The 144,179-nt window shown below is 44.1% G+C and overlaps 2 protein-coding genes and 1 long non-coding RNA gene across 3 annotated transcripts; 1 reads left to right on the top strand and 2 right to left on the bottom strand.

Annotated features, from left to right (window-relative positions):
* Positions 1-10,206: 10,206 nt before the first annotated feature.
* On the bottom strand, positions 10,207-17,652 carry LOC135179591 (uncharacterized). The gene is made up of 5 exons (XR_010304047.1): positions 17,266-17,652; positions 16,145-16,383; positions 15,573-15,734; positions 14,009-14,061; positions 10,207-10,841 (listed from the first exon to the last, which is right to left on the bottom strand). It is a non-coding gene; the product is annotated as an uncharacterized LOC135179591 (long non-coding RNA).
* TNIP2 (TNFAIP3 interacting protein 2) lies at positions 17,436-25,829 on the top strand. The gene is made up of 6 exons (XM_064151580.1): positions 17,436-18,019; positions 20,396-20,701; positions 22,566-22,649; positions 23,187-23,468; positions 23,814-23,933; positions 24,784-25,829. Exons 1-6 carry the CDS (start codon positions 17,567-17,569, stop codon positions 25,063-25,065), a joined length of 1,527 nt encoding a protein of 508 aa, XP_064007650.1. The 5' UTR covers positions 17,436-17,566; the 3' UTR covers positions 25,066-25,829.
* A 43,804-nt stretch (positions 25,830-69,633) lies between these two features.
* On the bottom strand, positions 69,634-142,104 carry FAM193A (family with sequence similarity 193 member A). The gene is made up of 22 exons (XM_064151579.1): positions 142,009-142,104; positions 111,965-112,027; positions 108,465-108,710; positions 107,327-107,496; positions 106,063-106,230; positions 103,044-103,278; positions 100,724-100,848; positions 97,384-97,528; positions 91,070-91,147; positions 89,437-89,549; positions 89,040-89,282; positions 88,003-88,156; positions 87,722-87,901; positions 84,285-84,536; positions 81,976-82,174; positions 80,508-80,780; positions 79,891-80,173; positions 78,371-78,557; positions 76,334-76,564; positions 75,054-75,897; positions 71,638-71,719; positions 69,634-70,519 (listed from the first exon to the last, which is right to left on the bottom strand). The coding sequence occupies exons 3-22, from the start codon at positions 108,552-108,554 to the stop codon at positions 70,426-70,428; spliced, it is 4,146 nt and encodes a 1,381-aa protein (XP_064007649.1). The 5' UTR covers positions 108,555-108,710; positions 111,965-112,027; positions 142,009-142,104; the 3' UTR covers positions 69,634-70,425.
* Between the last annotated feature and the right edge of the window lie 2,075 nt (positions 142,105-144,179).

Genomic DNA, 144,179 nt, shown 5'->3' with positions numbered 1-144,179 from the left:
AGGCCTTAGCTCCCATCTTCTCCTTACAACCCATGGTTGCTTCTTCTTTCTTTCCTTTGACAAGAACTGAGCAATGAAGGGTACTCTTCTTGGTTTTTGTTTGCTTCCAACAAGCATCCACATTGTTAGAGTCAAAGATGACTTTATATATAAAGACTCTGGAAAGAAAAAGTTGTGGTTTGACTGCTTCTGTCATGTCATTAATATTAAGATAAAAACCAGAGGAGATGAAACAGTCACCAGTATCAGTTCCTGTTGCCTGGGAAACAGTTACCAGAATGAAGGAATTCCTTGGAAACAACAGGTTTAGAAGCCAGAGGGAAGTTGTGCAACTGTCAGTGATGAAGGCAGCAATTCTCACAAGACAGCAACAGGCTGGAGATGTGACCTAAGTAGTAACATCTCATCAAGCTGTGTCATTATTACAGCCCCTGGTAACCAGTCAACTCTTTGGGCTGCAGACAGCCAAAGTGTGTCATTACCAGGAATGTTCTCATGGGGTATTTTTCTTCTTAGGGTTCTTAGAGTCCTTTAAAAGGATGAACAACCCTAGGAACAAGGGTAATTATTATTTTTCCCACTGGATGAAGCTGGAAAATGAGATATGGAAACACAAGCAAAATATCCCAGGTTGTAATTAAAAGATCAGAGCTCCTGCCTTCAGGGTGCAGCTGATGAATTACTCTGTGTTTATATATTATGTAAATTGGAGCCTTTTTATAAAAAAGTGAAAAATGAGTCTTGACTCCTGAATTGCCCTCCTGGTTCTGTCACTGCTCTGTTTAACAAGATGAAGAAGGCATGTGTAAATCATCCGCACCTGCCTCGCACTTACAGCTGCAGCCTCTAATCAGCTGCTGACCATGAAACTGCCTGAGGCCCTGGGATGAAAAATACTTAGCAGCAAATCTCACTGCCTTTATGGACACTAAGCTCTTTCTGCAGAAGTATCAACGTCAAGAGCTGGGAAGTTTGGTCAGGAGTGACAAAGCAGAAGGAAATGGGTAAGGGACTTTACAGAGTTTCTCACTCGGCGGCAATATGGTAAGTGAGGGAGATGTATTTCTGATCCTGCCTGGACACAACGCACATCCTACCCCCTGCACCTCTTGCACTGTAAGATTTGAAGCAACATCACTGAACATTCTGTTCTATGGGTAGCAACAGTTTTGAGTACTGCATGTGGTGGGAAAAAATCATGCTGCTGTAAATTCAGACACAGCTCTGATCACAGGAGAGTGTGGAATTTCTGCTCTCTTTTGTTCTGTAGAGAGAATATTCTCTAAAGGATACAGAATTATAGAGAGAGTAGTCTGTAAAGTACATAGAATAGATAAATATGTATCTATTCTATCTAGACTACATCCTTTATGGACTACTCTGTTGCTGCCTTCTGCAAGACCATGACAAATATCTGCCCTTCTCACAGGATCATAGAATGGTTCGGGTTGGAAGGGACCTTTGCTGTAATTTGTTTTCCCTTCTTTTTTAGAAGAACAAAATGAATTTTGAGCTGACATGTTCAGTACAGCTGTAAGATAAACTGCTCTTAGATGATTTTAGTTCTGAATGCATGATCCAAAGATAAACAGCTTCTTGATAAGAGTGAAGTTCTGTACTAGCCTGGTTTCTGACCAACCCTGCAACTAATCAGGCTGGCACAGTCTAACACCTCTGCACATTATCTTCTGATGCCATGACAAATCTACAGCCTGAGTGGTCAGGAGTTGGGACAGCCTGCCTGGGGAGGTGGTGGAGTCACCAGCCCTGGAGGTGGCCAAGAAATATGTGGACGTGGCACTCTGGGACATGGTTTAATGGCTATGGTCGTGTGAGGCTGAAGATTGGACTCAATGATCTTAGAGGTCTCTTCCAATCAAAACAATTCCATGAGTCTATGATAATTGTTCAGGTTGGAAAAGACCTTGAAGATCATTGAGTCCTGGGTCTTATGAGCCTCTGTCTGATGAGGAACCGCTGAGACACCTGGAGCTGTTCAGTCTGGAAAAAGAGCAGACTGGGAGGAGATCTCACTAATATTTACAAATACCTGAAGGGTGAGTGTCAATAAGAAGAGGCCAGGCCTTTTTCAGTGTCCCAAATAATGAGGGTCATTGGATACAAACTGAACACAGGAAGTTCCACCTCAACATGAGGAAAAAACCTCTTTACTGTAAGGGTGATGGGCACTGAGACAAGTTGTCCAGAGGAGCTGTGGAGTCTCCTTCTCTGGAGACGTTCAAGACTCCTCTGGATTCATTCCTGTGCAGCCTGCCCTAGGTGATCCTGCTTTGGCAGAGGAGCTGCACTCGATGACCTTCAGAGGTCCTTTCCAACCCCTACCATTCTGAGATTCTGTGGTTAGCACATTTGTGCATCCTGTGACCTGAGACCATGCAGCTGCAAGAAATCCAGGCTGCACGAACTTCCATCGCTGTCAGCGATGCACCCTTTAGGTGGAGTTGTGAGTCATCAGAGCCAAGGCAAAACCTGCTGTGACCGCAGCTGTGCTTTGCACATCTGCCATGCAGAGCCCTGTTAACGGATGCTGAGTCCCAGGGCTGTACAGCATTCGGAAAGGAGGACAGTGAAGGTAAGCTCTGGCTAACATCAGGCTCACATCTGGTGGTGAGCTTTTGAACCAGGACAGTGTGGTGTTTCATTGTATCCACAGAGACACAGAATGACAGCTAAGGAACTAGCCTGGGGTGACTATTTCTCACCAGTCAGTCACCAAGAGGAGAGTAAAGGATAACTGTGAACTACAAGGTCTGTGGTGATTCTTGGCTCCACAGAGGGTCAGGGTAGGACACCCTGTGCTGATGCTTATACTCATGAGGAACTGATTGTTTTTTGACTGTCAGTTGGTTCAATGATAACGTAAATACAAAGTCTGAGACAACAGAAAGATTCTTGATCTCAAGAGGGAGTCTTTAACTGTGGACAGCATCTCAAGGAGGAATTCAAAGTACTACAAAGACTGCTCCTTACAGAATAAAACATGACACACATTTTTACCAGGTTTTCTGCCCTACAGGTAGTCAGCAACTAAAATGTAAGAACTAAGGGCCTCCCAAAACACAAGGGCAGATTTCCTAGCAAAAGGGCCTCTAAATGCAATTGTTTCCTCTTGTCCTAGGAGGAAAGACGAGAAGCAAGTCTTGGCTGGCATATGTACTGTCAGGACTGAAATTCACAGTGCTGCATGCCCTACTGTTGCACAAAAATCGTCTCTGCCTCATTTAGCAGATCACCAGCATCATTCATCAGTACAGTATCCTAGCAGGTCATCATTCCTAAGCAACAACAACACAGAGATATGAAGAACTGAGGATCTGTTGAGAAGCAGAATCTCTGCCTGTGCAGGAGCAGGACTTGTGCTCCTCTATCATACAGAATAGGGGATGCAGCCACGGAGTGGCACAGAGTGACAGGATGAGTGGTAATGGGAAGGTTGGCTTGGAAGAGACCTGAGGAAGAAATTCTTCCCCAGGAGGGTGGTAAGGCACTGGAACAGGTTGCCCAGAGGAGTTGTGGAGACTTCAAGCATGGCAGTGCCCAAAGACAGGATGGGTGGGGCTTTGAGCACGCTGATATGGTAGGAGGTGTCTCTCTCTATAAGCAGGAGGGTTGGAACTGCATGATCTTGGAGGTTCCTTCCAACCCAAACCATTCTGTGATTCTTCGATCAAAGAGCTTGTGACAAAAGATTATTGGGATTAAAGACTAAATCAGCACAGCGAGTGAGTGGTACTTGCTTAATTCTTTTTCCCTTCATGTGCTTCGTTCGTCCCCTACAAGAGGCCGCAGAGCGCAGGGCACCCTCCCGCTCTCTGCTGCCTGCTCCTGGCCTGCCACTAGAGGGCAATGAAGGTGGCAGGCACCCGGGCAGAGGTTCCTGCGAAGCCTCCAGCCGCTGGGAAGGCTCTGCCAGATGTAGCATGAGTCAGCCAGAACGGTCCAACAGATCTGGCTACCACCTTGCCATCCTGACACTGCGCAACGGCTACGCGCGATGCGGTGGGGCAGCCGTGGGAGCGCGGCTGGCTCCTCCCGCAGATGCGTCCCTCCCGGATTAGAAACAACCGAGCCCTGGGCAGTTTTGGTCTGTAGCCTTCAGGTGCGTGTCCCGAGCCCTCCTCAGCACCGCTTCCAGCGCTGATGCAAAGCAGTGTGCATATGCTGGTAGGGACGCGGCTACACTGTCACAACCGTTCAGAGCATCCAGTTGCTGCCACTCGCCAACTGCCGAGTCCGGTGCTAAACCAGCGCCACATCTCTGCCGCTCTGAAACACCGAGAGCAAGCACACTTCCTAACGAGCAGCTTGCTTAAGGCTTCATCCAACCTGCCTTTGAACGCTGCCAGGCTTGCAGCCTCCACAGCTTCTCTCTGGGTCGCCTGTTCCAGTGCCTCAACACGCTTGCAGCTGATGCTCTTGGTAGGATTAAATTGCAAGAGTTTAATGCAAGGACAGCCTAATGAGCCTGAGCAGTGTTCAGACACTCATGAGCAAAACCAGGAGTGACCTGCTCGGTATTTTCTGGTTTTGCTCTCCAGCTGACATTTTATCAGCTTATTTTTAAAGCACTTTCTGCCTTTCCATTACTGAGTTACACTGATGAGGTGTTGTTTCTGTGTGGGGATGTGTCATAGAATCACTTTGAACCATGCAGGAACTACTGTGCACGTAAAGGTGATGAGGACAAATTGCTTTGGATTAGAAGATACAGGATCGCTGTGTTCCTGCTGGGGATGCTGTTCTCATCAAAAGCAGGAGCCAGAGAACTGAGTCCACTGAATGTCAATACATGACAACCTGGACAGATCAGGAAAGAAATGTGTGCTATGATGTATTGAGATTTCCAACACTGAAGAGCAGGAAAATGCAGTGAAAAGGGAGTTGAAAGGTCAGAATTTCCAGTTTCCCTCTGTTACCATCTAGCTCCACAGCTCCAAACAAGGAAAACAAAGCAACTGACAAAATATGGACAATTTTACCCCTCCAGTGCCAACCTAGTTTCAAAGGACATTTTACTAAGTACCTTACAGATGTCAGTCAGAAGTGAGGATGACCATGGGCTGGCAGGTGCTCCACTGAACTGTATTTTACTGGAACTGATGACAGCAGCTGAGATTTCACACCATCACTTCTCAGCTTCTTCCATGATCTGTTTGATTTCTCAGCAGTCAGACAAACATTTCTTTCATTCTTTTTAACAGAAATTAGTATCAGATAGAAGCATGGAATTGTTTGGGTTGGAAAAGACCTCTAAGATCACTGAGTCCAACCACCAACCCAACACCACCATGGCCATTAAACCATGTCCTGAAGTGCCAGATCTTGAACATACATCAGCATGACAACAAAAGAAGGGAAGTGGCTGAGAGCTAAAAGAGAGACATCAGGACAGAAACAGAAACCCAAGCGATGGTGAGGAAGGACACCAGATTCAGGCCACAAGTGTATACTCAGATGAATGCTAAATTTAGTTTCAGTGGCCTTCCTATGGTAAGATTGAGTGAGGTGCTTCTGAGGCAGAGGTGGGGCTTATTTGAAATGACATGAGAAGAAATCTGTGAGGAAGAACTGAATCTCAGGCATAGAATTTGCCTCCTTCTCTAGAACAAACACTGGAGTTTTTTCATAGAATCATAGAATCAACCAGGTTGGAAGAGACCTCCAAGATCATTCAGTCCAACCTAGCACCCAGCCCTAGCCAATCAACCAGACCATGGCACTAAGTGCCTCATCCAGTCTTTTCTTGAAGACCCCCAGGGATGGTGCCTCCACCACCTCCCTGGGCAGCCCATTCCAATGGGAAATCACTCTCTCTGTGAAGAACTTCTTCCTAACACCCAGCCTATACCTACCCTGGCACAACTTGAGACTGTGTCCCCTTGTTCTATTGCTGGTTGCCTGGGAGAAGAGGCCACCCCCCACCTGGCTACAATGCCCCTTCAGGTAGTTGTAGACAGTAATAAGATCACCCCTGAGCCTCCTCTTCTCCAGGCTAAACAGGCCCAGCTCCCTCAACCTCTCCTCATAGGATTTGTGCTCCAGGCCCCTCACCAGCTTTGTTGCCCTTCTCTGGACATGTTCCAGCACCTCAACATCTTTCTTGAATTGAGGGGCCCAGAACTGGACACAGCACTCAAGGTGTGGCCTGACCAGTGCTGAGTACAGGGGCAGAATAACCTCCCTTGTCCTACTGGCCACACTGTTCCTGATGCAGGCCAGGATTTTCCCTAGATTGGCTACAGTAAATAGCATCACCAAGAAACAGAACAGCTTTTACTGGCAGGAAAGAAGGAAACTGAGAAGCAGCATGTCAGGTGGGGAAATGGTGACACAGACAAAACTTGTCAAACAGCACCTTCTCCTGACAATGTGAAAGTGCCTGCTGGCTTCATGTTTTTGATTCACCTTTGTTTTCTTTCTAGAGAAAAGTATGTGGAAATAGTATGGAAAAATGCTGTCAGAACTTGCTTCTCAAACAGCACTGTGTGTCTGAGTGATGTGGGGATTAGATTTCATTTTCTGACAACTGATGAATCCTAGAATGGTTGGAAGGGACCTTCAAGATCATGTAGTTCCAACCCTCCTGCCATGGGCAAGGGCACCTTCCACTAGGCCAAGTTGCTCAAGGTGCCATCCACCCTGACTTTGAACAGAGTCAGGCTTGGAGCCTCTGCAGCATCTCTGGGCAGCCTGTCCCAGTGCCTTATCACTCTCCTGGAGAAGAAATTCTTCCTCATATCTCATCTAAATAGAGCTTCCTCTGGTTTGAAGGCATCACGCCATGTTCTGTCACCACATTTCGTCTCACTATGCTCTGATACCACCCACCACATCCAGCTTCAGTGTGGATTAAATGTCTGTTGGGCTCCTTTATGCTTTAACACACCAGGTTTTCTTAGCTTATAGTTTTCAGTTGTCCTTTCATTTGTCTTCATGCAAAGCTTCCCAATTTTAAAGGGAAATAAGAACACTTAGCTCTGAGAACTGCTTGAGAAGCAGATGTAAAGTGCTAGGTACCCCTGTCACTGCTAAGTAACAGCAATTTGCAGTGAGTCAGCTAAGCATTCTATGGTTTTTATTAGATGTAAATCAATAGCTGGAGCAAACACTATTGTTTAAGAAATGTTAAATGAAATGTTCAGCAGTTTCCTGGTAACTGCACCGGTTATGATGAGTGGTTTGCTTTACTCAACATTTTCTACAGGGCTCCACTGAGCACATTTATTAATAAGGCCATAGGGATTATTCCTTTTAATACTGAATTAGAAAACTCCTGAGAGAGTGGCTTTACAAAGATGAGGCAAGCCAGTTTACTAGCCTGGGGTGATGACCGTGGTAAACTCACTGTATGCATTTCCTTTTGCCTTACTGAAACCCAAAACAGTTGGCAATGGGGAAACATGAACAAAGCTTACTGTAAAATATGATCTGGGCTTCTATGTATTACAGTGTCCCTCCAGCTGTATTAAAACGTGATAAAGACAGAAACAACTTCTGGTTTGAGAAGGATGTCAGTTCAATACAAATCTATAGGTTACCAGAATTTGCTGGTTTTATTTCTTGATGCCCACTGAGAACTTTTCTCCACTGAAAACCACTATGGAAATGCTCCTGTAAATAATAAAATCCTGTTAACTGAAAGTAAATAAACCACAGGCTTGATTTCTTGTGACTGATCTCCTTTGAAGTTTTTTCAATGGTCATTTTCCTGCTAAACCCTACAGCAACCTTCCTGTCCCTCATGGGTTGGGGTTTTTGTGGTTGGGTGTGGGGTTTTTTTGGTTGGTTTGGGTTTTGTTGTTTGGTTTTTGTTTTTTTTTTCAAGAATATAATCAGAAAGTAATCTTGGAACTGATCTCTTGATCTTGGCTTCCAGTCACATGGAGTTAGAACCTCAGCCTACAGTGCCCTAAGTGACATGCGAAGAGCATCTGGAGCTCTGACCTTGTGAACTGTCTGGGTACTATGGGAGTGAAAAACTGATAAAAATATCTTAGTGGAACAGTTTCAGTTTGTCTTCAGCACCATGACTCACAGGAGTTCTGAGTGCTATCTATAATCTTTTTGTGTGAAAACCTTCGAACGAGACCAGGTAGTTCTTGGCAGCCTGAAATACATTACTTTAGGTCAAGTTGTGATACACGTGGAATAACCCTGACAGCCCAAGCTCAGTATCTGGGGCTTCAGAGTGACTCAGAGAGTCACATAAAGTTAGAGAATGGTTGTACCCAGTGATCTTAAAGGTCTTTTCCCACTGAAATGATTCTATGACAAAATTAATTAGTCCTCTCAACAGGAGGGGCTCAGGTGAATGTACAGATTGAAGTACTACTTCAGGTAGCTTTCTCCAGTGTGTTGTGTGTGGTTTGTGCTATATTTGCAAAGACTCTACAGCATACACTGTGTGTGTGCCCACATAGACACAGGAGCACCAAATAACAACAAATAATCAGCTCCTAGGCTGCAATAGAACATTCATCTCTATACCTATGTTAGTATACGGTGTAAACAAAGTTCTTACTCTGGAATGTTTATTGGAAAAGGCTTTTTCTGTTAAAAGCCTTGTAACTAACTTCCAGGGAAACTCTGTTTACATGAGAATGGCAGGCTGAGGTAATGGCATCTTTCTGTGGGTTGAATGACACCAGTGGGTGCCTATGAAAGACATCTGAGATGGACAGATCTAAGGGAATACATACTAACTAAGTCCTCCTTACAAAGATCCTCACAAAGAAGGACATGGATAGGCAGCAGGTCCAGAAGAGGGCCACAAAGATAATTAAAGGACTGAAGCACCTCTCTGACAATGACAGGCTGACAGCATTGGGGCTGTTCGGCCTGGAGAAAAGAAGGCTCTGGGGAGACCTTAGAACTGCATTTTGCTATCTGAGGGAAACCTTTAGGAAGGCTGGGAAAGGGCTTACTTAGAAGGGCCTGTGGTGACAGGATGAGGGGTAATGGTTTGAAACTGGAGCAGGGGAGATTAGGAGGAAGTTCTTCAGAATGAGAGCAGCCAAACACTGGAACGAGTTGCTCAGAGATGTGGTTGAGGCCCCATCTTTGGAGACATTCAAAATCAAACTTGGTGGGGCCCTGAGCAACTTCATCTAATTGGAGATGTCTCTGTTGACTGCAGAGAGATTGGACAAGATGATTTTTGAGGGTCCCTTCCCACCCAATGCATTCTGTGAATCTGTGGTCTCACATTACAGCAACACAGACCTGGCATCACCTCGAATGTCACAGGAATAAGAAATGAGTGGAGCTTCATGCCCTAAGGAGCATGAAAAGCCAACATGTTGAAAGTGAACTCCAAGTTCTCTTCCAGTTTTTGAACCTTGCCTTCTGTTGGCTGTCAGTTATGGGAAAGCATCTCTAGGTGTTGCAGCTTTCTGACCCCACGGTGTTTTTCTGCAGCATCAGCTGCATCTGAGTAAGCAGAGCTATTTTTAAAGCAGTCCCCTAAGTGCAGAGTCATGCACAGCACGGGGAGCTGCTCCACTGGGCTTGCAGCAAGGCACACAGACAGTGTCCCAGCCACTATCAGCAGCCTGTGACTAAGTTTTAGTTTCAGGCTCTGGTTTTGCCCAGACCCATGGGCTCTCTGAAATTTTCCTGTAGTTGCACTGGCACTGCTAAGGCCAAGTTGAGCATGATTTCTTCTGGCAGTGAGAGCACTTTACTAAGTCACATGCAGAGCTGTGACAGTCACACTCGTGGCTGACACATCAAGGACAGAACTGGGAACCTCCACAAGAAGAAACATGACAGTCTTGTGCACTGAACCCTGAGAGCTCAAACTGCCCTCTTACAACTTCTGCCATTTCCTGGCTGGCACACACTTAAACTCTCTCTGTGCTTTGCCACACAAATGCAACTGATAACAAAGCTCAGAGCAATGCAGATTGAAGGGAATCCTGGGGCCAGCTTGGGGCCCTCACTTCAAGAGGGACACTGAGGTGCTGGAGTGGATCTAGAGAAGGGCAATGAAGCTGGTGAAGGGTCTGGAGAACAGGTCTAGTGAGGAGCAGCTGAGGGAACTGGGGACATTTAGTCTGCAGAAAAGGAGGCTGAGGGGAAGCCTTCTGGCTCTAACTCCCTGAAAGGAGGTTGAAGTCAAATCATTCTCTAACTCCACCAAGGCTGGTACTAATCCATGTCCCTCAGCACCACATCTCTGCCTCTTTGAAACACCTCCATGGATGAAGATTCAACCAACTCCCTGGACAGCCTGTTCTAGTTTTTGAGAACCCTTTCAGTGAAAAAAACTCTTCTGATACCCACCTAAACCTCTCCTGGAGCAACTTGAGGCCACTTCCTCTCATGTTAGATATGAGTCGAGACATTCCAACATCAGAGAGCTTTAATGGTCTTTGGCTCAGTCATCCCAACCCACTAGCTGGAGGTGGCCTGCTAATTCAGTGCTGTGTGTGTCAGGAAGCATCAAGAATGGCCTGACGCAGAAGCAAAGATGATCTGGGAACAAAGTGGGAACAGGAAGGCAAGCAGAGGCAGTGTCCTTAGCTGTGAAAGCCACATCCCACAGCATCCAAGCCAGAAGTGCAGAACAGTTCTCCTGGCAAGAGCCAGGACCAGCCAACAGTTGAGCATTCACCAGACAAGTCCCCAGTGAGGCAAGCCATGGTCAGTGAGGCAGGGTCAGGACAACAGCTGGTGTGCCAGGCATCTCCACACTGCTGCTGATGGAGAGAAACCATGGAAAACCATCCTTTTTGAATGGTTTGCTCCATTTAAGTGACAGAATGGCTTCTGCCTATTAACCATCCCCCTTTGGGTCCTCACCAGCCAGGAGTCCACACCTGCATCAAACACAAGTGGTGCAGGTTATTTCCCAGCTTGCTTCCATACTAGTTGCTACATGTACCTATCTTCCCACTTTATCTTTTGCAAAGATCAAGTAACACTGCATCACTTTCAAAACACTGATGGATGTGCCAGGAAAGCCAACTACAGCTCTCAGGCAGACTTACAGTCAGGAACTTAGTGCCATGGTCTAGTTAATTAGAAGGGTTAGGTGACAGGTTGGACTCGATGATCCTGGAGGTCTTTTCCAACCTGGTTAATTCTGTGATTCTGTGAACCAGAAGTGGCAGAGATTTGTTTGAATTGTTCAGCATCTCCCTCCTGAAGGAGCAGTAATAGCACAGGTTTGTCACTTCCCATTATGCAGAGCATGCTGTGTTTTGAGAAAGATATCACTTCTCCATCCTAGCACTTGACTCCACCATATCTCATGGTAGATTTAAAAGCTAAACCCATCCAGACTACGGAGAAGCCAAATAGGGCACAGTGTTTTGTAGCTCAATCACTTCATGTAACTTTGAACTAATCTCTTGATATTTCAGTGCCTCAGAGCAGTGGCTGCTTCTGGCACATCACCCACCCCCAGTTTGATTGATGGGGGTGTCTTTGGTCAGCCTGGGTCAACTGTCCTGGCCATGTGCCCTGCTCACCCCCAACTTGCCTCTTAGGGGTGCAGAGTGAGAGGAAGAGCGGGTATCGACGCTGTGCAAGCATTCTTCAGTGACAGCTAAAACATTGGTCTCTTATCAGCACTGTTTTGGTCACCGACCTAAACCACAGCACCCTGTGGGCTGCTGTGAAGAAAACTAGCTCTATCCCAACCAGGCCCAATACAAGAAGTAAGTGCAAAGTGTTGATCTGAAAAATCATAGAATCATTAAGACTGGAAAAGACCTCTAAGATCATCAACACCTCCATGACCACTACATCATGTTGTGAAGAGCCACATCTCCTTGCTTCTTGAGCACCTCCAGTGCTGGTGACTCCACCACTCCTATTCCAATGCCTGACCACTGTTTCAAGAAAGACATTTTTCCTCATATCCAATCTAAAGCTTCCCTGGTGCAAGTTAAGCCATTTCCTTTTGTCCTGTTATTTACTTGGGAAAACTAATCGCTAATGCCCAAAGCACAGTTTTCTCCCCAGGTGCTAATCAATCATTTGGCTACTCTCATTATCACACAAGTGAACCCCTTTGCTCCACTTCCTTTAAGTTTACAAGAAACCTCTAATTTTGCCTACAGGAAAGAACCATGAACCAAGAGTTAGAATCATTATCTGGCAAATTCATAGCTTTTCTTTCATTCTGAGACACTTCCTGGATAGCTCACAGGATAGAAGAGATGGGGAGATGAGGTTTTGGTTTTATGAAGTTGTTGGGTCAGCTAATGGCCATCACCACCATTTCAGAAATCAGATTTAAAAAAAAACTACTAAAAGAACTAATTTGCTTCTGAGTAGGAGTGGTGGCTGCAGTGGTGCAAGCCTGTGACTATGACAACCTGTCTCCAGCTGCTGCTAACTCATGTTCAAAGAGCTTTTTGCACACCTGCAAATAATACTGCAGCTCAAAAAATCAGTCATGTCATGAGCTTCCTGAAGGACCAAGCACACAGCTTGAGCTTCTCAGATCAAGAGACACCAACAGCAACAGAAATAAACTCCAGTTGGTAAGGACAGAGCTGGCGAGTTGCAACTACTGTGCCATGGGCAAGCAAAAGAGAAACTGCAAGAAGTAAAAATACTCAAAAGATTTAAGCAGGGCCCAAAATAGAGAAACACTCTGGGGTGTGTGTATGTGTGTGTAATATCCAACACAGAACCAGGAAACCTGCAAAGGAAGGTGACCCTCAGCAAAGATCTAAACCATTACGAAGTTACAAGGCATAACAGAAGCCTGTTTCTGAACACAAACTTGATGAAAAGACTTGAGAGAGCTATAGAAGTGTGTATCTTGCTTATCTATCAACACCTATAAAGATGAGACAGATCTAGGAGAGACAAACATCATCTGAGTGCAAATAAACATGAAAGAAATGTTTCTTATGGAAAAGCTTTGCATCTGATCAACACTGTGGTTCCCCATCCCGGTTATTTTAGCCTTACTGTGATTTAGAGCACAGCTCCTGGGCCTCTGCCCTAAGCATCAATACACTTCTGGTTTTGACATCATCCAAAGTTCAAATCATTTAAAAAAAAAGGAAATTAAAGATTTAGAAAAAAAAAAAGTGGGGAAGAGCTTACATTAGAAGTAAATAGAAAGCATTCTATTTCCCCTAACTACGCCAAGCATTTCTATGTGCACAAACAGAAAACAAGACTGAAAGAGGGATGTTGTCTTCCAAAAAGAGATGGCCACACATGTGTGTCACAGCACTGTGTAAACCCAACTTTGGGAATCTTGAATGCCCTCAGGATAACCTCTCAATGAGTTTGCTGTTCTGACTGTAAAATAAGTAGAACATGGCATTGTCAGAACACTCGATACAGTAACGCACATAAAGGATGTTTACCCATTCCCGTGTAAGTGCAAACGTGGCTGCAGCTCCAGTTGTTGCTAATCTGTGAGTCACAGAAGGATAAACATTCTATTTGCTCAGCACGAAAATCAGATTCCAAGGCACAGGCAGAGCTCCTAGTGGACATCTTCTGTAGCAGTATGTCAGACAAATTCGCTGTGGCAAATAAACCACTACAGACTTTTATTCCCTTTTGCACTGCACTGCACAGCCAACAGGAAAGGGAACATGAAGTGCTGTTGATTTTTTTCAGCCCACAGCAGCAAGAGGATCATTCATCAATTTCTAATCAGCTCTGCTTAGGTAAAATCAGCTCAAGGCAACAGGACTTTTCATAAGTATCATAAAGTCATGACTTACCCTCCAGGACAATGACTGGTGACGTAAAGCAATAGGGAAAACCACAGCTTGCTTGGCTGAACATGCAGTAAAATCTACACACTTTTGGTAAATGAAGCAGATCTGACTGCTGCCCCACCCCCATAAGTTCTATTGTTTTGTCCACACAGAGCTACACTTTTAAATACAGAGACTCTCTTCTGTAATGCTAGAGATAGAACCACTGTGCTCAGATGAATGATCCTTACAAATAACTCAGTTTTCCAAACAAATTGTCAAATGTATCCATGCCTCTGCTTACTTACTGTTCATTTTTCCTTCTTCCTGGTGCCTGAAGATCTGCTTCATCTTTTTGTTTCTAGGGAGTAATCTGATCACTTTTGTTCAGATACTGTCTTGACCCTTCTGACACATCATAATGGTTGTAAGGACTTATCCAAAATAACTTTGTCAAGATGTCTTCAACAAAATCTAAGCTGAGGTTAATTTTTTTCCCCGACATAGCTTTAATATCCTGTTACATCCCATACTGAGTTCGACGGAGTTTTACTCTGCCAAGTTGAGACCAGTAAGGTATGGAAAAGTTCCCTATGAAAAGCAGTACAGAACATAGCTGTTTCTCAGGCAATTATTTGCTGACCAGAATTACTGCACTCAATGAGCCTTACTTTGGTTGTCTATAACCAAAAAAGGCCAGATGACGACTCTGAACAGCAATCTGACAAACACACACAGGAGGCAACCCAGGAAAAGCCAGGTATGCTAAGAAACTGCGTCTTAAGATGTGACTCAGTCTTTGGCACCAGCTTCTCTCACTGAATTCCCAGGAATTCCTCAGAATTGACAAAAGGAAACAGTCATGTAAGGGCATTCCCGAGAACATGCAGGATCAGTTTCTTACTCAAGACTTACGCAGGTCAAATTTCCCTTCAGTCAGTGGTGCTTTCCTCGGGAGGCACTGGCTTGATCCAAAGCACTAATACCAGCCTTCAGCAGCTGGATGCAGTGTTTGATTCTAACACACTGTTACAATACCACAACTATAACTGTGCTATGAAGTGCTCTGACAGACAGCTAACTAAACTCCCTGCTGTTTGGTCTAAGAACATCACTGTCCCATCTATAGACATGGGATTTCTCAGCTGCCTTGTCATTTGCTATTTGAACGAGCAGGAGACCAAACAGATTTCTCCATTCCTAGGGATTCTTTATAGGTTTCTACAAAATACTTTAGCAGTCAGCAAAAGCAGTCTTGCTCCTCATTTTTCAGTGAGGTCTGGCATTGGGACAATGCTGAAAACATAAATTTTTTATTGTAGTCTAGGTAGTTTCCCCTCTCCCCATCCTATTACTGTATATTTTAAAGCAGGGAGTTTACTTCCTTCCCATATTTGTAGGACATAATTCTGTGAAAGTACCAAACATATTCCCTAAACATACAGATTTTTCATTGCTTTTAATCATGGGGTGCTGACATTATTCTTAAGATGAAATAGCAAACACACCACAGACCTGTACCTGAGACAACTGTTTTACCCTTGTCTATCTCACAGGATCTTCTCTCCACATCAAATCCAGTTATATTTTTAGGTTAGTTTAGTTTATTTTCAGCTAAGCTAACAAACCATTTGTATTACTCCTAATTGTTTGGATGATAACTGAGGTAACAAAAGCTTGAAAAAGCTGAACTGAATGGAAGGATAATTCATATTATGAGGGACTGCAGGAGGTCTGCAGCCCAAACTCCTGCTCAAAACACTTCTAATGTTTGATCATCCTTACAGAAAAAGAGTTTCCCTTATGCCTGACTGCATACTCTCTTGTTTCAGTTTACACCCATGGTCTCCATGAAAGGCTGAAATGTTGTACCTTGCATTCCACGTGGACCAGTATCACGAGGCTTTCGATCCATCACCAGTGCAACTGAGCCTCTCAACTTTCATGTTCACTTTCTTGTCCTCTGTTCATATTCTGATTCCTGCAAATCCTTCTACATACAGTCTTCACTGTTCTGTCTTTTTACCAGGATACCTACAAGCAGACAGAGATGTATCTAGAGCAGACATACACAACACAGGAGGCTGCTCTCTATCACACTGACTAAATTCTTCTCTTTCTGCCCACTCTACCTCTGAAAGTGATTTTTACTTGCTCTCTAATTGGACAGTGCTTTTTGGCCCAGCAACATCTTTTGTGACTGCGCTGGATCTAATGCAATAAGGCAGTGAGCACACATAGAGCTCTGTGTTGCATGCCTGAATGTATACATGCAGATATATACAGACAACAAACATTATTACTGCTCATCATCAAATGTGACCTAAGTTAACCTTAGATCAGTGTGCTGCTTTAAGGCTTTTTCCTTCCAACCTGTTCTACCAATACGACAATGTGTCAGAACTAAACCGATTCAAAACCCACTTCACAGCAGCCCAGCTTACCATGCTGCCCTCTTCCTATGAGGCATCTCACACCAATATAACCTCTCCAGCAGCTGTATCCTTGGTTAACAGTTTCTGTCTCTGCCTTGCCAAGGAAAATCCTCCAACAGAAGGCTGTCTGACAGGTGCCCATTTGTTCACTGCCAGGCACCTGCTTTATTCTCAACTCTACCTCATGCACAGTCCTGAGGAGCTGATAATAGCAATTTTAACGGACAGAAGATTTTTGTCTCTTCTTCCTAGCAAAAAAGTGACAGGACAAAAGGAAATGGTCTCAAGTTGCACCAGGCCAGGTTTAGGTTAGAAACTTCTTCCCTGAAAGTGTTCCCAAACACTAGCAGAGGGTCTGTAAGAGAGGTGGTTGAATGCGCCTCTCTGGAGAGGTTTCAAAGAGGCTGAGGGACATAGCTCAGCACCAGCCTAGGCAGGACGAGAGAATGGTTGGATGCGACCATCTTACAGGGTTTTTCCAACCAGCAGCATTCCCTGATTCCTAACCGAGCTTCTCCTCGAGATGTGCGGAGGCGTGTGGCCTCTGAGGGGAGATGTGCTGCTTTGCCTGTGTCCAGAGCCTTTCCCTGGCTACCGACGCGGATCCCACACATGGTGGAGGCTTTCTGGAGTGTTTCCCCATTTTTTTTCTGCTCTGGCAAAACCAGAGAGGAGACTCCGCTGCGGTTCCAGGCGCGGCCTCTCACGGCCCTGGGGTGAGGGTCGCGGCTGCCCAGGCCTCCCCCGCCAGCCCCGACCGGCAGCTCTGGGGCCCCTCGGAGAGACGGAGCGAAGCGAGCGGCCCGGCCCGGAGGGTCGCCGCCAGTGGGGAAACTCCCACTGCGAGGAGGGAAACTCCCGCAGCGGCTCCGGCTGGGACACGGCGGTACGGGGCTTTCGCAACGCCGGCCGGCCCCGGCCTCCCACCACTCGCTGCTTCGGACCCTCTTCTTCCCGGCCTCTCGACGGTCCCACCTTTACTGTGATCACCTCCTACCCGCGACCAGTCGTCGCTCCCTCTCCTTCGGCTCCTTCTTCACCAGTCCCCCCTCTCAATCACCCCAGTCACCTCCTCTCCATCGCCTCTAGCTCGGCCCCACCTCCCTCCCTTTCCCCTCGCAGCCTCCCACCCGGCCTGAGCCCCCTGGTCCGCAGGTTTCAGCCTGTTCCAGCTGCCCCCATGCAGCCTCCGGCTGCCTTCTCTCCACCGGGGTTCCCCGGCTGAGCCTTGCCCCCGTGGCCGCCTCCCAGCGCGGGGTTCCCCCTGGGCAGAGGCGGAGCGTGCCGCAGCTTTGCCCGCTCAGGGGCGCTGGGGCAGGCGGCGAGGCGGATCCTGCGAGCGCTTAAAGCAGCACAGCCACGCTCCCGCGGCGGGGAAGGCGGAAGAGACAAGAAGTAGTCGCGGCCCTGCCTGGCGCCTCTCGGGTTTATATGCAGCTGGACGGGTTTCTGCTCGCTCTAGAGAAGAAAGAGAAAGGGAAGCAGCGGGACCGCGGCTCACCTTCCACGGCCATGTGCTCGATAAGCGAGGCCAGCAGCACGGAACCCCTGGTGGCCCGCTTCAAACAGGTGGAGGAAACGCTCGAGAAACTGCACCGGGAAAACAGGATCTTGAAGAACAAAGTGCCTCGGTACAACGCTCTCTGCACCTTGTATCACGAGTCGGCGCAGCAGCTGAAGCAGCTCCAGCTTCAGCTGGCCGCCAAGGAGGCGACGATCCGGGAGCTGCGAGGCAGCCTGGCCCGGCAGCAGCAGGCGAGCGGCGAGGCGGGGGCGGCGGGCTCGGAGCCGGCCCGCTCGCTGGTGGAGAGTCTGCTGGAGCAGCTCGGCCAGGCCAGGGACAGCGAGAGGCTCTCGGCCAAAAGAGTGGAAAGTCTCAGCCAGGTAAAACGGCGAACGCCTTCGAAATAGCGCTGGCGTGCAGTGCCTCACCTCCCTGGGCAATAGGGTGCGAGTAGGGGCTGCAGCATCCACTGCAGGAGCTGCGTTTCTGCCCATCCTCCCTAGAAACAGGATTAATATAAACTTAGTAAGGGCAGCACTGGCTGTCTCGCGTGGAAGATGCAGAGGTTTTAGAGCCTGATGGCTGGCGCTGATGGAGAGAGGAGGGTACGCAGGCAGCAGCACGGACAGCTCAGTGTGGTATGCCCGGGGGGGCACAGCAAGCTGCTGGTGGCACAGCAAGCTGCTGGTGGCACAGCAAGCTGCTGGTGGCACAGCAAGCTGCTGGTGGCACAGCAAGCTGCTGGTGGCACAGCAAGCTGCTGGTGGCACAGCTCAAACAAGAGGGCAAGTGCTTCGGCCTCACAGCGCCAGGCGGGGGTGTTTGACAGGGACTTGCTTTATCCCTGTGTGCCCAGAGTGGGACTGTGCCCAGGCGACTCGGTCACCTATATCCAGCAGTGGTTCCCACTGCCTTAAGTCCAAGAAAGTAATCATAAAATCCTAACCCAGAAGCTGAGCATGGCATCATAAATCTTCATGGAGCTGTTTTCAGGAGAAAGACAAACAGTCAAATCTTCTAGCTCTGGAAGCTCCATATTACTTACTGAAGAGCATATGTCAGTTTTGTTCTGCAAGATAAACAGCTGATGCCACCACATTAAAATGGTGGGGTTCAGTGCATTTAAAAGTGGATTTTTATCTTGACATGAAGGCAGCACATTAGTAGTTGGAGAAGCAACTGACAAGGCTGGATTGTGAGAAGATGTGCCAGGGAAATGGGTATAGCTTATGACAACCTAAGTCTGAAAACTGCATTCCTTCCTCTGTGCAACAACTGCTGTTCTGGTTACTGTCGTTTAGAGTTGCTCTGAAGTAGTTAAAAGAATTTTAACACACTTCTTTCTGGATGAAGCTGCATAAAGGAATTTCCAAGCAGAGCAGCAGTACTTAAAACTGAAACAAGCATTTTTGTTGTAACCAGTCTCCCAACCTAGTGCTTATACAAAACGTTTTCCATAGATGACAGTCACCTAAAATACATTTAAATAAGTTCAGGTTTGGAAATTTTAGATTAGAGATGATCTTACTGACCCTTTGCAGACAGATGAAAGGCCTGTGGTAGGTGAAGATATTTTGAAGTCTGAGGCTGAATGGGGAGATTTATAGTTTAGCATGATGCCAAATAATTGAAACATCTGTTTAAGAACAGGTGCTGGCTCTGCAAGCTATTCAGTTTATTCTTTTCATGAGTAAATACTTTCTGCCTGATCAGAAACACAGAACAATAACAACAACAAGAGACATTTTGTGAAGTCAGATGCCTATGTGCTGGCAAAGAAGAGTGTTCCCTGTCATTTAAAGCTCCATCAGTGTTCCTGAAGAAGTGGAACAGTACAGTGAAGACTGCACCTGTCTCATGGTCTCCACTGACATCCAGGGCACCACTCATTATAGAGGAGCAGTGCTGCAGAGATTTCTGTCACCAGCATCCAACACCTTTTGAGGATATCAAATACAAGTTGCTTTTGGCAGTCAGGAGTGGTGTACTTCAGAAACACAGTGCTAGAGAGTGGTTTACTCCGGGCAGCAAGGAAACGTCTTCCTCCTTAAAACACCGGCAGAGAACTTAACTTACTGCAGTGTGGATGATCCAGGTCAAGAGGAATGTGTGGCAATGAGATAGGCAGTTGTTTTCTAGGAGTATTCTTGTCAGACCTCCCTCACATGCCCTGGAATGTCAAAACAGTCACTGCTGCCACAAGGATTTAATTTTCTGTTGCTCCTCCTTATCTTACCAGGGTCATCCCTGCTTAAATGGAAAGGCTGCCATATATGCTCCCTCTGGTTTGCTCCTGTGACGGTGCTAGGCAGTGAAAACACTTCAGTGGGTTTTGATAAGGTGATTTTCCAGTTCTATCTTTTGTAAGTAAGACCTCGAACTGGTACTTTAGAAAGCAGGAGCAGTAAGGACTTCTCAGTCTCCATAGTGATTCCTTGTAAACTGCTTTATTCCATGTAAATTCCATCTTTAGGTTGTTGCTGCCGTAGGGTGTTGTCATAAAATCTGCTTGTTCCTTCATTCTGCTGTCCAGGAAGTGCTTGTACAGCTTGTGCAGTTCTGGGTTTTGATTGACTGATCTGTCAATTCCAAGGTGAAGTGATTATGCAAAAATTTATTTGATTTCTTTCACAAGTCCTTTGCAGTAAGTATACGAGCAATGTGAAATTACTGCAATACGGAATTCAGTCTGGAGAGTATTTTGCCTTCTGAGTTCACTTTGCTTTGAAGTAACTTTTGCTTGCCTTTTTATTTAGGAAGTAGAGAAACTGAATCAGCAACTAGAGGAGAAAAATGGAGAGATACAGCAGATGATAAATCAGCCTCCATATGAAAAGGAGAGAGAAATCCTGAAACTTCAGAAGAGCTTGGCAGAGAAGGAGAAGGCTCAGGCCACCAGTGATGTTTTGTGTCGCTCGCTCACCGATGAAGCTCACCAACTCCAACGCAAACTAGCATCCACAGCAGAAATGTGTCAGCACCTGGCCAAATGTCTGGAAGAGAAGCAGAGAAAAGAGAAGGGGAATTCAGATGACCAGATAGCTACAGAAAGATCTAACCAGGTATTCTTATTTACTATTATGTTGTTTTAAAGTCTTACTAGCTTCTGAGGCGTTAATTAAAACAAGATAGTTGTAAATGGGAAGTGAGGAGAAACATCCCTTGCAATTATGTCAAGAAGAGTGAGAAGAGTTCTATGACAAGCTCTAAATAGCTCCTAGTACCAAAAACTCAGGCTGGAAGTAGTTGTCAATCACTCGAGCTTTGGCAACCTCACTTATCTCAATCAGAAGCTTTTTATGGACACGATCTTGAGAGGTCACTTTCAACCTCAGCTGTTCCAGGACTATGATTCTGCACCTACAGGTGGTCCACGTCTTTATATCGCAACCTGCTGCTCTGCATCACTAGATGGTGCTGTGCTTTTGAAGGTGGTACCTCTTGATGACCTGTCTTAGCAACCTAAATCACAAACCGAAGCAGAACTATTTCAAAGCAGCAGTTAAATTAAGAACTCTGTAGCATGTGGGCTTCTCAAATCAGGATTTGCCTTTGCCCACATAGTACAGACCGACAAAAAACTGGTCAGGGAAGAATGAGTCAAGGTGTCTTACCTTGTTACTTTTTTTTGCTCTGGGGTTCCCCCCAGTGTAAGGCAATGCTTTTCCCCAGCAAGGACACTTAGAAAAACTGTTTCAGGATAGGAAGGTGGCAGAAATTCTATTGAGTGGCACAAAGAACCACCTGGCTTTTGGTGTGCCTAACTGATACTTAGGCTGTGTGGCTTGGCTGCATCATCACCTTGGCTGAAGCTTTTCAGTGTAAGGCAGAGGTAAATGGTGGTATTCTGTTGTTCCATAAGTCAGGATGGCTCAGAGTCATTAGGTAATTCATGATAAGAAAATGACATGAGAAATGCTGCCTCCAACAGCAGTTCAGAACATTGGGTAGGACACTACAACCAGTTCTCACGAGAACAATTCCATCTCATGTCCTTGCTGCTCTGCGGTGGCAATGCTGTGTTTGACGCAACCACTGGTCGATGCTTTCATAAGAAACTCTGCACATGCTCGCCTCTGCTTCAAAAACATTCCAGGAGTGTTTCTAAAGAAAATGTATTCACATCGAAGTTATCTGTAAGAAATAATTAGAGGTTGGCTAGGTCTAAGAAAAAGGGACTTGAAATCTTGAGTATTGTCATATTTTACGTGTAATTGATAGACAGGAAACTTGATTGGCTTTGATATATGTAACGAGTAGCTAACCTTGTGCAGCAGGGACTTCCCTGTTGAAGAAGAGAAATTTCAGATGCCATTACTAGCTGATTCTAGGGAATTTTGCACAAAAGTGCTCTATATTACTCATGTGCACTGGGGCTTTTTAAGCAGATGTCACAACTGTAAAAAGGAGTATCACTTTACTCAGTTATTTAGCGTGCAGGGTTTTTATCCTCCCCTCAGTAATTTCTTCCTAGCACTGGCCAAAATTGACAGTACCAACAAAGCAAGTTGAAGGCATATCTGTGTCATTGTCACGAATTCCTCCACTTCAAACAATTGCTGTCAATAGGGCAGACCTTCATGCGTGTCAAATGTGTGGTATTGTTCCCGTGACATTTAGCAAGCTCAGAATTTAGCAAGACACATGCTTTTATCACCCCACACAGACCTGTTTCAAAGCTGTACCAAGGTGGTAAAAATCTGAGCACGTTTTTGTTCTGCTTATTAATAATAAAAGCTGTAGACTATACTACTGGAAATCGTGTACTAGGTGGAAATCAGCAGACCTAACTCTGAGTTTATGGCACTACATCAAACAGTTTTAGAGGCTTTTCAAATAAAATAACTTCCAGTTTAACAGCTTAGCTAAGTAGCACTTGGATTTTTTTTCTGTTCAAATAACACTTCCTTTATCTGAAAATTACAGCTTTTAGACAGTGAAACTTCACTTCAAGCTCTTGTTTGCAACCTTCAGGATGAAAACAGGATGTTAAAACAAAAAGTAGCTCACGTGAGTACTTTCATTTTGTACAAGATTAAGATTTGATAGATAATTTTGAATTATAGTAAATCTGAATCAGGTAAGACCTGGCTAATCTAATTAAATGGCAAGTTAATTTGAGTCTAAAACTTTTCTTAGTCCTTTCAACATGGCACAGAGTCTTTGTTCCCTTAGCTTAGAACAACTCATTGCCTTGGTTTTAATGCATTGAGGTTTTGTTCAAAATATGCCGCAGAAGAAAATCTTTTGTGTTCTTTCATGCATGAGCACTCCTCTCTAGGACAGCAGCATAGGTCTAAGGTGAGAACAGCCCTTCCCCCTCCATAGTACTGAACACTGGGGAAGGAGAATGACACCTGTGAGGCACTTGGCTTACAATGTGATCGTCATCTGCTCTCCTCTGGTGTGGCTTGTCCACAGTCAGCAGTTGCATCAGCTTATTAATATTAATCTTGAGAGAATGTTGGCCCTGCACATTTCAAGAGCCTGTGAAAAATGAGAAGCTTATGTCCATGTTCTTCATGACTGTTCTGGGTCACCTTTCAGGTGGAAGACTTGAATGCCAAATGGCAAAGGTACGACGCAAGCAGGGATGAGTATGTGAAGAGACTCCACTTGCAGCTGAAAGAGATGAAGTCCCAGCTGGAGCAGCACCATGGAGTGACTTCAGCACAAACCAATTCTGACTTGATGCACATGGAGATATTCCGGTTAAACAAGCTGCTGGAAGAAAAGATAAAGGAATGCACAAAAACCAAGAGAGAGTTGGAAGATATGAAGAAGGCGAGCGAAGGAGACACAGAGCGCATACAAATGCTGGAACAACAGGTCATTAAGTTGCTTTTTCCTAGAGGTGGGAATTCTTACTTTTTCCCCAGACCACTCAAGTCCAAGGGAGGGGTAGGGAGGAGAAAGAAATAATTTATTTGACATTTGCCACATCTGGTTCTTCAGATCATTAACACAGATGTAAAGGAAACTCACTGAAGAACTGCAAGCAGCTCTGCAGACATGCAGAAAACCCACAAGTACCTTCAGAGTAGAGATAAGATAGAGAAAATTCTGAGATTCTGGAAATAGATATTTACAAACAAAGAAATCCCAGCCTCTACTTCTGATCTAACCTACCAATGCTCTGATTTCTGAAATACTAACTTAGTAATTCTTTTCCAGGTCCTAGTTTATAAAGATGATTTCACCTCTGAGAGGTCAGACCGGGAACGAGCACAGAGTAAAATACAAGAGCTGCAGGCAGAAGTTGCATGCCTACAACACCAGCTAGCAAGAAGACAGGTAAGAAAGCAACATGCTGCTCTTGCAGTGAAAGCATGTCAACAGGGTTCAGAATTAAAATGTACTTTTAAATACATACTTTAAAAATCTTATTACTTCTAAGCCCATTTCACTTAAGTGCAATCATGAAAGTGTAGGGCGACAAAGCTGGTGAAAGGCCTGGAACACAAACCCTATGAGGAGAGGCTGTGGGAGCTGGGGGTGTGCAGCCTGCAGAAGAGGAGGCTCAGAGGTGACCTCATTGCTGTCTACAACTACCTGAAGGGACATTGTAGCCAGGTGGGGGGTGGCCTCTTCTCCCAGGCAACCAGCAATAGAACAAGGGGACACAGTCTCAAGTTGTGCCGGGGAAGTATAGGCTGGATGTTAGGAAGAAGTTCTTCACAGAGAGAGTGATTGGCATTGGAATGAGCTGCCCAGGGAGGTGGTGGAGGCACCGTCCCTGGAGGTGTTCAAGAAAAGACTGGGTGAGGCACTTAGTGCCATGGTCTGGTTGACTGGGTGCTAGGTTGGACTGGATGATCTTGGAGGTCTCTTCCAACCTGGTTGATTCTATTCTAGTGGAGATGCATTGCCCATTTCTAGTCCATTTGCCTTTTTTCCAATCAGCACAGTAAGGGTGAATTGGTAGAAGTACAGCCATGACTCCCTGCAGTGACACATTTCAAGTAGCTCACTGACTGTGTTCTGTGTTTCCTACAAGCCTTCTTTACAATTGCATTAACCCCACAAGATATGATGCATATTCTGTTTACAGACATGAGCAACACGGCAGATGAAGTTTGAAATATTCTGTTACAGAACATCTTTTTACTGCATCCCTTTCAAGAGCTCCTCTTTCTCTTTCTAGGACTCAAGAGACACAAGTAGTCATTTCAGAGGTCACACTGGCAACCAAAATCATAAGCACCCACAGATGAACGTTGAACACCTGCGAGGCAGCAGCCCAGGCCAAACGGGCATGCAAAGAACATCATCACAATCTGAACAAGCTTCTCCTCCTGTGGATGATGGAAACTCAGAATCTGAGGGCAGCGCACAGGGTGAACTCAGATGTCCTCATTGTATGAGGTTTTTCAGTGATGAACTTAGTGATGAATTCCTCAAGCATGTTACTGAATGTTGTCAGTGACTGTGTGCTGTGAGGTGTGTCAGTCGATCACTACTTTAAAGACAGTGAAACTCTGCTCCATATGCATCTCCTACAGTCCTAAACCAAGAGTAGTTCACATGAACAGCTCTTAGGATGAACAGCATCTACCTCTTACTTGATTTCACCTTCTCTTGGACTGTATGAAAGGCTTCAGGATAAAGCAAAGTGTTTTTATGAAGAATTATTTTTGACAACTCCAAGGAAGGAGACATAATGCAAATTCTGCTGCAGTCTGAACCGAAACCTACAGCGGTAGCTAGCTGCAGAGCGCAGCTCGACTCCTCTTCAAGTCACATTCTTCACAGCAGCCTGAAAACCTGTGAAAAAAAAAAATTACTGAACTAGAAATCTTCCTCCTCTTCCAAAAATCCAGGCTGAAGGACAGAGGAGGAGGATTTTGGCAGAAGAAAGGAAAAATCTTCTTGTGCTTGATGTGCATTAAAAGCAAGAAGTGCTCCTCTGTCGACTGAGGCTGAACCTGGAGACATCTCACCTGCAAACCCTTGGCGAATCCACTGAAATCAGGAGAGGTGAAGCCAACACAAAAGGGCTGCTTACTGACTCAAGCTAGCCTGTCTCTTTGCACAGCAACTGTGTACAGTGATATTTATTTTCTTCCTGTGCCCTAAGTAGTTATTTCACACATTGGTGTGTGTGTGTGTTTGTTGTCATGGGTTGTAGTCCTACTTCACCTAAGGATTATTTTTATAATAAAACTGATTCAGAGTTGCTTTACTACAGCAGGAATTTCTCTTTCAGAATTAAGTGTTTTCATGTGAAATAGTCCCAGTAACTATCTTAACTAAATGTTTCAGATAAGAGTTACTTCACTGCTTGGGTGACAACCACTGTCTCAGACTATTTTCAAATACATACCACACTCTCTCCTCATTGCTGAGAGGAAGAAAGACCTGCAAGAGGCACCAGAACACTCTGAGCGTTGGCCCCTGCCACATGGCTGTGACAACACTGGTGCTAGTTTAGGTGACAACTTCAGCAATTGCAGGGGTCTCTCCTTGAGAGGAGGTATGACAAGTTGAAGTGTACAAATGTAACAGAATCAGAGGTTGTTTCTCACCATGTTCCTGCTGGAGTTAAGGATGGGATACAAATTAAAGAGCGAGTGCAACCGTGGCCTTTCACACTTGAAGCTAGCTTGCTTTGGACCACAACACCTGTCTCTTCAGGAGAGTTGTGGATATTTTCCTTGCTGTTTCCTTTTTACAGCCCCAGAGGAAGATGGCACTTTATGACAATGTCTCTTCCAACCTGGTTGATTCTATGATTCCTTAAGGTGAGATATTACTAAAGATGATGCCTGAGCCATTGCATGGAACGTGCAGGTACAATGGCTCTTTACTAATCTGATTTTTGGAGTGAGTTGCAAGCCTGTGATTGATTACAAGCTTGTTTTTCCCAACACAACTTGCACAAGCATCCAGGGAAAAAAAAGAATTCTATGTTGTTTTTTTTAAAGACCATTTTGTACATCTCCTTTTAAGGTCTTAGAGATCAGATGCAGCCCACAGAATAAAGGCTGAGAAGCATATGATTAAACTTCCTGTGGCATAAGCTGATCTTTGTTCTGGCTCTTCTCATTAGAGCAGCCTTCTTTACAGCTCCACTGTCCACCAGTTCCATATTGCCAGTGCTTGACAGCAGAATATAGGCCTTTTATTTACTGATTCACATTACAAGGCAGTGAAACACAACAAAAGTTACAGCCTAGCAGTGCATTTTCCTTCGGTGCACTTCAGCTGATCACTGCTTTTACATACAATGGGCAGAAGCTCAAGTCTGTGAGCTTCCACTCATCTTCATCCTTGTGGGTGGAGATGGACAGACTGACCCACAATTGTCAGATGCAAGAATTAGACAAGAGAGTCTGCAGGACAGAGGAAATAACATTATCTACTCTTGTGGATTTAAGACCTGTGAATCAAAGCCCAAATCCAGGGAAAGGAGGGCATGCCAGGGAAGGGAAACTGGGTATATCTCCACGGAGGACCACACTGGACTACCAGACAAGGAGGTGGAGTTACAATTCAGGCACAGATTAGAGCTGCCACCTAAAAGTATGCAATAGATTTAGATGGACTGGAACAGATTTAGACTGGATATGAGAACATTTCTTGACAGTGAAGGTGGTGAGACACTGGCACAGGCTGCCCAGGGAGGTTGTGGATGCTCCCTCCCTGAAGATGTTCAAGGCCAGGTTCGATGAGGCCTTGAGCAACCTGGGCTAGTGTCCTTGCCCATGGCAAGGGGTTTGGAACTAAATGATCTTTAAGGTTCCTTACCCACCTAAACCATTCTAGGATTCCATGAATAAAAGACTGGAATTTGACTACCACCCATGGTAGAAATCTAGGGCAGAAATTTAGGGGTTTCAGTATAAAAATGCCTCACTTCATTTTATTTTACCATTCCCTACTGAGATGTCTGGGTTTTTTGGTTTGTTTGTTTGTTTTTTTACCTATTCAAAAACCTTATCTGTTTTCCCCTTTTCTGTTGTTTTGGCCTACACAAGAAGTCAGTTACACTATGGAGAACTACCACCATCTTGTATGCAAATACTTGTTTCAGTTTATAGGGCATAAACTTTTCCTCCCAAGAACACCTCTGTTTGCCTTTTACACCAAAGTCCTTGGTAAAGCTCCTGAAGAAAGAATAAACCCTTGACTTGTCCTCTTCTGCACTAGGCAAAGCACAGTTATCAAGGCATCCCAAACAATTACCACCATCACCACCTACCTTCACAACTCAGCTTCCTCAACTGGTTGATCAGAATGCTTACAACCTGTTAGCTCCACTGAAGTAAAAGCAGCTGGGAGTACCAGGCATTTTTGGAACCCTTTCAATTAAGAAAAGCTCCTGGTCTCAGGCTGGTGCTCTCTGCCATCTGGGTAGCCATCCAGGTAGCATGTGTCTTGTCTGGTTAACTGGTAAAAGCAAGCCAGCTCCTTTCCCAAAAGAAAGCAATAAAAGCCTGTGAGTAAGACAGTGACTGCACAAACTGAAAGGAACTTCAGCAGCATAAACTTTACCAACTTTCATTATCTCTTGGTACCACGCTTGTTCACTGAGATACACCTCATCTGCAAAGCTGCAGAAACATGTCCTCACACCAGCAGCTCTTGAAACCATACAGAAAAAACTCTGTGACCAGACAGGACTCAGTTCCTTATTTGCTCTATCACTAAGAAAAGGCATCCAAGATAACTGAAGCCGGTTAACAGCCCAAGGCAGTGCCCATTGATGCTCAGAGCTGGTGAGAAATACCCATACTGGACAGGCATGCTAAAACTAGAAGGCAGACAGAGGCACCTCTGTGGGTCCAGGGAGGTTGGGAGATCTCTTCTGGGACTTGTAGGAATGTATCTTTGAATATTGACAGACCAGTTACCTTCATGATTACTCCATCCCTTCTAAAACTTGTTCCTCATCAAATTCCCTCCCCCAGCTCTGCTCTCCAAACCACTCTGAGATTATCCAGGATGAGCTCAGAGCTCCCAAGCAACTGTCTCACCAGCAACAAGGTTTTCAGACCATGTATCCTCCAGCTGCTGGCTGTCATCGCTTCTGGACCTCATTAAAATGTGTTTTTCTTGGGATGTTGGAGTAAATGCTGTTTACTAATAACCATGCTGGTTGCTAAGCAGAAGTAGGCCCTCTGCACAGAACCATGCCAGCAGCTGTAGGCAAGACTGAGTCACTGCATGTCAGAAAATACAACTGGGCCAAGCCTCAGAAGTTGGTCCTTACCCCAAAAGCCCCAGGGGAGAGAAGACTGACAATAATGCTGCCTTCTGTGGCATCAGCAGTCTAGAGCCTGAAAAGCTCATCACATCATCTGCATCTCTCGAGGCCCTGCCTGCTTCCCCCTCTATGACATCTTTCCAAACAAGCCTGAAACACCTCAAGGTGAAGAACTCACTAATACTAAAGCTGACTACAAGAATAAAGTTTGTTCAAGAAGCAGCCACCTATGCTGTATGGCATTTGAATTTTTTTTTACCTTCCATTTCCTGTGGCTTTGCTGCATGTGTAAATATAGAAAGCAAGGGAAATTCCAAAGAAGATGCCACACACTGTTGCAGTCAGAACAGCAGAGCTTCTCATTCTCAAAAAGGGAAGTCTCAAATTCTTGTTCTACTCATTCTATGTGAATTCAAAGTATGCTGCAGCAAGATTTCCTAGTGCCGTGCTCCAGCAGCTGGAAACCTAAAGCACAAGGAAATACTCCTGAAGTGCTAGGTGCATTCTCGGTGCTGATCAATACATGTAATGGGAGGCCTCAGGAGTATGGGCCTGGGCTCCTTTTCAGTGGTGCCCAGTAGCATGACAAGGGGCAATGGGCACAAATTAGAACACAGCACAAACTAGAAAACAGCAAGTTCCACCTAAACCTGAGGAAAAGCCTCTTAGCTGTGAGGATGCCAGAACACTAGGAAAAGCTGCCTGGAGAGGTTATGGAGTCTCCTTCTCTGGAGAGGTTGCAAACTTTCTGGAGTATGACCCTGCTTCAGCAGGGGGATGGGCTACATGATCTCCAGAGGTCCCTTCCAATTCCTCACCATTCTGTGTGTGCTTCTGTGTGAAGCCACTGGGGCCTCAGCAGAGGGATGGTCTGCTAGGTAAAGCTCTCCTGCCTTCTCACTTGATGCCTCAAACTGCTAATTGCAAAGCCCAGCTCAGTATCCTCACTGAAGCTTCCTCCACCACAGGCTGTCCTGGCTGCAGGATCAGAGCTCCAGCAAGGTCAGATGGGGATTTACAAGGTGCTGCAGTAAGGGCTTACACAGGGGCTCCTGAAAGTCACTGACCATTACAAGTGGCACAGCACTTGCCTGTCCACCTCCACTGCTGTTTCTTCCCCTTTCTCTTTAGCACATCCACTTTTTCCTCCTCTTTTTGCACTTACTGGTAAGAAGCTGTTGGTGGAAGCATCTTTACAACATGCATTGGATGTATGGTGTTGACAGTGGCCAATAGCCTCCTTCAGGACTTGGAGATGTTTCCATAGCACATGGAGCTCCACTGTGAACAGCACTCATCCAGGTGGTGGGTTATGACACAAATTCCCTCTAAAAGTTATCAAGCAAGCCCATGTGAAGTGTGTTCTTGGCATAATCCCATTTCTTTCCTCCCCATCCTTCCCTGGGCCAGCCCTGCAGCACACCTTCTGGAGACCTGGCTGATGGATGGGCCAAGCAGCCATGAGCAGGGCAGCTCCGGCTGCTCATGCCTGTTGTGGAATGCAGTTTAGGGGAATGCACCCACCCCCCTTGGTGTCACATCAACTCACCTTGCTGAGGGGCTTTCACAACTCTAACTTCTCAAGGAGTGGGAGGGAGGAAAGAGCAGACCTAGTTCTGCAACGCTTGCAGATGCACCTCCATCTCCTCCCCATCACCACTGCAGCTCTCTCCTCCTCCTCCATCCTGCCCTGACCCAGTCTCTTGGTCAAACCTGTCCTCACACAAAAAACATCTCTATTTTTCTCCTTTTATTTTTTTAATGATCAACCATATTCTCCCTACCTACACACAAATATCATTGACACATTTTACAGGAGGGGCAAATGTGTCACCAGGCAAGCCTGGCACCTGTCCTACCGGCGCTTGGGCCAGCTCTAGCAGCTCCCACGTTTTTCTGAGCTTCTTGGTTCCTGGTGCAGCTACACTTGCTCCAGCCATGTCACAGACCTCCTCTGCCCAGTCCAAAATAGCATGGTTGAAGTGCACAATGGGTCTCACAGCTCAGTGTCCTGCTCCAGGGTTACCTTCTCTGCTGAGACAGGAGGTCACACCAAGAGAACAGAGCTTTGCTGGTACAGAGGCCATGATGCCAACCTTTGGTCTCCTTCCAACTATGTCCCTGCAGCTCTCCCTGGGCTGAGCCAGCTACAGTTCATGTGAGCCAGAGACCTGCACACACCATCTGGGCCCCAGGCTGGCAGAAGAGCCACGGGCACACCTCCCTGCTCTGGGAGCAGCCCCACTTCGACCAGTCCCATGCACAAAGCCCTGGGGGTTTCCTGCCCAGCGCAAAGCAGGAAGCAAGTCTCAGGCCATGCTACGGGGCCAAGGTCTCCATCTCTCTTGGCACACACAGTGGAAGAGTGAGAAGAGCTCAGATCTCCTTGTAGTGACACCAGCTCATATGAGAAGAAAACTGAGCCAAGAAAGGAGCCCAGACAACCACAGAGGAATCAGTCCTCATTCTGACCATCACTGCCACAGCTCAGTGAAGCTCAGGCATCCACAGAGGTATGCAAACGTCCATACCTCTACTAAGGTAAACGTCCTCTACTAAGACAAAAGGGGACTTAATGGGTTGTGAAGTGACACAACACAGCTGAACAGAGTACAAGGGAGCATCCTGCTCCTCCTTCTCACCATTTTAACTTGCCCTTAGTGACACAGATCTAGTTTAGCAGTTTTGGGCTCCTCTTCTGATCTCAGCACTGAACGCCAGCTCCCCCTTCTGCAGAGCTTTCCCATGTACCACCCACAATAACAGCTGGCAGATGGGAACCAGACATCTCTCAAGGCAAAGATATCTTCCTCTGATCCTGGCTGTTGTGATAAAAGGCCTCTCTCCCTTTCACCAAAACCAGTCCTAATACGAGCCCTACACTTGAGTACTGGTTGGTCCTTCCCAGCAGGAACATCTGTCTCCCACCAGATGCACCTGCTGGGTGCATTTTAGGAACTGCTTCTTGAGCATGACTGGACTGCCAGAGCCACCATGCAGGCCCCATAAGAAACCTGGTGCAGGGTCCCTAAAGAACAAGAGACAGAAGTAGTTTCCATCCTTAACAGCATCTGAGACTTGTTCAAGCAGTTGGAAAAGCCCTCTCAAAAGCCCTCAATAGAGGGTGAACAATGCAAACCCAGCTCAGCCTTCAGGATTGCCTCTTGGACTTTTTATCAAGCAGAATTTTGACAGCTCCTCCACGAGTCTAGAATAGTTTTAAACCTACAGCTAATTTCCTTGAATAGGACTAAGGTAGTCAGGCCCTTTCTCTGCTGAGCAGCCCACTTACTGCTCATTAGAACCTACTTCTGCTCTATTCCAACTGCACTCAAGCACAAGACCAGTTCTTGAGGCAGGATATGTGACACTGACCACTCCAGGGGCATGCCTCCAATTGCCAAAACACAGCTTGGCCCCAAAATCACCAAATAATTGCCCTACTGCTGCCTCAGGCATCTCCTGTATTATAGAGAAAAGTGGTGACCAAAAGGCACTTCATCTCCACAAGTAATATCACCACTTCATAATATCACAGAGTCATTCAGGTTGGAAACACCTCTAAAACCATCAAGTCCAACCTTTCACTCAACACCTCCATGACCACTAGACCATGCCCTGAGGTGTCACATCTACACATTTCTTGAATACCTCCAGGGATGGTGACTTCACCTCCTCCCTGGGCAGCCTGTTGCAAACTGCCTCTTCCACTACCTTATGTGGCACCTGCAAGATCTTACAGCTTTTCATGGGCAGTCTTCTTGAAGGAGATATTAAAAAGTACAGAGGACACAGCTTGTGCCCAGTGGTGTGTTGGGAGGCTTCTGACAACCCAGACAGGATTTGTGCCACGTGAAACCCAAGAATTCATCTTCCTGCAGAAGAGACTGCTCTGTAGCACTTGTCACTGAGCAGAGAGGGATTGGAAAGGGGAAGGAAGGTGGAGTTTGGCAGAAAGAGACCCTGGTGGACTTGAGCAGAGTGCTTCAGAGACAGTGATGTGCACAAAGTCATCTTTTAAATGAATCTCTGCAGCCAAGGCTAGGAGCCAGCATGGGGTGCAGGCAGGCTTTCCCCTCCCACACAAGATTCATCCTTCGATAACCAGATGTGGAATCCCCTAAACTCTGCATGGTGACAGCTCCTCAGGAGGCACAACATGCAGTGGAAAGAACTGACAAGTGCAACCACCTCGTTGCCACCACCCAAAGAACAGGCCACATGTTGTGCACTGCTTTGAGGGTTGGTTTTGTTGCACCTACACACACTGATCGCACGGCACTTGCTCTCCCTCCTACAAAATGTCAAAGTCCTCAACTCCTAAGAATAATCACTAGTGAGATAAAAAAAGATAGTGTGTGCTGACCACTGCAACTCCTACACACTGGGTAGGCCACTGGTCTTCCTTTTTCCTCCGCTCATGAGTTTCTGCTCACCTTGTCCTGAGTTTCCTTCTGGTGGCACCTCCTCTGACAGGCAGTGGGCAAATATTACTCTTCACCTCTGTGGTTTCCAGGTGACTCTCTCAGGGAAAGTTTACTGGACCTTTATCCTTCCTGAAATGGCAGCAGAACTGAATAACCACTTCCTCTTAGCACAGTTGAGGAACTGCACTGTTACAAAAGTGCATGAAAACACTCTCCCTCTTGCCCCTCTGTCCTCCGTGGGTGCACTCACACCACTTGTTGCACACACTCGGCACTAGCATGGCTGGGAAATGCTTGAGCAGCAAAAGCCACTCTCATTTGCCCTGGAGAAGAGGGCAAATACTACCTTTTACTCTTCCCTGCAGTCACCTTGTCCCTTTGCCTTCCCCAGCAGCTGTTCCATGAAGAGTCTGTGATTCAAATCCCACCCTACTCAATGTATTAAACCCATCATTTACACCTTCAGGCATGGTTTGAACAGTGAAAGCTCAGCCATCAATGGGTTCAAGGGCACTTGTAGTAGCAACACAACCTGCAGCAGCCACTCAGGTCCCCAGTGCACTAATCCCACACAACCTGTACCTACACACTTGTTGATGCCGGTGCAATTAATCACTGATGCAATTGCTGATGAGTCAAGATGAGTCTGATCTACACAAGAGGCTGGCAGTTGAGGCTGCTGGTAAACTCAGAGCCCAGTGAAAGCAGTGCATGATGCTTCCTTTGGAAAGGCAGAATCTCTTCCAAGCAAGAGCTGTGGACTGCAGGTTCAGAAAACGTCAGCTTCTGTTTGTGTGTCTGGAGTTTGGGATTTCCACTGCAGCAAGAGGTCAAATAGGAAAGAAGGCAACATAAACACAGCCAAAGGCTATAAGAACTTCATGATTCGGAGGCCAAGGCTGACCTTGAAGGAAGGGAGTTTTAGGAAATAAACAGAACAGCTTTTAAGCATCCATTAAACCAGCAGTGGAAAATTCTGTGCACACGCAAAGAATACTCACAGGAACTAAACTTCACAGGGAAGGACATGGGCATGGGGCCAGTACCTAAAGGAAGCACTGAAAGGAATTTACTGGAACTTCTAAATGAAGAGAGCAGGTCTAGACATGGCTCCTTCTTCTAAATCAAATTTATGACTGCCACAATCAATGGCAAGTTAACAAGATCATGGAAGAGTTGAGCTCAGGAAGGTCTGAAGATCACCTAGTCCACACCCCAGCCCTGCTCAAAGCAGAGTCAGTGAGAGACTGGAGCTTTGTCCAGTCAAGTTTGGACCATGGCCAAGTACAAGCAGTCCACGCGCTCTCTATGCAACCTGCTCTTGGGTTCAGTCACCCTCACAGCAGGGAAGTTTGGTTATGCTTAAAGGGAATTTCACTTATTTCAAGATGTGCCTCCTGCCTCTTGTCCTGTCACTGAGCACCACTGAGAAAATCTGATCAGACCTCTGCACTGCCTCCACAGCAGGTGTTTGCAAGACACAGTGGAAAGGCCACCCTGAGCCTTAACGAGGTTGAAAAGCCCCAGCTGTCACCTCTCCTGGTTCCAGAGTTGCTCCAGGGCCTAAATTATCCCTGTGACCCTTTGCTGGACTCTCTCCAGTGTGTACATATCTCTCTTGTACTGGGGAGTCCGAACTGGACAGAGTAATCCAGTTTAAAATTTAGTTATTTAATTCCCAAAGACTCTCAATCCCATTTGGGAAGCCCAGAAAGGACAAACACCTCTGAAATTAAAACAAACTAACTTCATTCTCCCTCTCAAAGGAAGAAGCAGATGATTTTAAGTACCTACCTGACAGCAAGAAAGTGATTTACTCTTGACAAATCCATGCTTGCTGCTACATATGGTCAGGCTGTTTGTTTCCTCCTTTTTCAGGATAACAGCTCTTGTAGACAGAAGAAAAGCAGGAGTTATTGTGAGAGATACTGAGAGCTTCAGTGCCATTTTCACATGACATTTCAATAAGTGAACTCTGACAAACATTATCTCAAGGGGAGGAAAACATCAGCAAGGCTCTTCAAACATTGGTCCTGGATTTAATAATCAGATCTTTTTATCAGCACTTGGTGGATGGGATAGGGAAGAGGCATTAAACACACACAAATCCCCAATGCAAAGAAGGGACCAGTGCAGTGGTGAAAAGAATCAAGCTGGGTAGGTGGTTTGGAACATGCTGGCCCTTCAGCAAGGTGACACAGTTTAGGACAATGAGTTGCACAATTGTGATGAGGAATCACTAGCAGGGCAATTCCTCAAAAAGGTTCAGAGGCTGGAGTGAGTCACAGGCTGCTGCAAACAGGAGACAAAGTGCAGGAGATAAACAGAAGAGCTGTCACAGCTGGATGTGAAGAAATCCCTTTGCTCTGTGTGCTCTTTGTAAAGAGCAGCTGAAGCACTGCACTCTGCTTTCATAACTGTGCAGCAAGAACAACATGGGGGGGGGGGGGGGGGGGGAAATCTGACAAAAGACCACAGGATTTTAACAGCAGATTACAAAATATGACAATAGAGCGGAAGACTGAGGGAGGTCCAGCTACGTCCTTGCAGAAGGGAAGGAAAGAAACCACACAACCTGCCTTCTAGCCTTTCCAGAAGAGCAAATTCCATTTGGTCCCTACAGAAAGTTTACCTCCTTTTTTTCTGCTACTGTGCTCCACACAGCCTGGTTGCTGCACCATTTGCTCGCTTCCTCCAATCTGAGGACACCAAACACACAAACATTTTGCTTCCCCAATGCACTAGCTGGAACCAGAGGAAATACAAAAGGCTAGAGATTTGCTCTTCCAGCTTTTAAGACCCTTCAGCTATGCAGATCCAAGTCATGTTTTCACAAAGCTCTCCATTTACAAGAAGCTGGATCCCCTTTGCCAGCTCTTCCTCTGCACCCACCTCTTTCCTTATCCACCCTTCCAGGCTTCACCTTTCATTCCTTCTTATTTCTATTTTGGCTGTTGCACAAGCCCTTCCCTAACCACCACCACCTCGGGGGTGACTGGCACATGAGCACCTATTGTACATGTAGGGTCAGACTCAGCAATTGTGTCTATCAGTTTACACCTTCCTGTTCCTTGACACAGTGGTAATGGAGACACCTCAATATATTTAATCTGGGCTGGGCTTTTATCAGCACTGCTGACTAATTCAAAACAATCAGATACTAGGAGGGGGAGAAAAAAGAGCACACTCCCTGTGCCACCAACCCTGCCTAACAGAAAGCCCTGAACCCAGTGAATACAGTTCCTGGATTTTTAATGGCTTGTTCCAGTTTCTCAGGCTCCTCATTCCAGATCTAAGCCTCACAGCAGCAGCAGGGCAGTCCTGATCTCAGCAACTGAGACTTGCAGGGATTCAGGCTCCTACAACTGCCTTAAAATGCGGCTGAGGCTGGAGTGACTTCACCTCCAGGGGTAACGCCAAGAAGTCTCCACTGCCAGGACCTGCTCAGTGCCTGTGCACTGAGGGTGGAGAAGGCACAAAGCAAGAGGCTGCTGCAGCCTCTAGTATAGCAGCAATAGGGTTTCACCATCCATGGTGACACTGGTCAGCACACAGTGGGACACAAGCAGGTCTACAACAGAACAGGGCCAGCTTCAGAACTTCCCAGTAACCCCAACTCATCCAGTTTGTTGCTGCTAAAGGAGCACCTAGCATTGCTACAAGGAAAGGAGAGCACAGGCAGGCACTGCATTTATAGACAAGATTCTGAAGGGTTGGTGTGGAAGAAATGCTGAGAAGAGAAATGTCTGAGGTTTATTAAGTCATGAATGAAGGAGATGATGAACAGAATTAGTACTTGCGGGGTTGCAGAATGGAAGAACTCAGTATCAGGTAGGAAAAGAATCAATGCAAAACCATAAGGCTATTGTATGAGGAAAAAGAAAGAAGGTATTATCAGCTCTGGGAATTCACTGGCATGGGATGGCCAAAGGTTCACTATTTTCCAAATGATCAGCAGAACTGAAGGAAGAAAGGGCTGTCATCTTCTAAGCACAAGTGTGAATGGAGCACCAGGCTTAGGAAGTCCCTAAATCACCAGCTTATGTAAGCCACCAGGGAATCCTCGGGGACCTCAGATTAGTAAGAGAGCAAATACACAGTCATTGCCCTGTGATTTGTCACTGGCCTCTGTCAGGGGCTGGTCCTAGACTCTTCATCAAGGACTGCAGACTTCACAGTCTTCCATTTGGCACATAGAGAAAGGGAACAAAGCACAGTACCTCTTCTTGGTTCTGGGGGATTCCTATAGAAAATCCATCTTGGTCTGGTGATGGCAGAGTTGATGTTAGGCCTGCTCATGCTAGCTGTCTTGAGCATCTGGACAGCTGCCACAGGAGAGGTGAGAAATCAGATTAGCAGATGACGTAATGCATCTTGATGACTGTAAATGATCTGCTGATACACACAACACCACTGCAGCAACCACCTGAAGGACAGACTGAAATTACTAAGTGTTTGGCATTGCATAATCCAGATCCCACCTTACCCAACTCATTTCTGTAACACACCAAAAAGGCTCAATCCAAGTGAATGGACAGCCAGCCCCATGCGGCAAAGCAAGGAGAAATGGTTTGTTTCTGACACTGCTGAGCCCTCACCTTGAATACTGGGTTCAGTTGCAGGGCACTTACTCCAAGAAGGACATTGAGGTGCTGGAGCAGGTCCATAGAAGGGCAGTGAAGCTGGTGAAGGGTCTGAAGGACAGGGCTGGTGAGGAGCAGCTAAGGGAGGAGAGAGGGCTGAGGGGAAACCTTCTCACATACTATGACTCTGTGAGAGGAGGTTAGAGCCAGGTGGGAGTTGCTCTCTTCTCCATATTATCAGATGAGAGAATGAGAGGAATTGACCTGAAACTGCAACAGGGAGGCTCAGGTTGGACATCAGAAAAAATTATTCACAGAAAGGGTAGCCAAGCATTGGAACAGGCTGCCCAGGGAGGTGGTGGAGTCACCATCCCTGGAGGTGTTCAAGAAACCTTTGGACATGGCACTTGAGGACATGATTTTGTGACCCTGATAGCTGGGCTCAATGAGCTTTGAGATCTTTTGCAACCAAAACAATTCTATCCTTCTACCTTGCCTCTTTCCTCTAAAATTCCTCCAAGAATCCTATTATTAATTTTTAAAAAGCCCAAACAGCACAAAACCCTGCTAGGAAGATTTTCTTTATCTGCAGGCCACTTCCAGCTAGTCTGTTCAGCAAAAGAAACAACACTTTGCTTTGTGTTTGCCACTCAGTAACATCAGCAGAAAGCAAGGAGTCCAAAGCCTCCCTGACTCCAAACTCCTCTCTCTATTTTTGAAAAGGAGCTCTCTGAGGAATCCGTTTTAACAGCCTTACTATAGAAGCATTTACAGGTACACATGGCTACAATCTCATTACACATTTTCATACTGCTAACAAAAGGCAGGAGAGAGCTTAAATGCATTTGTGAGACAGCCCTCTCCACCCACTCAACAGACCTGTCACAGAGTCTCTGAAGGGACTAGCAGAAACCTCAACGTGAAATTTTTAGTCTCTTCCCCACATCCCCCACCCCCAGGCTTTTTTTTTCCTCTGAATGCCCACTGAATAGCCTGGAGCACGAATTGTGGCTTCCCATCCCCGCAGCAAAGTGAAATTCCCTTTGGTTAACCACCTGCTAGCTGTGCAAGATGGCATTTGCTTCACAGCCACCCTTCACCAAAAGACAGGCAGGCGTTACGGCTTCCTGAGGCTCACAAAATTCCACCGCTGGAGATTTTGACTTTTGAAAATCCAGGGATTTTGCACCTATGTGCTCGAAAAAGAGAGCCACTTCCCGCAGATATCTCAGCATGCTTCCCCCCCAGCTTGACCCGGGTGCTTTTGACTGCGAGCACGCAGGAGGACAGAACGTTCACTTCCTTCTCTGCCCCACTGAAATTCCCTGATTTCACCACAGGCAGCACAGGAAGCAGAGGATCTCACGACTTAACTAGAGCCAGAAGACAGCAGAACTGCCTGGGAAAGCAAAACACACTTCACTCGAATTTATTGAAACAGCTTTTGCAAGTGGCCACGAGCAGGGCACATGCATGGGCAGAGGAGCAGAGGGAGCTCTCAGGAAAGCTGAGCTGGCACCCACAAGCATTTGCTGCCACAGCTACAGAATTCCTAGAACACTGTGTTTTTAAACTTTTCATGGCACAACACCTTGCTGCAATAGGGAACACTCACAGTGTCCAGTTTGACTCGACCCAGAGGTTTGCAAACCATCCCAGGAACAGCAACATTAGATTGCCATTAGTCACTGCAGTGAGATGCCTTCGTGTTCAAGTGGGAGTTACTCTATGCCTGTAATAAAGAGGATAAACAAATCCTCCTAGGAGAAGGTGACCTATCTCAGTACTGACCTGCTGAAACCACCAATAACAGCAGGAACTGAAATTCTGAAATTAGAGCTGAGGAAGCTTACTTTTGTTCATTTAACTTCAAGCACATCTACAGAGTAAAACAGAAGAGCATTGAGGTGTTCAGCTTTAAAGCAAACTGCCAGCCACATGATGCTCATGCAGAAATGTCAGCTCTTTGTGTTGTTAGCCTGCTACCTGCTCATGCCTGCTCAGGGCAATCAAAAGTATAACCACAGCAGCTTTACTGGGCACTGCAAACACAGAGTCACACACAGGTTTTCACTCCTAAAAGACAAAGCCCATGTCTGGAAGCACTCCAGAGTGTCCCTAAACACCCCAGGCAGCACGCTGCTGCAGGGGCGGGTCCATTCATTCATCCATTCGCTGAGCTAACCAAGTCTTGTCCTTTCCCCATGCAGGAATAGAAGAGGACTTCTCCTGTTTTCTGGACAAGAACATGGAACTGTCACTCAAACACACTTTCACGACAGGACTGCTGATGCTCCTGCATCTTAAAGGCTGTTACAAAACCATCAGTGTTCAAGCAACCCCAAGGGGCTGGCGTCACTGCACAACCAAGAGGACCCAGAAGCAGTGTGGAAATTCCATCCTTATGTCATCGACTGCGACATCCTCTGGCAGTTTTCATCACTGCTACCTCACATCAAGAAACGTCTTTCATCTGGTACTGTGGCCTCTTCTATGGCTTGGTACTCGAGCTGTTACGTGTGCAGGTTTTTTCTGGTGCAGCCAGAGGGCCAAGAGCTGCCCTTTGTCTTTTTTTAAAAGGATATTTTAAAATTCTGGGTTTCCCCCCACTTCTCCCCATCCTGCAACTGAATTCTCTACCTGTGGTCAGAGCTGCCATGCACCACAAGTTATCTTGCAGCCTTGCAGCCAATCTGCCCCATCACAAAGGGCTGGAACTTGTGTCTCCCTTCCTGAATGGGCTCCAGGTGCTGCTTGTCTCCTTTCCATAACTAGAGGACTGCTTATCTGAAAATGCAGGACAATGTACAGCAGATAAATGAACCATGAATGAAGAATAAGTTTCAGAGAATCCTTCTAAGATCACCTTGAGATCATCTCTCTGGGCCCCAGACATGGATATGTGAATGTTTCAGAGATGCAAGACATCAGTGAAGCCATGCATGGACAAAAGAAAGACCACAGCTGCTACATTCCCTACATTAAATCACTCTGCTCCCACCCAAATCTGCTCTTCCTCCTGCCCCAGGCTGTCCCTCACTGCTTAACTCATTCTGTTTCCCTCTCCCATTCCAACACAGAGATGGACCAGGTAACAACCAACACCTCTGCAAAAACTTGAGGGGAAGGATAAGGGAGAGAAAAAGAATAAAGACAACAAACATGTTTTCTCTGCTTACATACATCATAGCCCTTAGGCTTCTTTGCTCCCTAAGTGTTAAATCCAACTGGTTTTAGTCCTTTCCCTTGACAGCAAAAGACAGAATAAGGCTTTGGAGCCTGTGGAAGATGCTGACTAATAACTGCCATGGAGACCACGAACCAGGAACGACATGTGGGCAAGGTCCTACCTGCAGGTACAGTGACTCAAGGGAGGGGGAAGGCTGCAGTCACTGCACGTAGAGAAGGTCCATCTTCAAACCTGCCCAGTGGTGAGCGCTGAGATGGGTCCTGCAGGTGGGCAAGATCTGCCCATGGGCTCACAGCTTATTACTTTTTCTTGCTGCTCTGTGAAGGCGAACTGAGTAACAACCCCACATGAAGTCTGTCTGCCACAAGCACTAGCAGAGCACCACAGGAAAGCCATACCCAGGCAGCTTCTTTCCCATCTCCTAGAAAAAGAGGAAAAGAGCTGTGATTGAAGGAATGTGTGGACAAACAGAAAAGGCATTAAAGGACAGACAAAAAAACCCCCAAACCCTTAATGCAATTAAAATGCATGCATCATGCTACAGAAAACATAGCATAGTGACCAGACCTAAACAGGTTATAAAGAAGGTATTACTTATTATAGGAAATAAATACAAAAAGGGCAGAGAAAGAATTTGGCCTTGCACTAACTTGTAATAAATACTGAGGTTAAAGGGGAAATGGAACTAATCCAACAAAGAAGGCTGGAAAACTCAGATAAAGTGGAGAATTCTTAGAAGAACAAATGAACTAAAAGGAATGGCACAGGAAGAGAACCTTCCAAGGCATGAGCTGGCGTGTCACATAAATCCACTACTCCTTAGTTTATCTAAAAGTCTATCTATCACTGTTTTATCTGCAAAAGTGATGTTGTTGTTCTGTGAGGATGTAGGAATTTCTCTACAAATGCTTCTGCCTGTGAGAGAGAACAGAAACAGCTTCAGGTGCTTGCTAACTCCTGCACAAGACAGGGTTGAGATTTTCAACACACATTCCAGGTTCCAGCTCTGACTTGATGCTAACACAAAGGTAGGTACTTTGGGCTTTGTACCATGAAACGGAGCTAACGAGCAATCATCACCTTTAGGCCACCTGAAAAGTGAACACAACAACTTGGGAAACATCGGTAGAACAGATTTGTGTTTCTTGTGAGCTCATAGACAGTTACCACTCAACAGCACAGACAGAGACATTGCTTTTTAAGAAGAAGAGGTGTGTTGAAAACTAGAGTAAAATCCAGTGCTTCCCTACGAGGGTGGGGAGGTACTAAAAAAGGTTGTCCAGAGAAGCTGTGGAAGCCCCAAGCCTAGCAGTATTCAAAGCAGGTTGGATGGAGCCTTGAGCAAGCTGCTCTGGTAGAGGGCATCCCTATCCATGAGCAAGGAGGTTGGAACTAGATGAGCTGAAGGTCCCTTCCAACCCAAACCATTTGAGAAACAAGAAACTGTCACCATTACTGAGAAGAATGTTTCTCAGGGATCTTTTGTTGGTGCTCAGCACATTACTGGCAATATAACAGCATTTCTACAGAGACAGCATATGAAGAGAGTCTCTGACAGTCAGCACTGTCTTTCGGCAGAAAAACCTCGCCCAGCTATAAAGACATGGGGGACATAAAGATGAACAAAGAACACAGCTGTGAATAAGAGCACACTCCCCAGACAAGGCACTGCTAATCTAAGTGAAAAAATCTTCTGTTCTGTGCTTGTGCTAGGTGATCTTAGTGAAAATAAGAAGCCATCAGGCACAGGACAGAAAAGGATCACTATGGTGGGCAACAAGCAGCAACTTTAGAGAAGTTCTAGGTAGTGTCTGAATTTTCATCCACTCTAGTCAAAAGTGCGACCTCTTCAGCACATGCAGAGCCTGTTGGTTTTAAGGTCACTGTGACTGAAGTAAAAGCAATGTCCCTGCTTCCCTCACCCAGGCCCCTGTGAGGAATTGATATGAGCCTAACAAGTACTGACCCTTTGAGGCAGTGGAACATCTTGGGATTTCCTACCCAGCGTGTGCATTCCCAATGCAAAGCAGAGAAATTCTTAGGGCTGTGAAACTGTGCCACCTATGTGATCTTTCAGACATTTTTGGGGAGGGGGGTACATACATGTATCAATTCTGGTGCTGTGGTTTTGTTAAAGATGATTTCCTGTGAGGCTGGGCCTTTTAGCATCTGAGTTTCAAAAGAGAGGAAAAAAAAACCTGACAAGTAAGCTAGACGTAAGCTTAGGCTCTCCAGGAAACCACAAAATAACCCCTCTGAAGGCTGCAGAAGGTGCTATTTCTCTGCCTCTAGCATCTCTGAAGGACACAAGAATGGAGGAAGAAGGGCTACAGAAAAGAGCTGAGCATGAAATCAGAGCTGAATGAACATGGGCATGAAGAATGACCAGGCAATGTTGAAGCCTACTACCATTCCTAAGTCAAAGAGAATTTCATCAGCAGCTTCATGGAGCAGGGGCTGCACACAAAGATGAAAATCCTTCTAGACAGGAACCAACTCAGACAGCCCCTGTCAGTACTGGATCCCCATGCATGGGAATGCCCCTGGTGACATGAGCAAGCCAGCCTGAACGGCGAGCTGGAATTACCAGGCTGGCTACAGCTACTGCAAGGTTAGGCCACCACAACCAGACTGCGGTTGAGGGATGCTGATATTTTAAGCAGGTCTTGTGCACAGACAAACAAGGAGTGGAAATTGTTAGTGGGATATCATTTGTGCATCATTAGCAGTGCTAGCCCTCACCACGAGGGTTTGGGAAGCCTCAGCAGTAAGAGCAGAGGTTAGCCTCAGCGCTGTCTGCAGCAGAGGTGCTCTGCATCTCCTCTTGCTCAAAAGCTGTCCTTGAGAAACGCACAGCTTGCAGAAATAACACAGGGCTAGGGGTCCTCTGCTTCATTTGGATTTGACAATTACAACTGGGCAACACTTCAAAAAGAGATGAGCTAGAAGAAGAAAAGCATTTATATCAGATTAATGGTTCTTAAAGGACCGTGATCTGCTCTTCCCCTCTGATGTGCCTTATGGCTCAAACTTGAAAACACACAGAAGGCTGCATTCATTAGGCTGAACTCCAGCTTTACATTACACTGCTGGAAACCACAGGCACCTAATGAGCTCCAAATTATCATTGCTCTGCCAAGAACTAGAGCAGAATCAAACACTTAAAAATAGAGAGAGATCAGCTGCTTGAAAGACCTTCATCTGACCAAGGCAGAACACTGCTTAGCAGGAAATCAGAAGAAAGTTCTTCCCCATACTATCATTTTTCAAAACACTGAGTAAAGCTCATTTAAATATTTTAATATTAAGTGAGGAAGTCTTCTGCAGGAGGTGACAGATCTGTCTCCTGTAAGTAATGAAGTTCAGAGCATTTTCCAACATAATTAGCACATTCCTTAAATATCTGTTTTGAGCCTTTAAGTCTTTCCATCAAGTTCCAGATCCTCTTTGAGTGCAATCCCAAATATGCTCACATTTTGCATTTGAATTGAAGAGCTTTTTCAGTTTCTATTTGCAGTTGTACTATAGCAAGGTAAAGTTTGCTTTTAAACAAACTTTCAGTCCCAAGTAAAACAACAAAGCTATAAGGGGAGAGAAGGAGGTTTGATAGCTGACATTGGTCTGCAGTTTACTTTGCTACAATGCTTTCACCACAACCAAGCCTTGCAGGACACTCTCTCCAGAAGAGCTCAAACCTGAGCAGCTCAGGGCATAGTGCAGGCAACAGCACAGCACAGGTCTGGCCAGGTAGACAATCACAGAGCTCAAAATATGTTACAGAACATGGAGAGATCTTGTGGTGGTTTGAGGCTAATTGGAATATTTTAATGAGAAAAATTAGATGATAGGCTGAGAAAAGAAAACAAGGGTGATGTCTACTTTACTCATAGGCTTGCTGAGATGGATAAAAGCAAGGATACATAGATGAGACAGTATCTGTTGGAGTTTGGTGTCTGTGTTTTCCCCCTGGGCTTCTGCTGTTCTGCTTGGATCTGTGTAACCCAACTAAGCATTCTGCTTCTAATTCCCTTGGCGGATCCTTCCACCTCACCTTGCACATAAGGCAAACTCTGGCATAGGGTAGAGGGGTGACAAGAAGGTGGAAGGGTGGTTGGGGGCCCCTCCTGGGGACTATGATTGCTGGGAAGGGTGCTGGGTTTCTCTATTAACTTGTATATTTCTGCATATAGCTGTAAATATTTGTGTATATATCTGCTTGTATACTGTGCTAAGCTGTGAATATAAAGATTCATTCCTTAACTTCCATCTGGCTGAGTCTAGTCTGGGTGAATTTCCTTGTGTGTGGGGGCAGGTAATTACCAAACCATCACAGATCTCTGGGGTTCTAATTCACAGGAGAAAAATCCATGTGAGAGTGGATGGAGGTGTTACTGTGGGAGTAGGGGGATGATAATGGACACACACCACCACAATGGTTGGTTGGCTTCTCTTTTGAAAGACTCTCTCAAACTACATACAGAAGAAAATCCTCAAAGAGAAAGACCAAAGAGAAGTTACTAAGATTGAGCAGCTATTGAGCACATTACTTCCACAGCTAGGGAGAAGTGCTCAGAGGAAGTGTGCACCAAGCTCCTTACTATTATTCTAGGACAGTTCCTCTTCAGACAGTCAGGGCACAGTTTAGGAGCTCTCATGGTCTCAGTGGAATTCACCTGAAGAACCCTGGACATGAAAAAAAAAATTAAAAATCACTTCTATTCATCAATAGCTGCACACATTTGAACAGAGATGAGGATGTGGGAGGAAGGAACTGCAATCTTCCAGCTTCTGAGAAGATGAGGAGGAAGTTTGGAACCAACACCAGCTGATTCTGCTCCCTCACACTGGAGAGAGGAAGAAAAAGTTGTCCTCCCCTCCTCCTCACTGGGGACTGATTCTCAAATCCACTTCAGAACAGTCAGAGTCCAGCATACAGGAAAAAATAGCTGAAGAAAAGCTAAGTATGCTTGAAGAAGGCTGAGCAGAAGTTGTAACAAAGACAGAAGAGGGATGGGTGGTTATAAGTATGGTGAGTGAAAGACTCTATTCAAGTAAACCAACCAGGACCTGGCATGTCTGCAAACTGGCTTCAAGAGTGACCAGTACCATTCTACAGGTACACAACCCCACCCTAGGGCACAGAAACTCTGTATGAAAGAGGCAGATGAAAATGTCTGGACCTCAGTTACAAAAAAGGGGTCAGCAAGGGGCTTTATCCAGGATACCTAGCAGCAATATTCCTGATGTCCTACACAAGTGAAAAACTCCAAGGAGATTAACAATGTGACAACAGAGCCAGTTTCAAGGCAAAGGAAAATTAAGCAACAAATTGTGGCCAGTGCTCCAAGTCTTTTCCCTAAACACCTACTCCAACTCTCAAGGTGAATCACAGAGGTGGCCTCTCTGAAGGGCCTGAGCACCATCACGTGCTGCCAAACAGAAGACATTTGGAGTCCATGTGGAGACACAAAGCTATCTCTAGTGGCAGAGATGTGTTGGGATAGTTCATGTTACATGAGTGGAAGGAAAAAAAAAGCAGAGCTTGGGGCTGCAAAGATGAGGCCCAAATGTGCAGAGCTCTGAAGCAATAGGTCACAGTTTATGGGTCGGATGTGGAAGGAGGCCAACAAGCGTAACAGTGTGATGGGTGCCTGCTACAGCCCACCAAAATTCGGAGAACACAGATGAAATCAGCTCTAATCAGCTGAGGGAAGGCTTTTGGCTGCAAGCCCCAGTTCTCCCTGAGGGTTTTCACCACCGTGGTGTCTGCTGGGAGGGCAAGAAAGAAGGGTGCAAGCAAAACAACAGAGCAACCTGGAGGACTTCCTGAACACCTGAGAGAGAAGGTAACTAAGAGAGGCAGCCTGCTCAATGTGCCACTCCTTAACTGTGAACGCTGATCACAGCCTTGGCTGCAGCCATAGAATCATAGAATCAACCAGGTTGGAAGAGATCTCCAAGCTCGTCCAGTCCAACCTAGCACCCAGCCCTAGCCAGTCAACCAGACCATGGCACCGAGTGCCTCATCCAGGCTTCTCCTGAATGCCTCTAGGGACGGTGACTCCACCAGCTCCCTGGGCAGCCCATTCCAATGCCAATCACTCTCTCTGGCAACAACTTCCTCCTAACAACCAGCCCAGACCTGCCCTGGCACAACTTGAGACTGTGTCCCCTTGTTCTGTTGCTGGTTGCCTGGCAGAAGAGACCAACCCCACCTGGCTACAACCTCCTTTCTGGTAGTTGTAGACAACAATGAGGTGTCTTGGTTCTAGTTTGAATTTTCCAGAGACTCAAAATATGGCTAACAGAACCAATACAATAGTAGGATGCCTTCCCCTCTGCCCTACACCTTTTGGAAAGAAAGACATTGGATGTAGAGAGGAAAAGGGTAAAACACCCAAACAAAACAGTCTTACTTCCATTTGGAAGTTAAAAGAAAAAGACTTAATAAATAGAAGGTATGTAAGGTAGGGGAGTTACAAAGAGGTATAGGGAAGGGAAAAACAAGATACAATATATATACACAACCAGACTGACGGTAGGTGGATGAAGGTAGATTTTCAGGAAGGGGGGTGTCCACCACATGGTGGGGTGACCATGTGGCAAAACAGGAACTGCAGCAGGAACAAGGGTGGTGCTAGGACAGAAGGAGGAGAAAGACAGAAAGAAAGACAGAAAGACAGAAAGACAGAAAGAAAGAAAGACAGAAAGACAGAAAGAAAGACAGAAAGAAAGGAAGGAAGGAAGGAAGGAAGGAAGGAAGGAAGGAAGGAAGGAAGGAAGGAAGGAAGGAAGGAAGGAGGGAAGGAGGGAAGGAGGGAAGGAGGGAAGGAGGGAAGGAGGGAAGGAGGGAAGGAGGGAAGGAGGGAAGGAGGGAAGGAGGGAAGGAGGGAAGGAGGGAAGGAGGGAAGGAGGGAAGGAGGGAAGGAGGGAAGGAGGGAAGGAGGGAAGGAGGGAAGGAGGGAAGGAGGGAAGGAGGGAAGGAGGGAAGGAGGGAAGGAGGGAAGGAGGGAAGGAGGGAAGGAGGGAAGGAGGGAAGGAGGGAAGGAGGGAAGGAGGGAAGGAGGGAAGGAGGGAAGGAGGGAAGGAGGGAAGGAGGGAAGGAGGGAAGGAAGGAAGGAAGGAAGGAAGGAAGGAAGGAAGGAAGGAAGGAAGGAAGGAAGGAAGGAAGAGAGGAAGTTCCTCTGTTTTTATAGGGGGCTAGACAAGAAGTGGGAGTGGGCTAACCACTACAGCTGGTATCAGATTCAGACCCACCCCCAGGGAGGAATCAGGAGGGTCAGGTTCAAGATCATCCTCCAGAAGGGTTAATCCTTTACATGAGGTCCCCCCTGAGCCTCCTCTCTTTCAGGCTGCACACCCCCAGCTCCCTCAGCCTCTCCTCACAGGGCTGTGCTCCAGGCCTCTCCCCAGCCTTGCTGCCCTTCTCTGGACACCTTCCAGTACCTCAACATCTCTCTTGAATTGAGGAGCCCAGAACTGGACACAGCACTCAAGGTGTGGCCTGAGCAGTGCTGAGTACAGGGGAAGAATAACCTCCCTTGTCCTGCTGGCCACACTGTTCCTGATGCAGGCCAGGATGCCATTGGCTCTCTTGGCCACCTGGGCACACTGCTGGCTCATCTTCAGCTACTCTCTACCAGTACCCCCAGGTCCCTCTCTGCCTGGTTGCTCTCCAGCCACTCTGTCCCCAGCCTGTAGTGCTGCTTGGGGTTGTTGTGGCCAAAGTGTAAAACTCTGCACTTGGCCTTGTTAAATCTCATCCCATTGGCCTCTGCCCACCCATCCAGCCTGTCAAGGTCCCTCTGCAGGGCTCTCCTACCCTCCACCAGATCCACGCCTGCTCCTAGCTTGGTGTCATCTGCAAACTTACTGATGCTGGACTCAATCCCTTGGTCCAGGATCACCAAAGACACCGAATAGGATCAGGCCCCGCACTGATCCCTGGGTGACACCACAAGTGACAGCTGCCAACTGGATGTGGAAAAAAATAATCTGGAATGCAGCCATTCAGCTACAGAAGTGTGGTTGTAGCCATCATGGCCCATCTGCTTCATCTTTAGGAGAAGCTGGATTGCTTAGAGAATCCTCTGCCTGTGTCCAGAGTTAAGGATGTCTGTTTCCAAGAGATCCTGGTCCTGTGTTAGGTTGCTTCCCTGATTTATCTGCTTGCACTCTTTCAGTCTTCATCCATAGGTTCATATGTGTAGAGTGGTGCTGCTGATAAGACAGAGGGACAGGATGTCACCCAGAAAGACCTGGTCCATCAGAGGATGGTGACAGAAAGATCCTGAAAGAATTGAGGCTGGCAGGTAGCAGCAAAGTGATCCTGGACTTTAGAACAGCAGATCCAGGCTTGCTCAGGGAACTGATAGACAGGATCCCAGTGTGGGCTGAGGCAACAGGGCCTATGAGGGTCAGATGATCTCCAAGAACAACTACTCCAAGTAAAACAGCCCGTTCTGAAGTGCAGGAAATCAAGCAAAGGTGGCAGAGGGCCAGCTCTGCCCGAGGGGGAACTCCTGACTGAGCTCAAGCACTAAAAGGAAGTGTACAGGAGATGGAAGTGAGGACAGGCTGCTTGGGAGGAACATGGAGATCGCATGAGCATGCAGGAGGGCAGGACCTGAACATGGAAGGAATGCACAAGGCAACAAGAAGTATCTCAGCAGCAAAAAAAATGCTGGTGTGTAGACAACAAGCACAAAACAGGACAAGACATAGAACACCTCCTTGGCTGGGAACTCCCTTAAGGTCACTTGCTACTTCAGCACATGAGACAGCAAGAAGCTGGACTAGACGACCTCCTGAATGAGTCTTGATTCACCAGGATCACCATCAATTCTTTCGCCACCTAAAGAAAATTGAGGGTAGAAGTGCCACCTCAGCCTACCATCTTCAGCACAGCTCTGCCAAAACTGAAACTGCCATTTTTAGCTGCAGTATTTACAGAGAGGAGATGGAACACAACAATGCACATGAGCAATGGCAATTTAAAGTTCTCTACTAGTTCTTCTCTGCATACACTACACTGGCAGGTGCTGCCAGCACTGGAGCTCTGTTTTCAAGTACTAATATTTCAGGTGAGAACACGATGGGGCCAAACACTGTGCTGCCTTGTAGACCAGGAAAGTTGTTAACATCACTGCTTCCCCCTAGGAGGTGGGCATCATGGATTTGGTGGCTGAGTATTTTATCTAATAATACTCTAATTTAAAAAAGCCCCCAGGTCCTTAGAGCAAGCATGTGCTTGCTTCAGCAGGACACCAAACTCATTTAGGACAGAAAAGGCAATAAGAACTTCCATGTGGAACACACCACATCCTGCTGTTTGTGTTAGTAACTTATCCAAGAGTATCTGAGCTCCTCCTAAGCCTAGTCTCCAGGATGCAATTGCTACTTGTGCTAGTTTGAAGCAGGGTAGAATGTTTTGGAGAGAAGAACTACATTATAGACTGTGAAAGGAAAACAATGGTGATGTCTACTCCCCTCAGAGTCTTGCTGAAGGAGAAATGAAAACATTAGATAACAATCTCGCCATTTTGGGGCACTCTGCCTCGGGCTGCTGGCTGAGCTGTATCTCCCTAACCTCACCTTCCACTCACCTTTGCTTCTTAACCTCTTGGCTGAACCTCTATTCTTCCTTAGGACTGGGGTAAGGTTGAGAGGGGCAGGGGGAAGGTGCAGGGGTGGTTGAGAGCCCCTCATGGGGACTCAGGTTTCTGGGAGGGGAGTTATGTTTCTGTATTACCTTTTCATTTGTCCATTTCTGTATATAGCTGTATATATTGTAAATATCTGCTTATATATTGTGCTAGCTGTAAATAAATAGCTTCATTTATATTCCAGAGCCGACTGAGTCTAGCCTGGGTACTTTCTAAAGTGTGGGGGGGCAGGGAACACCCAAACCATCACACTACTGTAGTATGAAACCTGTCACACAGGTCATCAGCATCCTGCTGCACTGTCAAGTGACATTATTTTGATGTAATATCCATTAGAATAAAATAGGGGGCCAAAGCCCCTACAGGGCCACCTTCTAGAGCTGCTTGGATGGCAGGAGTGACCTGTGTGAAGGTGCTAGCCTGCAAACAGAGTCAAGTTGTGCCAGGGTAGGTATAGGCTGGATATTAGGAAGAAGTTCTTCACAGAGAGAGTGATTTCCCATTGGAATTGGCTGCCCAGGGAGGTGGTGGAGGCACCGTCCCTGGGGGTCTTCAAGAACAGACTGGATGAGGCACTTAGTGCCATGGTCTGGTTGATTGGATAGGGCTGGGTGCTAGGTTGGACTGGATGATCTTGGAGGTCTCTTCCAACCTGGTTGATTCTATGATTCTAAGTCCACTAGCTCTGCCAGGAGAACAAACCAGATAAATACTAGGAAAATGAGTCAACCAGTAGACCAGTTCTCTAAAGGTCCCTTCACTGAACTACTCTTTTGCCTGTTCCAAATTCATCATTCTCACCAACGGTTTTAACTATTAGTCTTAACGCAAGATCAAACAATACAGCAGGGCTGCTGCAGCTATCAAGTGACAGCTACAGTCCTAGCAGGAGGGAGCTGTGCTGTAGCAGTCTCTGCCTCCAGGCAAAGCAAATCTTTAAAGTTCAAGCCTTTTTCAGCCCCTTCCTGGAGGCTGAAACTCCTCAGCTGCACACACACATTCATAAATGCTCCTTTTAATGAACTGAAAGTGTCCACTTCCCACTGGTGCGTCAGATGGACTTTTCTCAAGCCGTAGAAACTGTTGTCTAGGCAGTGCTTGCGTGGGGCTGCAGACACCAGTGAGCTGCTAAAATACCTTTTAGAATAAAATGGAAACCATGAGGATGTATCATTCATTCTTCACCTCTGAATCAGGAAGTTCACTCATTCAAGCAATCCTCAGCTCATGTAGCAAAACACAACACTCATACCATCCCTGCCACTCCTCCTCCAAACACCAACTCACCAAAAAGCCACACAGAGGCTTCTTTCAAGCCCACCAGGAAAATCAGCAGGGGCTTTTTGTAGATGTAGCTTATGGTAGTCTAAGGCCAACAGCTAATTTTAGCCAGGGAAAGCCCATTCATTTATTATTTCCTTCATGTAGCTTACCCAGAGTGAGTAGGTTAAAAAGGAAAAGGCCTGAGAGAACTGATGCAGCCAAAATGAAGCAAGGCCATCAACAAGACCAGCTTGAGATGATACTAAACACCAAGCCATATGCCAGGTTTAATGTGCCACAAACCCACCACCACTGCCATACTCACACCAGTGCTGTCAGTGTGGAACAACCTGCTGCAGGAATGTCATCTCTGCCTCTAAACTGGCGTAACCCAGGTGCCTCCCCTTCCAACACTCAACACCTCCAATATATGAATAGAAACTATCATTAAGAACTTGCTGCAGTACCTAGGTCTGAATATTGTCCTGATCTTGTCACTCCATCCTTCAGCTCCTCAGGAACTGAGGCAACACCTACTTTACTAGAAAAAGCATCAAGTGGTTTGAAATATCCAACGGCACTACAAAAGCCCTGGTGGCAGCTCAAGACACAGGGAAGAGTCCCTCCTCCTCTACCACTATCAGAGGTGTGCGTGGGGAACCATGACAGGAGAAAGGAGCAAGAAAAGTGGGGTTGAAACAAAGGGAGATAACAAAGAAATGGGAGATTTGGCAAAGCACCTTCAAATTCTACAAATAAATGGATTAGTTCCCACACTTTCCCCAAAACTTGCTTCAAAGCCATGAGATTGCTTTTACCAACACAGACAGAAAGCTTAGTCATGTAAGATGAGCCTAAAGACTAGCAAGTATATGAACAGTGACAATAAATAAAATGCCAAGTTATTACAACCAGTAAACCCATGAGGAGATGCCCAGAGGTTGCACTCTACATCCTTTAAGTTTTTCAAGGCCAAACCAGATAAGGAACTGGGTAGCCTGACCTGATCTCAAAGCTGACCCTGCTTGGAGCAGGAGCTTGGACTGGAGACTTTCCAAAGTCCCTTCCTACCTGAATTATCCTGTCCTGCAGCTTTCCTGTGTTCAGTGTCTAAGAAGGCTGTCAAACTGCTGAAGCCTGACAATACTGGCATGTGCAGCATTCAGAACTGAAATTCTCCTCTCAAGCTTTCCAGCCTTACAGTACTAAAGTGAGAAAGTCATCAGACCTCCTGCCCAAAAAAATGGAACCATCATTTCCACCATCATCTATTCAGGTAGTGTAGCAGCTTTGAGAAAGCAGCAGAGAGCTTGTCAACAGCCCCTGAGGCAGCACAGGTGCTGGAGAGCATCTAAAAGGATGCCCAGGCTATGTGTTAGACTTCACCATCCTGCCAGATTCCAGAGCTCACGGGAAACCACAGCTGCTGTGAAGATCAGCCCACACAATGTCTGTAACTGGGCTGGCATACAAGCACAGCAGGCGGGGAGGTGGCATCTTGCAACAGGCATGGCCACAGCCTGTCTCCTTAAAGTGTCAAATCAGAGTGAGTCATACAAAATTAAGTCAAAAAGTTGAAAGGGAAGCCAACCCCCAGCAAAATGTCTGTCTGCTGATTATGGGTGGCCAGCCCATTGCTGGGCACACTTTCCTCAGCTGCCGCCTCGTGTCTCCTGGCAGCACTGGCAGCAGAGGTAGGACCCTGCACCATCAGTCTTCTCTGAGGCTCAGTATTCACTGGGCTGCACTACACACTACTTTTCTGAATTAACACAGTGAGAAGTGATACTAAAATCCCAGCCAAACTCATAAAATCAAACTCTCTTTGTCATCTGGTTTTTGCATCTGCTCCTGGCTGCCAGCATCCCTGGCTAATTGCTTTGAAGAAGCAAACAGGATTTACAGCAGCACTTTTGGATGCACTGTTGGTTGTCCCATTTATTCCATCAGCAACAGCAGCAACCTGCATTTGCAGCTTTGTTACCTGAAAATTGACCACTTGTTTTCTCACCTTAGAGAGTGTAGCTGCCACGTTTAGCAGAAGCAATTCATTTGTCCTTTGAGGTATGTCCACTGAGTAGAATCATAGAATCTGTCAGGGTTGGAAGGGACCACATGGATCATCTAGTTTCAGCCCCCCTGCCATGGGCAGGGACACCCTACCCTAGAGCAGGCTGGCCAAAGCCCCATCCAGTCCGGCCTTAAACATCTCCAGGGGTGGGGCCTCAAGCACCTCCATGGGGAACCCATTCCAGGCTCTCACCACTCTCCTACTGAACAACTTCCTCCTCATGTCCAGCCTGAACCTACCCATCTCCAGCTTTGCTCCACTCGCTGATATCCTGACAAGTCCCTCCCCAGCTTTTTTGTAGGCTCCTTTCAGATACTGAAAGGCCACAGTAAGGTCACCTGGAAGCCTCCTCTTCTCCAGACTGAACAGCCCCAACTCTTTCAGTCTGCCCTCATAAGAGAGCTGCTGCAGCCCTCTGAGCATCCTTGTGGCCCTTCTCTAGACATGCTCCAGCATTTCCACATCCCTCTTGTAACAGAGGCTCCAGAACTGGATGCAGTACTACAGGTGGGGTCTCAGCAGAGCACAGTAGAGAAGGGGAATCACCTCCCCCAACCTGCTGGCCACACTTCACAGTATCACAGTATCATCAGGGTTGGAAGAGACCTCACAGATCATCAAGTCCAACCCTTTACCACAGAGCTCAAGGCTAGACCATGGCACCAAGTGCCACGTCCAACCTTGCCTTGAAGTGCCCCAGGGACGGCGACTCCACCACCTCCCCGGGCAGCCCATTCCAGTGTCCAATGACTCTCTCAGTGAAGAACTTTCTCCTCACCTCCAGCCTAAATTTCCCCTGGCGCAGCTTGAGGCTGTGTCCTCTCGTGCTGGTGCTGGCCACCTGAGAGAAGAGAGCAACCTCCTCCTGGCCACAACCACCCCTCAGGTAGTTGTAGACAGCAATAAGGTCACCCCTGAGCCTCCTGATGCAGCCCAGAACTTGGTTGGCTTTCTGGGCTGCAAGTGCACACTGCTGGCTCATGTTGAGCTTCTCATCCAGCAGCACCCCCAAGTCCCTCTCCTCAGGGCTGCTCTCCAGCCAGTCACTGCCCAGCCTGGATTCGTGATTGAGATTGCCCTGACCTAGATGCAGGACCTTGCACTTGGTCTTGTTGAACCTCATGAGGTTGGCTTGTGCCCACCTCTCCAGCCTGTCCAGGTCCCTCTGTATGGCATCCCTGCCCTCCAGCGTGCCTGCTGCACCACACAGCTTGGTGTTGTTAGCAAACTTGATGAGGCTGCACTCAGTGCCTCTGTCCATGGCACTGACAAAGACGTTGAACAAGACTGGTCCCAGGACTGATCCCTGAGGGACTCCACTTGGCCATGGACCTGTTGACAGCCACACTTTGGGTGCGGCCACCAAGCCAGTTCTTTATCCACCTCGTGGTCCACTCATCAAACCCTTGTGTCACCAGCTTGGAGACCAGGATGTGGTGCAGGACAGTATCAAAGGCCTTGCTCAGGTCCAGATAAATGACATCAGTTGCTTGCCTCTCATCTATTAATGTTGTGACCTGTTCATAGAAGGTTTGTCAGGCAGGATTTGCCCTTGGTGAAGCCATGCTGATTGCAGCCAATCACCTCTTCCCTACTCTTCTGTCTCAGTAGTGCCTCCAGGAGGATCTGCTCCATGATCTTGCTGGGCACAGAGGTGACACTGACTCACCTGCAGTTCCCTGGCTCATCCTTCCTACCCTTTTGAAAATGTGAGCCATGTTTCCCTTTTTCCACTCAGTGGGGACTTCACCAGACTGCCATGGCTTTTGGAATAGCATAGAGATGGGTTTAGCAACCTCATCTGCCAGTTCCCTCTGCATCCGTGGGTGTATCCCATCAGGTCCCATGGACTTGAACACTTTCAGGTTCTTCAGGGGATCACAAACTTGACCTTCACTTATGATGGGCAGCTCTTCCTTCCAGCCCCTGCCACTATCTTCCACGGCTCCAGGAGTGTGGCTGGAGGCCTTTGCAGTGAAGACTGAGATAAAGAAGTCATTGAGAACCTCAGCCTTTTCCATGTCATGTCACAATAGTAACAGGGACAAAGAACTGGAAGTAATTTAAAAGACTGGATAAAATTTAGGACATTCTTGATGCTGATTCCTAAGAAGGAAAATAAACAAAAAAGCACCTAGTACTGGCAATGGAAAACAGCAGGAAAAGATGACTAAATATAAAAAGGAAGCTCACTTGGCCACCAAGCATAAACTTCTGCACTGGACACACCACTATGGCCAGAGCAGTTCCTTGGCTGGGCAGCTTCTCCAACAAGGGACTGTCAGAATGCCAGTAGCAAAGTAAACATAATTCAGCATCTCTTTCTAGAGGCAAAGCAGGACATAACCTTCACACTCCCAAAGGACAGGAGCCACACAAATTATTTTTGTGTCTCCAGCAAGTGAAATTCAGATCCACTATTTTGAAATCCAGATTTTCAGTGTAACCAAAGGCCTGACTTTTGTTTGTGTAACCAATGTAAAACAAATTACACTCAAGTGAACATTCACCCTGAGAAGGGACTTCAACTTCTCAAGTTAACTTTTGGGTCTCAGCATCACAAAGAAAGTTAGAGCTATTGCAATCCTGACGAGTCCACTTGGGCTGAAGCACAGCAACTGCTGTGTTTTAATCTTCTGCACAGATTATGGCAGCTCTTAAGTGCTCTAGAAGCACCACACACACCCAGTGTTCTGGACTGCTCCTTAAAGAAGACTGTTTCCTCTCCTGAATACTAAGAGATGGAAGCTTTTTTTTCAACCAAGTTTCAAATTCCACAGTGAATTCACAACACAAAGCTTTAAAAGGTAACTTTTCATTCTATTGGAATAAAGTTATCCAAGCAGGCTAAGATCCTTTCCAAGCCTGGCAGTGTTCAAAGCCAGGCTGGATGGGACTTTGAGCAAGCTGGTGTGGTAGGTGTCCCTGCCTATGGCAGGAAGGTTGGAACCAGATGATTTTAAAGGTCCCTTCCAGCCCTGACCATTCTTATGAAGATGCTTAAACACACAAACTGCTGGCTAAGCTGTCAGCCCATGGCTTGGATGGCAACACTCTGTGCTGGGTTAGGAACTGGCTGGAGGGCCAGACCCAGAGAGTGGTGGTGAATGGTGCCACATCCAGCTGGCAGCTGTCACTAGTGGTGTCCCTCAGGGATCAGTGCTGGGCCCCATCCTCTTTAACATCTTCATGGATGATCTGGATGAGGGCATGGAGTCAGTCATCAGCAAGTTTGCAGATGACACAAAGTTGGGGGCAGATGTGACTGAGCTGGAGGGCAGAAGGGCTCTGCAGCGGGACCTTGACCGCCTGCACAGATGGGCAGAGGCCAATGGGATGGGGTTCAATAGCTCCAAGTGCAGGGTGCTGCACTTTGGCCACAGCAACCCCATGCAGAGATACAGGCTGGGGTCGGAGTGGCTGGAGAGCAGCCAGACAGAGAGGGATCTGGGGGTGCTGATTGATACCCACCTGAACATGAGCCAGCAGTGTGCCCAGGTGGCCAAGAGAGCCAATGGCATCCTGGCCTGCATCAGGAATGGTGTGGTCAGCAGGAGCAGGGAGGTCATTCTGCCCCTGTACTCTGCACTGGTTAGACCACACCTTGAGTACTGTGTTCAGTTCTGGGCCCCCCAGTTTAGGAGGGACATTGAGATGCTTGAGCGTGTCCAGAGAAGGGCGACGAGGCTGGGGAGAGGCCTTGAGCACAGCCCTACGAGGAGAGGCTGAGGGAGCTGGGATTGGTTAGCCTGGAGAAGAGGAGGCTCAGGGGTGACCTTATTGCTGTCTACAACTACCTGAGGGGTGGTTGTGGCCAGGAGGAGGTTGCTCTCTTCTCTCAGGTGGCCAGCACCAGAACGAGAGGACACAGCCTCAAGCTGTGCCAGGGGAGATTTAGGCTGGAGGTGAGGAGAAAGTTCTTCCCTGAGAGAGTCATTGGACACTGGAATGGGCTGCCCAGGGAGGTGGTGGAGTCGCCGTCCCTGGAGCTGTTCAAGGCAGGATTGGATGTGGCACTTGGTGCCATGGTCTAGCCTTGAGCTCTGTGGTAAAGGGTTGGACTTGATGATCTGTGAGGTCTCTTCCAATCCTAATAATACTATGATACTGTGTGATACTGTGACACTTGGCCAAGCCCCTTCCATGTACCTGGTTGTTCTCCCCAGTGTTTGCCCAGCAGTCAATGATTTCAGTTATCTCTGCACTTCTTGGTGGGGACTGGCAGATTTAGCAGCTGAATTAATGAAACGTTTTTGAGCTGATCACTGGAAACTAGCTCACACCCATGCAAACGAGGACATCTGCAACGAGCCAAGGATCCTCACTCAATATGAAACTGGCTGCGCTGCTGAGAGCTCTCAGTTTCTTCCTGTCAGCAAAAGTAAGGTGAACAAAGGCAGTCACCTGCTTTCCTGGAAAACAATTTCTAGTGAGTAGAAATCAGTGCCATTCTACACAAGACAATCACATTTACACTGTAGCTGAACTACATCTTTAGAGTTTCTTGAGCACTAAACATGTAAGCTAGCTGATTGACATCCTCACACATGGGCCAATGATACTGCACCAGACAGCAGGTCCATGCAATACTTATCTCAGTATGTTGCCTGCATTAATCAGTATGGAAAGTTTCCATCAGCTCACTTGATAGCTGCAGCTGAAATTCTGCACGGCACCTTCCAGACAGAAATTCTCCACCATGGACCTGTTCACACTGTAAAGACCAAGCACCCTTCAGGTGTACGAGAGCAACATTTAATAATGACTAAGCTATCTCTCAGAGGTACAAAGGTGATCCTTATTTCTAGAGTCACTTCACAGTTTGTATTCCAACACAGTTGTACTCCAACAGATGAGGTCACGTGCGATGGACAACAGCAACCAGATGAATCTAATACCCTGAGATGGTAAGACAAAAACCAATACTAACTAAAGTCAGGAACAGAAGGTGAAACCATGCCACAGAAGGGTCTGGACTGCAATCTGGTTACAGCTACGAGGCAGATGCTTCCTTATTTATGAAAATCTACCAAGAGAGGTTACAACAGAGCAGGAAATGCACAGCTCCTCTCCATCCCAGCCAGTGCCTCTTCCAGCATAGATCCTTCCTGTACCAGGAACAAACAAGCTAAGAAACAGCAAACTCCTCTTCTTCCTTTTATCCAAAACCATTTAGAAAATAACAGGGACTTTTACTCCATTCTGACCCCAGCAAGCTTGCTCACAGCATGGTCTGACTGCAGCAAAGGCCACTCCATCTGTTTTAGCCATGCAGCTGTCCACACATGATAAGGAACATTGCTGTGCGACAGTGGCACTTCAGGCATGCATGAGATAAGAGTTCAGCTGAGCAACTACACCCCATAGCAGGTCAAAAAGCCTCAGGAGAACATGATCATTTACACAACCCAATTGCTCCTCAGGTATTTCCAGGGAACCTCAGCCACAAGGTCTAAAGGAGCAACAAGGATCAATGAGATCACCTGGGAACTGGTGTGAGGAAGACAACACTTAGTGCAAAAATCACCAGGAAGCAAGGGGCTAATGCTTCACAGTACTGTTTTTATATCCAGTGACAACACTTATATAATTCCTCAGGAAGTAAGACAGTCTTGGAATTCAGACTCAGGCCTATGGAGAACCAGGTCCAGTCTCCAATTCCGTTTCAAACTCGCACCATATCTGGGGCAAAGCTGCTTCATCTCACTGATGTGTGTTCCATAAAATAGAGCGAGGCTGTAGCTGCCTCATGCCTTGCTTCCCTCATCTATTCCAGTCGTGCACCAGGGTCAGCTTGGAGACATCTTTACCACAGTTCAGACACTGATTAATAACTCTCCTAAGAAAAGAGCACTTCTCAGGGCAGTGATGAGCTACTGAATTGTGTAGGTAACAAAGAAGAAATGCAATCAGCAGGTGAAGGCAAAAGCTATTCAAGAGGTCAGTGGATGAGATCAGAATCCTTCACGAAAAGAAATCAAGACATTTCCAAACAATTGCAGGCCACAAAAGCTTGCACTGAAGATGGACAACCATCTTCTTTTACATGCTTTACAAATCAAAACACAGAAAGGAGTTACTGAAGACATTAGGATGAAGAAAAAAGTCCCATCCCAACCTGCCTTTTTCCCCCTTTTTGAAATACATACAAGTAGCTATTTTCCCTTTAATATACCTACAGCTGCCTAATTCTGGTTATTATACCACACACAAAGACTGAAGTTGTGCAGAACACACTTGCTCAGCATGGCCATAAAATCACACATCTTAAAAAGTTTAGGCTTCCAAAACTGTTACTGCAACTGAGAAAAAACCAAACACAAAATGAAGAGGAAGTCAGAGCCTTTCAGCACTGCAGCTCTGTGCAATGGTTAAAAATGTTTAAGCCTTACACATCTAAAACAACATCACCTTTCACAGCAGCACCTCTTTACATCAGTACACATTAAATCAGGGCATCCACAGTTGCACACAGAAGAGGTAACATACAATGGCTCAGGTTGGAAGCGACCAGAGAGATCCCCTACTCCAACCTCCCTTTCACAGGCAGGGACAACTCTCAGCTAGACTCAGCTGCTCAAGGCCTCATCCAACCTGGCCTTGAACATTCCTGAACATTCCCAGGGAGGAGGCAGCTACAGCCTCCCTACACAACCTTTTCCAGAGTCTCATCATTCACCTATTGAAGAACTTCCTAAGATCCAGTATAAACCTACTCTCCCTTAGCTTCAAAGCATTTCCCCTTATCCTGTCTCTGGACACTCTTACAAAAAGTCACAGTATCACAGTATCACCAAGGTTGGAAGAGACCTCATAGATCATCAAGTCCAACCCTTTACCACAGAGCTCAGGGCTAGACCATGGCACCAAGTGCCACGTCCAGTCCTGCCTTGAACAGCTCCAGGGACGGCGACTCCACCACCTCCCCGGGCAGCCCATTCCAGTGTCCAATGACTCTCTCAGTGAAGAACTTTCTCCTCACCTCCAGCCTAAATTTCCCCTGGCGTAGCTTGAGTCTCTCTGCAGCCTCTCTGTAGGATCCCTTCAAGTATCAGAAAGTAGCTCTAAGGTCTCCCTAGAGCCTTCTCTTCTCCAAGATGAACACCTCCAGCTCCCTCAGCCTATCCTCACAGCAGAGGGTAGGCACCAGCCCTTGGATCTATGTGCCCTCCTCTGGATTCAATCCAACAGTTCTGTGTCCTCCTTATGCCGAGGACATTAGATTTGGATACAGAATTTAAGGTGGGGTCTCAGCAGAGCAAAAAAGGCACAATCCCCTCTCTTGCCATGCTGGCTACTCTTCTCTGGACACAGCCCAGCATATGGCTGCCCTCTGGACTGCATGAGGGCACTACTGGCTCCTGGTGAGCTTCTCAGCAACCAACACTCCAAGTCTCTTTCTTCAGACCTACTCTCAACCCAGTGTGCACCCTGCTTGGATTCATGCCTGAGGCTGGCTTGACCCAAATGCAGGACTTTGCCCTTTGACTTGTTGAACTTCATGCAGTTGGCATTTGCCCACTTGTCAAGCCTGTCAATGTCTTTCTGGATGCCATCCTTTGCCATTTGGAAGATGCCTGTTTTCATACCAAAGTCTAACGTGCTTGTTTTGGTACACATGCTGCACTAACTCCTGCAGTGCAAGACACAGAACACATTCCAGGCTATACCCAAGAAGAACTAGGCTTTGTGTTTATTATTTTCCCCCTCTTGGACATTTCAAAACTTCCACAATTTCTCAACCAGCTGTGCTGTTTCCTCATTGAGCTCCTTTTGTTTGGGTGATTCTGCGTTACAGCAACGTTCACGATTGCTTAAGTTGCCAACAGCTACATGAAGCATCAATTGGCAACAACACCAAATGCAGAGCAGAGATGATAAGATCTTACTTGAAATATCTGAGTGTGTTTGGGGTTTGCTTGTTTTCTTTTTTAAAAGAAATCAAGCAACCAGTCTGAGAATTGTGACCCATAGCAGTATTTGGGTTCCAGCTGTCTTTAATAGATGCTTTTCCTACAACATCACACCACATCATGCTTGCTGGTATGAGACAACAAAACTGGCAGCAGGTCATGTAAAACTCCATCTGTCTTTGCACCAGATCATTTAGAGGATTCCAACCTAAGGACACACATACCTTCATGTGGCTAACAACTTCAACATTTGAAGTCTTCTCTTCCAGGTTTAGTCTGCATCACACATGATCATGTCCTAGTTTGAGGCATTGCCACAACTTAATCCATTCAAGCCCCTGACTCCTACGCCTGAGAAGTTCCAGGGCACGTAGAGATGAAACTCCTATTGCACAAGTGCAGACTAGTGTCCAAAAAAGGCATCTGCATGAAGAAAGAGAACAACAATCAGGTTATCCCAGCTAACACTGACAAGAGCAAGAGACTCAAAGTTTAGACCATGAGAAGAGGTCAGCTCTCTCCAGTGACTCAGCTATGACCAGTCTGGACTGATGTTAAAAGCAGATTTCAGAAGAACAGTTACCACGACTGGTTGTCTTTGAATGAGCTGAAATGAAGAAATATTTTGGAAGGAGCAGCTATGATGTGGCAAGATGATTATTTCTCACACTGCACAATCAGCACCGTGACCTGCTTCATTCTTGCATTCCCGCTTCTGTCTACTCTCATACCCCCAGCTGTAGGTCAGCAGAGAACTGCAGGACCATCTGAAACTTCCCACAGTTTTCACACATGCATTTACCCTTTCACTCAGAATTCTATTACAAAGCAACTAAACACAACAAGGAGAAGCTGAGAGATGTGCTTACAGCTTCCTCTGGTGTGGTGTTTGCTAGGTGTAAACAAAAGCCCTACACTACAAGTAAGAAACAACACATCACACAAGAGACTAAAGCCTTTTGTCTTTTTATCCACTCAGTTTATCCTCATAAACATTATGAAGACTGTCCAAGAATTACACCTGAAGACCAAAGGCAGTCCCAGAATTTGCTATTTTTTAATTAAAACCCCCAGTCAATAAAGATTTTTTTGCCTCTTGACTCAGAGGTGGTCCAGGAAGGACATGATTTTCTGCAAGAGAGCCTTCAGAAGGTTTCCCCATCTGGTGCAATGTGTCAAGCATGACCAATGTAAAGGACACAAAGGCTGAGGGGCAGCTTGGGAGAAGGGATGACTGCAACCATTTCACTGTAAAACACAGAATAGCTTGGGCTGGTGACATGCACCACAGGTACATTGCTGAAAAGTTTCCTTAGTTCTTTGAATGGGCTTTTCAGACATGCACTAGAAGCCTAGGAAAGAAAGAGACATCACCTTTCAAAGGGTCTAAGATAGATTGATGGCACAGAAAAGAGTAAGCCCCACATAAGACAAATGATAGCAGACTGCATTTTTATTACTCTTTGCAAATGGGGAAGTTTGCTTGTTAACTAGAAGACTAAGACGTTATCTGCAGGCTGCTCCAGAAAATAAGAGTACATGCAATTAAGAAACCTAGATGATCTTGCATGAGCAGATAAAGGCAACAGTTACTGTTGCTACACTAGACTCCAATATGCTAAAGCACTCTCTCTTCCCCCTCACTTTCAAGAAACAGTTCTTGCAATCATCTCTTTCACAGTCAGCCAGACCACACAACTGCAGTTCTGCTTCCAGCCTCAAGAATTAACTCATTAGAGCAAAAAGCTCATGTCCTGCTATAATCAACACAGGTAAGTGAGAAGGCTGATAATACGTTACTTAAAATGTCTATTTCCCTTCTTGAGACTGTCCCGAGAGATCTCTCTTACAAACTGGCTACCTCTAACTTGCCCTCAACAGTAAACAAGCCTGACATAAACCAAGGGAAACTCAACTGCCCTTAGCAATGCTGTAGCATCTATTTAGTGGTCAAGCAATAGATGGACAAACCTACACAACGTCTTGAAGACAGAGTGCAAGAGACAAGGTATGCAGTTAAGGATCTGATTTCAGATGACTTGATTACTCCTTTTTTCCTCCCTTTTTGGGAGGATCATCTATTTCCAGTTAATGTGTAACCACTCTCATGAGCTAATGCAGATGAGCAGTTTGCAACGTGAGATCTATTGAAGCAACAGCAGGCAGAAATACACTGATCTGGTTTGATGACTTCAGCATTCCATCTTTTCCACTTCAGATTCCACTCCCTGAACCCAGACTTTGTATTTCAGTCACAAGCAAAAAACAACCTTAGACAACATCATGTGGCTTGCACACAAAAAACCCAACCCCAAGCCACCACAATCCATTGCACTAACTAATTTGATTCAACAGCCTGTTTAAGGGAAACCCAAATGGGGAAAACCTGTCTGGACATCTTTCCCTGAGTGACATACTTGGTGTGGAATGCATGCTAGCTCATGTAACAGAAGTGACCTCATCAGCTTTTATTACATCAGTATAGATTTTTGTTTATTCCATTTGTTCTTGACAGATTTAATCTGCCCTTGGCTCCTCTCTTTATAGATGGCAAGCTGGGCAAAAGCATTATCTGCAGCAAACACATTACCTGCTGATATGTTCTTAGCTAGATAAAGATGAAATTGGCAGCTTAGGTGTGTTAGTGTTGTCAAAGAGATGTTGGCTTCACTTTTCTGTTCAGTTTCCAGAAAAACTGGTGAAGAAAACGGAGCTTAAATGTTGACATGATTCACAAACGTTCATCACTGAGGGTGACTTTGGGTGGTTTAGAAAAGAACTGTCCACTGGTTTCACCTTAACATGCTGCATCTGTGCAGACCTGTGGATTGCTGTTCTTCTGCAATTAAGGAAAATTAAGGTTAAAGAAGCATCCAGGCTATGCACAGTCCACCCTTTCAGCAACTCTGCCTGAAGAGCTGCCAGAGATATAAAACTACAACTTTCTGATCAATTAATAGGTGGTGAAATAGCAATGTTGAAGGGTATGGGCTTGTGATTGAAGTGTGAAAGCATGCCTCAAGATGTGCTAAAACAAGATAGTCAAATTAGTAGAAGGTTTAAAAACAAAATTAGAAAATCAGGCAAAAAGCCAAACTAAAACTGAGAACAACATATCTAAGAAGAGAAGCAATACATACCTTATTTTACTTTGGTTGCTATCTTCCACACAGACAGAAGTTGGGCACTATTCACTTCAAAACCTCATTTCCACCTGGCAAGCAAACCAGTAAGAACCCAAGAGCACTGCTACAGGAGGACAGAGGTTTACCTAGCAAGTCTCCACCTCCAGTGTACATCAGTGGAGAGTCCCTTCCATATAAATTCATAGATTGGTTTAGATTGAAAGGGACTTTGAAGATCATTCAATTCCAACTCCCATTCACCATGGGCAGGGACACCTTCCACTAGACCAGACTTTTCAAGGCCCCATCCAATGTGGCTGTGAATATCTACAGGGAAGGGGCATCCATGACCTCTGTGTGCAACCTCTTCCAGTGTCTCATCACCATCACTAGAAATAATTTCTTCTTAGTAGCTTGTCTAAATCTACCCTCCTCAAGGTTAAACCCTTTGTAAAAACCCTCTACTCAGATTTCTTGTAGGCCTCCTTCAGGTACTGGAAGGCTGCTCTAAGGTCTCCCTGAAGCCTTCTCTTCTACAGGCTGAACAGCCTCAACCCCCCTCAGCCTGTTCCCATAAAGGAGGCTCTCCATCTCTCTGATCATCTTCATGGCCTCCTCGGGATCCCCCTCCAGCAGCTTCATGTCTCTCTTATGCTGGGGGCACTGGAATTGCATGCAGTGCTTCAGGAGGAGTATTCACCAGAGCAGAGGGGCAGAATTCCCTCCCTGTCCTGCTGCTCACACCACTTTTGAAGCAGCCCAGCACGCAGCTGCCTTCTGGGCCGCCAGCAGCCATTGCTGGCACTGCACATCTCTAAGCACTAACCTGGAAGAGGCCCAAATGTACAGCTAAAAGCAGCAGCAAAGCTGAAACTAAGCACACAGACCTGTGAAGAATAGAAATGAGGCCCAAAGGTTTGGTATTGTCACTTCTTTGTTCAGTGGAGAAAACAAAGGAGAAGAGAAAAACATCCTCCTTTCAACGGCAACTCACTTCTACCAGCTACCTGAAACAACATTTTGATGATTTAACATTTTCACTTGATGATGACAGGGGTAAGCAAGGACAGACAAGCTGCTGGCCATTGGGAAGGCATTGAAAATTTGGGAAACTGGCATCCATTCAAGAAGTTCTTTCTGAAGGACAGGAAGAGGAAAGGAAATATCCAGAACCAACGCTTCTGTGACTTTGGAGAATTCCCCTACCAAAGGTTTTCATCTTCGTATTTCCTGGAGGTTTAAATGCAGACAAAATGCCAAAGACAACAAAGGTCCTACAGGACTAATCTTGCTCAGATGCTTATAACAACACAGCAAGCAAAGGGGTTTTACTCCTTTTAATAGCTTCTGCAATTGCAAGTTGCACGCCTTCCTTTGTCCCGAGACATGTGTGAAGCTGTGACTGCCAGTGCCAACACCGACTCCAGTCACCATCCCTTTTTCCATCAGAATACAACAGCACCCACACTAAAGCAGAAGTGAGGTAACCCTTCAGTGACACAGAACACAGCCTGCAGAGTCTTTTCAAGCACCAGCACACACACCCAAAGCCTTTGTGCTCAACAGTGACCACGTTAATCCATTTTCAGCACGTGGATCTTCTTGCAGGGGATGGATTCTTCATGTAGTGACAGGACAAGGGGCAATGGCTTTGAGATAGAAGAGGGGAGAACTAAACTGGAGATTATCAAGGGTGGAGAGACACTAAACAGGTTGCCCAGGGAGGCTGTGAATGCTCCCTCCCTAGAGGTGTTCACGGCCAGCTTGGGTGAGGCCTCAAGCAACCTGGGCTAGTGAAAGGTGTCCCTGCCCATAGCAGTGGGGTTGGAATCAGACGATCTTTAAAGGCCCTTCCAACCCAAACCATTCTAGGATTTTCTTCAGGCTGTGACCAGCTGTATGCTGCCAGCAAGATGAACCTCAGCTACACAGCTTAAGTACCAGTGATGCCACACCAAAAAAACCAGGCTGAAGGTGTTTAAGTTCATAGTCATGCTACCTCAGAAAGCAGCAACAGTGAATGACAAACAGCAATGACATATCCCTGTGTAAGGGCTGCCTCACAGCATCCAGCACCAGTCAACCTCAGAGCATCCAGCACCAACACAAGCCTTCTGTGCAACCATGCTCCCTTACATTAAAGAAAATGCTGGAAAAAGACCCCAACCCTCAAATTCAGCAGCACTGATATCAGCAGACAGGCCTAAAATAGATCTGCCAGCCTCATCTCCAGAGCTCAGATATTTGCCTTTCATACAAGTTGCATAAGGAAGGAGCAGAGGGACATGTTACACAAGTCATCAAAGTAGCTCACTCAAAGGTAGAGTTCTCCCCCTTCCTCCTCTCATGAAGAACCCAAATTTACTCAGTCATGATGTTACTTATAGACATCTCCTCTACCAGAAGTTACATTTGAACATATTTTATGTGAATTGAACACATGTGAACTACACCAATACCAGAGTAGAACATTTGGGCCTCCAACAGTGCAGCACCTAAACAGACTTCACACAGTTACTTGATTAAGCATTAAGAAACATGCTCCTAATTCAGAAAATCCTTAACAAACTGAACAGAGCAACAGTAACCAAGTCATTTGCCCAAGGTCAAAGAAGAGGTGGAATTGAAGCCAGTACTTTCAAATCTCCTGGCTCCCAGCCTGGGCCATGCTCATCCTCATTCACTATAGAGCTAGAAATATTTTACTTGCCTTGAGGTTCTCAACACAGTGCAACAACAGCAGATCCACGGAGACTCATTCTTCATTCTGTGTGCTGGATGGCATCATGTCAATTGTACTGATTGACCACAATGGAGCATAAGGAGAGTGTCCTTGAAGGATATTACAGATACATACATAGATTCCTCACATGCAAAAGCATTTCTTCTGCTGTCTCAAGCTAGGATTTCAACATGAAGAGAAGCACATCATACGCATGTATCACTCTGAACAGCCTTGCTAGAGAATAAAACAAACTTCCCCCATTTACTTGTGACAACAAATGGTATGAGAAGTTTCTAGCACATTAACTATCTCAGTACTTATAAGCATTTCTACTCTACACCAGTATTTGCCTGTGCGACCTCAACTCGTTTTTTCCATGCCATGCCTCAATTCCCTGAGCTGCCAGCAGTGGCAATCACCAGTGATGACATCCACTGCCACCTTGTGTTAAGGCTCAGAACTGTAGAAGCCTGAGAAGTTTGATCTCACACAAACATCCAGCTTCTGCTGCTTTAACAGCATTATTTTCACAGCCACCGTCCCACATGAGAAGTCTCTCACATAACTAAGACCTAACTCAAGTTGCAAGAGAAGCTAAGTCTCCACGAAGCCAAAAAAGCTCTCTCCTCTCTGCTAGTGCAGCTATTTTCAGCAGTGTGTAGTTTTAAGAGTGATGCCAAGTGGCACAGATGCTAACTTGGAGGTTTGAGATGCAGTTCCTCCAGCATGAGCAAATCAGTATTACACTACAACACTGCACTGACAAAGAACCAGGCTAAGCTCTTCATCCCTTCCTCAACTTGAAGCTGAAGAACAAGAGAAGTTGCTCCTTTATGTGCCTGGAATATATTTTGAGAAAACCAACATTCCCACCTCTACAAGAGGATGCTGAGGGCTCCCTTACCTACAAAGGCTGGGTATAAACTGAACAACTTCATTCTCTACCAGCAGCATACACTACAAGAAGACCCAGACCCAACAAGAGCAATGGGAAGTTGCAGGTATCTCAGTGATCTACAGTCAAGTCAATCCTCTGCTACATCTGGGACATGGAGCAACAAATCTACTAAACCTTTTGAGTCTCAGACTGAATGCAGTTACACTGCGTCCTACAAAGCACTCCTGGTACACTGGGTGTACCAGAGAAAAACGTGTTAACAAGTGGAAGAAAGAAAAACGTGGGCTGGTTCTGAAAAGGACCTGAGTGAGCTTTGAAACTGTGCTGTCCTTTTAAATATGTGCTGAGTGCAAGTTTGTTTTCTTGAAGGGAAAGACAAAACTTTGAAGGCAGTCATAACTGGAATATGGTCACTTGGAAAGAACAAGACTTCTGTTGTCTATATTTGGACTAAATAGTGCAATATCAGAAAAACTTCTGCAAGACTCCACACAGATCAAGCTCCTCAGTTAACAGCCTGCTTCTGTGCTGGGTTATCCTATGCAACCTGTAAAACACGATTATATTGTTCACTGTTAACAAGATAGGAGAGTGGAACCTACTTCATTTCTGTGCTGACACTGCATTGTTCATCTCGGTGTTACTTTGCTCCTCACAATTTATCTGCTGCAGTAGAAGCATTACAGTAACTCAGAGAATTCACAAACTTTTTCCAGAGTTCAGCTGGAGCCTTCCTTTCTCTGGCCAATAGCAGTTTTTCCCATCAAGTGAGCTGGCAAACAAGGAATATGCTAAAGGTCAGTGGCATTCACCGACAAATTCTGACACAAGGTGAAATTTAGTTTAGAAAACTGCTTTTTTCTTTCTTTTTCAGGATGGTGCTTCCTTCCATTTCCCCACCCAAGCAGAAAAAAGCAAGACACAAGTCTTCTGCCATACTAATGTATTCCATCTTTCAAAAAGAAAGACATGATTTTAATATTACTTAACAATATGTTAAAAAAGTAGCCAGTTAGGCTTCAGTGTTAATACAATTATACACTCTATAACAGATTTGATAGTGTGAGTACTGTTCTTCTTTAAATTTTCTCATTCTGCAAGTATTCTTACACAAGCTGGCTACAAGTCAGGAGAAAAAAAAATAAATCAAAACACAAATAGCGTAACTTGTACACTCTTAAACAGTAGATTGTGAAAGAACTGAGGAAATACTTGTCCCATAAGAGCCTCTTTTTCATGAAGTCATGTCAGGAGAATTCTGGAGCAGATGAAAGCACAACTGACTAGGTCCATTCCTCTGTCAGGAGTCAGAATGACAAAACATAGCTAGATGCAGAAGTGACAGGAGCCACTGCAGATGATGCAAACTAGTATTTTGGCCTCCACTCAAGCCTAAGCAATTTAAAGTCTTTGAGGCCAAGGCATTCAGAAGGAGATGGAAAAGAGCTATTGTTCCAACTCCAACGGCATACAGCTACAATCAAGTAAGTCTCACTCACAGACTACAAGCACACAAGCTAACAAATTCAGGTAGAAAGTGGCAATCTTTCAGTCCGCAAGAATTATCAGGCCAAAGGGTTCAGTGCAGATCCACACAGCACTGGGGACAAGGCAAGGCAGCACTGGCTCAAGACCAGAGAAGCTCTCAGCACAGCAGGACAGCTAAGTGGAGTTGTCGTTCATTGATTCCTGCAGGGTTCCCTCCCCAAATGGTGCCATTTCAATGTGCAGCAAAGGTGGTTTTTTTCAAGCTAAAATTAGACCAGTTGATTGAAAGTCTCTGCCTTGTCTGTCTGGCAGAATCCAAGCAGAATCTGAAAACAGAGAGGTTATAAAAGTTAAACTAATACATTAAAACAACCCCAAACACCTCAAACCACATGGGTTAATGCTTCTGAAGGGCAGCTCTCATTTGGCAATACAAAGCCCCTTAAAAAAGAATCCCTTGTCCATCACTCAGGTGCATCATCAAGCAGTTACTTAAAGAAGTGAAGCAGCGAAGAACACTGCACATTCAGCAGCACAGGAGTGAGCTGAATGTTACCTAGAGAAATGACAGCTCTGATTTTACCTTCTAACTAACTTTAACCTTCTATTCTTCTAACAGCAAAAATGAGTGGCAGACCATGTGTGCAGCAGAAGCATCACTGGCATCAACAGCTTATCCATTCAGCCTGGCCAGGTCCCTCTGCAGAGCCTTCCTACCCTCAAGCTGATCAATGATTCTTCTCATGTGCTGTGCTTTTTAAACACGAGCTGATGCATAAATCCCCAAGGCAAACAAAAGGCACTGAAGAAAACAGTTTTGCAAGCACAGGTCCAGATCATTCTTTTACTGTCACTGCTCTAGCATAAATAGCCCCTGTCTGCCTGGTGTGATGCAATAACCCACAGTTCCACCACCTCTTGCAGTGCAGCATCTAAATTAGCTCTGCTAAACAACATCAAGAACAAACTTTTTTTGCAATATTGGCTCTGAACTTGAAGATGTGAAGCCTTATTTGTTTACCACTTAACACAGCATTTTTCATTTTACTACTTGAATTCCTTTTCTTAGAATAATACTCAGTATTTGAGCTGCATATACAATAAAAGAAATATTCACACAAGCTTCACTCGTGGCAAAAGAAATGCTAACTGAGGATGCTCTGAAAGCCTTCATGAGAACCTAGAGGATCCACAGGTAATTCTGGTACTCATTTGTCTATTTGTGCTACTCAGCTGTGATGTGTGTCCACAGAGCTGCAGTTCTGGTGACTGATCTGGCATTCACAACACCAACTGTACCAGGATTCACTAAGTTACCACACAGGCTTTTCTGCTAGGAGCTAGTTAAAGCTGTGGCTTGGTCTGGGAGGTTTGGTTTTGTTTAAAACCACGGCATATAAGAACAAGCACAAGAGCTCTATATGAGGGGATTACAGCACTTTACCTTTTAAAATACTCCACTTCTCGCTCTGTTTCATCCATTTCCACACTGTCTAGATCAATGTCTTTGGGTAGAAACACATCATCTACAAAGGAAGAAGGGTGGAACTATGTTAGATTCCATGGAGAATGGGGAAGGAGAGAGGAAGAACCTTGAAGATGCGCATTTAAGATGTTCTTGTAGTGACAGGATAAGAGGCAATGGTTTGTAACTAGAGCAGGGTAGATTTAGGTTGGACATTAAGTTCTTTACAATGAATGAAACACTGGAACAGGCTGCCCAGGGAGGTGGTCAAAGTCCTGCCCCTGCAGCCATTCAAGGTCAAACCTGACAGGCCCTGGGGAGGCTTACTACTAAAAAGGCAGCCTTAGATATATTTTAAAATAGAAACATTTTAAAAAGACAACTACTTAAAGAATTCAGTGTTTGTAGAGCTGTCCTGCTCCTCCTGGGGTACAATCATCAGGCTGTGGCTGCAGCAGCCATGTTACCTACAAAGGGAAATGTCTCTTTTTATTTTAGCCTACTAAAATACGGCCTGGATTTAAGCCTCAGCTACAGGAACAAAGTCTCTCTGGAATCTGTTAGCATATTGTATTTTCTCAGTGTACTGTTCTGAAAGCATAATTTCTGTAGAGTCCAGTTGGAGCATTTCCCTCCAGAGGTCTCTTTTCTCATTACATACACACTCCAGGCTCATTTCTGAAGCAGCTTCAGAACAAGAAGGGCTAGACAAAAACTAACTGAAAACAGCCAGTATAGACCAGAACCCTCTAGAATTCTTGAGCTAAGGAGAAGGAGTCACTTTTAAAGGCACTCCTAGTAGTTCAATAGCTGCACAGCTTAGCTGTTCAGCTTACTTCTGAATAGATACAAAACCCTCTAACCCAGGGCTTCACTATGCCTCCAGTTGACTCCATGCTCTTCATAACAAGGAGTTAAAGTAACAGAGATCCCACCAAAAGCAATCATGTCCACTGCCTTAATACCACATTTTAAAAACCAGGTAAAACCCCCAACTTCATTCACCTCTTCTCACGCTCTGAGAATTACTTAAGGTCCATTTTTTCATTTCACAGTTACTTTTTGATGCCTTTGTTAATTTGGTACCTTTAATTTCAGCCCTATGTGTTGAAGAATAGCAAATTTTTCTTTTGCTTATTAGTACAGAATCTTTTCTTTCCTTCTAAAGAACTACTCCAATCAGCGACTCAGTCCCAACTCTTCAGAAAGCAGCACAATTCAGCCTTTACATATTCAGAAACATGGCCCTGTAGGGTTTGTCTCACTTTCAAACATTAGTTTTCAGAAACTGTAACTACACTTCAGCAGCAGTACAAAGAACAATAGTGAGGGGCAGGGAGGAGGAAATAATGCAATGAACTACCTGCATTCTTCTGGTCTAAACAGCCTCCGCCACCCCACCCCTCCTTCAACAGTTTCTCTTTCACTTGCCTGTGGTCTTCTCTTTCTGCTCCTCACTACACTTGTGTCTTGCTCCAAAGACTGAAACACATTCTTCCAAGTGAATTAAAACCAAACAAAGTCCAAACACATCATAACACTATATGCACAAGAACTAAGGTACCAAAAGGTTCAGTGCTGCATCACTGCCCAATAAACATGAAATGGAAGACACTGAGCACAATAAGAGTTAATAACAGACTGGTGAGCTGACTCAACTCAACCATGGAACATCAAAGCCAGGCTCTACCTCCCACTTGCAACAACCAGGAATTTAGCTTATATTTTTGTAGCAAAGCTTAATAAGAATAAAGCTTCTGAAACACTGTCAGAGACTGTCAGAGGATTAAGGTCTGTTCTCTCCATGTGCTTACTAGGCAGAACGGCAGCGAGAGCCGCAAGGTGAACTTGTTCCGGTGAGCAGGCAGTCATTTATGCACTGTTACCACACAACTGCCAGCTGACCCCAAGGGATGCCTGGGCACTCTGAGCAGACACGTGTCCACACCACAAAGCTGCCATCCCAGCTGGCAGCCTCACTAGAGCCCAAGAATGTACAGGAATAAGCTGGTGGCTGAGAAAGCATGTTTGACTGCGTGCTGGCAAAGCCAACCAGCTAGTAGAATCAGAATCATAGAATTGCTCCAGCTAGAAAACACATAAGACACCTAAGGCATCTAAGACCTTCTGCTATGAGGATGGGCTGAGGGACCTGGGGATTGTTCAGACTAGAGAAGAGAATACTCCAGGGGAACCTTAGAACTGCCTTCCAATATGTGAAGGGGTCCTACAGGAAGGCTGCAGAGGGACTTTTCATGAGGGTGTCCAGGCACAGCACAAGGAGGAATGGTTTGCAGCTAAGGCAGGTGACGTTCAGACTGAGTTTCAGGAAGAGTTCTTAAATAGGTGGATGGCAAGACATTGGAACAGCCTGGCCAGGGAGGTGGTGGACATCTCCTCCCTGGGAGTGTTCATGGCCAGGTTGGATGAGGCCTTAAGAAGTCAAGTCTAGCTGGGAGGTGTCCCAGCCCATGGCAGGGAGATTGGAGTAGATGATTTCTGAGGTTCCTTCCAACCTAACGCATTCTATGATTCTCTGATCATGGAGTCTAACCACACTGCACATGCTTCTCAGCTCTGGTTTTGGCAGAGAGAAGTTCAGGAAAATAAAACATGTGGAAGAAAATCATGAAAATGCAGTTTGAGTCAACTCCATCCTGTATGGTTTTATTATTTCCATCAGTTAAAGTAACAAGCCTGCTTATTAACACAAACTAATATTCATGTTGAGAAAAACCTCAATACTGGCAATTAATTAACACCCCAGAGCATGTTTTCATTCTGTCAAATATAAATAGTAAATGAGGTTTTGTATTTGCTTACCTGTTGCTAATATATTAAAGGAATGATTTCTGCTGAGAAAATGCTTACTTCCACATTAAGAATTTCACTGAGAAAATGTTTACTTCCACATGAATGAACAATCCTGGGCTGCAGAATCCCCTTAAGTATCCTTGCTCAAAGAGTAGGATCAACTTTAGATTATACACTTAATGCTCTATGAGAAACAACCTTGCTTTAAAACAAGTTCTAAATGGATTTTGGCATATTATTTAATTGCTTTAGTATTTATTTAGAGCAAGTTAGGCTTTAATAACTGTGTCCCAGCTGAATCCAAGACAGCTTTCCAGAAGGGATTGGCTTTCTTCTCTGAGAAAAGCCCCACACAAAACCAGCAGCATCAGCTAATTTATTTATTCATTAAAGCATCTTTATTAGATCTATAGCATCTCCTTACTGCTATAATTACAAAGACTTGAGTTCTCCTGACACCAGTTTTTCTGTTTCTCTGAAGTACACTGGCAAGAATGACTGAACAGGAAGATTTCCAACTTCCAAACTTACATAGTAGCAATAAAAGAAACCACTCAAGATCAACTTTCTTACATACTTACCGATGGAATTGTTGACTTTGTCTCCTTTTTTCTTCTTGTTTTTCTTGTTCTTGCCTTTAGGTTGAGGAGAGTCTGCAAGTATTAGCTTATTATTTTGTTGCTGTTCGCTTGGTGAAGGGGATTCACTCGTTACAGGTGCTTTCTCTTCCTTTACATGGTTCAACTGTTTTTTGTTGTTACTGTTTAATTTCTTCTCCTCTTTTTTAGGTTCTGCAACTGTTGGGACCTCTGCTGCTTTTGCTTTGGATTCTATTTGGTTTCTGGGTTTAGTCTGAATCTCAGTTGCTTTGGGGGACTCAACAGGCTTTTTCACTGGTTCAGCACACGATTTGTTTATCTGCTTTAGTTTCTGTTTGCTGTTTCCTTCTTTGTGTTGATGCATAATATCCAGCAGGAAAGAGAGGGGCTCATGCTGCTTTACACTCCCCTCTTTCTGATAAAGCAGCTTGGAGTCTCTAGTGTTTACAGGATTGGATAGTTCACAGCCTGTTTCTGAAACTGGCCTCTGCTCCGTATGATTCAGGTGTCTTGACAGTGAGGCGGAGGAGGGTTCTACCTTTTCTGACTGCTCCAGTGTACCGTTCTGCATGTCCTGAGGCGCCCCCGGGACGGACTCTTTCACCGCCTGGCAGTTGCGAGGGAGCACATCCGCCTTCTGGCAGTCCTTGCTGGGGCGCTCTTTCTTCTTTTTCTTTACAGCCCGCAACTGCTGAAGCTCTTGGAGCCTTTGTAACTCTTGTTTCAGCCTCTCCTCCTCTTCCTCCTCACGCCGCCTCTGCTCCTCAAGCAACTGATGATGCTCCCTCTCCCTGGCTTCTGCTTCAAGTCGAGCTTTTTCTTCAAGCTACAGAACAACAGCAACAGGTTTATAGAAAGTGACAAACATTTTGGCAATGAGAAGTTTTTTACTACTACGAAGCTTTCAAGTCCTAGGACACTAACACAGGAAGTCTGCAGCAAGTAACTATTTACACGAGCTGCTCCTTAAAGTACATTAAAATCCTCTCTGCTTTTCCATTCCCCATATTTCTGTAATGTGTTTCACTGTTGTCAAAACCATCTGTTGATCTTTGCTGCTGCTATGCCTACTCTGTATCTAAGTCTTCTACAACTACAAAAACTTGCTCTCTTGCTGTGGTAGCATAGTTGCTCTGTTTCAGTGGTCATAAATATTAGGAAGAGCAATCATTAAAAGCATTTGACAGCAAAACACTACGCACATGAAAAGCTACACTGAAAGACGTCATAAGGTTCAGGGTAAACATACTTTGATGCCTTACCTTCCTTTGCTTATGTCTGGCTCGCTTGGCTGCCCGAGAACTGCTTACAGGTTTGGTTTCAGAGCTGTTTATAAATTGTAGCAAGTCTTCCACCTTTCGATGGTCAACGACACTTTCCCTTTCAGAGATCTGATCTGGTTTCTTGGGCTGTTCCTCTTTCCTTTTTGTTAGACGTAAACGAAGCTTTTCTCGCATCTCTGCATAATTTCTGCTGGTTGGTGCAGCCGGAGGCTGAAGAACATGAGACAAAATGTAGTGACTACATGTAAAAATTGCAGTGACCTAAATACTTCTGAGATTTTCAAGTTTCAGAGACTTTCAAGTAACTTGGAAGGTCTGAACCTGTGTAAGAAACTCTTAATTTTTTCTAAGCGTATCTGAAGGTGGTTTTAGTCAGACCTGGTGCTAGGTTTTGAATTTTACTTTCCAAATGACTGGTCTTGGGGAGGAATGCACAAGTGAGAAGACAAAGAAATGCCTTTAAAAGTGAGAAAGGAGATTTCCATATTCTCTTGTGATCTGCATAGCACACTGAAAAGTTTGAAAGCAGCAGACATTTGCTGCTGTTTCCATTTCCTGCAAAGTCTGTTTCACAGTTTGCGCTACATGAGCCTTGGCTGTAACTGTGAGCACCTGATCACCCCGCAGTGAGGCATGCCAGCACAGCCTCCAGCAGAGCTGCATCAGTAACTTGTTAACAACACTGCTGCAAGCTGCATCTTTGTGTCATGTTTCCTGTCTGTTCTCCCATCCACTGCATCTGCCTCTCAACTCCTCAGTCCTCCTCCCTTCCTGCACCTTTTCCCCTTGTGCATCAGATCCTGGACTCATCTGTTTGAAGCTACACTGGTTTGAGCCATTAAACCAGCAAAGCAAAGCTTATTAACTTAAAAATCCTGTACAGAGCTCTGTCACTTCAGTAGAAGCAGTAACAGTGGGCAGACAGGGACAGAACAATCATGGACATGGAGGGAACATGCAACGAGAAACCAAATCCTCTCCCTGCCCCTTGCAACTACAGGGCAGGCCTCTAATTCACTTCAAGTCCTACAATGAAACTGCACCTGATCAAAAACATGGCTAAGAAACTGAGCTTTTACTTCCATTAAGAAAATTTGAAGACTTCAACTCTACCAATTAATTGATTATTAAAATAGATTATACACAAGTTTGCAAATGAGGTCAGACAGAACATGAAACCATAGCTTAGGGAGAAAAATGTGGCAACTAAACAGTCTTTAGCATTTAATTTATGCAAATTTAAAGATAATGATTGCAAGAACTCACTGGTATGTAGTTAACTACAGGATGCTTCACACAGTACTTAATATTAAAATAAAGGAAAAAGATTTCATATAATCTGCACACTTTTGAACTTCGTAACACTTCAAAATACAAACACAAGTCAGTATCTGTCAAAATATACCAGTAAAGAAAATTGTAACACTGAAAACTTGTAAGATGCAGTTTGGGTTTTCCTTTGATAAAGGTGTAATTGCCTAAGTTCTAGGTAAGAAGAGTTTCTTTTTTTCATTCCTTTTTAAATCAAATTGAACTGAATACTTTCAGGGTTTGTATTTTTACACGTGGGAGAACAGCTTATAAATTGCCATGCACAGTCTCCAAACTACCCTATATTAAGTGTACTTTTACCCCAATTCGTGGCATTGTTTATAATTACACTCCTCCAAATGAACACATGAATTGTGTACAGTTGTACAAAATGCAGTTTGTACCAAATGCTTCAAAGCTCCTGTTTGCAGTTGCAGTCAAACGTGGTATCTATTTTTCAAGTCAATTGCTCCCCACAGCTTTTACTCATTTTCATTGCTCTAGAATTGCTTTCAACTGAAAAGGTTCACTTCAATTCTTCATGTCAAGATGGAAAATACCTTCTACTTGTGTTCCTTTTATTAATTCTCTGTATTGAGCTCCAGTGCCATCCCCCCTTAGCTGCAGCCTAATAAAACACATGCAATCACTGACGACCAAGTGACAAGAAACAAAATGAAACCAGTACAAAATCCAACAACTTACTCCTCCGTGGCCGAAGAACTCACAGTAACAGCAGTCACAGTATTTGCCTTCCTTTTGATTTGTGGATGTTGAGGTACTGGAGCTATGCTCTGAACAGCTGTCTTCATCTTGGCTCTCCTCTCCATCATACTGTTGATGGTCATACGTGTTACTGTTTTCACAGCGATGGCCCTCACAGTCAGGATCACTATGTTAAAGAAAGGACCAGCTTATAAAAACTGCAGATGATAATAACTAAGATACATCAATAAACCCATACACAGTTACATGCACCAGGAATAATGATCCTCAGCTAGCTTATCAGCCACCAGTGATACAACAAATCCTAGAGCCTACATTCAAGACCTTGCAGCAAGATGAGATGAGACATGGGAAAGTGATTTATAAGATCTCACTGAACAAGAACTGGAGAATTCATTTTGGAAGTGTTCTTCCTGGCTTTAAAGAGGTAAAACAATTTCTGAAGCAGAGATTCTACTTTCGTTTTAAATGGAATGGTTTAAAAACTGCTGCCCACCTCATCAATTGTGGTCTGAAAAGAGCTGCACAGCTGCAAAGAACTCAGCTTCTCTCAGATCCATTGGTTTTAGGTAGAGTTTCAAGCTTTTGACGTGAAATATTCAAGGTCAGCTAAAACAAAAACATTCCCATGGCCCTTCTTGCACCTTTCTTTTCAAGGGAATTAACTAACATTTCTCTTCAATAGGCAGGTACAGAGCAGCTGATTGCCTCCAGAGCTCTGCATAACCGCGTCCAACCTATCAACTGCCCAGTTCATCTACTATGATGTAATTTTCCTCAAAAGTATCTAATACAAAAACCAGACAACTGTATCATCTCCAGATGTACCTCTCAATCACAATCGTTCTGTGATAGCAGCCAGACTGTAGCCCTACAGGTCACAGAGTACTTCAGAGCAACGACTCAACTGCTCTTCTGCTACACCTGCACTCTTCAGACAAATCAAAGAGTTGGCACCATCATCAGTCTGCCACAACAGGTAACCATAAGACAGCTCCACCAAACTACTCATCTCCAGGACCTTTGGAAATCAGACCACCCTGCATTATAGCCACTCTGTACATGGTGGGACTGATACTTAACTGTAGTGAGGAAAACGTGTTGCTATGTGGCACGTTTCAAGACCATGTATGACACTGATGTAGTTTGTGCTAAACCTGTCTACAGATTCTTGACCTTTTCAGAGCTGTTCATTCCTGCTTGCTCTGAAAAGCCAAAATGAAAGAAACACAGACCTTCTTTAAATGTGAAAGAGTAGAGCTTTACTTAACCTAGCTCATGCCTCTGAAAGCAAGTGAAAGCTCTAAACTAAGTAACTAGATTCTGCCACAAAAATCCTATTTGCAAAGTCTCACACCAAGTTACAACACTGAGCATCTGAACTGTCTCATTTGCTGAACACACAAACAGTTCTTGCATGCTTTGAACACCTGCAAATGAGAACATTTATACTTGAATTACTGTTCTACTGTTAAAAGTAACAATAACAATGAACTTACCTGCAGACACTCGGTGGGGCACTTACAGAGCTGTCTGTGGTTGAAGTAGGAGGTGCAACTGTGGTAGGACAAAGACCTGAATGAGGATCCACAAACCCAGGGGCTGTTGCAGCAGTTTTGGGGAAAGAAGGGGCAGCAAGGTTTGGAAGATGTGGTGTAGAGGCTGGAGACAGTGCAGCAGGTGACAGTGAAGGAAGGGATGCTAAACTGGTAGGACTATTTCGTGGTGCAACTGGTGCAGAATGTCTGTGGTCCTCTTTATTAATATTGTGGAACACCTCACCTAAATTGCAGAAAAAAGCAATCAGTTACTATTAACAAATGGTCAATACATCTCCATTAACTAGCCAAGCTATCACACACAGTGCCAGATGTTCTCAGCTTCCGCAAAAAATCAGCAGCATTTCAACACCTATTACCAGTTCCAAACCCTAACATCAAAAGTCTTTTACAATGTTCTGGAATTCTGCAGTACAGAGACTAACTCAAGAGTAACAAGAACAGCAATTAATAAAAATGATTAAGATAGATAATGTTACTAAAATAAACACAGAAATCTTTACACTTAAATGCTCTTGAGTCTGTTACTAATCTCTATGTGAGACTCAAATCCTTACCTATCGATGAAGGTCTCTTGGACGATACTTTGAACTGGTTACTGCTTGACTGCACTGTGGTTGCTGTGCAGGAGACAGAAGAAGTGGCAGAAGAAGTTGCCATGACAACTTTATTAGCTTCCATAAAGGCATCCTGGAAATTGTACAGACATTTCTTCTTTGCAGCATTCTTTTTCTCCTTGCTGTCAGCAACTGCTGTTGCTTCGTTGCTAGATGTAGTAGGAAGTGCTTCAGGTCTTATTTCTGAGAGCGCTGGTGCTAATATATCACTCCCTTCAAGTGAAACACACAGCAATTAAGTGTCACCAAACTACAGAATTCTCTTTATGGCATTCAGAATTACATACTAATTCAGATGCACAGTATCAAGGATATGTCATTCTTCACTTGGTAGTATCAATGAAGTGTCCTCCTTTCCCTCTCCCTGTCTCCCAGATAAAATAGCTGCAGCAAAACGTGCTGAGAAGTCTCAGAGCAGAAGATACAAACCTTCAAGTCACAATTTTCTGAACATTACTCAACATTTGTTAACAAGCAGGAAAATATGCTGCAGATATCATTGCCCATTTACAACTGAAAAAAACCAAACCTGACACGCTAAGAATGCCAGCTTCAATATCTGAAGTCCAGGGTAGCCACGCAACAAGCATAACTAACATCTCCTCTCAATATCACCTCATACCCTAGCTTACTGGGAATTCCAGCTAACAACAGTAACACCTTCCACACAAGCTTTCCCCTAAAGACCTGTTGGAACAGAATCAGATTTGTACAGAGCTGAGTTGTCCTACTGGGGAAGATTTCTGTAGGTTTTCAAAAGGTTTTCCTTTTAGATATCACTAGCAGCTCAACACAAGTTAGCAGCAATCAGTCTGAAAAAAAAAAGCCAACAGACAAACCTAATCTTCCTTTTTTCATACTGTGCAAATAGAATGAGGCATTTTAACATCTGCTATGATGTGAATGGAAAGATCTCTCTTCTCTCTTTTTTGCTTGACCAATAGTATTTCCAAAGACTTCAATTATTTTTTTTGCTTGACTTACGCCTGTGTCTTTTTGAATGGCAATGCAGTTATCTGTGTAGAGCATGCAGCATCATGCTACCAGCACTCTTACAACCCTGTAAAGAAGGAGCATGCCTTTGTGGCAGAAGACCAGAAGTTACTTCAAATTTCCCTTGATTTCCATTCCTTTGCAACCCTGAACTTCTGCAGAGTAAAATACTCCTGAAGGGACTGCAGGTGAAAAACGACGTTAGGCCTTTGCCTTCAGCATCCCCCTTCCAATACATAGGGATTTGTGCTTCATTACTCAGTCCCCCGGGAGCAGAAATGACAGCAAAGCTCTGCCAGAATACCATCTTCCAAAATCACGGTGATGAAACCTACCATGTCACACAGTGTATCACACAGCATTTCAGAACAGAAGGCTCGTAACTAGTCAGTGCAAAGTAGTAACAAACCCTCACCAGGAATTGTATCAGGCAAAAATGTAGCAGGATTCCAGTTCTTGTCATTCATCATCTCTGAACCCCAAAGACTAATAAATTTAGAGCTATTCCAATCTGAAGTGCTCCCAAAACAGCTTGGATAAATATGATCTTGGAGGGATGCATTGAATACTTGATGCTTGTTTGTGTGATTCTGAACCGGAGCTGGCGGTAGTGCCTACGAAAATAAAGAGTATTTTCCTCATTAATATTCTGTTTGCTTACACAGTCACTCCAACAGCAATATTCAAATCAGTGTTTCAACTGAGAAAGGCATTCTAAAAAGCACAATTAATAGTATCTCCCAGAATGAGAGAAGACTGGTTTCTTGATTTTTAACACAGATATTACACAGGCAGCATGGACACAAACATTGCTCTTAGATTCAGCTAACTGATGAATAAAAAGAAGTGTTGTTCACAAAGAACACTTGGGTTAATATGTACTGGTAGACTCTGCTTTTAATTAAAACCAGCATAGAATTTGTTAGGAATCATTACTTTTCAAAGCTCAAGCTGCCAAAAGCAATCCTCTGTGACATGATAATCGTTAGTGTGGAAGGCAATTGTGATAAAGGGATTGCAAACACTTCAGGGTGGAAAATAAGTGCAGCAGGAAAAAAAATGAAACAGTTATCTTAAAATATATTTTTAAGTTGGTTATAGTCTTCTACTTCTTTCATCTCTAAGCATTATCAGATGCCTGACTTCAGATTTAACAGGCAAGAAATGCATCTTCTCACTTTAAGAAGCAGCTGGGAAAAATAAAAGGGTACACAGGCCTCTCGGTTTATAGAGGCACACTGTTCTGGCTCACCCCATTTCTCCTGGCTGAAATTGTTTATTCTCATTCCAAAATGTAACTTTCTCCCAAAGAAATGCAAGCATTATACTCAATCCCGGTCACTTTCAAAAAAGCCAAGGAAAAGTGAGTTTGTTCTGTTGCTGGACTAGACTGGATACAATGAAAAACTAGGCAGAAGTAGATACAGATACCAAAAATATCACCTGGGTCCAGTGATATGTCAGAGATGAAAGTCTGAACATTCCTGGCCAAGGACTCTTACATACCTACTCTCATCTTATTATACAGATGGATTTTCACTCTGACTGACTGCTAAGGTGAGAGGGGTTGCAATATGCTGCATGAAAGAAAACTCATATACATGGGTACAAAGAAACACTTCACAGGGCAGAACAGGGTACCCACGAGGAACCAAGCCTGATCCAGCAGGGCTTAATTTGCTCCTTCACTACCAGCTCTGCTGAATTCAGCTGGGTCTTCAAAGGTGAAGAGTCCTTAAAGCTTCACTTGCTGCATATGTCTTTACAGCTCAAGCACAACATAAATACATAAACACCCCTCCGGGTCAGGTTCTGTGCCAGAGCTAACAGATCTGGCCTGCATTACACAGCTGCTCAGCACCAGCAACCTGATGCTCTGCATGGGGCTTCCGGTGCAGCCTTGATCATGCACTACAGATGTTCTGCCTCAGAAAGGTCTTCCAAAAGGAAAGGCTGCAGAGATCAGTGATGGGAACTCGATTAGATCACTATGGGGGAATACAAAAAGAGCTCTGAAAGGATGACAGAGATGGGTACAATTAGGGATTTCCAGAAAAAAGTAGTAGGCTGTGAGAAGTGGCGGGCTGGCACGCTCAGTTACAGAACTGGTGTATTGCAGTAGAGATGAGGAAGGGACACTAAGAAGACAGAAAAACCCAAGTGGATATCAAGAAGGACAGCAGGAGTATGTAACAGCCAAAAGCTGTCACTTGGTCCCAATCCTTGTTCCATATCTTCTTGTTGTTTATTACTTATAAGTTTGGGCTCAAAAGACTTTTGCAGAACCTGCCAATCCCCCTTGCAAATAGGTTCCTGTGCCTCATTTATCTCAAAAAGCAAAGAAATCACTAACATTTTCAATGAGACACCTCAGGATATTGCTGACAAGCAATCTTGAGCTTTGACTTTTGATATATATGAAATGAAGATTGAATGAGTCCTACTATGCTGACTAGAGTTCCATCACTGTTTCCACCATTCAAGCCTCATTTGACTCCATGTGCTTACTAATCGTGGTAAGGAAATTATCTTCCTGACAAAGGCCACCCTTAGCTCTGCTGTATGAATCTTCTACCAGCTCTGAATCTGTCCTGGTCCCTACTCCTCACTACTCCCTCCATGAACACTTCTGTAAAGAGACTCCAGGCAGCTTTCATGGCTTTGCTGGCACTCAGCTACACTGGTTTATGGAGGAGTGCAGTGTTCTCCCTGCTTCAGACTTACCTTATTGTGTGTGAAGGGAGAAGCTGTATATAAGGTGGGGTGGATAAGAGGACGAGGCAGGTGAGGGATTGTATGCAATGGTATATGTCCATGGATGTGAGGATACAGATGAAGTGCAGGATGTGCAGGTTTTTCAGGATTCATAAACTGGTGGCCAGCAGGCAGGCGTCCAGTTGCAAGTGCAGAGGCTGTTAGACCTGAGGCTTCTTGTTTGCAAACATGACATTCACAAGCATTTGGAGCTTGGTCAGCCTGTAAGAAAATAAAGGAAAAAAAAAAGTAATTTTCTGACTCCTCTACAGGTCAGGTATTTCCTCCATCTTTTTTCCCTACTCAGCATTAATATTATTCTCTTTGGCACACATGAATATTTTCAGAGCATCCATAGAATTATTTTGTGTATGCCAGTGGAAAACCTTGTAATGAAGTGCAAGCACTAGATCTTCATCTTAGTTAAAAAGAGAGTACTCCAAAAAACTGACAGCATTTCACATGAATCAGGTATTTCAGGACCGTTTAGAAAGACAGGGATCTACTGGAGAGAGTCCAGTGGAAGGCTATGAAGATGCTGAGGAGTATCTCTCTGAAGAGAAGAGACTGACAGACCAAGGGCTGGTTAGCCTGATGAAAAGCTGACAGAGGGGATCTTGTCAATGCTGATCAATAGTTAGAGGGTGAGGGTCAAGAGGATGGGGCTGGGCTCTCTTCAGTGATGCCCAGTGATAGGACAACGAGCACAAACTGGAACACAGGAAATTCCATCTAAACATAAGGAGAAGCTTCTTCGCTGCAAGCATGACAGAGCACTAGAGCAGGCTGCCCAGAGAGGTTGTGGAGTCTCTTTCTTTGCAGAGATTCCAAACTTGCCTAAGCAATCTGCTCTTGGTAACCCTGCTTTAGCAGTGGGAGGTGGATTCGATGATCTCCAGAGGTTGCTTCTGACCTCCACCATTCTATGATTCTGTGACCACTGTCAGTGACAAATGCAACACTGATGGAAATAATCAAGACCAGCCAGGAATAGGAACCTTGCCTAGTAACAATCAAATGCTATCACTTCATTACCCCACTATAAAAATCCCAAACTGGATGATATTTTGCAGGCACACAGAAGAACAGTGTGTGTAGAAAGTAGTAGTAAGGGTTGATCAGCTGATGAAGTGGGTAGCAGTACTGAGCTGCACTTGGCAGAACACTGCCAGCATATCAAGGGAGGTGACTGTTCCACTTTGCTCAGTACTAGTGAGACATCTAGGGTAGTGGATCTAGTTCCAGGCTCACCAGTACAGTGTGTGGACATACTGCAATGAATTCAGTGAAGGATCGTGAAGCTGACCGGGACTTGGAGCATCTCTCATACAAGGAAAGGCTGAGAGAGACTCTGTTCAGCCGTAAGAGAGAACACTTGGGGATCTTATCCATGTGTGCTTCCTTCCTGAGCAGGTAAGAGGAAAGTGGCTAGAGCCAGACTCCCCTCAGTAGTGTCCCACATAAGAACAAGAGGAAATGGGCTCAGACTGAAATACAGCAAATTCCACTCACACAAGTTTGTGAGAATGGTCTAACACTGCAACAGCAATTCGGGAGCCTCCGTCTGTGGTGACACCTAAAACGTGACTGAGCACAGCACTGACCAACATCCTCTAGATGACCTTACTTTGAGCAGGAGGGCTGGGCCAGACTATCAGCAGATGTCCCTTCCAAACTCAACTATTGTGTAACTATGCTAAGCAGATGTTTCTCATGAACAGCTCCATAATTGCATCAGCCATGAGAAATCCAGGCCTCATTAGAACTTTTGTGGACCTTGAGGTATCATTAGCCTGCTTCTTCTCATAAGGACCCCAGGCTTTGGAAGGAAAACAGTCCAGGAAAGAGCAGCACCATTTCCCTCCCTCAGCTCATACAACACTTCAGTGTAAGATAGCTTTAACAGCAGCAATACCAGGAACATTACCCAATTGCTCTTTTTCCCAGCGATAAGGCAGTACCCACTTTTCCAAAAGCAACATTAGTGAACTTAGCTTTCTAACAGAAAAACTGACAGGTAGCATTGCTCTTAGCCTCTCACAGAAAGAAAGACCTCTTCATTATCGCCTAAAAACACCACAGCCTTGAACACAGGTGTATTTTAACAACCTGAGTTGTCAGAAACCTAATATGATTGAATGAACTGGGTGTGAAGAGAAGAAAAACACCACCACACACACATGCAAGTTTCCTCATAAAAGAGCCCAAAACATTATTGCCAAGAAACCAGTGCTCATCTATTAATGAATGGAAGAAAGAGATCTAAGAGTATGGTGAGATTCAAAATCCAATTGACAAACTTTTGGCTGCTGAGAATGAAAATGAATCCAAAGGGAAATAAAGATACTGAATAAATGAGCAACCCCAAGAGATAATGTAGCAAAGTCTCAAATGCACCAATGAAATCAATTGAATGCAGCATTGTAAGGTACAGTCAGCTCTGAAAATTGGGCTAAAAAAAGAGCTGCTCAGAGTTATTCTGAGGAAATTCTTTTTCCTCTAAGAAAAACTAAGTAGTGAAAGGTTAAATCTGCCTTTTTATCTTGCATTTTAGTTTGGTTTCCTCAGGCAAACAGACTTGTATAATCTCACTGCATTTCACAACAGGATACAGAATCTGTTCACCAGTTTCCAGGTAGTTTGACAGAGGTCTCAAATCATGTAAGGATTAGACCCCTAGCCAGCCATGCAATATTTCACCAGCTGTAAAATACTTTTAAGGCTCAGATGTACCTCATAATAGGGGTTTCAACACATGAGGAACAATTTATTGATGCCCAAGTGGTCAGCCATTGGAACAGCCTGCTCAGCAAGGTGGTGGAGTCACCATGCCTAGAGGTGTTCAAGAAATGTCTGGCCATGGCACTTGGGGACATTTGTTTAGTGGGTTGATGGCTGGACTCAAGGATCTCAGAGGTCTTTTCCAAGCCAAATAATTCTATGATTCTATGGGTTGTAATGAAGAAGCATGGAAGGGAGAGATGAGATTGAAACCCCCACCTCAACCTCCTTGGGTCTTCACTGTTCCAGGTTTCTCAAATCTTAGCGTAGCTTGGAAGTTCTTGGTTCCTGTTGTACTGACCATGGAAACTAAATGGAAGTTCTTTATAGAGTGATTGCTCATTGGAATGGGCTGCCCAGGGAGGTGACAGAGTCACCATCCCTGGAAATGCTTAAGAGAAGGCTGGATGAAGCACTTAGTGCCATGGTTTAGTTAATTAGAAGGGTTAGGTGATAGGTTGGACTCGATGATCTTAGAGGTCTTTTCCAACCCGGATATTTCTGTGATAGCTAGTGAAAATACATTAAAAATGACATATTGCACTGAAGATGTGAATGCATCACCATTCAAGCAGCCCCATCTCAAAACCTCAGTTATAAAAAGGGTTAGTTTTAGATGACTGTACCTGCTGGCTGGGGTAAGAGGGCGGTGGACTATCCATTTTTGCTTCATCTTTCCTTAACGTCCTTTTTCCTAGAGACATTTCCTCCTTTTGAGTCCCTGGGGGTTCACCACTGCTCTCCCCATCCGCTTCATCATCATCTGCTTCTGACGAACTGCTGCTAGTACTGCTCACCTGAGGAGACTGCACAACACGAACTCATTACCATGGGGGTGAAGTTCAGGCCTCTCTCCAGCGAGCACATCCAACTGCCAGAAAGCATCAGAACATTGGGAATGCTGTACCTCATCTTTCAACGCTATGTTTTCACCTCCGCCGTTTAGCTCACTGTGGATTCCATTCATGTTGGCTACAACCTCTGCATCATCATAATTGCTCAGTGGGTAGATATCAGCAAACTTTGCTGATAACGGTGCAACATCTTCATCATCACTACCACTGAGGGGAGAAGAAGCTCAGGTAAATCACAGTGCTCAGTAACCTCAGCAAGAGCAGGTAGAACACCAAAAGGAAATAAGTTGAGGGCACCCCTTGTATATTCAGGCATTGGAATGGGCTGCCCAGGAAGGAGTCACCAACCCTGGGTGTGTTTACAGGTTGTTTGGATGTGGTGCTTGGGGATATGGTTTAGGAGTGAACCTTGTAGAGTAATCAGTTGGATTTGGTGATCCCATGGGTCTTTTCCAACCTGAATGTTTCTGTGATTCTGTGATAAATGTCCTCATTGGGAGGCAAAGGATTGTCTTCCAAGTTGTCTAATTCCACTGACTGTTTCCAGTGACTCAAACCAAGCAATTTGATGTATAACCCCACTGACCAGAGCAGATGCATGCCTGAATGCAAGCCCAGATTGAAAACAAAATTCCCTGCTATTCCTGTAAAATATTTTCACACTACTCTTTTTCTGACCAAGAATCTATGTAAAGAATGGTTGGACTTGATCTTAAAGGTCTTTTCTAACCAAAATGATTCCATGAAGTAAATAAAGACAAGATATGGATGAAATTTGATGAAAAAAGCCTTATGACTTCTTATACAGAAGGAATGATGTGGCAAAGCATATAATTCAATTCTTTCCATACATTAAATGTCAACCCAGTAACAATAAGAAGGGAACACTGAACATGGCAGTAACTCCTAAATTTTTCAACAGCAAATAGTTCTTTTAGGAATCAGTGCAGTGGAGTTGAGATCTACTGAATCCAGCACCATTATAAGAAGCTTTGAGGCAAAAGAGGCATCACGTCGTGACTCAGCCAGCGCAAGTTCCCTGCTTCAGTTCAACTCACAACCAAATGTTAGAAGAGCAAGAAGAACTTACAACGTTGGTGCAGAACCATTATCTGCCAGGATCAGTCTGGGATGTTGCTGAATTGTAATAGGTGAGCTGGATCCTGATCCTGAGCTCGCAGAAGACATGCTGGGTGGGCGGATCTCCGAGAGATAATCCGGAGCGGAATCGATTTGCAGCGGTAACTGGTTAATGTGGATATCATCCGTTATAGGAGAGTCCATGATGCCACACGTTAAAATGTGTGAGAGACTGCAGTCATCACAAGTACATCTGTTCAGAAATTAAGAGTCCAGATTTTGTTATGAGCTTCTTTAAGTAACATTTGTTTAAAGCAACCACACTCTGTTTCAATAACGTATTTCCTTTTTCCTCCAATGAGAAATCAATGATTTATGATGATTTTGTATGAAAAACATCAGCTCACCTTCTTCTATAATTACAGTTGGGACAGTCAGGCATGCTCAAACGTGATGACAGCATGTGTCTCATTGTGTCTGTGAAGTTGTTCTCCCCAGCTAGTGCTTTCTTGTTATTAAGCTGAAGTAAATTATAAAGGCAGTGTTTTAGTAGTGCAAGGCTTTCCATTTACAATTCAATGGCAGGTCATGGTTAACAAATTACATCATCAAAAAGAGTTCTTTGGAAAAAATGTTTTAAAAGCAGAGTAATTCAGAATAGTTTCATGAAGGTGCTGTTTGGATTATGAGGGAAAAGGAAGTCAAAGTTGCAAGCAACAAATATTTGGCACCGAAACTCTTCAAATAAAGTGTTTCTACTACAAAATAGTGAAGTGGCCAAGTCCATCTCCTTGATCTCTGCTGATGCACTCTCAACTTGAGCACTTCTTGTTTCAAGGATGCTGCTGACAAATGGAGAAAGAATGGAAACTCACCCTTCGCTTGCAAAAAAGAGTTAGCACTAAATCTGCAGCTGTGACGGGACAGATTCAAGGATTAAAGCAGCTGCCCAAAACAAGACCTGACTGCATTAGTGAAAAAACACAGTCCAAATTACCTTCCACCTAGCAGTGGCCTAATCCTGAAAGCACCTAATTTCATTAGATACCTACAAACCTTATGTTAGGCAAGGATGTGCCTAAGCTTTAACTTCTCTAGATGCCCAGACCCGATCCTTACCTAAGCAGCCATGGGCTTACAGCTCATTTAAGACCAATAAGGATCAAGTAAAAAGAGGATTCTTCCTCAAATACTGTAAGAAGTCCTGTATACCAGATGTTCTAAAGACATGGTTAACACAGGCTTATGTTCCTTATATGAAAAAGTACTTACTGATGACGGCTTTGAGACATGACCAATTTCAGCTTAAGTTTATTAAAATGTACTGTCATACTTTGACTCACAACTAGCAATTCCCTTTGCACAGTGGTATAGGAACAGTGCTTCCAGGCTTAACTCTAGCCTAGTCAAAGTGCTCTCTCATGGGGAGTATGATACATACCTGAACACTCCTAGGCTACAGAAGAGTACCACAGTTTTCTATTAAGGTAGGACCTTGGTTTTAAGCTGGTTCCAGCTCACAAAAGGCAGACAGTCCTACTCCGCTTTCTCCCCACAAAACAGATGCAGGAGCCAACTCTGGAGTCATAACAAATGCAATCATCTGCCCTGCTACTGCAGCTCACAATCCCCAGCTCTGCACACAGCAGGGAGTTTGTTCAACTCTTCAACACAACATTCCCCATCATGTACATAAAGGCGGCTCCACACTCAGTGAATTGGCTGGTTTGGATCCTGCTCAAAGGCATCAAAAATCCCCTGCTTACTACTTCAAGAATTTTAACAGCTGGTATTGAACCCTAAAACTAGTTAGGGCGCCAATATTTTTACCTTCTAGTAACTGCAAGCTCAGACTACTAAATATTCTTCTGGGATCTTGCTTTTCTGTATTTCAGCTGACCAAATGTCATGCCTGGCATAGCTGCAGAATTAGATCGCACAGAACTAGCAGAATATACTGTACTCATATGCTTGCATCTTACAAATAGACATCAATCATCAGAGGTTAAAATGGCAGAGAAAGAGCAATTAAAATCCTACCTGCTCCTCAATAAAACGCCTCTGTTTAAAAAACTCCCAGTCCTCCTTGAGCATGCGTTGCTTTGTTTTCATTGCCATCTAAAACAGAATTTAACAACTCATTGATTTAGTCACAGAAAACCTATGCTGGGGTTAGTCAGTCTGTCAGTTTCACTCAACTCAGCTTGTCAATGCTCTTAAATCCTGAGGCAATATGAAGAGTGGTTTATTTATTACTCATTTGAGGCATTTAAACATCAGATTTCATATTTGTTGGCAACATTTTCCAGTCAGATTTTCCTGCTGGTTTTCCTTCCATTTGTATTCTTTTCCACTAAACGTTTCCATAGCATTTTCAATAAAACACGATTGGCATCAAATCCTCAACGTTTCATCCCTCCAAATCCATTAACATCCAGAGATACAGGACTTTTGGCAAGGCCTCAACACAGGCTTAAGTGCAAACTCTGAAGTATCGCATGTGGAAGCAAGCACCCAGTTGAAGAATCAAAAATATTGGAGTAGGGATCTAGACTAACACTATTTACCACTTCTGTTCCTTGGTGTGTTTCATACTCAAGATTTATCTAAGGCTGGAAAAATATTTTAGCATTACTCATCCCTGAACCACATCACCAGAAATGCACAAAACCTGTAACTTTTTCCTCACAAATGGTACTTCTCTGATTTACTGAATACACTCACTCAGCAAGCAAAAGCTTCTAGGAATTTTAACACAGCAAAATGCAAGAATAAAGCTTCTACCATTGTACCTTACACTCAAAAAGCACAACTTACTCGGTGGGGCAAACCAACCAACCAGGTTGTCTTTTACAGTGCTTCTATTTACCTACTTCATGTAAAATTGACCAGCTTATAGTCTATAACAAATTGCTTGAGAAAGCTATGTTAGTGAGCTCAAGTCCTGTAGGTTATGCCACTAGGTCTCTTCCTTCCTTCAAAAGCCTATCTCCAAAAATTCACAGCATCACAGTATCATCAAGGTTGGAAGAGACCTCACAGATCTCAAGTCCAACCCTTTATCACAATTCTCAAGGCTAGACCATGGCACCAAGTGCCACGTCCAGCCTTGCCTTGAAGTGCCCCAGGGACGGCGACTCCACCACCTCCCCGGGCAGCCCATTCCAGTGTCCAATGACTCTCTCAGGGAAGAACTTTCTCCTCACCTCCAGCCTAAATTTCCCCTGGCACAGCCTGAGGCTGTGTCCTCTCGTTCTGGTGCTGGCCACCTGAGAGAAGAGAGCAACCTCCTCCTGGCCACAACCTCCCCTCAGGTAGTTGTAGACAGCAATAAGGTCTCCCCTGAGCCTCCTCTTCTCCAGGCTAACCAATCCCAGCTCCCTCAGCCTCTCCTCGTAGGGCTGTGCTCAAGGCCTCTCCCCAGCCTCGTTGCCCTTCTCTGGACACGCTCAAGCATCTCAATGTCCCTCTGAAACTGGGGGCCCCAGAACTGAACACAGTACTCAAGGTGTGGTCTAACCAGTGCAGAGTACAGGGGCAGAATGTCCTCCCTGCTCCTGCTGACCACACCATTCCTGATGCAGGCCAGGATGCCACTGGCTCTCTTGGCCACCTGGGCACACTGCTGGCTCATGTTCAGGCGGGTATCAATTAAAAGCTTAAAGTCTTACTATCACCCTAAATGTGTTATTACTGTTAACATTAGTTACCTTAGGAAAAAGGACTCCTAAGCTGGAGGTTTGAAACAGTATTAAGTGGTAAAGTTTCATCTAATCAATTTCTGAAGCAATCAGCAGCATGTAATTTTAGCTACTGCTGTGGATTTTGATTTCCCTTGATCCAGAGACATAACACAAACATCAAAAGAAGTCTATCATGTATACATGTGGGTGTTTTTTCACAAGAACAACATGCATGAAATATTCTTGAACCACTGGTCTCATTTCTTAGACACACTACAAGGTACTGCAGATCCTGCAGCCAAGAACATTGGAAACTTCATCCTGGCTGTGCTATCAGCTTCTGGGAAGCCTGGGGCTATATTTAAACACAGCAACACTCACTGCTTTAGGTGCCCTGCCACCTAGCTGCCTCCTCCTCATCCAAGAGAGGCACCTACATCCATTGTAGTTGTAAGAGAAGACTTGAATGCCAAGGAAGACTGTTTCCAACAGACAGTGCATTAACTGAAAGCTGCCTACTCAAGCCTGCCAAGAAGCTGTCAAAGAGAATAGCACGGTTTTAGTATTGGCACATCTGAGTATTAATGGGACTGAAGCTAAAGTCTTCCTACTTCCAATTTTGCAGCCTTTTCAATAGCCCATGTCTGCAAGTATCCTAAGGTATTAATTCTCTAAGTAATAGGAAATCTCCTCTCTCCTCTCTCTTATCCCCAAGGAATATGTATTCCAGCAGAGCAAAGCAGCTGCAGTCCAAACCACATGATTCCTGCCCACAAATTCTGCTAGGGAGTGGGAGCTTAATTCAGATGCCATCAGAAGGAAGAATTTACACTTCAGCCTTACACATCTGCAGTGAGTATCCTACCACTGCTGCACAATGGAGGACAAACGTCCACTGCCACTTACTTCACTCCTGCCAATTTATCTGAGACAAAATAGTATTTGAGAACCATCAGACAAGACATGGTAAAGTGAGACAGGATGAAACAGGCAGGGGAACAAGCAAATGTAATCATGTATCAAAGCCAGCAGTTTGCTCAGCATGGACACATACCACTAGGTCACTTGTGAGAACTCTTACAGTTATACATATATCACAGGGTGCTTCTTGCTTCCAAATTAGCAACTCTGTATCAACTGTAGTAGCATATTTGAGCATCCCAAATTCTGTCTGTGAACCTAATCGATTTTCCTAGCCTGTTTCACTAGACAGAATCATTTATTAGAGTTCTCAGCACTCAATCCAATTATTTTGATGACTTGCACAGCCACCATAAAGACAAATACTAAATAAATGCCTGTATGCAACTACTAAGTTGAGCAGAATTCTTAATAATGTAACACATTTTTAAACATTAATCACACACAGATGTGGAGAGAGAAGAAAGCTTTCCCTGGACTCTTGTGGAAATGGGCACAGGCATTCCCGTACTCGTCTCCTCTGTGGGAGCAGGATTTAAGGAGGAGAGATCATCTACTCCAACCTCCCTGACAACTAGACTCAGGTGCTCAAGGCCTCATCCGATCTGACCATGAACACCCCCAGGGAGGAGGCAATCACAACCCCAGGCAGCCGGTTCAAGAGTTGCTCCACCCTTGCCCTGAAGGACTTCTTCCCACACTCCAGCCTAATCCTGCTCTCCATCAGCTTCAAACCCATTTCCCCTTGTCCTGTCTGTGGACACCCTTATGAGAAGTCCCTCTGCAGCCTTCCTGTAGGATCCCTTCAGGTACTGGAAGGCAGCTCTAGGGTCCCCCCAAAATCTTCTCTCCTCTAGGCTGAACAAGCCCAGCTTCCCCAGCCTGTCCTCATAGCAGAGGTGCTCCAGCCCTTGGAACATCTTTGTGATGCTCCTCTGGAGTTACTCCACCACCTCTGTGTCCCTCTTATGCTGGGGACACCAGAACTGGATGCAGCATTCCAGGTGGGGGCTCACAGGAGCCAATGGGAATAATCACATTAAGTCAGGTGTTAGTGCATGACAGCTGTGTTACACAACCACAGCAGGCAGTACTTGTACTGCTTGCAAAAGTTACTCACTTCTCCCCCAGGAACAAGTAACAGAACGTCCTGTAGCGGAGGGGCCGTTCGTTATCTCTGCTGATATCCTGTCTGAAATTTCGTGTAGTTTCACACCAGAGAAACAAGGACCATACTTAACTTTTCCCCTGTGATGTCTACCTTCCAACCTTTGATACACTAAGCAGTAAAACCTCAGAGATTTGTTAAGCCAAGAGGCAGTAAATAATGAACATGCACTGAGGGTTAAGATCAGTTTCCATAGTAGCCAGCCCTTCTCTTTTCACCTTGTTGACAGAAATACCACTGAAAACTCAGGTAAGATGATTGACCTGCTGTTGTGGTTTTGATCAGAGTATAACCACAAGCCATGGCCAACACAGGGTTTAATGTGCAATTCTGAAAGCATTATTTCTACATCTAAAGACCAGTATAAACATCAATATCTCCTTGAACATTTGATGGTTTAAGTTCTAGGATTGGTTTCCCTATGCATCCCCTTTGCATTTTTTGGTTATTAGAAAATAAGAGGTCTTGATATTAAGTTTCCCCAAATGAGAGAAGTGTTTCTGTTTTAAGGCAAGACACAGGCTTCACTCAGCAGATAAAAAAATGCTTTAAGACACTACTAGCAGTAACTACAAGGTCACTTCATGCAGAGAAATACAGGAAAATTAGTTGAGTTGATTTTGAAGTGATGTAGATCAACCAGGAAAAAGCCTGATAGAAATATGACACCAGAAATTCTATCTGAATGATGAGAAGTAAAATTGAGCCTCCTTTCTTAATGAAGCAGCAGTATCAGGCAGCCACAACACCCCAACACCATAAGGAAAGTGACTTCCAGTAGCACAAGACATGAGATGAAGAAATTTTAGTGAGCTGCAATGAAACGTGCAGGTGCACAAAAGCAGTCAGTCAAGAAAAAACACTTTGTAACTGATAGCTCACAGATGTAGATCCCAAATATAGAACAACCTCTAAAAATAAAATTAGTCATGTCCTGTCTCCATCTTGAAGACAGATAAATTAATGGCAAAAGTTCACTAAAATCTTCATCACAAGGAAAAGCTTCTGAGAGACATCTGCAGTGTACTATAATATTTTATGTATGGGAGTAACACAGCATTATTTAATCTCAGACTGGATCTCCATATCCTAAAACTCATAAACCATCAAAATTCAAAGCTCATAAAATTTTGAAGTACAGGAAAAGTTCTACAAATTTTTCTATCTTCAGTTATTTCAGGCCATATTCTTTCTTCTAGTATACTTAAGACTGAAGTAAATAGTAATCAAATCATTACCATGAGGTGTTTATAAAGAATATATTCAGGTTCTTAGAACATGAGACAAAAGCACATGAGCAATTTTATTAGAGTACAAGCAATTATTTGCAAAATAAAGAGCTATTTTTCTGAAAATTAAGCTCTTGACCACGTAGGAGTCAGCACAAGGTGATTACTTTCTGAAATACAGCACCAACTCAGAAGGAATCAGCTATCAGAACACACACTTAATTAAAAAAGGATAACTTCAGAGCTCTCAAATATTAATGCGGTGAGATTTTGGTGTTCTGATGTGAGCAGCTGTACTAAGGTCACAGGAAATTACGTGTTGGAAGGAACCAAAGATCATCAAGTCCAACCCTCTCGCCAGAGCAGTACCACACAACCTAGCACAGATCACAGAGGAACACATCCAGACAGACCTTGAAAGTCTCCAGAGAAGGAAACTCCACCACCTCTCTGAGAAGCCTGTTCCAGTGTTCTGTGACCCTTACAGTAAAGAAGTTCCCCCATGTATTGAGGTGAAACCACTTCTGCTGAAACTTAGGCCCACTGCTCCTTGTCCTATCACAGGGACCAAGTGTGAAGAGTCTGTGTCCCCCCTCCTGGCCAGCCCTCAGATGTCTATAAATATTTATTAAATCCCCTCTCAGTTTTCTCTTGTCCAGACTAAGAAGCCCCAGGTCCCTCAGCCTCTCCACATAAACCATGCTCTCCAGCCCCCTAATCATCCTCATAGCCCTCTGCTGGACCCTTTCCAGCAGATCCCTGTCCCTCTAAAACTGGGAAGCCCAAAACTGAACACAGTATTCATCATCATCATTTCCCTCTGGGTTTCATTTAGTGCAGTTATTTGGGGTTTTTGTGCAGTAGGTTGCTTGGTTTTCATCAGGCTGGGGGGGTTGGGTTTGTTTTGATTGGTTAGGTTTGTTTCCCTTGGTTGTTTTTTTGTTGTTGTTGTTTGGGGAAAGTAGTTTGCTTTTTTTTTTTTTTTGTTTGTTGTTTTATTATTATTAATGTTTTTATTTGTTTTTTTCCCCTATTGATATGAATAAAAGAATATTTCAGATGACTGTGCTACAGGTAATTTACATTCAAATCATTAAAAAATGTTTAAAGACCATCTCTTAACAATGACACAACACTTCAACAACTGGAAGGTGTTTCTGTGCCATCACCATTACATGTTGGTACCTGAGTCTTGTCTTCTATTCTGAAAGACTGACATAGATGAAAAAAATGACATTTTGATGCCTCAAAGCTCTGGATAAAAATATCCAAGGAACACCTCACTACAAGTATAGCAATGCAATGGGCTGTGCCCTGCATAATCAATCTTGAGTCTGTTTACACAATTCTTACCTGTTCATCAACATAATCATCTATTCTTTTCTGGCATTCAAGCCATGCTTCAGCAACTTGACCCATTTCCTGTTCCAGTTGATGATACCTTTGCAGCAAGGTACTGTACATATCTTCACTACAGGAATCATGTGTTGTTCCAAGCCTGAAAGTTGAAACAGATCTTGTTATAGAACACATTTCACTAAGAAATCAAGCTCTTCAATTCTGACAGGCAATAAAGTGTTGCTAGAGTGCAGTTATTGACATCTAGGACCACAGGGCTGCTTATACCCCAAATTTGAGTATTTTTAGTCATTTTTCAAATATATCCAACAACTTCTAGTTCCAGTGTTCTGTAACCAGAAACCAGAATAATGTGGGCAGTGCAACATTTCTAGAGCCTCTTCTCCACAAGCAACCAGAGCTGTGTTTATTCAAGTTTTGTTGCTCGATATATTTATCCTTCCAAAATCTGTGGGCTAAACATACATATTGACTGTTTACTGAAGTCAAAAAATGAAGCCAGAAGCTTGTTAACCAGACCTCTCATGATCAATGCTAAAAAAATTATTAGAGGAGTTGGAGTTCCAGCTGGGAAAAGTGCTTTAGACTGAGGCAAGAGTGATCATTTGGTTACATACAGTCATCTGCTATCATCTGAGCAGCATCAAGTTCACTATGTGATTAATGCCATTCATTGATGGCTGGCTGCAAGGAGCCCCAGAAACAGGACACAGAATTACTTCCCTTTCCCAATTACATTTCTGTACAGCAAACTCCTTTGAAGATCTATTAGCACACATCACAGGATCACAGGATATTAGGGGTTGGAAGGGACCCAAGGAGATCATCGAGTCCAACCCCCCTGTCAGAGCAGGACAATACTATCTAACACAGATCACACAGGAACACATCCAGACAGGCCTTGAAAGGCTCCAGAGAAGGAGACTCCACAACCTCTCAGAGAAGCCTATTCCAGTGCTCTGTGTAAAGAAGTTCCCCCTTGTGTTGAGGCAGAACCTCTTTTGCTGCAACTTACACCCATTGCTCCTTGCCCTATCCCAGGGAGCAAGTGAGCAGAGCCTGTCTCCCCACCTCCTGGCCAGCCCTCAGATACTTATAAACATTTATCAAATCCCCTCTAAGTCTTCTTTTCTCCTCACAACGATTCTTAGTAAGCCAGCTTGAGACATCTTGACTTAAACAAAAAGACAACTATGTATCCTGTAATGTGCTTTGAAAGCACACTGAATTGCCATGACCTGTAAACTGACACAGATAAAGAGAAGCTCTGCAACATTTCTCCTACTCAGTTAACAGGAAACTGGTTAGCAGCTAATTAGGCACAGAGGTTATGTGGCGAGTCAAAACTAGCAGACAAAACAAAATTTAAGCATCTTCAAACTTGGTATTTAGAAGCCTAGTTCCAGCACTTCAGTCAGGTTTTATTACAGATTTCCATTGCAACAGGATGTGAACTCCAACCTAAGAACCACAGTGTCCTGCCTGCCAAAGAAGTGAGCCTTTAATTTTCACATAGCAATTGAGTATAATGAAGAGCTGAGCAAACAGACAACTCGGTAAGCACTAGGTTCCAGCTGTTAGCATGACTTAGCCAGTAAGCTCCAGTTTGGTTTATTTTGTTGGCTTTGCCCAGAACCTGCAGCACAACCACTTCAGAAGGGTTGACAAGCAATCTTCCATGTTAAAAACATAGCTCTTGGTCGAGTACAAAAAGCAGTTCAAAGGGATATGGTGACTTTAGGATACCACACTTCCTTCCCAGGAAGGGCAGATGTTGCACTTAGGGACATGGTTTAGTGGTGATCTGGCAGTCCAAGCAGTCAGACTTGATGATCTTAAAGATCTGTTCCAGCCAAAACAACTGCACTATTCTACGACCCTGAGATGACTGAGGGATACACTGCCAGTGGTACTGGGAAGTCAAACAGATCACTGAACAAATGTGAGAAAGAACAACATGCTACTGAACAGCACAACAGAATCACAGTAAAGAGAGGAAGGAAGAAAAGAGAGGAAAAAAATAACAAAAGAAGCTTTCAAGGCTGTCAGTACCAACCCACTTTCACATAAACCAATTAGAAAAGTTATTCTCAAGGAGCTTAGACTTCTTGCTGAGTGTGGTGACAATTAAGCTTTCTTGCCTCTCCTTGCTTTCCTTTCTGGCACCTACTAGCAAAAGAATAACTCATCAGAAATGTCTTTATTTGCTGTAAGCAGCATCTCCTGTGACAGGCATTATCAAACAGCTTTTGTACTCTGGAAAACCACCCAAGACAACACCTTCAAAACACACATACACAGAGCATGAATGTCTCTGTAGCAGAAATGAGACAGTGAAGTCCATGTGAACCATCCATGACTCTACTGCAAAAATATTTGGACTTGGGATAAAAACTAAATCTTTATGAATTAACATCTCTTCCCTAAAACACTCAAACACTTTGGAAGTACATAAATGACCAGCAGAGTGACCTTGCAAACAGTATATGCATAGGAAGCAAAAATATGCCATCAATGGCTGAGGGAACCAGAGTTTTGTCTGGATACGAGGAGGCTGAGAGGAGACCTCTTTGCTCTCTACAACTCTCTGCAAGGAAGTTGGAGCCATGTGGAAGTTGGTCTCTTTTCCCTAGTTTGAAGTGACAGAACAAGAAGAAATAGGCTTGAATTGCAACAGGGGAGGTTTAGATTAAATATTACAAAACATTTCTTTACTAAAGGAGGGGTCAGGCAATGGAAAAGGCTGCCCAGGGAGGTAGTGCAGTCACTGCTCTTGGAGGTGTCCAAAAACCATGGTGACAGGCACTTTAGGACATGGTGTAATGGTGGCAATAGATTGGTGATTAGGTGCCATCTTAGGGGGCTCTTTCATTCAGAATAATTCTATGATGTTATTAGACCTACAAGCATATAGCATGGTATTTTGTTTCCTTTGTCTTTTCCAATGAAAAGACTTCAAATTAACTTCAAGCTTCAAATTAAGTGATTTGTGCAGTGTGGGAAGCAGGAAGGCACTGAGGCTTTAACTCCCTTGTAGAGCTGTAAAGGCAGTAGCAACGTGTGATGACAAGTAAAAGCAGTCACACCACCACTGTCACAGGATGCTGCTACTAGGAAACTTAGAAGCAAGCAAATTAGAGTAGAAACTCTTCTGACAAGCAAGTTGTGACAGCAGGCTGCCTAATCAACAATGCTGTTGAAGACAAAGCCACAAGGATTTTTACTTATTACACTGCAGAAGCAACACAGTTGTTTGGATTTTTTTTAAACACTCTGGTTGCAAACATTGGTTTTAATTTCTCATTTAAATTACAAGAGCAAGGTTAAATTCTACCTTAGCTGTGACACCAGTGTTGGCAAGCTATTCTGTAGGAGTGGCTCAGAAAACACCAGATTTTCAAACAGATGCTTGTTGTGCAATTCCCATGTCACCTGAAATTTCTTCAAATGTTCATTTTCCTGCAACGAAAATTGACAAGAAATAAGGCAGAGTTTGAAAGAACAACAACAAAAAAGATTTCCAAGACAAAAAAATTATTTCAAAACCTAGTTTCCAATCTACAGACTGGATTATCCAGCTCAGATTTCATCTAGTTTTATTAACCAGAAAGTCAGAATTTAAGTAATTAATCTATGACTTCACTAACTACAGCTTCACTCTTCGTTGTTTTCAATTGTGATGGATCTACTTGGGGAAAACCAACATGTGCACATCCATGCCTTTGTCAGCTGAAAGAACTTCTAAGTTCCATTGAAAATCAACTAAAGAGCAATCTTCTCCCAAGCACCTTGTTAGAGACTCGGTAACTTAAAATCAGCCAATAAGCTGGAGATAGCAGTGACCTCATATCACATAAAAGTGATAAGCAGTAAATAGTATGGACAACAGAAAAGCAACAGATATGCTCAGGTTTAATAGAAACATCTTCCTGCTTCACAAATTCAATTTCACTAAGAGCCTGACCTCAGAAAGGGCACTTTGCTTCCCCTCCACTTCATATCCTGCTCATCTGTGGCTATCAGTCCAGTTACTTCCTATTGTTTTTCCTCTCTTCATAGATCTAGGCAGTCACTTCCAGTTAATTGGCAACAAACCCCAAATTTACCTGTTTATCCACTTTTTTTTTCCTCTTGCATAAACTTTTCACAAAGAAAGCAATATCCAGGATTCAACAAAAGATGTACAGGAAACAATAAAACCAGATTAACAACCTTCTCAATCCTTAAACAGAATTACAGAACCTGTTTACTCTATTACTCACTCATGATGGACAGTTACCCAAGAAGAGATTTTTTTTTGTAAGGCTACCGAATCATTTATATAATAGTTTGGGGTGGAAGGGACCTTAAAATTCATCTAGTTTCAATTCTCCTGCCATGGGCAGGGTCATTTTCTGCCTGGCAATATAATCCCAAGTCTGATGCCACCACCGCTTGACCAAACAAGCATTTAAGAAAGAGTAAGAACTTTAGAAATAACTAACATAGCAGATGAACTCTGAGACAAGAAAACATCTCATCAAGTCAAAAACATTCTTGCTTAGAAGAGAAAAAACACTGAAACAATATAAATTACTGCTACACATAAAAGTTTGTGTCCTTTAAACATACTTCTCAAGAGACCACTAAAGATCAGAGAAGCATTTCATACATCTTCAAAGGCATGATCTAAACTCGTATAGATCTGCTTAAAGATTACTGACAGAATAGGAGCCACACTCAGCATCCCACATTCCCCCCCCCCCAAATGAAAGATAACTTCAGCATATCATGTAAAAGATGCCTCATCTATATTTCTGAAGAATTCAATTTGCATTTTCAGAATCTCCCTCTCCAAGCACGCACACAAAGTTTTACAGTTTACAAAAACCTGGATGATGCCACAAGAGCTCTGATGGCATTAGTCATACATTCATAGAATGGTTACATTTGGAAAGGCCTTCAAGATCATCCAGTTTCAACCTCTGCTATGGGTAGGAACATCTTACACTAGAACAGGTTGTTGGCCTTGAACACATCCGGAGTGGGGCCATTCACAACCTCTATGTACAACCTGTTGAAGTGTCTCACCACCTTCACTCTAAAGAATTTCTTTCTAATACCCAGTCTAAACCTCCCTTCTTGCAGCTCAAAGCCATTGTCCCAGATTCTACCACTACAAGCCCTTGCTAAAAGTCCTTTTCCAGCTTTCTTGGCAGGCTTCCCTCAGGTATTGGAAGGCTGCTCTAAGATCCTCCTGGAGCCTTCTCTTCTCCAGGCTGAGCAGCCCCAGGTCTCTCAACCTGCCCCATAGATAAGGTTCTTAATCCCTCTGACCACCTTCATGGCCCTCCTCTGAACCCATTCCAGCAGCTCCGTATTCCTCTTATCCTGAGGGCACCATAACTGGATGCAGGTGGGGTCTCTGCAGAGCAGAGGGGCAGAATCCCCTTCCTGTCCTGATGCTCTCACTGCTTTGGATGCAACCCAGCAGACAGCTGCCTTCTGGGCTGCAAATCAGCATTGCTGGCTTCTGGTGAGTTCAGCTCATGGTGAGTTTTTCCATCAACTGACACTCTCAAGCCGTTCTCCTCAAGACCATTTTCAAGCCACTGCTTGCCCAGCCTGGGTCTGTGCTCACAAGAAGCAGCCTATTGCTACCTTTTCAGTCTTACCAGAGTAACCAGGAAGGCGCTGATTGTACATGCTGCCTGGCAGAGGGCGCTGTACTCTTCAAGCAGGAGTGAGATGAACTGGTGTGCCTGTGGCGGCCCTTGTATTGCTAGTGTCGACGCAACCTTGGATCCCAGTGACAAGTGCCTGAGCAGCCGAACCTTCATCTCCAGCACATATTCTCTAGCTTGCTGCTCCAACCGCTGGTAGAGCTGATATGGATCTCTTTCACAAAGCCTGTATTTTCAGAACATTGGTGACCAAAGCAATGAAAACAGCTGAAAACTGTTCATTACATACATGCCATTTCTTAAAAATATTTACCAGTTACTGTCAAAAAGAAAGAGTGGCCACAGTTCACAGAGCTACCTGACATCTAGGAAAACACAGTCCAGTTCCCTACTTTCACACTGTGGAACTGAGCTCCTGTGTGGCTTTAGAATTATGCTTGCACCCCTGAGGAACAAATTTATTTAGGGCCTCAATATCTTACCTCAATTGGCAAGTAACAAAGTTAATCTGCATACAACTTTACAAACATATAGACCCTTCAGACAACCTTCTTTACAGCTCCTCAGCGTTCTTAGATATAGTCCTAATAAATGTCACAGTGGGAACAGCCATAAGTAGTCCTGATAGTCTCACCAAAGGGCAAGGATATGCCTCAAGCCACTGGAAAAACCTGACTCTTTAGGCACCCAGAACGTCTAACCAGACTGGACTTGGTGATAGCTTTGTGGGACCCTCCCCTTGTTCAGCTGAACTGAAAGACAACATTTCATAGACTTCTCAAGCTTTTAGGACACTCATACATGAAGCTCCTTCATGTGGTTTCTTACTCCACGTTGCACATCTACTGTATGAGGATTTTGTTTTTGCACCTTTTATTAAAGCTGTGCAATGGAAAACAGAAGATTCACAGGGCTACAGAGAACGTCAAAGCCACAACTTTGGGCACTCCACCTGAGACAGCATTTAACTGCAGTCATTGCAAAGGAGTGGTCTAGCTTTTAAATTATTCTGTATATCTAGAATACAACCAGAATTTGGCACTGCTCTGTCTCAGGCAAGCACGCTGACATTGAAGATCCAGAACCACATTGCCCTCCATGCGCTCACTCTATTCAACCACTCAGAACCTGAACAACTTGACGGTGCAAGACAGTGCTTCAAAAGAAGGCCAAGGGCTTCCTCCTAAGGACAGCATATAGCTGGCTAGATCTCACACTCAACTGGAAGCAAGACATGGGTTTGAACCACCTCAAACAAAAGAAAACTGAACAGGGTGGCTACTTTGAAGCAGTTCATAGTGAAAATGCACTATTTTAAGTCCTATGCACAGACTTAAAGCACTTGCCTCAGGTTTTTGACAGCATAAGAAAGTGGAGAAGGGTATTAGATAAATATTTATCAGTTAGACGAATAAAATTTGCTGTTATCTAGTTCCTGCTCTTCCCTCACACTCACAAAATCAAGTACTATCATATTGCCATAAAATGCTCCAACATACAACAGGGATAGTACTTGGCAGTACTGCTTACTTGAAAACAAGACCAGACAGTCTGCCTCTTGCCAGCTCTAACAGAGCTGAGCATGGAATGAGGAATTTCTGACTTTTAGACATAAACCACTTTTCAGCTCAGCCACAGCATGCCCTTTGGTATGCTGCCTAGATGGTTTGGTTGGTTGGTTTTATTTTTCACACTTTCAATACCTACATTTACTAACATTGTAAAAAAAAATCTGCATGACAGAAGCACCCCAACAGGACACACTGCTGTTTGCTTGAACACAGTATCCCCATTTTGTTTCATACTTTGGAGACTTTAAGGAACTCAAGTAAAAAAAAATCATATTGACACTCAAGGTTTTTTCCTCCGAGATTCTGTTTCTGCCTTTGCATCTTAAGAACTTTTCTCAGTAGTGAGTTCTAGAGAAATCAGAGGTCTTGAGTACATAAGAAAGGTACACAGGATGTGTGCCAGTTCCCAAAGTCATTTCATTAAAAAACAACTGCATAAAAATCAATATGATTTATCTGTGATTTGCTTTTAACTATCCACCCACTAAGCAATATCTTAGCATCTTTGATTTCAAATCCTATATTGCATATTTTGATCCCTTAAACAAAGTGTGACTGAAAGAGAGGCAAATCATATTATTCTATGTTTACACAACTCATGCTCTCACCCAAACACTCAGTTTTAAGTGCAATAAGCTTAGTTAAGTATCTGTTAAGGTTGATTTAGCAGTGTAGGCAGAGAAAGAGCAGTACTAGATAACTATAATAATTCAGAACTTTCCTTACCTCACCAGAATTTATCTTGAACTAAAAATTCTACCCAAAAACTAGGTTGTCAGACCTTAGTACATTAAGTGCATACAGAACCAAGGAGAGCAACTGTTCCTCAGCCATTCATTCAGTTAGAAACCAAGATGAGCCTCCTGGAGCACTTTAAGGATAGCTACACTGTTCTCAAAAGGAAAAAAACCCACAACTCAGGGTCTCCTTGAGCACATCTTCAACTTCACAGCTAGAAAGGATGAAGAAGATTTCAGCTTCTGAAATGAGAAGTTTTCAGATCTACTTTTTTTTTTTTTTTTTTTGTGAAGAGTCTCTTCTAACTGCTGGAACTGTAGCAAAATGCAAGCACTGTAACAACTCAGGTTAGTTGCACAAGGTTAAGATCCATCCTGTGGCCATTCAAACTAAGCAGTGCCTTAATCATCATCATATCAAGGTCTTCTGAGGAATAATATTTTGAGACCCTTCCATAATTATACATCAATAGTCCTATTGCAAACTTTGCACAACTTTAATGCATTCAATCTAGTATTTAAAAATCCTGTATGAAAAAAATTGATCAGTATGACTTCTCATTCTTGTGGAGAAACAATCGCTCCCAGGAACCAGACTTACAGACAGCAAACGTCTCTCTACAAAACAGTACTCTAAACTACTCAAAAGCTGATTTTAAGAATACCCCTAGCAATTAATAGATAGATTTCAGAGTGCCATACCTGTCCACCAGCTCTTTCATTCCTTCTTTGTCTGGTACTAAAGACTGGTCTTGGTCATCTGCCAAAGGGGTCCCAGCTTGGCGGTAAATACACCGAACCATGTATCTTACTTCTGACCAGAAATTCTGAAGCTGCTGAGGTTCACGCTCAGGCTCTGCTGAGTTTTCTCTGCAAATAATGACAAAAATAATCAAACTCCATCTGTACATTCCATATGTGTAGTGATTCCTGCTTTCTTAACGCTTGGACTTTCTCAAAGGTCTTTTCCAATCAAAATCATAGAATCACAGAATCAACCAGGTTGGAAGAGACCTCCAAGATCATCCAGTCCAACCTAGCACCCAGCTCTATCCAGTCAACTAAACCATGGCACTAAGTGCCTCAGTCAGTCTTCTCTTGAACACTTCCAGGGATGGTGACTCCACCACCTCCCCGGGCAGCCCATTCCAACGCCAATCACTCTCTCTGGCAAGAACTTCCTCCTAACATCCAGCCTAGACCTCCCCTGCCACAACTTGAGACTGTGTCCCCTTGTTCTATTGGTAGTTGCCTGGCAGAAGAGACCAACCCCCACCTGGCTACAGCCTCCCTTCAGGTAGTTGTAGACAGCAAAGAAGTCCCCCCTGAGCCTCCTGTTCTCCAGACTAAACAACTCCAGCTCCCTCAGCCTCTCCTCATAGGGTTTGTGTTCCAGGCCTTTCACCAGCATTGTTGCCCTTCTCTGGACACCTTCCAGCACCTCAACATCTCTCTTGAATTGAGGAGCCCAGAACTGGATCAGTGCTGAGTACAGGGGAAGAATAACCTCCCTCGTCCTATTGGCCACACTGTTCCTGATACAGGCCAGGATGCCATTGGCTCTCTTGGCCACCTGGGCACACTGCTGGCTCAACTTCAGCCTACTATCTATCAGTACCCCCAGGTCCCTTTCTTCTTGACTGCTTTCCAGCCACTCTGTCCCCAGCCTGTAGCTCTGCTTGGGGTTGCTGTGGCCAAAGTGCAGAACTCTACACTTGGCCTTGTTAAATCTCATCCCATGATTCAAAGACATTCTTCAAGAAAAAAAGACAGTCAAGAAAAAACAATGTACATCTGAAAAATACCTGAAATAAAGTACAAGGCTGGATAAAAGCTACCATCCACAAGTTACTTTTACTGTCAGCCTGTTTGAAGAGTTTAAGCAAAGACCAACAAGTAAGCTACAATGCTGTCAACACAGCCTGACCACTGGGACCACACTGCTGAGCTGGAAGTTATCCCTCACCTGCGTTCATTACAGGCCTCGCAGTTGCATGCTATGTCTGCAGGAGAGGAATTGCTAAGATCTGCAGCAGGCACTGTCTGTGCACCCACAGTTATTCTTCCTCCTCCTCCTACAGATTCCTGTTGTGATCCACTGTTTCCAAGAGGCATGTGCAAAAGGAAATCTTGGCTCTGGAAGGGAAAAAAACACAACACAAAACAAACAAGTAGCTTTTGGTTTGTAAGGTAGAACTTGGAAGTGTTGATCAGCAAACATTAATGTGGCAGTTGCTAAATGCTGAATGGATTTTAGGAGAGCACTCAACCAGACACAAATAATTGACCTAGAGAAAGCCTAATAAATGCAAGATATGGACTGAGAAAAGTAGTTTCATTTTTAATAACATAGATATATTAGTTATAATTATCACTTTGGTGCACTCCAGCATAAACAATAGACCAAGCTGAAGGAAGGCTTGCATCATCCATGATTAATCATAAACTAGTAATATTTCTTCAGACTCTATTTGACAGAGTCTTTTACTGTTGTAGTTCAAGCCCTTCCAGCAAAAAAGTTAAAATCTCCTTGTTTCTAACAGCAAGACATTCTACTTGATAGTAGTGGATGTTTGACAGCTGCTGTCATCAGCAATGGATGCTATCTCCTGCACAGTGCTAGCAGATGACACAGACCTCTCTCCCAAATCTGCTGGTACTTTGGTCTCTGGTTTCCCTCCCTTCTCTTTGTCCCAGTCCCAGTATGTATCAGGCTTCCCTCCTGCATCCTCCCCAGATTGCCACTGGCTCTCTGTGGCACCAGGCAGAGCATGTAATAATTCAAGTCACATTGGTATAATACAATCAACAGAATTTAAGTAAACGGCAAAAGGACCAAGTAGGAGATCCACTAAATGGAAAGGGCAAAAAACGAGCAAGGCATAAATCCAAACCTCACTCTTCTCAAAAATCCAAAACTCTGACACAGAACTCCTCCTTTCTGGAACAACTTGCCTGCTCAGTCTAGCTCATAGCAAGAGTAGCTCCAAATCTCCTAAAACACTTGCAAAGCATTTACAGTGGAAGTGGTTCCAAAGCACAAAGCAGCAATCATCCCTTAAGAACCCATTATCTGGCTACTGAACTGAAGTACTTCCACTTACCACAAGAGACTGCTCTATTGTAGCATGCCTTTCCTCCTTCTCCACTGTTCGTCGGCAGTCTGGACACACCCAGAGTGGAAGGTGCAGCATGTTGTTTGCTTTTGGAGACGTGGAAAGAGCTGTTTTGCTAGAGTTTTTTATCCCGCTCTCGGAAAGCGAAGCATCTTTCCGTTCACTTCTACAAAGAAGACAATGCTCGCCTGTTGTATACGGTGCCCTTTGGCCCAAGCCAAAGGTAAAGGGTGTCTACAAATAAATGTTTTGATAAATAACTAGTTATTCACAGAATATGTCACAGAAAAGCTTATTCTGAGATGTTTCCCAAAAATGCACTTAGCTTGACAGTCATTATTTACTGGTGAATGTGTGAGGTGGCCTGAGATCAGGCACACAAATCTTACTACCTGTGTGGTAAACAATTGTGGTGATAAACACACTGCCACTTAAGTCACATTTTCAGGGAGTGTGGACTGCAGTTTTCCCCTATAAAATAATTCAGCCTAGATGCAAATCCAGAAAGTAAAATGCAGCATTACTGCCTAAACACCCTGCATGCAGGAGATCACAGCTGCACATTCCCTCAGCCCTGAAAGTTTATTGGTTCAAATAAGTAGATAAAGCAAAAGGGGACAGAACAATTCCTTTAACTTTTTCATTCTTACAGATAAAAAGGAAAATGACTGATCTTTGAAGTTCTGTGTCACCTCCTTTCTTTAACATTAACTGGAAAATAAGACATTTTCAGCCATTCTTGTTACAAAATAAAAGCTTAATTCAATTCTAACAAAACCCCAAGGGTCTTAAAATCCACTATCAGCTACTGAATCAAGTAGATTTGGTAACTTCCAAGGAGAGGGGCAGCTTAAAAGCTCGTCTGTCTTCCAAGGTGCTGTAGTGCATAAAAATACAGTTCAGCCATAGGATGCTGATTAATTCACCAAGACTGACACCCAGAAACAAATCAAACAGCCCAAGCCAAACAGAACCCAATTTTACAAGACAAAGGCCAAATTCTAATGAATGGAATAAAACATCTTGTAATTGCAGAATGACTGTGCTCCTGGCTCTGTCTTAGGTAACAGCATCTTCTACAGAAGCCTAAAAACAGTTAGTGAAAGAAAAGGCAGAATTTAAGTTGCTCATTCAATCATTCCTCTATATACTGCTTCAACTTCAATACTAATAAAAATCCTGCTTTGACAATCTTGTAGGATTGAACTGCAGAAGCACAGGTGAAAAGTTCTTCAGGGCAAAGGACTAGTTCAAGCTATAACAGAACTCACTAATTCCCATCTTCACAGCAACAACAAATCAATTCCCTGTTGCTGGCATCTAAAGAAAAATAGCACAGCACTATGAACTCTGAATTTTCTGTTCTTTGCATTTATAAAACTGACAGACTCAATGATACAGAAAGGCAAAGTGATAATTCCAGACAAAGACAGATTGAACTCATCTCCATGAGTGCCCTCTTATCTTTCCAAGGTTCAGAAGAAATGTAAGTTAATAGTTTAAGTAAGACTAGTTTATCTCTTGACTCATGGGTGACACTTGATGAATTCACACCTAAGCACTAAGAGAATTTCTCCAACTATCTACTGTAGATTTTCAGGAAATGTTCACATGAGGGAAGGCTCTGCCTCTTGGAAGGCTAGGACCAACCCTCCCCTCTCTGACTCTACAAGCATGAACACATTTCTCAAGCTAGACACTCCTCTGGGCTGACCTGTGCTCAGCTACTGATCTTATTAATGCTTAAACACCCTGCATACAGGAGATCATAGCTGCTCATTCCCTTAGCCCTCAAATTTTACTTGTTAAAATCATTTTTTTGGAAACCAGATTAAGCCTCTGTTGGAATGACAATGACATTCTTACAGCTACTGCAGGCAAATCCTTATGGACACCTTCCAACCAACAGGAAAACCAAAAAATGTAAAGGCTCAGAAGTTAAGACAATTCCACATTTATCTTTCACAGAGGTCATGGCAAACAAACCCCAGCCGTGCTGCAAGGACTTCTGGAAATCAAGATTTGTGTAACTTGCTTAAAAGCTGCACCACAATCATTAAAGAAGCAATGGTGAATAGAGCAGAAGGAACAAGCTCAGTTCTGGCCAACTCACAGACTCAGTAAAACTTCATCCATGTCCCAACTGGACCCACATTTACAAGGGATTTGAAGTTCAAATGAATTCACTTGATTCCTAGAGCACAATGCAGACCAACTGCTATGAATCAAAGTTTCTCAGCAGTTTATTTCTTAGAAAACTCATGATTAGAACCTTTGCAAAATCTAATCCATAAGCATCTCAGACTGCCCTTATGGCTCTGTCATACTGAAATGGAACTACGAATTGCCATTTCTTAGTTGTTTAGAAGGTACTGAATGCAGTGACTGTTCATGTGACCACTTCAACAGCAGCAGCAAACTCCTCCTGGATTAGATGAGCTTGCAATTAGGTCACATACACATTGCTGCATGCCTTTGGTGTAATCAGAGTGTACATTCACAAAAAAGAAAGACATTTTTCCACTAGACAAGCTTCAAAAAAAGTGTGATAGATCTCTGCAAGAAAACACCTAGTCTCGCTTCCTCACTGAAACATGTTCAGATGCAACATTCACCAATGAAAGCTGTAAGTAGGACAAGCCAGAACAGAAATAACTGCTTCTCTGCTATGTATTTAGATCTATAGCCAATAATAGCTTTATTACCATAAAACTGTATAGACTGGGTTTTTCTCATCTATGCCCAATTTCAAGCTTACTATAATGACACAATTCTACTTTAGAAATAGTAGCTTCCAATGCTTTTTAAAGCTTGAATAGTAAAGGCATCATAAAGTGCCTTCAGTTAGCCAAGTCCTAATCTCAAATTCAAGTCTTTTTGAAGAGTTTTCTGTAGATTCATAGAATCATAGAATCAACCAGGTTGGAAGAGACCTCCAAGATCATCCAGTCCAACCTATCACCCAGCCCCAACCAATCAACTAGACCATGGCACTAAGTGCCTCAAACAGTCTTTTCTTGAAGACCCCCAGGGACGGTGCCTCCACCACCTCCCTGGGCAGCCCATTCCAATGGGAAATCATTCTCTCTGTGAAGAACTTCTTCCTAATATCCAGCCTATACCTACCCTGGCACAACTTGAGACTGTGTCCCCTTGTTCTACTGCTGGTTACCTGGGAGAAGAGGCCACCCCCCACCTGGCTACAATGCCCTTTCAGGTAGTTGTAGACAGTAATAAGATCACCCCTGAGCCTCCTCTTCTCCAGGCTAAACAGGCCCAGCTCCCTCAACCTCTCCTCATAGGATTTGTGCTCCAGGCCCCTCACCAGCTTCGCTGCTCTTCTCTGGACATGTTCCAGCACCTCAACATCCTTCTTGAATTGAGGGGCCCAGAACTGGACACAGTACACAAGGTGATTGTTTAATATCCTTTCCCCTTGGTGACTAATTCTGCTATCACAAACACCTACAGAATTTGGTTGTACATACCTGAGAAACACCTGTGAACTCTGATCCAGAACTGTCTGTAAACTGTGTACCATTGAGGGAAACCTGGAAAAAAAAATCAAGTCTGTTGGTTACAAGGGCTGAGTTCAATATTGGAAAAGCACTAGCAAAATTAAACAGCAAAACCTTCCCCCTCATCTGCGGGGTTGATAAAATAGCTTTTAGAACTCCAGTGATTGTTTGAGCACAGAAGTGGAAAGTCTCTTTTGTCATAGAAGTTGTGGCGAGGCAGAAGTTTGCAGGTTTTGTGCTATGACTGTTTTATTGGCAAGCCTGAGATGGAAGAATTGATAGAAGAAAAATGTTGCAGACAAAATGACATTTTTCCTCCTGTGTTGGATTGTTTGCATGTAGCCTTTAAAATTCCATTGTGAATCAAGCCAATTATCAAAGACTCTTGCTGTTTGGAAGCTGGACACAATACTGCTTAGAAAAATATGCAGTAGTAACCAAAAAGACTCTTCTGCAGCAAGCCTCCAAATGGCATTCAGCTAATCCTGCCCCAGGTTATAAATCTGACAGAAACCTCTCAGAGATCCCCTCTATACCTTGTACCTCCACTAATGTTAAGAGACTAGAATAGGTATAGTAAAGCACCTTTCACAAACCCCAAATGCATTTTTTGAGGATGCTAAAACAAAGAGTAAATTTTGGTCCCTGACTTGAATTTGAAGATCAAGCTGATGAGAAGAAAAAGCATAAAAAAGAGAGAGGAAATTATATCAGTCAGTTGTTTTATTTTCCCTCTTCTTGAGCACTAGCTTATCTCTTGAATTTCAGCTACAGCTTACCTCATGCCTCAGCTCTGCCTTGCACACATTTTTTGCTAACCCTTTTCTGTTCCCCAGTTTTCCACCCACTATTGTCTCATATATACCTAAGACTACTCTGGAGACCACCACAAATCCCACTACGTTTAATGTAGTAACTTCCACATCTGTGTGTTGGATTTGCAGAATTTACAGTATCACAGTATCATCAGGGTTGGAAGAGACCTCACAGATCATCAAGTCCAACCCTTTACCACAGAGCTCAAGGCTAGACCATGGCACCAAGTGCCACGTCCAATCCTGCCTTGAACAGCTCCAGGGACGGTGACTCCACCACCTCCCTGGGCAGCCCATTCCAGTGTCCAATGACTCTCTCAGGGAAGAACTTTCTCCTCACCTCAAGCCTAAATTTCCCCTGGCATAGCTTGAGGCTGTGTCCTCTCACTCTGGTGCTGGCCACCTGAGAGAAGAGAGCAACCTCCCCCTGGCCACAACCACCCTTCAGGTAGTTGTAGACAGCAATAAGGTGTCTACAAACCCCTGAGCCTCCTCTTCTCCAGGCTAAACAATCCCAGCTCCCTCAGCCTCTCCTCATAGGGCTTGTGCTCGAGGTCTCTCACCATCCTCGTCGCCCTTCTCTGGACACGCTCAAGCATCTCAGTGTCCTTCCTAAACTGGGGGGCCCAGAACTGAACACAGTACTCAAGGTGTGGTCTAACCAGTGCAGAGTACAGGGGCAGAATACAGGGGCAGTGTAAAAACATTAGTACAGGTTTTTACACTGCTACCAAACTGGGCATTCAGACTGGAGCATCCTTGAGTTTTACACACCCACAGAATTGCAAAGAGATCCCTGCAAAGTTGCTGCCTTCAGCCAGATTTTGCAAAGGTAGAGGATGAAATAAATCAATCTTCAAATCACCGTTAGAGCAAAACCAAGTAAGATATCACACAACCTCACTTACATACACCATGCTAACTTTCTAAAGCAGGTAGTTAAGGAAGAAATCCATGTGGTGGTTTAAGGTTCCCTGAGAAAACTACAGAGACCAAGATCCATCCCAAGGGCCAAATTAGCTGCCCCCAGATATTGTAATTTTGTTATTCAAATCCCATAATCCTGCAAACACTTGAAAAGTAAGCAACAAGGTCAATTTGCTCTCTCTTCTCCCTTTTCCTTTCAGCTCTCCAGAGGGACCCTTATCTGGGTAAGCATACCCTGTGAGCTGCAGCCTTCAAGGCTGTGGCCTGACTGAATCTGACTTCCTTGGGGCCTCATTGCGGTACAATGGGGAATGGATTTTGGTGGTTTTAGTTGGTTTGGGGGAAATTCTTATGTATCCTGTATCTGTATTAGGTGTTAAGGATTCATCTATTTAATATCTTTTCCTGCACATTTTTAAATGTAATCTTCTGTATTTTCTTCTCCAATTCAGCAAAAGCATTCTTAATTTACTGCCCTTTTTCTTGCAGAAATAATTTAAGTCTGCCACACTCTTAAACAAAAAACTACAACAAGTGAGGCATCCCAAGACTAAAACTATAGAAGTAAAAAATCTGCCATGGAATAAGTTCCTTATTTTCACACAGCCTCTTACCAACGAGGGGAACAAAGGTCTTGTGAATAGAAACAAAACCACCTTGTTCATCAAGAAATCCACTGATTATTGGCATGCATATATACATTGAACAAGAGATCAGGCAGTAAGAAAGTCTAGAACAAAGTCATCTGCAGCAAAATGCATTTTTTCTTTGAGAAAATTAACTTCCTTTACATTCACAACAGTGCTGAAGAGAAAAGCATGAGCTGAGCTACCACATTTAGATGTGCAGGTGGTCAGTGACCAAGTTGAAGGCAGGCAAAATTGTTCAGAAAGCAGAGATAAAAACAGTGGGAGGTTTATCCATTAAGGGCCATAGGATGCCAAGACAAAATACTGAACATCAGGAATGACTACTTAACAGAAGCAGTTGTCATGTTACTAACAAAACACATCATCTCTTTATCCCAAGCACCATACAGAATTTGGTTTAAAATACTGGTGTAAGCTCCCCAGAATTTAATAGTGGCCTAAAGATTTGTAGAGTGAACAAACTCCAAGGAATGTAAAAAAAGGAATGAGACTAAAAGGAGAAAACTTAACCATTAAAAATTCATAGAATCAAATAATTGTCTCAACTGGAGAAGACCTAAGATTGAGCGCAACCATCAACCCATCACTACCATAGCCATTGAACAATGCAGTGAACTGCATTGAACATGCAGTGTCTGCATGTTTCTTGAACACCTCCAGGGATGGTGATTCCACCAGCCTGTTCCAATGCCTGACCACTCGTGCAGCAAAGAAATTTTTCATAATATCCAACCTAAACCTCTCCTGGCACAATTGCAGGCCACTTAACTACATGTCTGTACGCAATGAGATGTGAGACATAGTGTGCCAGGTTTAAAGCAAAATAAAAACTACAAAAAGGACTTAAGTGGGGGTGAATAATGATGGGCAAGGGAAGGAGATGGCTGAATGACATATCAGAGGAAACATAAGAATCTTGTAGAAGCTGGGCAAACGAAGCTCAAACAATAGCAAGCAGAGAGAAAACAAAAAACTATGAGGCAGTCTCACAAATCATTTTGGGAAGGAAGGAAAAAAGAGCACAAAAACTACAACTGAATTCTTTTTCAAGGCACATGAGGAGCAGTAGGTAGAGTGCCAGGGACTGTAAGGCTAATGAAAGTAAACAAATAGATGCATCAAAAACACTCAGAGAAGCTAAGGCCATGGCAGAGACATCAGATTGATTTCTTGCACCTTCATCTTCACTACAGGGAAATTTAACACACACTGCCAAAAAAAAGAGAAAAACAGCATGCAGCAAATGGACAACTCAAGAATTAGCAAAGCACCAAGGCCAAATGACATTTAGCCAAGAGTCCTGAAGAAGCTCAAAAGATGTTACAGTTCCACTAATAATTTCAAGATATTAATCCTGGTTTTATTCTTCTCCAGTATTTGATGATTATTTCTGCCCTCTCCCCTCCCATTTATTCATTAAACTTTTCAGAAGCTCTAGGAAACTGCAGTTATCCAAAGTCTGTAGCAAGAAAGTGCCCGAGATGACAAAGTTATCTAATAGTACTAATTCCTTTGTGCTACTGGAGAGACTGGAGAATGGCAGAAGGACCATGTAAGATCCAGTTACTGAGCCATATGTTGACAGACAGAATCCCCTCTGTAGAGACTGAAAGTAGAAGTGACAAGCTAGACAGCTGTCACTTCTGGACAACCCTAACTTTTTGGGGTTTAATTAAAGAAAATTCAGTTTTACAGTCCTAAATATCCTTTGCAGTGATTCCAAAGTTTAATGTTTCTAAAACTTAATTCGTGAATGTGCCAGAAGGAAGGCTGGGGTGGATCAGGAAGGTGACAACCTTTGCATGCACTATACACCCTAATGGAAAACAGGAGAAAACACATCAATAATCTCATACTGCTGCTGTCACACTAACTCTACCTCTCTAAAATATTAATTTTCTGGAGAAAAAGGAATATGCTCTCTTGGCTCAGTATAGCTTCTACCAGAAAGTAACAGGAGAGAATCACAGAATGGTTTGGGTTAAGAGGAACCTTCAAAATCATCTAGTTCCAACCTCTGCCATGGGCAAGGACATTTCCTACACCACCTTGCTCAAGGCCCCATTCAACCTGCCTTTGAACGCTGACAGGCTTGGAGCTTCCACAACTTCCCTGGGCAATCTGTTCCAGTGCCCCACCACCCGTATGGGGAAGAATTTCTTTCTTATGCCTAAATTGAGCTTTTCCTATTTTGAAGCTAAAAATCATAGCCTAAGCAATAGTCCTTGATCTCACCCAAACCACCCTGAAGAACCAGTCAAGCAATCAGAACATAAGCACTCCAAGACTGCCATAATTTGCTCTAATAGCCTGTCACTATCAAAACCAGACCTTCAGTGGGATGAGTGACATATTATTAGACAACACACCCCCATCCTCCTCATAGATGAAGCCCAGTGAAGTCACACAAACATCAGGAAAGTGAGAGTGATGCAATGTCTCAGGAGAGCTTAGCAAAAGACAAGCACAGGAAGAAATTAAGGAGTGACTCATCTTCATTGAACCCTCAACAGTTGAGAAACGTGATGCTCAAAAGTACAGGATTTAATCAAATATCTCCTGGGGGGGTGGGGAATGGCTAGAAAATATTGCACTGATGTTCTCAGGCACATCAGGAAAGTTATAGACTAGACTGAAAGAGAAGTTACCAAGAGATGATTAAGGACACATTTTATTCTACAAAGTCCTGACATAACCACTTGATTTAATTCCTCTGTTTTTATAGAAGGAGGAGAAAATGAAATTTCTTGAAACATCAGAAAGAACAGGTTTCCTTTAAGTGACTGAATAACATTAAACAGAGGTACTGCACTTAACCCTGGCTGCCACCCCCACATACTTCTCAGCTCTGCCACTTGTTCTTTTGCCTATACTCTTGATGACAGAACCCATGAGGCACAGATGTTTTGTGCTAAGCCTTCTCTCAGTCACTGCCTGTCAGTGAGCACACCATGACTGTGCTCTGCAGCTTCACAGAGCACCTCAGCCTCACTTCCCATCCCTGGCACTTGGCACTGTTTGAGAGGCTCGCTGGTGAAGGTGCCCCTCCCAGGAGCCTGGGTGAAAGCTCTGCCTTGGGTGCTCTCCAGTCGCAGGCTGAGCTGTTTCACTCCTCTTCCAGGCACAGCTAAATTGGTCACAAAACTGCTGCTGGCAGATGAGTGATGATTCCAAAATCCTAAGTGATTTTCAGAGATGAAGAAAGATTACTTTATATCTTTACTTCAAGAGACAGGAAACTACCTGATTCCAGTCAATGAAAATTTCAGATCCTGATTAGGATTAAGGATAAGCCATTATGGATAAGGGGAAAGAATGATAATAAATGCATGAAAGTGAGGTTCAGCAGTTAGCAGCAAAAAAAAAAAAAAAAAACACCCTCATGTAGGACTCCTCTGGACTGTTAAGATGTGAAAAGGCACGTGGGAGGAGGATGATTCTACACAAGCACTGTGGTTCTCCATTTATCTAGTCCCACACACTGTCACAAAGAACACCATGCTGCCCAGACCTCTAGCACAGCAAGGTTTGGGAGTCTGTCTGCTTCGAACATTGCTTCTCAGCATTGTCACTACTGACCATAGTCTCTGCAGTAACAACAGCCTCTGCAGAAGGTGTATGACAGCACTGAAATCTAAGAACTAGCAGTAAACTATGAACACCTATCCCTTTCTTAATTGTTCTGTAAATCCACATTATACCTAGTTAACACTTGATACTGCCCACATTTTCAGAGGAAAACCTGAAATAGGCCTGCTTGGCAGTGTCATCATCTTGCCTATCTGACTTCATAAATTTCAACATTCTGATCATTTTCCACCTGCTATATGTTAAGAAACTCACAACCATTTTTTTAAGGTGTTGGAAGTATCCATCCAAAAGCCTAAGTGATATCCTGTATAGTTTCTCACAGAAAAGGTTGTCTGTGCTACAGCCTGGACAGAAATTCCACCATCAAAAAACCACAAGCCTTGCAAACTATTATCACTGCAAAAAAAACCAAAACAACCAAAACAAGTAACAAAAAAGGAGTAACAAAGCACATCACTAATCATAGAATCACAGAATGGCAGGGGGTGGAAGGAACCTCTAGAGACCGAGTCCAATTCCCTTGTCAAAGCAAAATCACCTAGGGCAGGTCATACAGGAACATAGCCACTTTGGTCTTGAAAGTCCCTAGAGAAGGAGAGTCCCTGCACTACCAAACACTGTGTATCCCATCATTCCTTCCTGAAAGGAGTTGCTGTTAAAGATGTTCTAACACTGAAAAAATAGTCCACATAGGTCTTGAACTCAGATGACTGATCACTCAGAACTCAGAAAAGATGACCAGATCACTAGTGCAGCTATGGGTTTATTTATAGTCAACACCAACAATGTCAAGAAGTATCACAGTATCAACAAGGTTAGAAGAGACCTCACAGATCATCAAGTCCAACCCTTTACCACAATTCTCAAGGCTAGACCATGGCACCAAGTGCCACATCCAATCCTGCCTTGAACAGCCCCAGGGACGGCGACTCCACCACCTCCCCGGGCAGCCCATTCCAGTGTCCAATGACTCTCTCAGGGAAGAACTTTCTCCTCACCTCCAGCCTAAATTTCCCCTGGCATAGCTTGAGGTTGTGTCCTCTTGTTCTGGTCCTGGCCACCTGAGAGAAGAGAGCAACCTCCTCCTGGCCACAACCACCCCTCAGGTAGTTGTAGACAGCAATAAGGTCACCCCTGAGCCTCCTCTTCTCCAGGCTAACCTATCCCAGCTCCCTCAGCCTCTCCTCGTAGGGCTGTGCTCAAGGCCTCTCCCCAGCCTCGTCGCCCTTCTCCTTTGACAAAGCATGCCTGCCTGGGTCTGCTGCATCCCTCAAAGAGTAGCTGGGCTGGTTCAAGGTGACTGATAGTCCCTGTCCATGGTCTTGAAAGTGGCAGGTGAACAGGAAAAGTTTTCCTACAGAAGTCTAAAGATTTCTTATTTGTCATTGCTGACCAACCCCTGAAAGTCCTCTAAGTGAAAGAACACATCCTTTCAGAAAAGCATAATGAAATGGTCTTTGAAAAAAAAAAAATTAAGAGTCTTTCTCCTACCACTGGAGTACAGAAAAAGCAAAATCCACATTCCCAGTAACAGGCAGGAAAGCCATCAGCAATACCAACACATTCCCAAGTTCACTGGCACAGCAACACTCACGAAACCCAAGCAGTTCTCAGGCTTCATCGTAATTTTTAATTAAAAAAAAATATTCTGGAGATCAGTCTCACAAAATTTAATTCCAAAGAGCCTTTCAGCAGTGCCTTGCAAACTGGTAAATGTTTGATTTGCAACAGTGGAAAGTGTGGAGGTTCTTACTTCCAAACAGTCCAGTGTGGTGCAGCATTGAAACTTGTCTTTGAGGTAGGAGGACAGGGTGGATTGTGAATGTAGACCATCACATAGTTGTATTAACTCTAACCATGCAAAGCAGACAAACCACCACAGCAACCTCTCTGATTTAGAAGCAGGAGCAGTGTACTTAAGTATCTGACATCATAAGCATCCACATTTTCACTGTGACAATCACACATTTCTAGTGACACTGAGCAGAAGGCAGTGATAGTAACACACAATTGCTTGCCAGGGAGTCTCAGCGTGAGAGACACTGACAGAAAGGGATTATTGATTAGCTGCAAACTCACCAATAAAGAGACTGGCGAAGACTTCCTACACAAGAAGAACCTTAACTGAATATGCCAAAATGCCAAATAGAAAGCAGAGGAAGCAGAGACAGAGTGATAATGATTAAAAAACAAATACCCATATTAAGGCAGCCAGCACCTGATCTGGCCAATTGGTTGATTTTGCAGCTCCTTAATCCATTTTACCAAGCATGTTAACCTAAGTTAGCCTCTCCTAACCCAGTCCCAGCCTGCCATTACTCTAGTGTGGTCCACACTCTTCAGACAGGGAAGCTTTTCAATGGAGAAACTCACATCCGTGAACACGTCAGTGATGCAAGAAACCAGTCCCTTGGTGCTCCTCTGAAACCTTCCCATCTCTACATCAATTACTAGGTACAGAGAAAAATGAAGGCCACAGAAGAAGCAGCATTCCAAGGACTGTCATAAGGCTCTTGTGACCCTCTTGAAAAACAAAAACTGAATATTACTCACAAATATTGATAAACTACCTTTTAGATACCAAAAAATTAAGTAGCAGGAGAAAGAGAAGTTGCTAGGAGTTGAGCAACAGCCAAGAGAAAAGGTTTAGTGAGGAAGCTGGCAGAGGCTCCAGATGGCACAAAGCACTGCACATTAATACAGCTGAGATGACAGCTCAGCCCTTACTGAGGCTGCTACCTGATGCACAGCACATTTGTGTTCAACAGCTCTTGTCCTTAACAGAAATCATTATCATCACAGAGAGCTCAGCCAAATAGATAACCTTACCATACTGCTTGGAAGTAAAAATAAGCCAGAATTTCACTCCACCGACAACGAGCTAAGTATGACATGACTGCACACCCCACTCCTGAGCACAGAGGTCTGTAGAAGCAGGTTTGCTGCAGAACACCACGTTAGCTGTGAGATCAATCAACTTGCTATGATCACAGAGTCACAGAATGCTAGGGGTTGGAAGGGACCTCCAGAAATCGAGTTCCAGCCCCTGTAAAGCAGGTCACACAGGAATGCATCCAGGTGTGTTTAGGATCTACAGAGAAGGAGACTCCACAATCTCTCTGGACAGCCTGTTCCAGTGCTCTGTCACCCTCACACACATGCTCTCATGTTGAGGTGGAACTTTCTGTGATTGCATTTATGCCCATTGCCCCTTATCCTATCACAGGAAATCACTGAAAAGAGGCTGGGTCCATCCTCCTGATGGTACACCCCTCGTGTAGTTCTAGATACTGATAAGGTCCCCAACAGCACATAACTCAAACTGATCCATGCACACTCTTGTGCATACACATCTGAATAGGGCAAGCCAGAAACCTTGTGACTGTAGCACATCAGCCCACCAGGTCACACTACCTCCAGCATGCTTAGTCAGAGGAAATCATACTCAAGGGCTAACCACAGAGAATAACCTAGGAAGGTGAAAAAACAAAGAGAGATGAACCTGGCATTAGGAAATGCTAATTCATGTGACTTGAGAATTCACACTCATTTTCTGTCTAAAGAGAAAGCAAAAGACAGGAAAACACCCCGAAGGTATTCTCAGCATTGAGCTGAGTTACAAGCTCAAATACTCAACAAGGCTGTTGTTAAAAAGATCTTTCATTTTATACTCCAAAAGGAGAAGTATCATCAGAAGGCTGGAGCACTTCTGCTATGAAGACAGGCTGACAGTTAGGGTTACTCAGCCTGGAGAAAGCTCTGGGGAGGTCTTAGAGCAGCCTTCCAGGATTTGCCGGGCCTACAGGAGAGCTGGGAGGGACTTTTGACAAAGGCATCAATTGGCGGGACAAGAGATGATGGCTTCAGAATGGAAGAAGCTGGACTGAGATGAGATATGATGAAGAAATTATTCCCCATATGAGTGCTGAGACACTTGAACAGGCTGTGGAGGCTCCAAGCCTGGCAGTGCTCAAAGCCAGATGGGATGGTGCCTTAAGCAACCAGGTCTAATGGTAGGTGTCCCTGCCCATGGCAGGGGGGTTGGAACTAGATGGTCTTTAAGGTTCCTTCCAACCCAACTCATTGTATGATTCTCTGATATTACTTCATAATTTATCATAATAGATTCTTCCTAATATGAGTTTTTAAGATCTATTTGGCAGTCATCATATTAATCTAAAATTAGATACTCACTATGAAAGCATCCCCAGAAAATTATTATAAGCAAAACAGTTGCCTTGTGAAAACACAGTTGGAGATGTGCCAGCTAAAATCCCCCTTTAGCCAATGTGTTTGCAATTTTCCTCATTATTCAAACACAACCAACAGTACAGAGAATTCAATTTCAGTGACAATCCTACTGCAATTTTCAGGTGACATTGATTTCCAGTGCTTTCTTTAAGTAGAATCACACCATTACGGAATTCGAGTAACCTGCAAGACAGGTTCTCTGAAGGCTTCCCTTCCTCAGCAAGTCATATTAAAACTTATCACTTGGCTGTAAGCAAACACAACACTATTTCCAGAGCTTAGTCAAAACTATTCCTCAAATAAACTGATGTCAAACAAGCTAAGAAGCTGGGGGTGGGGAAACTTAATCTAGAAAGTTCAATCTGCTTTGCATGGAGATAACAGAGAAAGTTTATTATGACTCAAAACCCAGCGGGGCGGGAGAGGAAGAAAAGCAGTCTTCCTTCTATTTCTAGTTCTTTAAGGACTCAGGTCATCTGAAAACAGGCAAAAGCAACACTTCTGGTAGATTTTTACAGAACTGAAGATTTACTTGCTGCACCTTTTTTTTTTCCCGTTTAGGTCCTCAGAGCTAAGATAAAACAATTCTACTCTAGCACAGCAATCAAAACAGACTGAGGTCTAAACAGCTACTTAAATTCAAAACTACAAACCCATCAAAACATGACTGTCAAAAGGTATTCTCAGGAACAGTCATCTTAAATGAAACAAGTTGCACTGCAAATAAAGACGCCTGAAACTATCCTAGGTCAGGCTTTTTTTAGTAGTACCAGCTTTGAAGTAGTACTTCCAGAAGGAAGAGGTTGTTATTCTGTAATGAGTTTTAGGGGAGCACCTTCTGCAGTCTGTGCCCTTCCTCCCACACGTTCCTCAATAGCACACTCAATTTTTCTTTCAGCTGAATCAATCTAAAATACATCCTTCAGGAAATGGGCACCTCTTAGAAAGTAAGGAGTTCACAGGCTGTACTACCACAACATAAAAATGGCACCACACAGAGAAAAAATCTCTCATCTCCAGAGGAACTAGGAGGTATTCATAAACCAAAATTGAACAGATGAAACTCCAGTGTGGTTCTCATTATCAGACAGAATGATCTACAACAGCTTAACTTTTTAAACTGGAAGTTACAGCAATGTAAGACTCAAAGGAGAAGGGGTTTAATCTATTTTGTTTTATTAAACAAGGATAAACGACTCCACTGGACATTAATTTGAATGAAGCACTTAAACTACTCACACCATGAAATTTAAATAGGTATAGTCATTCCTACCTCAAACATCCAAACTAAACGTCTCACTCTTTTTTAGAAGAAGTCTGATGTGCCAACTGAGCACTACCAAATAATACCCTAAGAATAAAGAAAAACACAAACTCAAAACAACCCAAGCCACGGTTGCTTTGTAGCATGAAGTGTCCAGAACCCAGAAGACCTGCTGTGCTCTCTGGGCACTATGCTGCATTTCATCATGAAACTCAAATCTAGGTAAGCTGTTCTTTAAAAAAATAAATACCTAAGCACTGGCTTGCATATGATCTCAGAGTTTGTACTGACAAAGGCCAAAGACCTTCCTCAACTCCTGATAGGTTCTTTTTCCAGAAGATATGATCTACTGTAATCTCCATCTAGAGACTGCAAGTAGCAAATCATGTAAACCAGAATTCATCCAGGTCAAAATGAATTAGCAAATTTCATTACTCCTGTTTACTCTCCATCATAATTTTTTTTCTTCTATTATGGATTTGGATGCTTCTATTGGACGAGCAATTTACTCCTTACCTTCTGAGAAACTGGTAAGAGCTGGAATGTGGGCTACTAAAAATCGGCAACTTAGACAATAAGCATGAGGACTTTCTATCAGGTAACCAGGAAAACAAAAGAAAACCATACCAAATAGCAAATAACCTCCTTGTTCCTCCATTTGATATCACTGAGAGCAGACTGAAGGACCAGGTCAATCTTTAGGGGGCTTTATACAAAAAACATGGTGCAGTTAGGCAGAAGCCACCCCAAAGGTCTGTTTAAAGTCACATGAAATCTGGGCACATTTGCATCACTATTGTTTGTTTGCAGCATATGAACAAACACTTGTTTTCCTCAATCACCTGACAGCTCTTTTTATCCATTTCCAAGTCATTACACCCTCTGGAAGGTTTAGCAATAAAATGTCCTGTTTTCTCCCAAGCCAACAGAGAAAAGCTTACTAGCATCACAATTCCCTGCTAACCACTACCAACATACCTGTTTAAAACTACTGCCTGAAGGTTTTCCTGGACAAAAAGCTGGAAGACGGACACTATCTGGGCACAAAGATACTCCCACTGCATCCAAAAGCTAACAAGCTGAAATCATCCTTACTACAACATCAGTGATCAGTAGATGCAGTGCTACCCCAGGCCTGAAAACCGAAGTCCCCAGCCAGCCCTGTGTCCCTGCCAGTTCATTCTCAGAAAGGTGTGCTTCCCAGCAACGGTTATTAACGCTGTCATGAACCTGCACTGGCTCCAGTCTCTGGTGGTTAATGGTTAATTGCCTTCCAGCAGAGAGCGATCACTACAGGAGAAAGCAACAGATCGCTGATGCCATGGAAAGTGCCTATGATTGCAAGTCCCATCTTGTCATTTTATCTTCCTTTGAACTTAAACCCATCTGTCTCATCTTACAAAAAACCCTCCAAGTCTCAGAGCCACAATTTATACCATGTTTAAATCTTTAAGCACATACTAGAAAAACAGATATCATCTACCAGGCTGAAATGCATGCTGCAGTGTAATAAATGAAAGATACTGCCCTTTGGGGGAAAAGAAATTAAAACAGAAGCCTAGAGCTGCACTTTTATCCAACTGTCAAACTTCACTTTGTAGCCATAGCATGACTACTTGTACAAATGGGCAGCCTCCACTGATGAGCCATTTTCTCAGAGCATCGTGAAGGAAAAATTCACTTCTGGAATAAAATTTAACATTTGGTTTGGTCATTAAAATAATAATTAATAAACATATCTCTATATTTAAGGGAGACAGTAAGAAAAAGAGGGTTTAGCATAGAAATATCATACTTAGCACACTAAAACAGTGACACTCCAGCAAAGGAATGGTGAAGACAGGAAGAAGCAAAGCCCTATCTTTTAATATAAAATATTAAATACAAATCAGAAAGCTGCAAACCAGGACATAAGCTTGAGCTCCTCTTTTTTCTAATTACATCTTCATGGAGAAATGTTTTAACACAGAACAAACCCCCAACATGAGGCTGTCATACTAAACCAAGACACTACAGCATGCCTACACTTGTGCAGCCAGTTCCTTGGCTAAAGAAGACCATTCACTCAGATTCAAGTCAGCAGTAATTAATATCCTTGTCTTGTTTGTATTTTGCATTGCATTGATATCCAAAGTATTGCACATCAACTGAACACTGTTAATAGAAATTAATGATTCTAAGAAGGCACATGTATATATATATGCAATGATTTCTACTGGTAAGCCTATAATGTCTTGTCTTTCATCTTCAAAAAGTGTCCATACTCTACATTTCCCACTGCCAGATATGCCCAGCTTCAAATTAATAAATTCCACATCTTAAGAGAAGAAGTCAGATACACCAACAAGTGTCTCGTGCTGTATTTGCAGGCATGCTATTTCTTCTGAGGTTAATTCTCTATCAAGATTTGGAAGCCAAGAGGGAATGGGTTGTAGCAGTGGCTTATGCTCATTCCCAACACTGTGAAAAGGAAACACTGTTCTAAAGAGATGCTGAAAACTATTAGTGCTGCTTCACAGCCCTCTGGAGGAGATCTCATTTGGTCAAGCACCTCCAAGAAAGGACTAACTCAGACATTGTGACAGTCAACCAGGGTCATCAGCAAGAGGTCTGGCTCGCTTAGCCTAGCAAAGTGATGAAGGTCTCTCTGGGAATGCACTGGGGGTGCAGGAATTAAACTGAGGACAGAGAAAGCAGAGTAAAATGCCCTGGAAAATGATCAAACTGCAGTCTATCAGTCACAGCATGAAGGATGTAAGGTAGAACTAAAGACAGGGATTGTGAAGATCAGCTTCCAACGAGGTTGAATAAGCTCATGCAAAGCATTTTTTGGTATATGTTCAGATGGGTTGTACCAAAAAAAGCTGCCCAGACTCCCCCACGTTTTTATCACCACTCATATAAAAGAAGCTTCCCAGTTGCCCAACTGTATTTGCAACTCTGCTGTAAACATATGAGTTACCTTTGTCTTCCATGTGTTTTTTTTAATCCTATTTGCAGCAGGGGAGTTGAAGGAAAATTTGCCTGCAGTAGTTTATCTGAAGCTTTTAGATATCTTTTAACAGTGGTTTTAAAATAAAAAGCAGAACAAATTAGAAATTTAGGTTTTATGTAAAGGTATGGAAAATCTGCAAGACAAATCAAACTTGAAAACCTGAAGTAATTAAACCCAAATTTAATATTAAGCTGTAAGGGCAGAAGGAATTGTCTTTTACTGGTTGAAGTATAGCAACTAATTGTATTTGGGGTTTTCTGCACAACATTAAATTCTATTTCATAGCAGACAAGGGAAACGGCAGCAGGCATACAAAATCACAGAACTGTTTTAAGGACAGACAAGCTTAGACTTGAGTGAAAGAGTTGGCTTGGTAATACCCAGATATGCAGCCACCAAGAACCCAGGCTCTCCAAGGAAAAAAATGGAGGAAAAGAGATTGTTTGAATTACACACATTGCAAATTCTTTAAAAGCACATATCCCATGTGCTATGCTTCCCTTCTTTGTAGCTAAACGTGACACAGCAGAACACAGCCAATCCACCTCCTGCCTTTCCTGTCCTAGAAAAATGTTACATGTGTTTCCAGTCACATGTGCCAAAAAATCCTCAAATAAACACCAACAGCTAATAATGAAGATGATTCAAGTATTTCTTTTCCCTAATACAACGGCCAAAAGCATTCTGAACAGGTAGTTAAAAGACTTAAAAATATTCTCAGCTAGCCCTGACAGGTCACAACCATGTATGAACGTTTTTTACCTAGTAAAGCGTTGTTAGAGACTTAATCTGTTATTTACATTTCAATACGGAACAGTAATATGCATAATGAATAGGATTATGCAAAACAAAAAATGAACGTGCCAGCATTTTCCTATGAACAGCAAGAAGCACTCATCCAAAGGCCAAGTGCAAGATGTGCAAGGCGCTTAGGAATCAATTACTTGACTGTGTGGCTTCACTGATACAACTGTAGTTGATCTACTCCAAGGATTAAGTTGCAAAAATTCTGCTGCAATTACAGTATCACCTGGTCAAGTGTTAAACATCCCTACTCTAGACAGCAAAATCAGGTAAAATCAAGAGTGAGGAAAAACACAGGACTTCCTGTTACAAGGAGATAGTAAGAACTGAGACACTACTGCTAACAGAAGACAGTATGACACCAGCAAGAGTTCAATGAACGTTTTTAAAACACAGAAAGCAAACAGAGATTCTTCATTCAGCTGTAGCAAACAAGTGGCTGACAATAAAAACCGAGAGAGTTCAATTCCAGGTGAACCACCAAGCCCACGGTTACTGAAGAGGCAAAGAAAAACAGCAAAAAGTGAATTTAACGTCACTAAATAACAGAAGGCAAGTCTAAGGCAAGGAAGAGCTAATTCTCAAGTGACACAATAGATACAAACCAATTTGAGAAAACCAAGCACAGCAAGAGGCTAGGAAACACAGCAAGAATAATGACTCAGAGCACAAAGAAAATGAGTAACAACTGTAACAGTAGCAAGAGAATGGAGGGGACAAAAATCAAAAAGGCTAAAGGCAACTAAGAAACCAGTCTATCAGTACATTACTACTACTACTAAGAGAATTTGTCCATTACTGAATGAAGAGGAAAAAACAGGCTAATGAAGAATAAGTCCTCTAAAGAGGATCAGCTACAAGCAAGTGACTAGCACAATTAGCACAAATAAATGGGTAAAAATATCCACCCAGAGTCATTCTATAATTGGAAATAACCATACTTACATTCTTCTTCCAAGTCAGCTAGATCTGATAACATTAAACCAAGTTGCTCAGGAAATCCTTTGAGCTATCTGAAAATCAATAACCCTGTCTTTGAAAACTCAGGGGGGGATGCCTGAGAAATCAGCTAAGAAAAAGGTGAACTACAGAAATCCTTTCTTTAAAGCAAATAAATGACCTTAGCCCCTAAGAAGGAAAGAAGTAATTAAAAGAAACAAATAAATCACATAACACATTCCCCAAAACAACAACTGAGAATGGGAATAAGGATGTTAAAGGGCAGGAATAGCTGACAAGTAATACTGACTTGTCTTCAATTCCCAGAAAAGTTAGTCAAATTCCAACAAGTCTTTATAAGCACTTAGGTAAGGGGAAGAACCACCTTGGTTTTGTCAAAAACATGCCACATCAAAGCAGCACAACTTTCTTCCATGTCAGAGTTACACAGGGAAGAAGGAATAAATGACATCATTTTCTTGATTAATTCTTGTGACTCTCTCAATTACTGCGACCTTCTCACTGCCAAACTAAAAAGGAAGATCTTCATAGAACTACTACGGATTTCCAGGGGGCATAGGTGACCATATGCAAAAGAGGAGTCAACAAGGTCAGACTGTTGGAAAAAAGCTCATGCTACCCTGGGATGGATAGCTTATGTGACACATGACATAATCCTTCAACCTAATACTGCTCTGGTAAGTCTCAGAGGGACAAGTGCAATTCACACTGAACAGAGGTCTTCAACCTAGACAGGAACAGCTGGAGGAAAGCCACAAGAGAACTACTACCAGATGTAGACAGTTATCACCTGCCAGGAAAGGCTGAAAGAACTCGGGACACCAAGATCAGAATACTGAGCGCAGGAGGAGTCAGTTCTCTGTATCCACAGCAAAGAAGTGCAAATACAATGTCTGAATTGCAACAACAGAGGCTTCCATGCTATAAAAAATCAACAGCAAAGCATTTAAAGACAATGCCTGCTTGGTGAAGTTATAAAGTCTCCATTAACTAGGTCAGACAGTCGGACAAACAAGTGACAGCAGCATAGTCAATACTGTTTCCATTGGCCAGAAGATGGATAAACTAATGAGATAAAGGATGGAATGAAACTTCAAACAAGAATTTATAACACAGATAAGAGATTCTGCAATATTACATTCAGCTCTGATATCAAAGGACATAGCTTAAAAAGTACAGGAGGGGGCAAAGAACTACCAAAGTGCCAGAGCACATACACTGGATAATTGACAGTCTGGGTGTGTTTTGACTATGAAAAAAGTTGAGGTGTAATCCGGCTAGAGTAAACAAACACTTGCACAAGAACAAACCATTAAGTTCTAATGGGGTCCAGAAAAAGAAACAAACAAATCCATGCCCAAAAATCAAGGTCTATTCAGCAAAGCTACTTTTGCAGCATAATGCAATGCACGTTTTGCAGTCAGGCTGTAACAAAGCAGCTATTTCAGGCTAGCAGTAAGTCTGGCTACTTGGCTAGCAGGAGATTTGAAAGGTGAAGTACAGTTTAACTGGCATTGTTATGAGCAGTACTCAAAGATGGTGCTTGGATTTATTTCTGCTTTGTACAGAGCAATTACACACACAAAAACACACAATATCCAAACACCAAAACCAAATCCCTCACCATAAAACCCAAACACCAGCCCAAGCCTTAAAGGAAATGGTATGGTACTTTTCAGATCAATGATCCACCTCTTACTCTGTATCAAGGTAGACAACTACCAGTACTGTTGGCTATTTAAGTCAGAAGCAAGTGAAAAGCTCTGTAATCAGCAGATCCTACCTAAGACAGTTCTCAGAGGAGAAAAGCAAGGTGTGCTTGTTTGAAGCAAGCTAGAATGTTTTGGTGAGAAGAACCAGATCACAGGCTGTGTAAGGAAAACAGTGGTGATGTCCACTTCCCTCAGAAGTCTCGCTGAGGAGTTTGGGAAGAAGAAATGAAAACATTAGATAACACTCTTGCCATTTTCTCTCACTCTGGCTTAGGATGCTGACTGAGCTGCATCTAACACACCTTCCACTCACCTTTGCTTCTTAACCTTTTGGCCTAACCTCTATTCTTCTTTGGGACTGGGGTAAGGGTGAGAGGGGCAGGGGGAATGTGCTGGGGGGGCTACCAGAAACTCAGGTTTCTGGGAGGGGAGTTGTGTTTCTGTATTACCTTTTACTTTGTATATTTGTATATGTCTATAACTGTATATACTGTAAATATCTGCTTGTATATTGTGCTAGCTGTAAATAAATAGCTTCATTCATATTTCCAGAGCCAAGTGAGACTAGTCTGGGTAATTTCTAAAGTGTGGGGGGGCGGTGAACACCCAAACCATCACACAAGGCCACGAAGTGCAGCTTCCCTGGTAGCTGCCCAGTGCCTAACACCCTGTTGGTGTTCAGACTGCTTGCTCACTGGCTATCTCTCAGGATGTATGAGCAGAAGTGTGATTAGGAAGATGAAAAAAGGCAGTCTAACTAGAGGAAAAAATGCACAGTAGCAGTGGGACACATGCAGCTACCCTCTCTGCCTTTCTACTACTTCCTGGGCTTACAGTGGAGTTGTAGGGCTCTCCATGATAGTTTTCTTCCAACTGAATGAGGATGTCTGACCACAAAGAACACTAGCTGTGTAACTCTCCCTGCTCACTAGTGCCAATCAAGTTTCACTTAAAAGGAAAGGCATAATCACAACAACATATTGGAGGAGCAGACACAACAGGTGCCAGAAAGACACCTTCCTCCAGTGATCCTCTCACGGTTTAATCAAAGGGATTCATGCTCCACTAAACCCTATAAGTAGAGACACCTACTAAAGAAATAATAATCAGACTTAACACCTCCCTGACCATGTACTAGAACTTATTAGTAGATTATTTCTATGCTTATCCAAACTCTCTCATGTCACAGAATGTCTACAAAATATCCTGTTTAGTGAAAAAGATTCAGACAAGGACAGCAGCTATTTAGTAGTCATAAACACAAAGCCTTAAAACCATTACTAAAGGCAAACTCTCTGCATCCACTTTCTGGGTTTTTTTACTAATCAGGAGTTAATACAAACATTAGAAACCCACTTCACATGCAACTACAAGAAGTTAAATTACTCAGAGTATACAAAGGAATATATTTGTGACAGAAGTGTCAGGGATAGGACAATGCAAGCCAAGTAAAACAGTGAAGAGTAACTTCCTGCTGTAAAATAGAACAGGAAATAAACGAGTCACAAAGAAGCCATAGAAAATTATTTTCTCATAAGAATTCATTTTTAATGTGAGAAAACAATTGAAATGTAAGAATACAACTATTTGGGGGTGATTTTTTAGCATTTAGGCAAGACCTCAAACATCCTCATGTTACAATATTGCACATCACATATCAGCCACTTCACCAAGTAAAGACTTCAAGGAAAAAATGTAATGATAGGGATGTTGACATTCCCAGTATATTAACAGGGTTGGGAGAAGCTTTTCTGAATGAATGGTTTAGCATCTCCAACACAGTGGAGGTCTAATACAGGTAGGATCCTCAAGGCTTTAACAGCCAACAGGCAGAGGCCACCACAGACCTTTGTAGCTCAGATGTGCAATCACTGGGAATACTCTATGGACTGAGAGGAGAAGCCCATCTCACCAACACCTAACATCCTTAGGGGCAACCTGCCAGCTTCAGAGTTTGTTTCAGAACTCACTTTGCATTTAGATAAACTCTCATTTCCATTTCCACGTCCTCAGTCAAAAGGCACAAAGGTGAGCACACATTAAGACCTCTGTTTGGAAGCTGTACTTACATTAAGACAAACTCCCACAGGCCATAACTAGTAATGTTTTAACATATTCCTGGGAACCTCCTCCTAAACGTAGCTTTTGATTAGAAACGAAAATGTATCTTCAGAATTACTTGAAATATCAACAAAATAACATTCCTCTTCATTCCTACTAGTAAGACCTAAGATACAGTCATCAAGTTTTAAAAACCATGCAACAAGCAGTCTAAATAATATCCAAGTATGTCTGACGAAGTTTCCCCACAACTCAGAAAACCAAGAAGCTAGGTCACCAATGACAGCACTTCCAAAACCATTAAATAATAATTAATATTTAACTTAGTTACTATGGAATGTTCCTTAGTACAAAGTTCCTCCTCCATAAGGTTTCAAATTTATAGCTGGTAGAGGACACTGCAGTAGTATGGCAGCCTGTTTGCAGGACTGAAATAAAAAACCCCTTTTACTTATTGAAAGCATAAGAATCTTTCTTTAAAGCATGAAAATTACGGAATTTTGAATTTTGTCCACTTTTATTCCTGTGATTTGGACTCTTAGCCAGGTATTCCACTGAATAAAAAACTCAGTCAGTTTCACGCTGCTGCTGCAAGCTGTCTCAAATCACAGCAGACATCAGTATAATTCCCTGCAGACTCCCTGAAAAGAAGCAGAGAATGACAGTATAGGGGAGACAAATCTTCTGAGTAGCCAGGAAAAAGAAGTAAAGATAAAATAAAGACGATCACGGAGATAAGACTGCAAAGTTTCTTCTGATGGTAACGGAGTGTTCTATCCCTTGCTGAGTGACAAAATAAAACCTTCATTCATCTGAAGCCTATTTCAGTGAAGATTTGGGTTTCAACTCCACAACATCTACAGTCACAAACATAAGTTATGGCCATTACAATGAAGTGGTGACAAACTTCTAGTGAACCTCAGCTAAATCACTAACTTGCCATCTGTTGTGGCAGCAGCTTACTGAAGATAAGCAGCCTGGAAGATTTACAGCAATTAAGAAATCTTTTGGTCATTAACTCCACACCAATTAGACACTAAAGGCTTGCAAAACTATACTGTGGCTCACACCTGCTTTTTAAGGCAAATTTCTGTTCCAAATGACTGGTTTCACTCTGAGACCTCGGGTGGCAAAGGACCTTCAAATATCTATTCAAGCACTTGTTTGTCTATCAGCAGTCATAACACACTCCTATGTGTTCTTCCAACTCAAAAACACATACACGCACACACACAAAACATTTACTTCATCTCTACACCTCCACAGCAACATCATCAGTCCCTATTTGGCAATGCCGTGGTTCACCCTGAGGACACGCACACACACATTCTCACTCACACATCTGTCCACAAAAGTTTCTCTGGGCTTGTGTTGATAGTATCAGCCAAATTCAGAGCCCCACAGCCATCTCTGTAAAATACTCCCTACCAAGAGTTAAAATAGTCACAGAATCTGAAAGAAGTTCTGCAACTTCTTGCAAAGTCAAACTAACCAAAGTCTGCCTAAGAAAAGAGGTTATCTGAAGGTATTTTAAAATCACAGACAGTGATTAGTATTAGAAGACATCTGAACTACTCTTGTGCACAGCTCAGTCATAGCCCCATCTTCCTAGCTTTGGCAGAGTTTTGCTCTGAAAGCTAAAGCTACTATTTCTGCATATAAAGAAAAAAAAAAACAAACAGCAACATATCTCCAAACTAGAACAAGCTTTCAGTTGAAGAGCAAAAAGACAAAAGAAATCCAGAAGTCTGCAGTGCCCACAGCATTGGGTCTCCAAACACATCTCCATACAGCTGTTCGCACTGGCTCGCTCTCTTCGAAAAGAGGCTCCAAGAGAAGAAGTAGGTGGCAGGATGCATTCAAGGGGTGGCAGAGAGCATTCAAGTCTAGCACCCCCGCCTAAAGCCATTGCTTTTGTTTGTGAGGAGCTGGCACTGATGCAGGCTGACAGCACAAAGCGTAAAGCAGAACAGGAGTCGCGGTGGAGCCCCCCAGCGCTCTGCGGAACAGGACACGTAGGTTATTCGTAAAGCGGTTCCCAACGAACCTCAGTACCACACACAACGTGATACAGCCTAATAAAGAAATACAGAGCTTTTAAAGAGCTGTGGCTTGCATTAATAGACTTCCAGGAGCAGAACCGACAGCCTCTCGTTTCCCTCACATTACAGTGCTGACATAATAAGTTTATTTTACATGTCACTAAAGACAGACACTCAAAATCTGTGAAGGACATGACCAAAACTTACTGGTCAAATTTAAAAACCAAAAATAGATTCCATCATGTCACACTCGCAGCTGCTGCGTCCAAGAGTCTTTCTTTCATGAACTCACTTGCCCACTTCAAAAGACAACGCATGTTTCCTCCTTGCTCTTTTACATCTCTTTCCTCATCCACACAATTCATCTGCTACATCATCCAAGAGCAAAGAAAAAGACATTTGAGTCTTTTGTCCTTCCAAAGACCCCATTCTCATTTCCCAGTCACAGATTTCTCTTATTTTACCAGATCTGTAACTGCCACTTGTTTCTTCCGACAGATGGGGAGAACAAAAGCAGACCAAAGACCAGTCCCTGAGACAGCAGTTTTGGTACATGCAGAGTAATGCCCAAGTACTGCTTCAGGACCTTCTTCAGATTTCACTTCAGTTGGTAACTGCTCAGGTTTGTAGCTCCTAAATAGTTGGTGATGGGACAGAAAGCACGTTTGATGGATATGGCTGAATACCTGAGTTATGAACAGCTCTGGCGGGAGCCAGACAGCCATACTAGTGCACAGCCATGCTAGGTTTACCTGGGAGACAGACTGCTACCACAAATCCAGACCATTTATTAGCTTAGGTGACCAGTTTCATGTGAAAGCGGTCTCAGAAGATGAACAGTCCTAAGACAACATTTTCTTCCCTTCCCAACAGCTTTTGTTTTCTCCTTATTAATGAGTAAATTCTTTCTGATTTAAGAAATTATGCAGAGAGTCATTCACCTCAACCCTTCTGAGCTCAATCTTTGAATTAATTTATGTTTAGAAAGGAAGAAGCCATAAGGAAAAGGCTCCAAGGAGACCTTATTGTGGCCTTTCAGTATCTTAAGGAGGCCTACAGGAAAGCTGGTGAAGGAGTTTTTAGTATGTCAGGTAGTGATAGGACTAGGAGGAATGGAGCAAAACTGTAAGTGGGTAGATTTAGACTGGACATTAGGAAGAAGTTCTTCACCATGAGGGTGGTGAGACCCTGAAACAGGCTGCCCAGGGAAGTGGAGGAAGCTCCATCCCTGAAAGCTTTTAAGGCCAGGCTGGATATGGCTCTGAGCAACCCGATGTAGTGTGAGGTGTCCCTGCCTAGAGCAGAAGGCTGGGAGATAAATTATCCTTGGGGTCCCTTCCAGCTCCAACAGTTCTATGATTCTGGAAGTGACTCGACAAGGAGAGGTTAAGCATGGCCTTCTACAAAGACTTCTCAGATTATCCAACTCTGGGCACCCATCTTATACCAAAGTCCTTCAAGCCTTTGCTTGAACAAGGAGTGGAGAAATAGCCACTCTACAGAGTGATGCAGACCAGGAATGCCTCCTCCTCAAATCAGTATGTTCTATCATTACTAGGAATTTCGAGATGACCAGAACTGCATTTGCAGCTTGTGCAACACGAAGTTGATAATTTAAGAATATGGTTAAAGTTCACACTCCAAGAGTGTTTTTCTCTGGCACTATAACCTCTCCAACAAGAACAACTTCAATTCAATACCCTCCAACAGGCTTCCAGGCAACCCCATTAGTTTTTTTTTTTTACTCCTGAAATCCACTTTGTATAACAGTGCTGTAACTTCTGCACCACTAAAGCAGCTGTACATTCCATGTCCAGAAAAAAAGAATTAAAAGGCAATACATAGAAAAGATATCAAGCAGAAAAACTATTTCAGGAAAATCACTCTGTTGTTCAGATCTATCTTTAATGCTCTTGCTGGTGTGCCTCCTCACATGCCTAGGAGGTCAAGGTCAGTAATGTCACAGGTTGTCTTGAATTTTTACAATATAAAATTAAGTAATTCTCATGTTGGAAAAATAATGGCATTTTTATTTCAGCCTCAGGCAAGCCTCAGTTTGGGCAGTTCCCACAATACAATTAATAGTGGGATCATAAGTGTCATTTCCCAATTGAACTCTTGATTTGCAGCACAAAAAATCTGAAACTTGCAGATTAAGGTATTAGCAGACAACTGAAGTGTAGCATTCTTCTATCCATTTAACTTTGATTTTTCCTTCTGTTTAATAACCCCAGGAAAATTTCACATATGGAATACTCTCTCAAAACAGAGCAGTCCAAGGCTATGTTGTTTGATATTAAAATACAAAAGCTGTAAGAAATGAAAATGTAGGAATTGCTTTCATTCTCTTGATAAAAGAGGATAGATGACCTTCTTTTCACCAGTGAAGGCACCTCAACAAACATTAAATCCTCTCTGATTACCCAGATCCATATAAACCTGGAACACTGCCTAGCACATCCATGAAGCCCTGCACATCTTAAGCATTTCACATTTATTTCCCCATTTTTTCTCCCAATAGCTTCTACACAACATATCTTCAGGAGACCTGTATTTGTTCAGCACCACCCTTGCTACACACAGATCAGGGACTAAAGATTAGTCCTGGAGGCACCAAATGCCACCAAATTCAAGTTCCACATCCATTCAGCTCCCCTTGCATGAAGGAAGTACATTTGTATCCCTTCCTTACACAGTTTCTGAAAGAGAAATGATCTGAGAGGTCCTCTCAAGATGGGATACCACCTGTCATGAAGAGAACAATGGGATATCAAATGCCTTAATGAAGTTTCAGATACTGTTTGGGATCAAAACAATTGCAGGACAAGAACTGGACAAGGATGCTGAATATCCTCATCAGTGTGCATCTGTTGCAGCACTCACTCTTCATATTAATCTAGTTTCAAATTAAATCAGCAAGGTTTTATTTTGACAGTCAGAAAACAAAAGTTAGGAGGGGAAGGGAGTCGCTGTCTTTCTCAGAATAAAGGATCTCTCTCCTTCAACCTCTCTCAAACATTCCACAACCAATACAGCAAGCAAAAAAAAAAGGAAATAATCCTTTGCCCTAAGGCCCAGAATCACTGTCTCACAATGAAGCCGTAGGAGGACACTTTACTAGTACAGATTAGACACCACTGAACCAGGTGCCATCGGTTTTGGACACATTTTCCTAATGTTTCATTTAACAATTCACAACCAATTATTCTCATTAGCAATTGGCCACGATCTAGCAGGTGCAGGAGGTGGGGGGAAAGTGGGAGTGCTCAAGGGCTGGATACACGTCAAGGTCATGAGTCCACAAAGACACACACTTTGCAGGAACAGTACAGCAAGATCTGAGGGAAACTAATAGGCGTGTCTGTGGTCTGAGATCTATTAGCTGAAAAATGCCTTAACTGATCGCAGAAGCAGCCAGAAAGGAGCTATTAATGCAAATGTTACACAACCATTAAGCTTGCTTGAAAGTTTGAAATGTTCCAGTTAGATTCATTTAAGTCAAAATAGATTCTCTTCCTAAATGAGCAAGTTAACTCAACCATGCCACCCAAACCCAATCCTAATAGTTTCATCCTGTTCTGTTACATCTCATTCTATTAAAGAAACAAGCAGAACATAAGCTTTTTGGTGTAGGGACTGCAGGTCTGTTTCAAAAAACAGAGTGACTGCATTTAGTCAGAGGAACAGCCGTGCTACCAGACTGTCAAAAACACTTATTTTTCATCAAGTAAGTGTTACGAGTGTTTAGAAGTACCTGCTCTCTCAGTCTGAAGAGGTTACAATTTTTTATTGGAGTCTATTTGAGTTTACCTGATCTTTGACAACAATAAGCCAAAATAAGTTTGCTTTTAGAGAGCAGGCAGTCTCCCATAAAAGTACAGGAGTGAGCTACTTGCCGAACTTCTGACTTCCTAACAGAGTCCCCTCTTGTACAGCATTTCTTTTGAATGTTTCAATCATGAGGGGAGGGAGAAAGGGGAAAAGAAAATGATCTCAAACAACAAGCCGAGCACAAATATGAGTACAATGCAATGAACTACAAAGCTGCTGAAAATTTTGGTCTACAAGGTGGTAGTGCATAATCTACTATGTATGGATTGTTGTTTATAAAGCAGTGTTTCAGAATAAAGCAACAGTCAAGTACTTTCTGAATTTTCTAAACCAGCTCTGAAATGCAAGATTTCTCCTGTTACTACACTTGATAGAGAAAACACATAGAAAAATGCAAGTGACAAAACTGTACAATGGCTACTAAAATGATTCCTCTGTAACAAAAACTACTGCTGCACCTGAGCAGGCACTGACACACAACTCTTAGCTCCAAAGTACCTGAACATACTAAGGAGCAGCTGGCTGCACTGCATCTATGAGTTATGTAGAGGTTGATCATCAAAAGCACCTCACAGCATCAATAATCCAACCATCAGTCAAAAACGTATAGGATCAAATTATGAAGGCCTGATGCATGCATTACAGAATTTAAAAACCCTGACACAGCAGAAAGTAAGGTCTACTTCTTCAAATATATACATTAGGCTCCAAATATTTACATTCTGTTTACAGAGTATTATTATGTGATAGTTGATTCTTGACAATATTGTTCTACATAGCTTCTTAAGAAAAAAATGTCCTTCATTGCTAAGTCCTACAGTAGCAGCACACAACTAAATGACTTTGTTTCCAACTCCAGTTTTAAGTCAACACTGTGATAATGAAACACTGCCAAAGTATCCTTAAATTTCAGGATCATTCTAAAACATCTGACAGTCCTAGAAAGGATGAATTTGGATGTTATAAAGCCTGAGTATGGGGCATCACAGTTTCCAGGAAGATTCCATTAGGTGTTGCCCACTTGCATCCCAGAACAAGACTTAGCATGTACTCTAATGCAGAATTCAGCCTACAGTCTTAAATAAACCTCCAGATAAGATGCCTAAAAACCTCAATTAAAATGTATTTGTTGGCTCTAACACACTTAGCTAGAACTTCCATACTGACACGTGCTTTTAGCTTCAACCATTAACTAGCACCATTTTAAACCTCTGTCCAACCTGTTTCATAAAGCATCTTCAAAGTATACTTCACTCTGAACAATTATGACACACAAAGGCAGGATCCTTCCTTAAACATCTTGATTCACTCTATATTTTAGACAGAGTAGGGAAGAAGCATCTAATCGAACATCAGTAGAAGGAGGTGCCCACTGCATTCAGAATGGGTGCCCTAGAAGCAGAGATAGTGCTGAAAGACAGAAACAGAAAGCATGCTAACAAGTATAAAACATTATGTCGGGCAGCAAAGATTACATTGGGGTGCTGCTGGTAGTTATATTCTATACATTTTCAGTGACTAATGATGCAAGTATGTCCTGCACAGAACTAGATGATTTCTCTTACCTACTAATTGAGAACTTGACAAAATTCTGTCGATGATGGTAGTAAAGCAACTCTGATTACTACTTTACAGCTACTAGTGTGTTGCTTACTCTTGATCAAGCCAAACTAAATATTGCACCCAATTCAGAAGTGATCAGTCACATAAAACACACGGTTTTCTTTCTCAAGTTCATCCAGAAACAACATATGCTTGTCTTTTGCTCCAAGAGCCAAGTCTTGTTTCTGCCATGTACCCTTAACTAGCAAATGATTAACCATCAAGGAGATCACATTTTCATTTAAGTAATAGGTAATGATGATTTAAGATTTTATCTTTGCTCTCACGTTTGAAACAAGATTATCAGTTAACTTTTTAAGCACTGGCAACTTTTGTGTGTCACCAGCATTGGAAAGCCGTTGAAAATGGCAAGAAAAAGTCACTCAAGTGAGTACAGAAAAGGCAACACTAAGTTGGGAGGAATATTAAGGAATGTAAGAACTTATCTTTCTGAAACTAACCACAGGGATTCATCTGTCCTTAAAATCTGATTTTAATATACTTATTGTTCGATAAAATAAGGTCTGTGTTGCAGGTTTATTCTACTTTAACTGATTAAATAGAGTAAAGTTCTCAATTCCCTGCTTGTCCATCAGTCTTCAGAACCACTTGTACCACCCTGTTAGGTGCAATGAAGACATTTGACCACCTGCATACATATCTAGGAGTGCCAGCAAAAAAACCCCAATGATGCAAGCAAAGCTACAAATGCATTCAGAATTACACCTTGTGCATACTGGGAAGAACATGAATAATATATCAGCACACTGAAGGATTTCCCCAGAAACACAGTGCTGAAATACTGCATTTCCTGTTGAAGGTACAGCTTCCCAGGTGAAGACTCCTGGAGATTGAATAATTTTATTAGGAACTATCTAGTCTGAAAGAAAAAGAACATGAGGTAGGGTGACCAGCAGGGATGCTGTCCTTGCATGATACGTTTCAGGAAAAGACCTGATAGACTGTGACTTGGTTGGAAACAAAGTCCCAGACTACACACAATCAGAAAATCCAAACACCAAACACTTGAGATAGTGCAGCCTTCACTATTATAATCACACCAGCATCCCATTCTGCATATCACTCCACTGCTTGTTTTATTCCCCTCAGCATTATCATGCTTATTCCAACAACACCTAAGAATCTCTGCCTGGAAGAGCTTGCAATCCAAGATGTAAAACAAGACAAGATTCGTTTTCCTGATGTTGAACTACAGCAGAGTTTAGTGCTGACTTGCAAAGTTACAACTAAAACCTTGCACACCTCTTCACCATTAAGCACATCACTCCTCCGGGTATCTAAATCACCTAAGAGTCCCAAAGGAAACAATACCTGAACTAAGAGTCAGATTAGAACAGACCTATTGAAAAGGTTAGTCTAAAGCACTCTGGATTTTTGGTGGCCAACTGTGAGTATAGAAAAGCAAGTTTTGAAAAGGGGTGTGGAAAAAAGGAAGTTTATTCACAATCATCAGATTGCTAGTTGACCAAGCACAAAGTTACATGGAGAACAAAAAAAAAACCACCACCACATCAATTGTTACTCCATGGTATTTCAGTCATCCTACACAACAAATGCATTTTTTCTATTTCCCCCTCACATGTACCAGTCTATGACAGTGAGAGAGAGAGAGGAAACAGGAGGCTGTATGACATGTATATGGAATTCTCAAGAGGCTGTCAGCAGAAAATGCTTTTGCAAATTATACCTAAACAAAGCTTGTATTTAGGTAAGTGACACTACAAATTCGGGGTAACCTTTATGAGAGAAAGGGACAAAAACTTAGTTAATCTTTTGTACCTTGAGGCAGTAGCCTACCTGTCTAAAGCCCTAATCTTTTGAGTAATTTTTCTTGAGAAAAAAATTAAAATCAATTAAACCACACAATCTGTTTCAAATACATTTCACCATATTATGAAATAATGAATCAGATCTACATTATTCTGAGGCACCAGAGTGCAAACCACAGCCCAAGCTGCAATGAACCTGCTATGTTTGAATCTCTCGTGCATAAGTTGTCTACTGCTACAAGGGTTCCAATATTAAGAGGGGGGGGAGGGAAATACACAAAGGTAAATTTTTGCTTTTCCCAGGCCTGCTCACTTATTTCTTACAGCTCCTCCGTTAAGCTGGGGGCCAAGTCCGAAGACCCCCGAGGACGAGGCCCCTGAAGCCGGCTGATTCAGGAGAATCTCCAGGATGATATCGCCCCAAGCAGCCTGCGCTGCCCTTCCCCCACAAAGGGTGGGGAGCCGGGATACTGCCCAGCCCCACCGCTCCGACACGCAGGGCAGCGCCGAGGTCCCCCGCCGCTGCGAGGGGCCCAGCACTTAGTTCCCCCCGCCCCTCTAAAGCCTTGGGGCCCGCATTCGCCGAGAAGGGCAGGAGAGGAGGGTGGATGGCGCGACGGCAGCCCCCCGGCTCCCAGCGCCGCCCGCCCGGGTGGGTGTGTGCCGGGCCCGCCGCAGCGGGATGTCACCGCCGCCCGCCTTCTCCGTTCCCCCCTCACCTCGCCTTGTCCCGCCGCGGCACCGCCGCCGCCCAGAGCTCCGTTGCCGGCGGCTGTCGCCGGCGCTGTCAGCAGGCCGCCCACCGCGTTCGGCGAGGCGGCGGCCGCCTGGGTCGCAGCCCGCAAAGGGGCCGCTCCCGCCGCCGCCCCGGCCTTGCCCAGGCCGCCGGCGCCGCCGCCGCCGCTGGGTCCCGGCCCGCCGGTGCTGCTGAGGCCGCCGCCCCGCTTGTTCTTCCGGCGCTTGGCTCCGCGCTTGGCGTCGGCCGGACTCATCGTGCCTGACACCCGGGCAAAGGAGGAGGGTGCGGGGCGGGGGGGGGGAAGGAGAAGGAGGAAGGGAAGGGGAGTGAGGCCGCCGCAAGCGCCCGGGGGCGGAGGGAACGGGTAGGGCCGGGGCACGAGCCGCCCCGGGCGCCGAGGAGCAGAGCGCAGCGACTGTCACGGCCACGGGGACTCCCTCGGCCCCGGCGCCGCTGGCCAGAGTTACCGTCCAATATGGCGGACACAAGGGGAAAGTGATCCCCCCTTACGTCGGGGGGCTCCCCCTCGCGCTGACGGGAACCCGCGCCGCAGGGCGCACTGGGAGACGTAGTTCTCGCGTCGCGTCACAACCCATTGCCCTCTGGGACAACGGACTACAACACCCAGCGTGCACTGCGCGACCCGCCTGGAAGCGACGGGTGAGCTCATCCGTTCTAGCGATGGACGCTGGGAGCTGTAGTCCGCACAGGAGCCCTTAGCGCCGCTGGTCAACGCTGCCACCCCGGCCAAGGGACTACACCGCCGCCTAGGAGCCGGCGAGCGTCACGCCGTGCGCCTTAAAGCGGTCGCAGCGCCCCCTTGCCCCCTCAGGGGTAAGCTGCGGCGCCGGCGGCTAACTCTTCTCAGAGGGGCGGGTGGGCTGCGGCCCCTCCGCGGGGTTGACTCCTCTGTGAGAACACTGCCTGTGGATGTGGGAATGCCTTTCCCAAATCCTGGGCAAAAGCGGTCAAAAATGGAAGTTACAGCGCTCACGCTGCTTACCTAAGGCCCTAAGTCTGCTCTGAAGAGCCTCCAGAGGTTCTTTGAGGGCAGGTGGACCTCAGCCTCAGGGCTCCTCCCAGCTGAGGTGCCATTCTCTGTGCAGCAGAGACCATCATAACATCATTAAGGTTAGAACAGACCTCTGGGATTCATTGAATCCAGCCATCAACCCTGCTCTACCCTACCCCCTAATCCATGTACTGAAATGCCACAGCTACACGTTTTGTTACGGTGACTCCACCACTTCCTGGGGCAGCCTGTTCCAGTGCTTGGCCACTCTTTGACAACATCATAGAATGGTAGGGGTTGGAAGGCACCTCTGGATATGGTCCAGTCCAGCCCTCACAGCTAAAGCAGAGTCAGCAGCAGGTTTCCCAGGACTGCAAGGTCCAGGCAGGTCTGGAATCTCTCCAGAGAAGACGACTCCATAACCTCCCCAAGCCCTGTCCCCCTTAAGGTAAAGAAGTTTTCCCTAACATCTAACCTAAACCTCCCCTGGTGTAAACAAGATGTGGAACAGGCTGCCCAGGAAGCTTGTGGAGACTCCATCCCTGTAGGAATGAAAGCCCACCTGGACAAATTGCTTTGGGTGATCCTGTTCTAGCAGGGGAGGTTGGACTCAATATTCTTCCTCAATGTCCCTTCCAACCATTCTGTGATTCTGTCAAACCACAACAGACATCCTACTCTTCCTACCATCATCTGCTAGCAGCCTATAAACCACTGCCACAAGTGCCCTTGTTTCCCAGGATTGGTCTCCACACAGCCAAATGAAATACTGCAGCACTGGACTTGGACATGACGGGGCAGGGTGATGTATATGAGCAGATTGAGCCTGGTGACAACTTATGGCACTATAAATAATAACAGAATCTTCTTGCATTGTTAAAATTGTGATGGTGTCACAGGGTGGTGGGGGTGGGTTCAGGGAACCAGTGTGCTTTTCTTTCACCGAAAGCCCTACACACAGAAAAGGACACAGAAAAGACAGATCAGGAGGTCTGGGAGAGAAATGGAGAAAGGCACTAACTTCACTCTGTCCTGGCACTGGGTTGGCAGCTTCAGGAGAAGCTACTGTTTTTTGCTGAAGGTGTTCCAGGCTTAGTTTGCCTTGGTACCCATGGAGGAGCTTTGCATGTGCATGCAGG

The sequence above is a fragment of the Pogoniulus pusillus genome, chromosome 11, assembly GCF_015220805.1.
Source record: "Pogoniulus pusillus isolate bPogPus1 chromosome 11, bPogPus1.pri, whole genome shotgun sequence".
In the NCBI taxonomy this organism is placed as follows: Eukaryota; Metazoa; Chordata; class Aves; order Piciformes; family Lybiidae; genus Pogoniulus; species Pogoniulus pusillus.
This window is presented reverse-complemented; position numbering and strand designations above follow the sequence as displayed.

What these genes read in the sequence shown, in the direction of transcription:
- TNIP2 (XM_064151580.1), top strand. Translation starts at nt 17,567, where the DNA reads ATGCAGCTGGACGGGTTTCTGCTCGCTCTAGAGAAGAAAGAGAAAGGG. An exon ending in GAGTGGAAAGTCTCAGCCAG is followed by an intron (nt 18,020 to 20,395) that starts GTAAAACGGCGA and finishes CTTTTTATTTAG; the next exon opens with GAAGTAGAGAAACTGAATCA. An exon ending in TACAAATGCTGGAACAACAG is followed by an intron (nt 23,469 to 23,813) that starts GTCATTAAGTTG and finishes ATTCTTTTCCAG; the next exon opens with GTCCTAGTTTATAAAGATGA.
- FAM193A (XM_064151579.1), bottom strand. Translation starts at nt 108,554, where the DNA reads ATGCTGCACCTTCCACTCTGGGTGTGTCCAGACTGCCGACGAACAGTG. An exon ending in ACATAGCGTTGAAAGATGAG is followed by an intron (nt 87,902 to 88,002) that starts GTACAGCATTCC and finishes CGTGTTGTGCAG; the next exon opens with TCTCCTCAGGTGAGCAGTAC. An exon ending in GAAGTGGAGTATTTTAAAAG is followed by an intron (nt 70,520 to 71,637) that starts GTAAAGTGCTGT and finishes CTCTGTTTTCAG; the next exon opens with ATTCTGCTTGGATTCTGCCA.